Source organism: Cherax quadricarinatus, chromosome 24 (genome assembly GCF_038502225.1).
Source record: "Cherax quadricarinatus isolate ZL_2023a chromosome 24, ASM3850222v1, whole genome shotgun sequence".
Taxonomy (NCBI): Eukaryota; Metazoa; Arthropoda; class Malacostraca; order Decapoda; family Parastacidae; genus Cherax; species Cherax quadricarinatus.
Window position 1 is genome coordinate 4,063,379 of NC_091315.1, and position 144,179 is coordinate 4,207,557.

Genomic DNA, 144,179 nt, shown 5'->3' on the forward strand with positions numbered 1-144,179 from the left:
TGTTGAGGATCTATGGGTAGGTGAAGGTGAGGTTGATCCGTGGGTAGGTGAAGGTGAGGAGGGTCCGTGGGTAGGTGAAGGTGAGGAGGATCCGAGGATAGGCGAAGGTGAGGCGGATCCGTGGGTAGGTGAAGGTGAAAAGGATCTGTGGGTAGGTGAAGGTGAGGAGGATCCGTGGGTAGGTGAAGGTGATGAGGATCCGTGTGTAGTTGCATGTGAGGAGGATCTGTGGGTAGGTGAAGGTGAGGAGTATACGTGGGTACGAGAACGTGTGGAGAATCCGATGGCAGGTGAAAGTGAAGGGGATCCGTGGGAAGGCGAAGGTGAGGAGGATCCGTGTTTAGGTGAATGTGAGAATGATCCCTAGGTATGTGAAGGTGAGGAGGATCCGTGAGTAGGTGAAGGTGAGGAGGATCCGTGGGTAGGTGAAGGTGAGCAGGATCCGTGGGTAGATGATGGTGAGGGGGATCCGTGGGTAAGTAAAATGAATAGGATCCGTGGGTAGGTGAAGGTGATGAGGCTTCGTGGGTAGGTGAAGGTGTGGAGGATCCGTGGGAAGGTGTAGGTGAGGATTATCCGTGGGTAGGTGAAAGTGAAGGGGATCCGTGGGAAGGTGAAGGTGAGGAGGATCCGTGTTTATGTGAATGTGAGAAAGATCCCTAGGTAGGTGAAATTGAGGAGGAACCGTGAGTAGGTGAAGGTGAGGAGGATCCGTGAGTAGGGGAAGGTGAGGAGGATCCTTGGGTAGGTGAAGGTGAGCAGGATCCGTGGGTAGATGAAGGTGAAGAGGATCCGTGAGTAGGAGAACATAAGAACAATGCAACAGGCCTACTGACCCATGCAGAGTAGGTCCATCCCCATCTATAAGCCCAATGACCCATCCCCCCGAATTAGCCCAATGACCCACCCAGTCTGGTCACCCCCACTCAAGGATGGAGCAGGCCACCAGACCCAGCTAGTCAGGTCAACTCACACGCACTCACACCCACTCATGTATTAATCTAACCTATTATAAAAACTACACAACGTTTTAGCCTGAATAACTGTACTCGGGAGTGTGTTCCACTCATCCACAACTCTATTACCAAACCAGTGCTTTCCTATATCCTTCCTGAATCTGAATTTTTCCAACTTGAAACCATTGCTGAGAGTCCTGTCTTGGCTGGAAATTTTCAGCACGCTATTTACATCCTCTTTATTTACACTTGTTTTCCATTTATACACCTCGATCATATCCCCCCTAATTCTAAGCCTTTCGAGAGAGTGCAGATTCAGGGCCTCAGTCTATCCTCATAGGGAAGATTTTTGATACATGTGATCATCTTTGTCATCCTCCTCTGCATGTTTTCCAGAGCATTTATATCGATTCTGTAATATGGTGACCAGAACTGAGCAGCATAGTCTAAATGAGGCCTAACCAAGGATATATAGAGTTGAAGAACAACCTGAGGACTTCTATTATTTATACTTCTAGATATGAAGCCAAGAATTCTGTTAGCTTTACTGCGAACACTAATGCACTGTTGTCTTGGTTTTAGATTACTGCTAACCAGAACTCCTAAATCCTTTTCGCAATCAGTAGTATTAAGATCTACATTATTTAGTTTATATGTGGCATGGTTGTTTAACTGTTCAACATTTTGAACTTTGCATTTGTCAATATCAAACTGCATCTGCCACTTCTCCGACCATTACATCAGTCTATTCAAATCATCTTGGAGTGCTCTAGTGTACTCATTAGAATGAATTGGACGGCCTATTTTTGTGTCATCAGCAAATTCACTTATGTCGCTATTTATTCCCTCATCTATATCGTTTATGTAAATTGTGAACAACAACGGGCCCAACACTGACCCCTGAGGAACACCACTTGTGACGGGCCCCCATTGTGATTTCTCCCCATTTATGCAAACTCTCTGCTGCCTATTTGTAAGCCATGCCTCTACACAGGAAAAAATTTCTCCTCCAATTCCGTGTGCCTTAAGTTTCCTCAATAGCCTCTGATATGGAACTCTATCGAAAGCCTTACTGAAGTCCATATACGCAATATCATACTCATTACCATGATCTACCTCCTCAAACACCTTAGTGAAAAAAGTTAGTAAATTCGTAAGACAGGAACGCCCCTTTGTAAAACCGTGTTGAGAATCATTAATCAATCTGTGCCTATCAAGATGGCTACGAATTGCTTCGGCAACTATTGATTCCATAAATTTTCCCACTATGGGTCTATAGTTCAAAGCCAAGAACCTGTCACCTGCCTTGTAAATAGGTATTACATTTGCTATTTTTCACTTATCAGGCACTATGCCAGTTTGTAGTGATATTTTTAAAAGATTAGCCAAAGGTATGCTAAGTTCCTCTTCACATTCCTTTAACACCCTTGCAAACAGTTAATCAGGACCTGGGGATTTGTTAGGTTTTAGTTTCTCTATTTGTCTGAGGACCATGTCACTAGTTACCGCAATCGTACATAGTTTATTATCACCCTACTCTACATAATCTATTATTTCAGGAATATCGCTAGTATTTTCTTGGGTGAAAACTGAGAGGAAGTAGGTAGTGAGAATTTCACACATATCCTTATCACTGTCAGTGATCTGACCAGAGTTACTTTTAAGTGGGCCAATTTGGTCCCTAATCTTATTCTGTTTACCTGAAAGAACCCTTTTGAGTTAGTCTTTGAATCCCTTGCGACATTAGCCTCACAATCCCTTTTTGCTTTTCTTATTCCTTTCTTTATTTCTCTCTTTAATTGAATATATTGATTTCTTAGCTGCCCATCCCCTCTTTTGATACGTCTATATATGACCAGTGAGATGTTTTAATCTATTGTTCATCCATTTGGGATCATTTTTGTTAGATCTAATTTCCCTACCCGGAACAAAAGTTGTCTTGGCAGCTAGAACTATGCTCTGAAAAAGTCATATTAACAACCAAGATCACCTACCTGACCCATAGTCAGGACATCCCAATTTAGCCCACCCAGGTAATTTTTCAGTCCCATGAAGTCGGCCAAGCGAAAATCTGGGACAGAGATTTGATTGCATTTATCTGGGTAATTCCATGATATATTGAAACTAAGTGATTTGTGATCACTTTCCCCAAGCTCATCATTAACCTCAAGATTATTAATTAGTGAATCTTTGTTGGCAAGACTGTTTCCTCTAGTTGGTTCTGTCACAACATGAGGAGGATCCTAGGGAAGGTGAAGGTGAGGAGGATCCCTGGGTAAGTGAAGGTGTGTCTCTGATGTGTCTCACTGGTGTGTCTCACTGCTGTGTCACACTGCAGTGTCTCACTGCTGTGTCCCACTGCTTTGTCTCATTGGTGTGTATAAGTGGTGTGTCCCACTGGTGTGTGTCACTGGTGTGTCTCACTTGTGTGTGTCACTGCTGTGTCTCACTGGTGTGTGTCACTGCTGTGTCTCACTGCTGCGTCTAACTGCTGTGTCTCACTGCTGTGTCTCACTTGTGTGTATCACTAGTGTGTCTCACTGGTATGTCTCACTGTTGTGTTTGACTGGTGTGTATCACTGGTGTGTCTTTCTGGTGTGTCTCACTGCTGTGTCTGACTGGAGTATCTCACAGGTGTGTCTCACTGGTGTGTCTCACTGGTGTGTCTCACTGGTGTCTCACTGGTGTTTCGTACTGCTGTCTCATTGCTGTGTCTCACTGCTGTGTCCGACTAATGTGTCTCACTGGCGTGTCTCACTGCTTTGTCTCTCTGGTGTGTCTCCCTAGTGTGTCTCACTGGTGTGTCTCGCTGGAGTGTCTCACTTCTGTGTATCACTGCTGTGTCTCACTGCTGTGTCTCACTTGTTTATATCACTTGTGAGTCTGACTGGTGTGTCTGACTGGTGTGTATCACTTGTGTCTGACTGGTGTGTCTCACTGCTGAGTCTCATTGCTGTATCCTACTGCTGTGTCTCACAGCTGTGTCTCACTGGTGTGTCTCTCTGGTGTTCTGACTGTTGTCTCACTGCTGTGTCTCAATGCTTTGTCTAACTGGTGTTTCTCACTGGTGTGTCTCACTGGTGTTTCTCACTGGTTTGTCCCACTGGTGTGTTTCACTGGTGTGTATCACCGCCGTGTCACACTGCAGTGTCTCACTGCTGTGTCTCATTGCTTTGTCTCATTGATGTGTATAACTGGTGTGTTCCACTTGTGTGTGTCACTGCTGTGTCTCACTGGCGTGTGTCATTGGTGTGTCTCACTGCTGCGTCTCACTGATGTGTCTCACTTGTGTGTATCACTGGTGTGTCTCGCTGGTATGTCTCACTGTTGTGTCTGACTGGTGTGTCTGACTGGTGTGTCTCACTCGTGTGTCACACTTCTGTGTCTGACTGGTGTATCTCACAGGTGTGTCTCACAGGTGTGTCTCACTGGTGTGTCTCACTGGTGTATCTCATGGGAGTCTCGTTGGTGCTCACTGGTGTTTCGCACTGCTGTCTCACTGCTGTGTCTCAATGATGTGTCTCACTAATGTGCCTCACTGGTGTGTCTCACTGCTTTGTCTCAATGGTGTGTCTCCCAGGTATGTCTCACTGGTGTGTCTCGCTGGTGTGTCTCACTATTGTGTCTCACTGGTGTGTCTCACTGCTGTGTCTTACTGGTGAGTATCACTTGTGTGTCTGACTTGTGTGTCTGACTGCTGTGTCTCACTGCTGTGTCTCATTGCTGTGTCCTACTGATGTGTCTCACTCCTTTGTCTCACTGGTGTGTCTCTCTGGTGTTGTGACTGTTTTGTCTCACTGCTGTGTCTCACTGCTTTGTCTCACTGGCGTTTCTCACCGGTGTGTCTCACTGGTGTGGAAATTTTCAGCACGCTACTTACATCCCCTTTATTTATTCCTGTTTTCCATTTATACACCTCGATCATATCCCCCCTAATTCTGCGCCTTTCGAGAGAGTGCAGATTCAGGGCTCACAGTCTATCCTCTTAAAGGGAAGATTTCTGATATATGGGGTCAATTTTGTCATCCTCCTCTGTACTTTTTCCAGAGCATTTGCATCCATTCTGTAATACGGTGACCAGAACTGAGCAGCATAATCTAAATGAGACCTAACCAAGGATATATAGAGTTGAAGAACAACCTGAGAACTTCTATTACTTATACTTCTAGATATGAAGCCAAGAATTCTGTTAGCTTTATTGCGAACACTAATGCACTGTTGTCTTGGTTTTAGATTACTGCTAACCAGAACTCCTAAATCCTTTTCGGAATTAGTAGTATTAAGATCTACATTATTTAGTTTATATGTGGCATGGTTATTTAACTGTCCAACATTTAGAACTTTGCATTTGTCAATATTAAGCTGCATCTGCCACTTCTCCGACCATTGCATCAGTCTATTCAAATTATCCTGGAGTGCTCTAATGTCCTCATTAGAATGAAGTGGACAGCCTATTTTGGTGTAATCAGCAGATTTACTTATATCGCTATTTATTCCCTCATCTATGTCGTTTATGTAAATTGTAAACTACAACGGGCCCAACACTGACCCCTGAGGAACACCGCTTTTGCTGGGCCCCAATTCTGATTTCTCCCCATTTATGCAAACTCTTTGCTGCCTATTTGTCAGCAATGCGTCTAACCAGGAAAAAATTTCTCCTCCTATTCCGAGTGCCTTAAGTTTCCTCAATAGCCTCTGATGTGGAACTCTATCGAAAGCCTTACTGAAGTCCATATACGCTGAATTATATTCATTACCATGATCTACCTCCTCATACACCTTAGTGAAAAAGTTAGTAAATTGGTAAGACAGGAACGCCCCTTTGTAAAACCGTGTTGAGATTCATTAATCAATCTGTGCCTATCAATATGGCTACGAATTGCTTCGGCAATTATTGATTCCATAAATTTTCCCACTATGGAGGTAAGGCTTATTGGTCTATAGTTCGAAGCCAAGGACCTGTCAACTGCCTTGTAAATAGGTATTACATTTGCCATTTTCCACTTATCAGGCACTATGCCAGTTTGTAGTGATATGTTAAAAAGATTAGCCAAAGGTATGCTAAGTTCTTCTTTACATTCCTTTAACACCCTTGCAAACACTTCATCAGGGCCTGGGGATTTGTTAGGTTTTAGTTTCTCTATTTGTCTGAGGACCATGTCACTAGTTACCGCAATCGTACATAGTTTATTATCATCCTGTTCTACATAATCTATTATTTCAGGAATATCGCTAGTATTTTCCTGGGTGAAAACTGAGATGAAGTAGATATTGAAAATTTGACACATATCCTTATCACTCTCAGTGATCTGACCAGAGTTAATCTTAAGTGGGCTTATCTTGTCCCTAATCTTACTTCTGCATACCTGGAAGAACCCTTTTGGGTTAGTCTTCGAATCCCTTGTGACCTTAGCCTTATAATCCCTTTGTGCTTTTCTTATTCATTTCTTTATTTCTCTCTTTAATTGAATATAAAGATTTCTTAACTGCCCTTCCCCTCTTTTGATAGGCCTATATGCCTCTCTTTTGACCAATGAGATGTTTTAATTTATTGTTCATTAACTTGGGATCATTTTTGTTAGATCTAATTTCCCTATTCGGAACAAAAGTTGTCTGGGCAGCTAGAACTATACTCTGAAAAACGTCATATTGGCAACCAAGATCACCTACCTGACCCCTAGTCAGGACATCCCAATTTAGCCCACCCAGGTAATTTTTCAGTCCCATGAAGTCGGCCAAGCGAAAATCTGGGACAGACATTTGATTGCAGTTATCTGGGTAATTCCATGATATATTGAAACTAAGTGACTTGTGATCACTTTCCCCAAGCTCATCATTAATTAACCTCAAGAATATTAATTAATGACTCCATACCCCCGGCCGGGATTGAACCCGCGGTCATAGAGTCTCAAAACTCCAGCCCGTCGCGCTAGCCACTAGACCAGCTAGCCACAATAAGATTCATCCAACTAGGTATATTTCTACACCATAGGAAAGTTAGCACAGGCACCTCTGTGACCACAAATGCAAGTTTTTACAGACGAATCTCCAGCTAGCGTGGCCGTGACGAACTCTAGCTCAAGTCCCTTCACTGCCGTCAACATGACTTAAGAAATCGTAATGACACGATTGCAAATAAACCATACCCCCGGCCGGGATTGAACCCGCGGTCATAGAGTCTCAAAACTCCAGCCCGTCGCGCTAGCCACTAGACCAGCTAGCCACAATAAGATTCATCCAACTAGGTATATTTCTACACCATAGGAAAGTTAGCACAGGCACCTCTGTGACCACAAATGCAAGTTTTTACAGACGAATCTCCAGCTAGCGTGGCCGTGACGAACTCTAGCTCAAGTCCCTTCACTGCCGTCAACATGACTTAAGAAATCGTAATGACACGATTGCAATCGTGTCATTACGATTTCTTAAGTCATGTTGACGGCAGTGAAGGGACTTGAGCTAGAGTTCGTCACGGCCACGCTAGCTGGAGATTCGTCTGTAAAAACTTGCATTGGTGGTCACAGAGGTGCCTGTGCTAACTTTCCTATGGTGTAGAAATATACCTAGTTGGATGAATCTTATTGTGGCTAGCTGGTCTAGTGGCTAGCGCGACGGGCTGGAGTTTTGAGACTCTATGACCGCGGGTTCAATCCCGGCCGGGGGTATGGTTTATTTGCAATCGTGTCATTACGATTTCTTAAGTCAATTAATGACTCTTTGTTGGCAAGAACCAAGTCAGGCAGATTGTTTCCTCTAGTTGGTTCTGTCACAACCTGTTCTAAAAAGCAATCCTGAACCGTATCAAGAGAGTCACTAGACTCAAGATTTCCTGTCATATTGTTCCAATCAATCTGTCTAAAGTTAAAATCTCCCATTATCACAACATTTTCATATCTAGATGCCCTATGAATTTCGTCCCATAACAGCTTACTGCACTCCCTATCAAGGTTTGGGGGCCTATAAATCACACCCAAACTGTAGCCAAACAGAATCTGTGTTCGATGTTTCTAATCTTATATCACGTCTAAGACAACAATTTAAATTTTCTCTGACATACCTCGCCACAGCACCACCCTTCCTGTTGACCCTATCACTGTGGAATAGTTTATAACCCTGTAGATTGCATTCAGAAGGCATTTCTCTATCTTTCAGGGTGAACCATGTCTCTGTTATACCAATAATATCTATATTACCTTCTCTTGCAAGTAATCTTAGCTCATCTTATTTCTTACACTCCTACTATTTGTATAGTAAACCTTAAGGGAGCTAGTCACTCGTTGCCCTCTGCTATCTCTCTTTGTTTGTTGATCAATTGATTTGCCATTACTAGCAACTTTATTTTGAATATTGTCTTTTAAACATATCCCTGAGGTATCCTTGTAATAAGTGTTGTTTTTAATCCTAATTGTTTCCCACAAACACCCATACCTCTATAATCTATCAGTTTAAATTTCTAGACAAGTCATCAATTACCCTCTCAATCGAATTAGCTAATGAAACCACTCGAGCCCCTGAGAAATGAACTCCATCTCTTGCATACATATTATGTTTGCCATTGAATATCTCCCAGTTATCAATGAATGGGATTGCAAGTTCCTTGCAGTACCTTTCTAGCCAGCAATTTATACCAATTGCCCTAGACATCCATTCATTGCCCACTCCCCTTCTAGGCAAGATGCTACATATGACTGGGATCCCTCCCTTAGACCTGACTACTTCTATGGCTGACCTGTACTTATCCAGCAGCTCCTTTCTCCTGCCCTTCCCAATGTCATTACCCCCAGCACTAAGACAGATAATGGGCTTGTTCCCATTACCTGCCATAATATTATCCAACCTGCTGACTATGTCACCAACACCAGCTCCAGGAAGACACACTCTCTGTCTGACCTTTCTGTCTGTTACAAAAAGCACAGTCCATATATCTTACCTGAGAATCTCCTACAATTATAACATTCTTACCTTGATTAGCAGGGGAATCAGTGGTACCTTCAAACTCACTAACAACTAAAGTACACTCGTCTTGGAGAACAGAGAATCGATCTCCTACCTTCACATCTTCTCTATTAACTCTCCATATCTTCCTTCTTCCTGAACTATGAACCACTTGCCACTTAGAGCGGCTGCCACTATCACTGCTGGTGACCATTTCCTCCTTACCAGCTAAATCCTTCTCACATTCGCTCCCAAACTCATCTAAGCGAAGCTTCAGCTTCCTATTTTCCTCCTGAAGAAGTAGAATCTCCTTCTTCAACACTTGAACCTGAGATTCTAAAACACTACAACAAGCCATGATGCTTGGTAACAACCCACGCTAACTCCCAAGAGCTTAGGCAGGTAGGACCGCAGGTGACCACTGACCTCAGCGTACTGACCACTGAGCTCAGCGTACTGACCACTGACCTCAGCGTACACATCAGTAAACACATTACACACTACAATATACACAACAGTAAACCCAGTACACACTACATTATACACAACAGTAAACCCAGTGCACACTACATTATACACAACAGTAAACCCAGTACACACTACAATATACATAACAGTATACCCATTACAAAACTACAATATACACAGCAGTAAACCCGTTACACACTACAATATACACAACAGTAAACCCAGTACACACTACAATATACACAACAGTAAACACACTACAATATACACAACAGTAAACACACTACAATATACACAACAGTAAACACACTACAATATACACAACAGTAAACACACTACAATATACACAACAGTAAACACACTACACACTACAGAAAGTACTTCCTTCAGTAAATCCTAACACAAGTGCCACAGCTAATAACAGTGTCACCCTGGTACTAGAAAAGCTAAATGCAGTGACCTGTGAGTGCACAAAATCTAAGATGTAAGAGGTGAGGTGCTAGACACCACCAGTTCCTCAACTCACTGTAGAAGCTGCCTGCAGTCACCAGCTGCAGAATCTGCCAGCAGTCACCAGCTGTAGAATCTGCCAGCAGTCACCAGCTGTAGAATCTGCCAGCAGTCAGCAGCTGTAGAATCTGCCAGCAGTCACCAGCTGTAGAATCTGCTAGCAGTCACCAGCTGCAGAATCTGCCAGCAGTCACCAGCTGCAGAATCTGCTAGCAGTCACCAGCTGCAGAATCTGCCAGCAGTCACCAGCTGTAGAATCTGCCAGCAGTCATCAGTTGTAGAATCTGCCAGCAGTCACCAGCTGTAGAATCTAACAGCAGTCATCAGTTGTAGAATCTGCCAGCAGTCACCAGCTGAAGAATCTGCCAGCAGTCACCAGCTGTAGAATCTGCCAGCAGTCACCAGTTGTAGAATCTGCCAGCAGTCACCAGCTGTAGAATCTGCCAGCAGTCACCAGTTGTAGAATCTGCCAGCAGTCACCAGCTGTAGAATCTGCCAGCAGTCACCAGCTGTAGAAACTGCCAGCAATCACCAGCTGAAGAATCTGCCAGCAGTCACCAGCTGTACAAGCTGCCAGCAGTCACCAGCTGTACAAGCTGCCAGCAGTCACCAGCTGTACAAGCTGCCTGCAGTCACCAGCTGTACAAGATGCCTGCAGTCACCAGCTGTACAAGCTGGCTGTACAAGCTGTACAAACTACCAGCAGTCACCAGCAGTCACCAGCTGTACAAGCTGCCTGCAGTCACCAGCTGTACAAGATGCCTGCAGTCACCAGCTGTACAAGCTGGCTGCAGTCACCAGCCGTACAAGCTGCCTGCAGTCACCAGCTGTACAAGCTGCCTGCAGTCACCAGCTGTACAAGCTGTCTGCAGTCACCAGCTGCACAAGCTGCCTGCAGTCACCAGCTGCACAAGCTGCTTGCAGTCACCAGCTGTACAAGTTGCCTGCAGTCACCAGCTGTACAAACTACCAGCAGTCACCAGCTGTACAAGCTTCCTGCAGCCACCAGCTGTACAAGCTGCCTGCAGTCACCAGCTGTACAAGCTGCCTGCAGTCACCAGCTGTACAAGCTTCCTGCAGCCACCAGCTGCACAAGCTGCCTACAGTCACCAGCTGTACAAGCTGCCTGCAGTCACCAGCTGTACAAGCTGCCTGCAGTCACCAGCTGTACAAGCTGCCTGCAGTCACCAGCTGTACAAGCTGCCTGCAGTCACCAGCTGTACAAGCTGCCTGCAGTCACCAGCTGTACAAGCTTCCTGCAGTCACCAGCTGTACAAACTGCCTGCAGTCACCAGCTGTACAAGCTGCCTGCAGTCACCAGCTGTACATGCTGCCTGCAGTCACCAGCTGTACAAACTGCCTGCAGTCACCAGCTGTTCAAGCTGCCTGCAGTCGCCAGCTGTACAAGCTGCCTGCAGTCACCAGCTGTACAAGCTGCCTGCAGTCACCAGCTGTACAAACTGCCTGCAGTCACCAGCTGTACAAGCTGCCTTCAGTCACCAGTTGTACAAGCTGCCTGCAATCACCAGCTGTTCAAGCTGCCTGCAGTCACCAGCTGTACAAGCTGCCTTCAGTCACCAGCTGTACAAGCTGCCTGCAGTCACCAGCTGTACAAACTGCCTGCAGTCACCAGCTGTTCAAGCTGCCTGCAGTCACCAGCTGTTCAAGCTGCCTGCAGTCACCAGCTGTACAAGCTGCCTGCAGTTACCAGCTTTTCAACCTGCCTGCAGTCACCAGCCGTACAAGCTGCCTGCAGTCACCAGCTGTACAAGCTACCTGCAGTCACCAGCCGTACAAGCTGCCTGCAGTCACCAGCTGTACAAGCTGCCTGCAGTCACTAGCCGTACAATCTGCCTTCAGTCACCAGCTGTACAAGCTGCCTGCAGTCACAAGCTGTACAAGCTGCCTGCAGTCACCAGCTGTTCAAGCTGCCTACAGTCACCAGCCGTACAAGCTGCCTGCAGTCACCAGCTGTACAAGCTGCCTGTAGTCACCAGCCGTACAAGCTGCCTGCAGTCACCAGCTGTACAAGCTGCCTGCAGTCACCAGCTGTTCAAGCTGCCTGCAGTCACCAGCCGTACAAGCTGCCTGCAGTCACCAGCTGTACAAGCTGCCTGCAGTCACCAGCCGTACAAGCTGCCTGCAGTCACCAGCTGTACAAGCTGCCTGCAGTCACCAGCCGTACAAGCTGCCTGCAGTCACCAGCAGTACAAGCTGCCTGCAGTCACCAGCAGTACAAGCTGCCTGCAGTCACCAGCTGTACAAGCTGCCTGCAGTCACCAGCTGTACAAGCTGCCTGCAGTCACCAGCCGTACAAGCTGCCTGCAGTCATCAGCTCACCAAACACGCAAGAAATTAAGAAATAACAAAAATAAATAACAGTAATAATATCTATAAAACTATAGACATAATCTTCAGTATTGCTAACATATACAAATAACTGCGGAAGACTATATAGATCAAAATAAAGTATTTACACCAAGATATAAAACAAAATACACACACACACACACACACACACACACACACACACACACACACACACACACACACACACACACACACACACACACACACACACACACACACACACACACACACACACACACTCCCACCAGGATACCAGATCATGAGGAAAGATAGAAGGGGCAGAGGGGGAGGTGGGGTTGCTCTGCTAGTAAAAAACAGATGGAAATTCGAGAAAATGGAAGGCATAGATGAGATGGGAGAAAGAGACTACATAGTAGGTACACTTCAGTCTGGGGAACACAAGGTGGTCATTGCAATGATGTATAATCCACCACAGAACTGCAGGAGGCCAAGAGAGGAATATGAAGAGAGCAACAGAGCAATGGTGGACACACTTGCTGAGGTGGCAAGAAGAGCTCACTCCAGCAGAGCAAAGTTGCTGGTTATGGGCGATTTCAACCACAGGAAAATTGACTGGGAAAACCTGGAGCCACATGGGGATCCCGAAACATGGAGAGCCAAGATGATGGACGTGGTGCTGGAAAACCTCATGCACCAACATGTTAAGGACACTACCAGAGTGAGAGGGGAGGATGAACCAGCAAGATTGGACCTTGTGTTCACCCTGGGCAGTTCAGACATTGAGGACATCACATATGAGAGTCCCCTAGGAGCTAGCGGCCACGTGGTTCTGTGCTTTGAATATATAGTAGTGCTGCAAGTGGAGAGAGTAACAGGAGTTGAATGGGAAAAGCCTGACTATAAAAGAGGGGACTACATAGGGCTGAGGAACTTCCTGCAGGAGGTCCCGTGGGACAGAGAACTGGCAGGAAAGCCAGTAAATGAAATGATGGAATATGTAACAACAAAATGCAAGGAGGCAGTGGAAAGGTTTATTCCCATGGGCAACAGAAACAACGGGAAGACCAGAACGAGCCCCTGGTTTACCCGACGGTGTAAAGAGGCAAAAACAAAGTGCAATAGAGAATGGAAAAAGTACAGAAGGCAGAGAACACACGAAAATAGGGAGATCAGTCGCAGAGCCAGGAATGAGTACGCACAGGTAAGGAGGGAGGCCCAGCGACAGTATGAAAATGACATAGCATCGAGAATCAAGACTGACCCAAAACTGTTGTATAGCCACATCAGGAGGAAGACAACGGTCAAAGACTAGGTGATCAGATTAAGGACAGAAGGGGAGAACTCACAAGAAATGATCAGGAGGTATGTGAGGAGCTGAACAGGAGATTTAAGGAAGTTTTTACAGTAGAGACAGGAAGGGCTGTGGGAAGTCAGCACAGAAGGGAACATCAAGAAGGAATATACCACCAAGTGTTGGATGACATACGAACAACCGAGGAGGAGGTGAAGAAGCCCCTAAGTGACCTTGATACCTCAAAGGAGATGGTATCGGACAACATCTCCCCATGGGTCCTTAGAGAAGGAGCAGAGATGCTGTGCGTGCCTCTAAGCACAATCTTCAACACATCCCTTGAAACTGGGCAACTACCTGAGAAATGGAAGACAGCAAATGTAGTCCCCATATTTAAGAAAGGAAACAGAAACGAGGCGCTAAACTACAGACCTGTGTCTCTGACATGTATTGTGTGCAAAGTCGTGGAGAAGATTATCAGGATGAGAGGGTCGAACACCTGGAACGGAACAAGATTATAAATGAAAACCAGCATGGGTTCATGGAAGGCAAATCTTGTATCACAAACCTCGTGGAGTTTTATGACAAGGTAACAGAAGTAAGACACGAGAGAGAGGGGTGGGTTGATTGCGTTTTCCTAGACTGCAGGAAGGCCTTTGACACAGTTCCCCACAAGAGATTAGTGCAGAAGCTGGAGGATCAGGCGCATGTAAAAGGGAGGACACTGCAATGGATCAGGGAATACCTGACAGGGAGGCAGCAACGAGTCATGGTACGTGAAGAGGTATCACAGTGGGCGCCTGTGACGAGCGGGGTCCCACAGGGGTCAGTTCTAGCGCCAGTGCTATTTTTGATATATGCGAACGACATGATCGAAGGAATGGACTCAGAAGTGTCCCTGTTCGCAGATGTTGTGAAGTTGATGAGAAGAATTAAATCGGATGAGGATGAGGCAGGACTGCAAAGAGACCTGGACAGGCTGGACATGTGGTCCAGAAACTGGGTTCTCGAATTCAATCCTGCCAAATGCAAAGTCATGAAGATTGGGGAGGGGCAAAGAAGACCGCAGACAGAGTATAGGCAAGGTGGACAAAGACTTCAGACCTCACTCAGGGAGAAAGACCTTGGGGTGACCATAACACCGAGCACGTCACCGGAGGCACACATCAACAAAATAACTGCTGCAGCATACGGGCGCCTGGAAAACCTGAGAATAGCGTTCTGATACCTTAATAAGGAATCGTTCAAGACACTGTACACTGTGTATGTTAGGCCCCTACTGGAGTATGCAGCACCAGTCTGGAACCCACACCTGGTCAAGCACGTCAAGAAGTTAGAGAAAGTGCAAAGGTTTGCAACAAGGCTAGTCCCAGAGCTCAGGGGAATGTCGTACGAGGAAAGGTTGAGGGAAATCAGACTGACGACACTGGAGGACAGAAGGGTCAGGGGAGACATGATAACGACATACAAGATACTGCGGGGAATAGACAAGGTGGACAGAGATAGGATGTTCCAGAGAGGGGACACAGGAACAAGGGGTCACAACTGGAAGCTGAAGACTCAGACGAGTCACAGGGACGTTAGGAAGTATTTCTTCAGTCATAGAGTCGTCAGGAAGTGGAATAGCCTAGCAAGTGAAGTAGTGAAGGCAGGAACCATACATAGTTTTAAGAAGAGGTATGATAAAGCTCAGGAAGCAGAGAGAGAGAGAGAGGACCCAGTAGCGATCAGTGAAGAGGCGGGGCCAGGAGCTGAGTCTCGACTACTGCAACCACAATTAGGTGAGTACAATTAGGTGAGCACACACACACACACACACACACATATGTATATATATATGTATATATATATATATATATATATATATATATATATATATATATATATATATATATATATATATATATATATATATATATATATATATATATATATATATATATATATATATATATATATGTCGTGCCGAATATGTAAAACTGGTCAATTAGCAAGAACTCATTTAAAATTAAGTCTTTTCTGAAATTTTCTCTTATACGTTTAAAGATATGTTTTTTTCATTAATGTTGATGTAAAAATTTATAATTTTGCACCAAAAGGAACTTAGAAAACTTACCTAATCTTATTATAACAAGAACAATTTATTTTAGCCTAACCTAACTAAATATATTTTAGATTTGTTTACAATAATTTAATACTAAACAAGCACAGTGAAATATATTTTTTTTTTCGTTAGGTTCAGAATGATTTTGGCGAAATTATTGCATACACAAATTTTCACTTGTCCTATATGGCAAGATGAGCGTTGCTATTTAAGCCAAGATCGCAAGTTCTGCCTATTCGGCACGACATATATATATATATATATATATATGTCGTGCCGAATATGTAAAACTGGTCAATTAGCAAGAACTCGTTTAAAATTAAATCCTTTCTAAAATTTTCTCTTATACGTTTAAAGATATATTTTTTTCATTAACGTTGATGTAATTTTTTTTAATTTTGCACCAAAAGAATCTTAGAAAACTTACCTAACCTTATTATAACAAGAACAATTTATTTTAGCCTAACCCAACTATATATATTTTAGATTTGTTTACAATAATTTAATACTAAACAAACACAGTGAAATATGTTTTTTTCGTTAGGTTCAGAATGATTTTGGCGAAATTATTGCATACACAAATTTTCACTTGTCCTATATGGCAAGATGAGCGTTGCTATTTAAGCCAAGATCGCAAGTTTTGCCTATTCGGCACGACATATATATATATATATATATATATATATATGTATATATATATGTATATATATATATATATATATATATATATATATATATATATATATATATATATATATATATATATATATATATATATATATATATATATATATATATATATATATATATATATATATATATATATATATATATATATATATATATATATATATATATATATATATATATATATATATGTATATATATATGTATATATATATATATATATATATATATATATATATATATATATATATATATATATATATATATATATATATATATATATATATATATATTTATATATATATATATATCCTAGCCAACCTACCCAGAAAAACTGTTTAAGAATTGTTAAATATAAACAACTAAGTACTTTTAGTAGTTATAGACTAGCTAGATAAGAGAGTTGTAAAGTGTTGTAAATGACTCACCATGAAAATCTGTGTAGTCTGCAGAAAGAGTAACAGACGAAGTCATTCCTGGATTGTAGGCAATCTCTGTGGTAAATGGTCCCATGGGTCATACAGGAACTTTAAACCTGTAACCACTTTTTATATAAAATCAGAGTAATGTTTTTAGGTCTGCCTAAATGAGATGCACTGTATGAGAAAATTACATCTATTTTGAAAGACAAGTACACCAATAAAATATCCTTCTTGAAAGACATGTCAGCATGGTATAACAGATGGGAAAATGAAATGGGTGGGTTTGACGGGGCTGTCTTGGACGACAGTGATCCAGAGGGTGCTAGTGTTGTCCTGGAGACAATGCATCAAATGGAGATAGTGGCCCTGGTGATGAAACAGGTGTAGACAATGTTATTTAATTTACAGAAGTACAAAGTAGTGATACTGCTGGAGATGGAACAAAAGGGGATAGAGATGCCTCAGGGAATAGTGTTGACACATTACCAGAAACCTGGTGGAAGCACTGATGTCCATACAGGGGCGGTATTAGTGGGAAAACAGAAAAAATGCACAAGCAGGGAATGCAGCCACAAAAAAAAATCCTAGGAAACAAAATTCCAATCTATGCAAATTCTATGGCTTGGGTATCTGCAGGCACAGTATATCTGGAAAAACTGGTGGGACATGCACCTCTGACCATCCCAAGATATGCCGCACCCATATGAAAACAGGAAAGTGCAACTTCCCCTCCTGTAACTTATTTCACCACGAAATGTGTCACTCGTCAGTCCATGAAAGAAAATGCTACAACGTATACTGCCAGGCACATCATCTAAAGGGGACAAGAAGATACAGACAAGCCGAACTATCTGAAACAAAATGAGGGGAGCCACAACCTCTCCAGAGATGGAGGTATTTTAGTGTCAGGAAGGAAAAAAGACTGACAAGAAATGACAGAAATCTTATACAAACTGAAAACACTTCTGGTGCAGAGACAGAGTCATTGACCTCCACTCCAGTAAAACAGATATTAATGCCAACAAATAAAACCCCCCAGAAATTCCATCAATATAGCGACATTTATCTTTGCAAACATACAGGGTCTAAAGCCGTCAAAAAACAACAAAATTCCGTACAACAAGGGACTGCTCACGGAATCAAATGCAATGTTTGCAGCATTCACAGAGACCCACATGAAGGAGCATTATGACAACGAAATATGGATCCAAGGTTATAACCTATTCAGATGCGACAGAATAAATAGGCAACAGAGGGAAATGGGAGGGTTGGCTTGTACGTCACACAGTCGCTCATTTGCTCAGAACTACTAAACACCTCAAATAATGTAGTTGAAGTTTTGACAGTAAAGACTGAAAACCAAAATCTGGTCATTGTGGTAGTATACAAGCCTCCAAATGTCAACTTCTTAGTGTTGAGCGAGCCGTTACCCAGACTAAGGGTCGTAAATCTAAATAAATTCTTTATGACCGAGACCCAAAATTTGGTCATTTCAAAAATCCCTGATATTATCCTAACACCACAAGACTTTCAAAAAGTAAAAATGACATGCCCATGCACTCTGCCCCAGGCCCAGACTCATGGAACTCCGTGTTCATCAGGAACTGCAAGAAGCCCCTGTCATGCGCCTTCAGCATTCTATGGAGAGGAAACATGGACTCGCTAAAAGCAACACACATTGCCCCACTCCACAAAGATGGCAGTAAAGCAATTGCAGAGAACTACATCCCATACCATAAAAATCTTTGAAAGGGTCCTAAGAAGCAAGATCGCCAACCACCTAGATACCCATCAGTTACACAACCCAGGGCAACACAGGTTTAGAGCAGTTCGCTCCTGCCTGTCTCAGCTACTGGATCACTATGACAAGGTCCTGGATACTATAGAGGATGTACAAAATGCGGTTGTAGTATACCTGAAATATACCTGGAGAGGGTTTTGGGCATGACAGTGTCCTCCATCGTAGACTCCTGAAGACTCCAAGCGGACGTCAACCAAATCTTCAAATGGGATACTCAAAACAATGTGAAGTTCAATGAAGAAAAATTTCAACAACTCATATATGGAAAACTTGAGGAAAATAAAGCTGTATCAGGGTAACCAACAAATTCTAACCATGCAAAAGAGCGAAAAAGTAATGTGATGGGCCTGGAAGTGATAATGTCAGAGGATTTCGCCTTCAAAGACCATAACAATGTTTCTACAGCATCTGCTAGAAAAATGCTTGTTGTCTCTAGGCTGGAATACTGCTGTATACTGCTTCCTTCAAGGCAGGCGAAATTGCAGACCTGGAGAGTGTACAAAGAACTTCCACGGCACACACAAATACGATAAAGCTCCTAAATTACTGGGAACGGTTGAAGGTCCCTTGATTTATATTCCCTGGAACGTAGACGAGAGAGATATATGATAATATACACTTGGATAATCCTAGATGTATTAGTACCAAACTTACACACGAATATCATTCCCTATGAAAGCAAAAGACTCGGCAGAAGATGCAACATACATTCAATGAAGAACTGGGGTACCACGAGTACACTGAGAGACAACACACTGTCAGGGGCCCAAGATTGTTCGACTACCTCACAGCATACATAAGGGGGATTACCAATAGACCCCTGGCTGCCTTCAGGAAGGCATTGGACAGGCACCTAAAGTCGGTACCTGACCAGCCGGGCTGGGGTTCGTGCGTCAGTTTGCGTGCGGCCAGCAGTAGCAGCCTGATCCACCACGAGGCCTGGTTGATCAGACCCTGATCCACCACGAGACTTGGTCTCAGACTGGGCCACGGGGGCGTTGACCCCCTAAACCTTCCATTTATACCCCTCTCTAGATATTTGGTATAAAATACCGATTTTGAGGTATTTTTTAGGTTAATTTTTATGGTTGTTTTGGGAGTTTCTTGGTATAGTTTGTTAGAATGGGAAGCAAACTACTGAAATATCGATGACTGTGGTTGATTTCAGCAACGAAAGTAGCTTGAAATTGGCGTCAAATTTGCCGAAATATCCCATTTTTGTCGATTTTTTTTTTTTTGAGGACGGGTAACGCCCTTTACAACTCCTGATTTGTTTTAAAGATTTTAATAGGTTTGATTCAATTATTGCGACTTGTCATGGTTTACCATGACAAATCATTCCTGGTTCTATTTTTGTTAGTTCCAGAAATGTCAAATTTTTTTATTTTCCTTAATTTTTAATTGGTATTTTTTTGTGTGTGGACAATAGAAAATTGGGCAGGTTAGTGATTTTGAACCCTAAACATTGGCGAATTTTAATTCAAAAATTTTTATGTTAATTTTGAGTTAAGTTGGTGCTAAATTTACTATTATATTTTTATTTTTCTTAAAAAATTTTTATGTTAATTTTGAGTTAAGTTGGTGCTAAATTTACTATTATATTTTTATTTTTCTTAAAAACTCTCCATTTTATGACATCAGATTTTCTTACAAAACAGAAATCAAATATTATAATCTGAAGACTGTACTAAATTTGAAATTGAATATTAATGAGTAAAAGAAAACTAAAAAAATAATAATGCCTTTTAACATGTATTTAATTTAAAGTTGAATAGACTTTTCTGTCTGAGATAACCAACGAGAGCCTCTTCAGTTTAGCTTTAACGCTAAGGAACATTTAAATTAGATTTGGTCTGTGTTTGTCCTAATATAACATTTTTATTGTAGGAATTATGACATCAGTGACTTATGGAAACCTCTTCTGATTCTCTTAAAATCATCACAGATAATATTTAATTGTATTATAAACTTATCCCAAAATCTGTACTTTTCCAATCACGTTCCGTGAGGCAGAAGAAAGTGAGGTTATCCAGTAGGACTAACTCTTGAACAAGGGCCGAAATATGTCTAGTGGTTATTTTATCTTTAGAAATGGTTCTAAAATGTCACTCTCTAGGCCTTCCTATGCCTATCAGAGGGTGATGAGTAAGAAAAATATTGATGTGAGTGCAGGATGGGTAAGGTGACTGTGGGACAGCTTGAAAGAACTGAGGAAGTCATTGAGAAAACGACTTTATTTCTGAAGAATTGAGACACTTATGCAACACATGGGGATCTTTACTGAAGAAACGTTTCGCCACACAGTGGCTTCATCAGTCCAACACAAAGTAGAAATGGGTAAGGAGAGGAGAAGTTTGAGGTAATCAGTCCCTCAACCTGGAATCGATGTGTTCAGTCCATCACAAGAGTGATGGGTGTTCACTCCATCACAAGAGTGATGGAGTGAACACATCGATTCCAGGTTGAGGGACTGATTACTTCAAACTTCTCCTCTCCTTACCCATTTCTACTTTGTATTGGACTGATGAAGCCACTGTGTGGCGAAACGTTTCTTCAATAAAGATCCCCATGTGTTGCATAAGTGTGTCAATTCTCCAACTTGTCGGTTTTCTAAACCATTCATCACGACTTTGTTTCTGTGGCTTGTCTAGTGTTATTCTTGAAGCCAGTGGCTTACTTTTATTGAGTGACGTGACTGGATTGTTATTTTATCATTTAGCTTACTGGAACTGTTAGTGGCTTAACAATTAATGAAGGAAAAGATGTCGGGCTGGAAGAAGAGCCACAAAAGTATGGTAAATATCATCTTTTATTTCCCTGGCTAGCTCTGGAATATATCCATTATGCAACATTTTTTGCTGATGTTATTAATGTTATTGATGCTTACATATAAAAGAAATAACTGAGGGTAGTTTTTTTTGCTAGTTTAAACTATTTGAAGTTAGCTGGACTGTGCAGCAAGAAGACAAATTTTGTGGTCAGGCATTTTTACCTCTGGTCTGGTCTAGTGTGAGGTGTGAGAGGCGACCGGAGCTCCACTTAACAAAGACTAACGAACGAGAAACCACCCAAACTTTCACTCACTCCTTATATTACGCTTCGATAAAACAAGGGCTAGCTAGCTGGTTGGTTAGCTGGCTGGCTGCCTGGCTGGCTAGTTGGCTGACTGGCTGACTGACTGACTGGACGGCTGGTTATGTCCAATGCAATAATATCATTAATAATGATGATAATAACACACCCACATCATCTCACAACAAGGCACAACACTCACATCGCCTCACAACAATGCACAACACTCACATCATCTCAAAACAATGCACAACACTCACATCATCTCACACAGACGTGAGTCAGAGTGTAGGGGCAACAAGGCTCCCAGAACTTTAGTGTTTTTAAGGCGTGTTTTAGTGACTGGGTCAGTGAACAACCTAACAAGCAACTACAGAGTCTTAAAAGTGAAAAATGCGAGAGGAAGACTGAAATTTCGGGAAATTGGAAAGTACCAGGACCAGTTAGAGGCTTAGCAGGCACCTGCCGCCAGAGAGCTACAAATATTCAATTTACAAGGACAAGTAAACCCACAATCAGAAAGTCAAGTGTAAGTCAAGTTGGTTAGTGAGTGAACTATGAGGTAGCAGATAACAGGTGTGAGAAGATAACAAACAAAAGGAAGAAAGTAAAAATAAAATAAAAGTATCAGTGAAGATTGGTAGTAGACCTCCAGGAAGTGGTACTGCCATAGCCAGGCTGTGTGTCTCAGAGATGGTTGGTAGTAGACCTCCAGGAAGTGGTACTGCCATAGCCAGGCTGTGTGTCTCAGAGATGGTTGGTAGTAGACCTCCAGGAAGTGGTACTGCCATAGCCAGACTGTGTCTCAGTGATGGTTGGTAGTAATCCTCCAGGAAGTGGTACTGCCATAGCCAGACTGTGTCTCAGTGATGGTTGGTAGTAGTCCTCCAGGAAATGGTACTGCCATAGCCAGACTGTGTGTCTCAGTAATGGTTGGTAGTAGTCCTCCAGGAAATGGTACTGCCATAGCCAGACTGTGTGTCTCAGTGATGGTTGGCAGTAGTCCTCCAGGAAATGGTACTGCCATAGCCAGACTGTGTCTCAGTGATGGTTGGTAGTAGTCCTCCAGGAAGTGGTACTGCCATAGCCAGACTGTGTGTCTCAGTAATGGTTGGTAGTAGACCTCCAGGAAGTGGTACTACCACAGCCAGGCTGTGTCTCAGTGATGGTTGGTAGTAGTCCTCCAGGAAGTGGTACTGCCATAGCCAGACTGTGTGTCTCAGTGATGGTTGGTAGTAGTCCTCCAGGAAATGGTACTGCCATAGCCAGACTGTGTGTCTCAGTGATGGTTGGTAGTAGTCCTCCAGGAAGTGGAACTGCCATAGCCAGACTGTGTGTCTCAGTGATGGTTGGTAGTAGTCCTCCAGGAAGTGGTACTGCCATAGCCAGACTGTGTGTCTCAGTGATGGTTGGTAGTAGTCCTCCAGGAAGTGGAACTGCCATAGCCAGACTGTGTGTCTCAGTAATGGTTGGTAGTAGACCTCCAGGAAGTGGTACTACCACAGCCAGGCTGTGTCTCAGTGATGGTTGGAAGTAAACCTCCAGGAAGTCGTACTACCATAGCCACGCTGTGTGCCTCAGTGATGGTGGGTAGTAGCCCTCAAGGAAGTGGTACTGCCATAGCCAGGCTGTGTGTCTCAGTGATGATTGGTAGTAGACCTCCAATAAGTGGTACTACCATAGCCAGGCTGTGTGTCTCAGTGATGATTGGTAGTAGACCTCCAATAAGTGGTACTACCATAGCCAGGCTGTGTGTCTCAGTGATGGTTGGTAGTAGACCTCCAATAAGTGGTACTACCATAGCCAGGCTGTGTGTCTCAGTGATGGCAGTAGCCGCCCAGGAAATGGTACTACCATAGCCAGGCTGTGTGTCTCAATGATGGTTGGCAGTAGCCAACCAGGAAGTGGTACGGCCATAGCCAGGTTGTGTGTCTCAGAGATGGTTGGTAGTAGACCTCCAGGAAGTGGTACTACTATAACGGGCTTGTTTGGTAGGTGCTGCAAGCGGGTGGTTAATGATAAACTTCTTCAGAGGCTTCTTACTTTATTGTTAAGTAGTGGTGGGTAAACAGGCTTGTGTGTAGTGCCCATGGCCCGGAAGGGCCATGCCCACGAGAGAGAGCTGGGAGTACTTGTGTCTTCCTGCTAGGCCGCTGTGTGAGTGAGATGGAGGCATGGGCCGGCAGGCTGGCGTGCCTACCGCGAGGCCTGGCTGCAGAGGGCAGCACCTGAGTGGCGCGAAATATGAACTAAGCTGGCAGACAGCATGGGCTGTCTGTGCAGACAGTACAGGCTGTCTACATACACTCGGCCACCTACCGCGCGTCGTCCCGACGCGATAATACTGGTGGTAAAAGAAACTCGGTCTCTCTCTCGTAGGAACAGGGCACAGAACACAAAATAAAAACATATATATACATATGAACATGGAAAAAAACTTCCTACAGGGAGGGAAGAAAAAAAACATGTGGGTGTACTAAACATCGTGGTCAAAGGCAGTGAGCATCGAAGGGCATCACTGCATGCCTTCCTGCGTCTGGACAGATACTGCAACACGGGAGACATCGCTGCGGCTGAGCTGTGACGTAACAGGTTACGGTCTCCTCTGGAACGGTGAAGCAGTCATATTAGGAGTCGCTGCAGGTTTTCACTCATCCTGGGGCACGACATGCTGATGCCCTCGAGTGAGGCGTCGACGAAACTCGGCAACTGGGCAGGACTTCTGGCAAGCGACTCAGGAGGACACTTCTCGACTGGTACTGTCGCTGGGCTGTCACTGCCGGCGAGCGTGGAGCGAGTCGTGGCAGAGACGACTGGGCGAAACATCTGGGAGTCGTAACATCATACACCAGACTGCAGTGAGAGAGCTAGCAGTCAAAGTGACATCTTCTATGTGCAGGCTGCTCACTGAAGCTTGTGACACGAGGCTGACACAGCGTGTCATTCTCTCGACAGTTGGAGTTATAGCAGAGGTTGGTCTAAGCGTCCCCAGACTTGTTTCTCTACATATAACTGCACTCTGACGGTCTGGAGGTGAAGTGAAACAAATCTCGATGGAAATCGTAGCAGGTACGATTCTGCAGAACAACACGAGCGACAAGCATAAAAGCTTTCTGTACAAGAGGGCTCGGTCACTCGGAGCTGTCTTGACATCAGCTGTCAAACGTACTGGTTCCACGGGTGACTTAGCACAGTGGTGCTACTCAGGTCTGGCTCAGACCTCACTGGACACAGGGAAACTTTAAAAACACACCGCGGTACAACATGGCTTAAACTAGCAAATGATACTTTTCTGTGCATAAACCTGACTAAGACATACTAAAATGTGAGAACATTGACTGAGAGGAATTAATTAACACACGACATATATTTTCTCTCAATCTTCTCGACAATACAGAAATAATTACTAGAAACACTCGATGTGACATCATGTGATGTCAGGCGTGATGTCGCGAGGTGACGTCAGCAGCACTGTGACGTCAGCAGACACCTCGAGGTGACGTCAGCAGACATCTCGAGGTGACGTCAGGCAGACATCGTGAGGTGACGTCAGCAGACATCTCGAGGTGACGTCAGCAGACATCTCGAGGTGACATCAGCAGACATCTCGAGGTGACGTCAGCAGACATCTCGAGGTGACGTCATGAAGTCGGGCAGCATCGTGGGTGACGTCAATGTGATGCGGGCTGCAGACCACAGCATGTGGCTTGGGACATTTGGTAACTCACGTGGCTGGTAGATCCACGAGACATCGCCCACACCCACGTGGCGTCCGGATCTACATGGTGTCGTGATCTACGTGGCATGCTGATCCACGTAGCTTCGAGTGGCCTCGGGCACTTGGATACACAGCTCTGGCAATGAATCACACAAAAAACAGCAGAAAACAGAGCAGAGGGAGTGGGCAGTGGTGAGTGTATGGTAGTGTGGTGGCGAGGAGCGTGGGTGAGTGTATGGCAGGGGAGCATCTGGCGGTCTCTCCTCCTCCCACCCACAAACACAGGGAAACACACTGGATGCAGGAATCACCACAAGACTCACCTCTGGCTTGCTGAAACAGCTGTGCTGAGCTGATCAACAACAACAACAACATACAAGTGACGCTGAACACGTGACTTGAGAAACAGCATGGGACACTGTAGCGTGGGACGCTGTAGCGTGGGGTCACTGTGACGCCACTTACAATTCTCGAAGAAATTCGGTAAATTTCGGCTGGATCCTGCTTGTACCTGTGTCTGGATGCTGAAACGTGCAGACACGACATCAGGATAACTCGTTGAGAGACGGATGCTTCTTGCATGGGATGATGAAGTGAAGATGACTTCATCCCTCTTCCTTCCTCGCTTTGGGCAAACACACTGCTGTGACCACCGCTGGTACCAATTAAACGGGATTGTTTGGAAGGTGCTGCAAGCGGGTGGTTAATGATAAACTTCTTCGGAGGCTTCTTACTTTATTGTTAAGTAGTGGTGGGTAAACAGGCTTGTGTGTAGTGCCCATGGCCCAGGAGGGCCATGCCCATGAGAGAGAGCTGGGAGTACTTGTGTCTTCCTGCTAGGCCGCTGTGTGAGTGAGACAGAGGCATGGGCCGGCAGGCTGGCGTGCCTACCGCGAGGCATGGACACAGAGGGCAGCACCTGAGTGGCGCAAAATATGAACTAAGCTGGCAGACAGCATGGGCTGTCTGTGCAGACAGTACAGGCTGTCTACACTACCATAGCCAGGCTGTATGTTTCAGTGATGGCAGTAGCCCTCCAGGAAGTGGTACTACCATATCAAGGCTTTGTGTCTCAGTGACGGTTGGTAGTAGCCCTCCGGGAAGTGGTACTACCACAGCCAGGCTGTGTGTCTCAGTGAAGGTTGACAGTAGCCCTCCAGAAAGTGGTACTACCATAGCCAAGCTGTGTGTCTCAGTGATAGCAGTAGCCCTCCAGGAAATGGTACTACCATAGCCAGGCTGTGTGTCTCAGTAACGGTTGGCAGTAGCCCTCCAGGAAGTGGTACTGCCATAGCCAGGCTGTGTGTCTCAGTGACTTTTGGTAGTAGCCATCCAGAAAGTGGTACTACCATAGCCAGGTTGTGTGTCTCAGTGAAGGTTGGCACTATCCCTTCAGGAAGTGGTACTACCATAGCCAGGCTGTGTGTCTCAGTGATGGCAGTAGCCCTCCAGGAAATGGTACTACCATAGCGAGGCTGTGTGTCTCAGTAATGGTTGGTAGTAGCCCTCCAGGAAGTGGTACTACCATAGTCAAGCTGTGTGTCTCAGTGATGGTTTGCAGTAGCAATCCAGGAAGTGGTACTACCATAGCCAGAGTGTGAGTCTCAGTGATGGTTGGCAGTAGCCCTCCAAGAAGTGGTACTACCATAGCTTGGCTGTGTGTCTCAGTGATGGTTGCCAGTAGCCCTCCAGGAAGTGGTACTACCATAGCGAGGCTGTGTGTCTCAGTGAAGGTTGGTAGTAGCCCTCCAGGAAGTGGTTCTACCATAGCCAGGCTGTGTGTCTCGGTGATGGCAGTAGCCCTCCAGTAAATGGTACTACAACAGCAAGGCTGTGTGTCTCAGTGACGGTTGGCATTAGCCCTCCAGGAAGTGGTACTACAATAGCCAGGTTGTGTGTCTCAGTGATGGTTGGTAGTAGCCCTCCAGGAAGTGGTACTACCATAGCCAGGTTGTGTGTCTCAGTGAAGGTTGGCAGTAGCATTCCAAAGAATGGTACTACCATAGCCAGGCTGTGTGTCTCAGTGATGATTGGCAGTAGCCATCCGGGAAGTGGTACTACCATAGCCAGGCTATGAGTCTCAGTGATTGTTGGAAATAGCCCTCCAGGAAGTGGTACTACCGTAGCCAGGCTGTGTGTCTCAGTGAAGGTTGCCAGTAGCCCTCCAGAAAGTGGTACTACCACAGCCAGGCTGTGTGTCTCAGTGATTGTTGGAAATAGCCCTCCAGGAAGTGGTACTACCACAGCAAGGCTGTGTGTCTCAGTGATGATTGGCAGTAGCCCTCCAAGAAGTAGTACTACCGTAGCCAGAGTGTGAGTCTCAGTGATGGTTGCCAGTAGCCCTCCAGGAAGTGGTCCTACCATAGCATGGCTGTGTGTCTGAGTGATGGTTGGCAGTAGACCTCCAGTAAGTGGTACTACCATACCCAGGCTGTGTGTCTCAGTGATTGTTGGTAGTAGTCCTCCAGGAAGTGGTACTGCCATAGCCATTCAGTGTGTCTCAGTGAAGGTTGGCAGTAGCCCTCCAAGAAGTGGTACTACCATAGCCAGGCTGTGTGTCTCAGTGATGGTTGGTAGTAGACCTCCAGTAAGTGGTACTACCATACCCAGGCTGTGTGTCTCAGTGATTGTTGGTAGTAGTCCTCCAGGAAGTGGTACTGCCATAGCCATTCAGTGTGTCTCAGTGAAGGTTGGCAGAAGCCCTCCAGGAAGTGGTACTACCATAGCCAGACTGTGTGTCTCAGTGATGGCAGTAGACCCCAGGAAATGGTACTGCCATAGCCAGGCTGTGTATCTCAGTGATGGTTGGCAGTAGCCCTTCAGGAAGTGGTACTGCTATAGCCATGCTGTGTGTCTCAGTGATTTTTGGTAGTAGTAGCAATCCAGGAAGTGGTACTACCATAGCCAGGTTGTGTGTCTCAGTGATGGTTGGCAGTAGCCCTTCAGGAAGTGGTACTGCTATAGCCATGCTGTGTGTCTCAGTGATTTTTGGTAGTAGAAGCAATCCAGGAAATGGTACTGCCATAGCCAGGCTGTGTGTCTCAGTGATGGCAGTAGCTCTCCAGGAAATGGTACTACCATAGCCACTCTGTGTGTCTCAGTGATGGTTGTTAGTAGCCCTCCAGGAAGTGGTACTACCATAGCCAAGCTGTGTGTTTCAGTGACGGTTGGTAGTAGCCCTCCAGGAAGTGGTACTACCATAGCCAAGCTGTGTGTCTGTGGCATGCATAGAGTTCGTAACCTTTAATCGGCGCATGTACACACCCTCACTTACAGGCTATCTCCCCCAACCAGCGAACCAGGTGACTGAGAGCTGACGATGGGCCCCGTCGTTCAACTAGTAACCAGGTTCCAGCCAATAAGATGGTTTTGGCAATCGTAGAGGTTATGTGGGTACCACACTCCTGTCTGCCCTTGTCATTCCCATTCTAGAGCTGGTTGAAGCACGTCTGCTCTCTAGTGGCTTCTATTCTGCTTTGCTTACCGTGGAGTGCACTAATACCTATCACTGTACATAGTGTACATAGTGTACATACTGCTGTTCTAAATTGGTGAAGGATAATATAAGTCAAAAGTTTTTCTGCTGTGTTTATTTTGCTCCCTTTACACCCAGGATAACAGGCCGTTTGGACTCCTGGGTTGTAATAGTGTCTCAGTGACTGTAGCCATCCAGGAAGTGGTACTGCAATAGCTTGGCTGTGTGTCTCAATGATTTTTGGTAGTAGCCATCCAGGAAGTGATACTACCATAGCCAGGTTGAGTGTCTCAGTGAAGGTTGGCAGTGTCCCTTCAGGAAGTGGTACTACCATAGCCAGGCTGTGTGTCTCAGTGATGGCAGTAGCCCTCCAGGAAATGGTATTACCATAGCCACGCTCTCCGTCTCAGTGATGGTACGCAGTAGCCCTCCCGGAAGTGGAACTACAATAGCGAGACTGTGAGTCTCAGTGACGGTTGGTAGTAGCCCTCCAGGAACTGGTACTACCATAGCCACGTTGTGTGTCTCAGTGAAGGTTACCAGTAGCCCTCCAGAAAGTGGTACTACCATAGCCAGGCTGAGTGTCTCAGTGATGGTTTGCATTAGCCATCCAGGAAGTGGTACTACAATAGCCAGACTGTGAGTGTCAGTGATGGTTCGCAATAGCCCTCCAAGAAGTGGTACTACCATAGCCAGGCTGTGTGTCTCAGTGACGGTTGGCAGTAGCCCTCTAGGAAGTGGTACTACCATAGCCAGGCTGTGTGTCTCAGTGATGGTTGGTAGTAGGCCTCCAGGAATTGGTACTGCTATAGCAAGGCTGTGTGTCTCAGTGATTTTTGGTAGCAGCCCTCCAGTAAGTGGTACTACCATAGCCAGGCTGTGTTTCAGTGATGGTTGGCAGTAGTCCTCCACTAAGTGGTACTGCCATAGCCAAGCAGAGTGTCTCAGTGATGGTTGGTAGTAGCCCTCCAGGAAGTGGTACTACCATAGCCAGGTTGTGTGTCTCAGTGAAGGCAGTAACCCTCTAGGAAATGGTACTACCATAGCCAGGATGTGTGTCTCAGTGACAGTTGACAGTTGCCCTCCAGGAAGTGGTACTACCATAGCCAGGTTGTGTGTCTCAGTGATGCTTGGTAGTAGCCCTCCAGGAAGTGGTACTACCATAGCCAGGTTGTGTGTCTCAGTGATGATTGGCAGTAGTCATCCAGGAAGTGGTACTACCATAGCCAGGCTGTGTGTCTCAGTGATGGTTGGCAGTAGCCCTCCAGGAAGTGGTACTACCATAGCCAGGCTGTGTGTCTCAGTGATGGTTGGTAGTAGCCCTCCAGGAAGTGGTACTACCATAGCCAGGCTGTGTGTCTCAGTGATGGTTGGCAGTAGCCCTCCATGAAGTGGTACTACCATAGCCAGGCTGTGTGTCTCAGTGATGGTTGGCAGTAGCCCTCCAGGAAGTGGTACTATAATAGCCAGGCTGTGTGTCTTAGTGACGGTTGGCAGTAGCCCTCCAGGAAGTGGTACTACCATAGCCAGGCTATGTGTCTCAGTGATTGTTGAAGTAGCCCTCCAAGAAGTGGTACTAACATAGCCAGGCTGTGTGTCTCAGAAATGGTTGGCAGTAGCCCTCCAGGAAGTGGTACTACCATAGCGAGGCTGTGTGTCTCAGTAACGGTTGGTAGTAGCCCTCCAGGAAGTGGTACTACCATAGCCAGGCTGTGTGTCTCAGTGATGGCAGAAGCCCTCCCGGAAATGATACTACCATAGCCAGGATGTGTGTCTCAATTATGGGTGTAGTAGCACTCCAGGAAGTTGTACTGCAATAGCCAGGCTGTGTGTCTCAGTGAATTTTGGTAGTAGCCCTCCAGGATGTGGTACTACCATAGCCAGGCTGTGTGTCTCAGTGATGGCAGTAGCCATCCAGGAAATGGTACTACCATGGCAACGCTATGTGTCTCAGTGATGATTGGCAGTAGCCCTCCAGGAAGTGGTACTACCATAGCCAGGCTGAGTTTGAGTGATGGTTGGCAGTAGTCCTCCAGGAAGTTGTACTGCCATAGCCAGGCTGTGTGTCTCAGTGATGGTTGGTAGTAGCTCTCCAGGAGGTGGTACTACTATAGACAGGCTGTCACAGTGATGGCAGTAATCCTCCATGAAATGGTCAGCAAAGCTACCATACTAAGAAGCAGGATTGCTCCATACACCACAGCACCGTATCATCCTTTGCGGATGATACTAGGATCCATAGTCATCTGCTGAGGACGCAGTTAACCTCCAGATATAAACAAAGTTTTCCAGTGGGCAACGGTAAACAATATGATGTTCAATGACAAATTCCAACTACTCGTTATGGTGGAGGAGATAATAACTAGAACAGAGTATACTACTGACTCCGGCCATACAATAGAGCGGAAAAATAATGTAAGGGGTCACAACAGTATCGCACCAAAGAAAATGATAGGATGGATAATGAGAACTTTCAAAACGAGAGATGCCAAGCCCATGATGATCCGTTTCAAATCACTTGTTCTCTCTAGGCTGGAATACTGCTGTACATTAACATCTCCATTCAAAGCAGGTGAAATCGCAGATCTAGAGAGTGTACAGAGATTCTTTACTGTCATAGCCAGGCTGTGTGTCTCAGTGATGGCAGTAGCATTCCAGGAAATGGTACTACCATAGCCAGGCTGTGAGTCTCAGTGATGTTTTGTAATAGTCATCCAGGAAGTGGTACTACCATAGCCAGGCTCTGAGTCTCAGTGATGGTTGGCAATAGCCCTCCAGGAAGTAGTACTACTATAGCCAGGCTGTGTGTCTCAGTGATGGTTGGCAGTAGCCCTCCAGGAAGTGGTACTACCATAGCCAGGCTATGGTAGTACTATGGTAGTACACTCAGATATACACACACACACGCTTCTTCAGACAATTGTAGAAGCTGAGAGTAGACTTAGTATCATTGACACGTAGAATGGCTAAGGAGGAGTACGCGTTTAGGGTTATTATTTAGGTACACTCAGACTCTCACTCACACACTAGGTATCTAGGAAGAAGGATAAACAGACAAGCTACAAGCAGTTGGTCAAGTTTCATGTCAAAGTCAGATAAGATTACCACATGTACACGCAGGCCGCGCAAACATTCACAAGTGCTCATACGCACACATAAGAATGCACACACACATTAAGGCACTCACTCAGATCTCTTTCTCTTCATCTTTCCCCCTCCCCCCATTCCCCATCTCTCTCTTTCTTCTCCCTCCCTTCCTGTCTTTCTCTCCATCTCCCTCTTCCTCCTCCCCCTATCTCTCCAACTCCCCATCCCACTTCCTGTCCCCTCCCTCCCTCTCCTCATTACTCTCCCCCCCACACACACCCATCCTCCATCCCTCTTCCAGGGGGCCCTCCCAGAATCCCCATTCCTCCATCTCCCAGTACCCCTCCATCCCTCTCCTAAGCCTTCCCTCAGCCCTCAGCACCTCTCAATAAAACTCAAACCCACCCTCCATTCCTCCCTTACTCCATCTTCATCCTCCCCCTCTCTCTCTCTCATGCTTTCTCTTTCTCTTCCTGTATCCCTCTTTTGCTACCCCATCTCTCTCTCTCTCTCTCTCTCTCTCTCTCTCTCTCTCTCTCTCTCTCTCTTTCTCTCTCTCTCTCTCTCTCTCTCTCTCTCTCTCTCTCTCTCTCTCTCTTTCTCTTTCTCCCTCTACCACTTTCTTCCTGCCTCTCTTGCATGTACACATACACACACATACACATACACACATACACATACAGAGACAGAGACAGAACACAAACAGAACGACAGCAGCTGAGAGAGAGGACAAAAAAGCGAAAGGAGCTAGGAAAGGAGACAAGGATGGAACCAGCAGAGGTCAGTCAGAGCAGAACAGAGCAGCAAGGGCAAGCACACACAGAATTATCCCCAGAACCCCACAACCTATCACACCATCCCAACACAAACTACAATCTACACTCACAGCTTCCACCCAACACCCAGCTATAGAATCCCACAGTATGCTACTAGGTCTCCCACCCTCACAGGCCCCCCAAACCACAGTGTTGGAAAGGAAACTGAAAGTATGGTACACAAACGCTGATGGAATAACAAATATGAGGGAAGAGTGGCACGAAAGAGTCAAAGAGGCATCACCGGGCATCATAGCTCTCACAGAAACCAAGCTAACAGGTATGATAACAGAGGCCATCTTTCCAACGAGATACCAGATCCTGAGGAAAGACAGAGGGAACATAGGAGGTGGAGGAGTGGCACTGCTGATCAAAAACCGATGGAATTTTGATGAGCTGGAGAGAGGAGACAGCAGAGAAGCAAGCGATTACATAGCGGGAACACTTCACTCTTGAGGTCCCAAGGTAGTAATTGCAGTGATGTATAACCCACCACAGAACAGCAGGAGGCCAAGGCAAGAGTATGACGAGAGCAATAGAGCGATGGTTGACACACTGGCTGCAGTGGCCAGAAGAGCTCATGCATGCAAGACAAAGCTCCTGATCATGGGCGACTTTAACCACAAGGAGATCGATTGGGAGAACTTGGAGCCACATGGGGGCCAAGACACATGGAAGGCTAAGATGATGGAGGTGGTACTCGAAAACTTCATGCACCAACACGTAAGGGACACTACAAGAGAGAGAGGAGAGGATGGACCAGCAAGACTGGACCTAGTATTCACCTTGAGTAGTGCAGATATTGAGGACATCACATATGAAAGACCCCTTGGGGCCTGCGATCATGTGGTTTTAAGCGTCGAATACACAGTACAGCTACAAGTGGAGGGGAAAGCAGGAAGGCCAGGACGAATGAAGCCAAACTACAAAAAAGGGGACTACTGGGGAATGAGGAACTTCCTGAACGGGGTTCATTGGGACAGAGAATTGGCAGGGAAGTCAGTTAATGAGATGATGGAATATGTAGCAACAATGTGCAAGGAGGCTGAGGAGAGGTTTATACCCAAGGGTAAAAGGACTAATGAAAAAGCCAGGATGAGCCCATGGTTCACCCAAAGGTGCAGGGAGGCAAAAACCAAGTGTGCTAGGGAATGGAAGAAATATAGAAGGCAAAGGTCCCAGGAGAATAAGGAGAGCAGTCGTAGAGCCAGAAATGAATATGCACAGAAAAGAAGGGAGGCCCAACGACAATATGAAAACGACATAGCAACGAAAGCCAAATCTGACCCAAAACTGTAATACAGCCACATCAGGAGGAAAACAAGTCAAGGACCAGGTAATCAGGCTAAGGAAGAAAGGAGGAGAGACAACAAGAAATGACCAAGAAGTTAGTGAGGAACTCAACAAAAGATTTAAAGAAGTGTTCACAGAGGAGACAGAAGGGGCTCCAGAGGTGGGGCACACCACCAAGTGCTGGACACAGTACACACAACCAAGGAAGAAGTGAAAAGGCTTCTGAGTGAGATAGATACCTCAAAGGCGATGGGGCCGGATAACATCTCTGCATGGGTCCTGAGAGAGGGAGCAGAGGAGCTATGTGTACCCCGAACAACAATATTCAATACATCTATCGAAACAGGGAGATTGCCTGAGGCATGGAAGACAGCAAATGTAGTCCCAATCTTTAACAAAGGAGACAGACATGAAGCACTAACCTATAGATCAGTGTCACTGACATGCATAGTATGTAAAGTCATGGAGAAGATTATCAGGAGAAGAATAGTGGAACACCTAGAAAGGAATGATCTCATCAACAGCAGCCAACATGGTTTCAGGGACGGGAAATCTTGTGTCACAAACCTACTGGAGTTCTATGACATGATGACAGCAGTAAGACAAGAGAAAGAGAGGGGTGGGTGGACTGCATTTTCTTGGACTGCAAGAAGGCGTTTGACACAGTTCCACACAAGAGATTAGTGCAAAAACTGGAGGACCAAGCAGGGATAACAGGGAAGGCGCTACAATGGATCAGGGAATACTTCTCAGGAAGACAGCAGCGAGTCATGGTACGTGGTGAGGTGTCAGAGTGAGCATCTGTGACAAGCGGGGTCCCACAGGGGTCAGTCCTAGGACCAGTGCTGTTTCTGGTATTTGTGAACGACATGATGAAAGGAATAGAATGCGAAGTGTCCCTGTTTGCAGATGACGTGAAGTTGATAAGAAGAATTTATTCGATCGAAGACCAGGCAGAACTACAAAGGGATCTGGACAGGCTGTAGACCTGGTCCAGTAATTGGCTACTGGAGTTCAATCACACCAAGTGCAAAGTCATGAAGATTGGGGAAGGGCAAATAAGACAGCAGACGGAGTACAGATACTACAAACCTCACTCAAGGAAAAAGATCTTGGGGTGATTATAACACCAGGCACATCTCCTGAAGCGCACATCAACCGAATATCTGCTGCAGCACATGGGCGCCTAGCAAACCCCAGAACAGCATTCCGACATCTTAATAAGGAATCGTTCAGGACCCTGTACACCGTGTACGTTAGGCCCATATTGGAGTATGCGGCACCAGTTTGGAACCCACACCTAGCCAAGCACGTAAAGAAACTAGAGAAAGTGCAAAGGTTTGTAACAAAACTAGTCCCAGAGCTAAAAGGTATGTCCTACGAGGAGAGGTCAAGGGAAATCAACCTGACAACACTGGAGGACAGGAGAGATAGAGGGGACTTGATAACGACATACAAAATACTGAGAGGAATTGACAAGGTGGACAAAGACAGGATGTTCCAGAGATTGGACACAGTAACAAGGGGACACAGTTGGAAGTTGAAGACACAGATGAATCACAGGGATGTTAGGAAGTATTTCTTCAGCCACAGATTAGTCAGTAAGTGGAATAGTTTGGGAAGCGATGTAGTGGAGGCAGGATCCATACATAGCTTTAAGCAGAGGTATGATAAAGCTCACGGTTCAGGGAGAGTGACCTAGTAGCGATCAGTGAAGAGGCGGGGCCAGGAGCTCGGACTCGACACCTGCAACCTCAACTAGGTGAGTACAACTATGTGAGTACACACACACACACACACACACACACACACACACACACACACACACACACACACACACACACACACACACGCACACACACACACACATACATACACACACACACACACACACACACACACACACACACACACACACACACACACACACACACACACACACACACACACACACACACACACACACACACACACACACACACACACACACACACACACACACACACACACACCCAGACATCATAGCAGTTACAGAAACAAAACTCACGGAGACAATAACAGATGCAATCTTCCCACCAGGATACCAGATCATGAGGAAAGATAGAAGGGGCAGGGGGGAGGTGGGGTTTCTCTGTTTGTAAAAAACAGATGGAAATTAGAGAAAATGGAAGGCATAGATGAGACGGGAGAAAGAGACTACATAGCAGGTACACTTCAGTCTGGGGAACACAAAGTGGTCATTGCAGTGATGTATAATCCACCACAGAACTGCAGGAGGCCAAGAGAGGAATATGAAGAGAGCAACAGAGCAATGGTGGACACACTTGCTGAGTTGGCAAGAAGAGCTCATTCCAGCAGAGCAAAGTTGCTGGTTATGGGGGATTTCAACCACAGGGAGATCGACTCGGAAAACCTGGAGCCACATGGAGGTCCCGATACATGGAGAGCCAGGATGTTGGACGTGGTGCTGGAAAACCTCATGCACCAACATGTTAAGGACACTACCAGAGTGAGAGGGGAGGATGAACCAGCAAGATTGGACCTTGTGTTCACCCTGGGCAGCTCAGACATTGAGGACATCAAGTATGAGAGTCCCCTAGGAGCTAGCGACCACGTGGTTCTGTGCTTTGAATACATAGTAGAGCTGCAAGTGGAGAGAATAACAGGAGTTGAATGGGAAAAGCCTGACTATAAAAGAGGGGACTACGTAGGGTTGAAGAACTTCCTGCGGGAGGTCCAGTGGGACAGAGAACTGGCAGGAAAGCCAGTAAATGAAATGATGGAATATGTAACAACAAAATGCAAGGAGGCAGTGGAAAAGTTTATTCCCAAGAGCAACAGTAACAACGGGAAGACCAGAACGAGCCCCTGGTTTACCCGACGGTGTAAGGAGGCAAAAACAAAGTGCAATAGAGAATGGAAAAAGTACAGAAGGCAGAGAACACACGAAAATAGGGAGATCAGTCGCAGAGCCAGGAATGAGTACGCACAGGTAAGGAGGGAGGCCCAGCGACAGTATGAAAATGACATAGCATCGAGAATCAAGACTGACCCGAAACTGTTGTATAGCCACATCAGGAGGAAGACAGCAGTCAAAGACCAGGTGATCAGATTAAGGACAGAAGGTGGAGAACTCACAAGAAATGATCAGGAGGTATGTGAGGAGCTGAACAGGAGATTTAAGGAAGTTTTTACAGTAGAGACAGGAAGGGCTGTGGGAAGACAGCACAGAAGGGAACATCAAGAGGGAATATACCAACAAGTGTTGGATGACATACGAACAACTGAGGAGGAGGTGAAGAAGCTCTTAAGTGACCTTGACACCTCAAAGGCGATGGGACCGGACAACATCTCCCCATGGGTCCTTAGAGAAGGAGCAGAGATGCTGTGCGTGCCTCTAACCGCAATCTTCCACACATCCCTTGAAACTGGGCAACTACCTGAGAAATGGAAGACAGCTAATGTAGTCCCCATATTTAAGAAAGGAAACAGAAACGAGGCACTAAACTACGGACCTGTGTCTCTGACATGTATTGTGTGCAAAGTCATGGAGACGATTATCAGGAGGAGAGTGGTCGAACACCTGGAATGAACAAGATTATAAATGAAAACCAGCATGGGTTCATGGAAGGCAAATCCTGTATCACAAACCTCCTGGAGTTTTATGACAAGGTAACAGAAGTAAGACACGAGAGAGAGGGGTGGGTAGATTGCGTTTTCCTAGACTGCAGGAAGGCCTTTGACACAGTTCCTCACAAGAGATTAGTGCAGAAGCTGGAGGATCAGGCGCATATAAAAGGGAGGGCACTGCAGTGGATAAGGGAATACCTGACAGGGAGACAGCAACGAGTCATGGTACGTGAAGAGGTATCACAGTGGGCGCCTGTTACGAGCGGGGTCCCACAGGGGTCAGTTCTAGGACCAGTGTTATTTTTGATATATGTGAACAACATGATGGAAGGAATAGACTCTGAAGTGTCCCTGTTCGCAGATAACGTGAAGTTGATGAGAAGAATTAAATCGGATGAGGATGAGGCAGGACTGCAAAGAGACCTGAACAGGCTGGACATGTGGTCCAGTAACTGGCTTCTCGAATTCAATCCAGCCAAATGCAAAGTCATGAAGATTGGGGAGGGGCAAAGAAGACTGCAGACAGAGTATAGGCTAGGTGGACAAAGACTACAGACCTCACTCAGGGAGAAAGACCTTGGGGTGACCATAACACCGAGCACGTCACCGGAGGCACACATCAACCAAATAACTGCTGCAGCATACGGGCGCCTGGCAAACATGAGAATAGCGTTCCGATACCTTAATAAGGAATCGTTCAAACACTGTACACTGTGTATGTTAGGCCCATACTGGAGTATGCAGCACAAGTCTGGAACCCACACCTGGTCAAGCACGTCAAGAAGTTAGAGAAAGTACAAAGGTTTGCAACAAGGCTAGTCCCAGAGCTCAAGGGAATGTCGTACGAGGAAAGGTTAAGGGAAATCGGAATGACGACACTGGAGGACAGAAGGGTCAGGGGAGACATGATAGCGACATACAAGATACTGCGGGGAATAGACAAGGTGGACAGAGATAGGATGTTCCAGAGAGGGGACACAGGGACAAGGGGTCACAACTGGAAGCTGAAGACTCAGACGAGTCACAGGGACGTTAGGAAGTATTTCTTCAGTCATAGAGTTGTCAGCAAGTGGAACAGCCTAGCAAGTGAAGTAGTGGAGGCAGGAACCATACATAGTTTTAAGAAGAGGTATGACAAAGCTCAGGAAGCAGAGAGAGAGAGAGAGGACCCAGTAGCGATCAGTGAAGAGGCAGGGCCAGGAACTGAGTCTCGACCCCTGCAACCACAATTAGGTGATTACAATTAGGTGAATACACACACACACATACACACACACACACACACACACACACACACACACACACACACACACACACACACACACACACACACACATACACACACACATACACACACACACACACACACACACACACTCACACACACACACACACGCACACACACACACACTCACTCACACTCACACACACACACACACACACACATACACACACACACACACACACACACACACACACACACACACACACACGCACACACACATACACACACACACACACACACACACACACACACACACACACACACACACACACACACACACGCACACACACACACACACACACACACACACACACACACACACACACACACACACACACACACACTCACAAACAGCAAACAAGCACTACAAAACCTAACCCCTCAAAAAATAATAGAGGACAAGAGGGAAAGTCAAAGGCTCAGGGGATCAGAGGAAGATGGTCCTGGTAAGGAAGAATTAATGGAAGAGCAATGTAAAAGAATGTATCAAGAGTGGGAGAGCAAACTAGGTGAGCTTTCTGTGAAAATGGATAAGAGGATTGAGGCAGAGAAGAAGTGGGAGTCGCAAGCTGAAGCTGCAGAAGCCAGGAAATATAATCTAGAATATGAGATAAATATGCTGAAGCTATTGCCCAGAGGAGACATGGCACCTGAAGCAGATGCACCCCTATTAAACGAGGAGCCCACGACCATGCCACCATGAGTTCCAGAAAAAATAAGGGAGACAATGGTTATGTACAAATGGGGCCTAGAGACACAGAGGGAAAGGCAGTGGGAAGAAGAGAGTGAGAAGTCAATGTTTATTCATGAGTTTCAGGAGAGCAAAGGGAGGATACACAGTGAAAGATGGGAGAAAGAAAAACAGGAGATTGAAAACATAATCAAAGAAATAGGCAATAAGGACATGAGTGAGATAGTAAATTTTCAGAGAACAGGGGGTACTTTAAAGGGAGAAATTGGCTGTCCAAACTGATTTTCATGACAGAAACTGTGCGGAGCAGGATTCTGCAAGAGAAACTACAGGTGAAGGAATAATCAACATACAAGATGGTGTTCCTAGACTGCAACAGAACAAGGACAGAATGACAGCAACCGAGGGAGAGGACACAAAAACGAAAGGGACTAAGAAGAGAGACAAGGACAAAGTCAGTAGAGGACAACCAGAGCTGGGAAGAGCAACAAGCACAAACACACTCACAGAACCACCCTCAGCCTCCCACGCCAAACATGCTATCCCAATACTTCCCACAATCCACAATTACAACCCCGATCCAGCGACATAAGTCAGTTGTGACGTGTACTTAGCTCTGTGAAGACCTGTTTGTGTGCTCTCTGTGAATCTGAACCAGGATGCCCTCTCTTGAGCAACTTTACCTGCAGCTGAAAGGAGAGCTTAGGGTTGCTAAGCTGGAGATACGGTAATTAACGGAGGAGAACAAGAGGATTAGTAGTTCTCCTCCCAGGTTAAGAGGGGAACTTGGTCAGTGGCCGGGCAACATGGAACCAAGCTGAGGATCAAGAAGACTGTTGGAGAGGCAGAAACAATGAGGGACCAGAAGACTACTGTAAAAACTTCCAACCCATTTTCCGTGCTACCTGACAAATGTGGGTGTTCTACTGGGAATGTCACAACGAGCACCAAGGAAGCATTGGCAGACGTGAGCGAGACATCCCAAGAAATCCCAGCGAAGACCATCGAGAATGCCTTGATGAATTCCACAACTGGGAACGTCACGACGAGCAACACGAAGGAAGGTAAGAATATTGTTGTTGTTGGGGATAGCCAGGTTAGATACATGAATAGGGCGTTCTGCTTGAAGGACAGGAGTAGGAGACAGAGGGTTTGCTTTCCTGGGGCTGGGATGGAGGATATAGTTAGCCATCTGGATGACATCATGAGAGGTAATGTGAGCAATCCTATTATCTGTCTCAGTTTTGGAGGCAACGATGTTGGCAGACGTAGGAGTGAGGAGCTGATTAGCAGGTATAGATTAGCAATAGAGATAATTAGGAGGAAGGGTGGGAACCCTGTTATATGTGTTATTTTGCCAAGGAGAGGAGTTAGTAATGAATGGTTGTCCAGGGCAATTGGTGTCAATTGCTGGCTGAACAAATACTGTAAGGAAAATGCGGTAACATTCATTGACAACTGGGACCTCTTCTATGGCAGAAATGACATGTATGCCAGGAATAGGGTTCACTTATCTAGGTCTGGGGTGGGGGCACTGGTAACTGCAGTGGAGGGAGCTGTTAGGACTTTAAACTTTGAATAGTTAGTGGTATGGGTTTTTGGCAGGAAAACAGTGAAGTCCCATTGTAGTAATATGAGTTGGTATAAACCTTGGTAATAAATACCGACAAGTTGGTTTAGAAAGACACGTAAGCAAACAAAATAACATATTTATTAGAAAACGTTTCGGTCCTGGGACCTTGATCACTTCTAACATACAGAGGTAGAAAGACATTATATATAGGCGGAGAGTGAGGTGTGACGCACGTGACCTGAGGAATGTCATAAGAACATAAGAATGGAGGAACACTGTGGAAGGCCTACTGGCCCATGCGAGGCAGGTCCTTATCAAAAACAACCTCTGCCTATGATGAGGACGGGTAGACGATGAAATTATGTGACTCCTGTGTTGTTGGGTTGGTGCTGCTTAAGTATCATGTATGCCAATGTTTTTGAAATTTTGTAGTTTCCAGTGTTGCTTTCTATAGTGTCGGTGACGGCGATTAGTGAGGCTTCTAGGCACCGTCGGCGTCTGAGGTCTGGTTCGGTAAGAACGAGTTGTGCCTCATTCCAGTTCATCAAATGCCCCGTGGAGTCTCTGTGGAGGACACATGCGTACCTTACATCGTCTCTGTTAGAGGCATTTCGATGCTCATTCAGGCGGACTGCGAGATCTCTGCCTGTCTCGCCTACATATTTCTTGGGACAGAACCCACAGGGGATAGTGTAGACGCCTGCTGTAGAAGTTAGAGGTGTGGGGCTGCGTTTCGTAGTGAGGTCTTTGATAGATGATGTGTTTATGGTGGAAACGTTGATGTTACTCATAGCAAGTGCCCGGCGAGTATTCGTGGCAACATCGCCACATGGGAGTACTATGAACTGTTTAGGGGGATGTTCCATGGGCGGTTTGTTGAGGATAGCTTGTGCCTTGAGTCTGCAATCTCGGATGAAGAAAGATGGGAACTGAAGACGTGTAAAGGCTTGTGTTATGTAAGTGCATTCTTCTTCTAGAAAACAAGGGCTGGAGATGCGAAGAGCTCTCAAGAAGAAGCCAATGAGGACTCCTCTCTTAGTGCGGGTGTCTTGGTGTGAATAAAAGTGTACAAGATCGTCCTTGTTGGTAGGTTTTCTATACACTTTGAAGAGAAGTTTGTCACTGTCAGGAGATCTGCACAGTAGAACGTCGAGGAAAGGAAGTTTGCCATCATTTTCGAGTTCAAGTGTAAACTTTATTGATGGTTCAACTGCATTGATCTTGTTGAGAAGGGCCTGGATATTGAGACGTCTCGGATAGAAAACCAATATATCATCAACGTATCTTAGCCAGGTAACGGTGTTGGGAATGAGGGTGCTGAATTTCTCTATCCCCTGTGGGTTCTGTCCCAAGAAATATGTAGGCGAGACAGGCAGAGATCTTGCAGTCCGCCTGAATGAGCATCGAAATGCCTCTAACAGAGACGATGTAAGGTACGCCTGTGTCCTTCACAGAGACTCCACGGGGCATTTGATGAACTGGAATGAGGCACAACTCGTTCTCACCGAACCAGACCTCAGACGCCGACGATGCCTAGAAGCCTCACTAATCGCCGTCACCGACACTATAGAACGCAACACTGGAAACTACAAAATCTGTAGTAATATGAGTACTAGGAGAATTAGTAATAAGCAAAATGTGGTGGATATTGTAAAGCTAGTGGAACTAGGTGACAAAGGCAGTAATAGGTTTAGTGGAAAAAGAGAAATGAGCAGGAAGGGTAAAGAAAAAGGAGGCTCTTTAAATATACATTATGCTAATTCCCGTAGTTCTAGGAATAAGATGGACGAGTTGAGATTAGTTGCTAGTGCAGGTAACATTGATGTATTTGCCATAACTGAGAGACTTGGTTTAATTCAAAAAGTCAGAACATGCCTGCAGAATGTCACATACAGGGTTTTAAATTGTTCCAAGTAGACAGAAGTATCGGGAAGGGGGGTGGGGTGGCATTGTATGTCCGAGATCGCTTGAACTGTTGCATAAAAACGGGTATTAAGTCTCAAGTAAGACATCCAGAGTCTGTTTGGATAGAATTTTCAGAGGGTCGTGAAAAATTGATTCTAGGAGTGATATACCGTCCCCCAAACTTAGATAGGGACCAAGGGAGACTACTATGGGAGGAAACTGTTAAGGCCACAAGGCACGATAATGTAGTAATTCTAAGAGACTTTAACTTTAGTCATATTGATTGGAATTTCTTGACTGGGAACTTAGAATCAAACGACTTCTTAGAAGTAGTTCGGGATTGTTTTTTGAGGCAGTTTGTGACAGAGCCTACAAGGGGAAATAACCTGCTTGACTTGGTTTTGACAAACAAGGAAACCCTTGTTAATAATTTAGAAATTACAGAGGAACTCGGAACAAGCGATCACAAATCAATTACCTTTAGCATTGAATAGAAGTACGATAGTAGGGATAATTCAGTAATGGTCCCAGATTTTCGCTTAGCAGATTACAATGGGCTTAGAGAACACTTATCATCTGTGGACTGGAGTAACGAAGAGAGCTATCAGTATGACAGCTTTCTTAACACAATACATGCTGCCCAAAGGACATTTATCCAATATAAGGAAATTGGATCGAACAGAAATGACCCCAAATAGATGAATAATAGGCTCAAATATCTTTTAGGACAGAAGAAAGAAATTTATAGTGTCAAAAGAGGCGAGGGTCATCTTATGAATCAGTATATTGACATTAAGAGGGACATTAAAAAGGGGATAAGAAAAGCTAAAAGGGACTATGAAATTAAAGTTGCTAGGGATTCTAAAACTAGCCCAAAAAGTTTGTCCAGGTTTATAGAACAAAAGTTAGAGATAAGATAGGTCCCCTTAAAAATAACTCTGGGCATCTCACTGACAAGGAGAATGAAATGTGCTCTATTCTTAATAATTATTTACTCTCGGTTTTCACTCAGGAAGACACTAACAATATCCCAGTAATTAATTTTTATAGTGGGCTTGAAGATGATAAATTATGCAGTATCACAGTCACTACCGGAATGTTTCTTATCCCACACTATGCAGTAGAATCCCATAGCACACTGCAGGGTGCCCAACCCCCACAGACCCCTCAGAACACAGTATTGGAGAATAATCTGAAGGTATGGTGCACCAACGCTGATGGAATAACGAATAAGTGGGAGGAGTGGCATGAAAGAATCAAAGAGGCATCACTGGACATCATAAGTCTCACAGAAACTAAGCTCACAGGAATGATAACGAATGTCATCTTTCCAACTGGATATCAGATCCTCAGGAAAGACAAATGGAATAGAAGGGGTGGAAGAGTGACACTGCTCATCAATAGCCAATGGGATTTTGATAAGCTGGAGAGAGGAAACAGAGGTGAAGCAAGAGACTACATTATAGGAACGCTTTAGTCTGGAGGTTCCAAGGTGGTAATTGCAGTGATGTATATTTTTGTCATGTATGTTAATGTAAAAATTAAGAATTTTGTATCAAAAGGACCTTAGAAAACTTACCTAACCTTATTAAAACAAGTGCTATTTAATTTAACCTAGTCAAACTAAATATGTTTTAGATAAGTTTACTATAATTTAATAATAAACAGACACAATGAAATATATTTTTTCGATAGGTTCAGAATGATTTATGCGAAATTATTGCATACACAATTTTTCGCTTGCCTTATTCGGCAAGGCCAGCGTTGCTATTTAAGCTAAAACTGCATGTTTTACCTATTCGGCACGACATGCATATCAAACCATACCCCGGCCGGGATTGAACCCGCGGTCAGAGAGTGCAATCGTGTCATTACGATTTCGTGAGACATACATATCATTAACAGACCTGCAGTTGGCCAGGACTCAGTCCTGCGTTCCCATGCCCGGCCCTGTGTGAACTTAATAAAGTATGCATCACTCTTTCCATTTGACCAACAATCCCTCGACACCAGAGGCTCTCAACAGTACTGAACGTGTTTTCCCTGATGTAAGGACATACATGGTCGTGAAGCCTCGAAGTAATTTGAACCTCATCCTGTTTGGAGCACCAGCCTTCACGAGTAGTCTGACATTAATGACATCACGAAACAAGTGATTTTGAATCATTAACAGAACTGCATTCCTGCGGGAACGCAAGATTGAGTCCTGGCCACGCTGCAGTTCTGTTAATGATTCAGAATGATTGTTTCATGATTTTATAAATATACAGACTTCTCGGGAAGGCTTGTACCCCAAACAGGATGAGGTTTACACTAGTCTCTGAGGGTATATACAGAGAAAGATCTCAGCAGGATTCGACCCCACTACAGGGAGACTGTCAATATTCCTAAATTGATGCTCTACACCACTCAACCACAAATATCTCATAAGCTGGGCAGACTGGTTTAAAAGCCATGTTTCTTTCTCAGTCCGGGCACATCAGTGGATCTCAAGTATATTTTCAAGCCATTTCAATCTCCGCCTGTATGTTCTGACCTCACAAACGATTTTACGTATCAGTGGACCAGGCAGAGCGTCACTTTGGAAACCTTGACAGTCTTCCTGTACTGAGGTCAAATCCTGCTGACTGAACAGTACAATAATATAAAAAATAGCTTATGAGGTCAGAACACACAGAAGATTACAATAGCTTGCAACCATGCTTGGTCCTTGAGCATGAAGCTGATATCCATGGAGTGAAATTTGACTCCAAACTATGAAGAACCACGTTACAAATCTTGTAAACGAAGCGGCCAGGAAGCTTACAGCACTTAGCCCTATCTGGCATCTGCTTGACAGCAGAGGTTGCAAGATTCTGTGTGAGTGTATGAGGCAGAAGTAAGCTGACACCTTGAGTATACTCCACTTTCTGGGATTTCCTGCTCCTCCATCTCTCATCAGCGACTCCTTGGCAGAATAGAGAATGCAGCAAGACGACTCATCTTCCACCTGGACCCAGCCTGAACAGATCTTTCATTTCAGAAGAGTCTTCAACACAAGAGAAATGTGGGTGGCCTTACTGATATAAGGGCACAAATTTACACATGCACATACGCACATACGCGTAAATAACATGTACACAGTAATACATAAGAGACATACAACAACACATAAATAGATAACTGCCAGCACATGAAGACACAACAGACATATAAAAAACACAAAGAATGGAGACAAATTAGAATAATTTCAGATATAAGACAAACCAGACTTGGACAGATAATAACAAAGCAGACTTACAATATAACAGATACACATCAACTAAAAAGAAATAGGAATCATGCAAGAATACATGCAGTCATGAGTCACAACACAGAACTTACCTGCATAATACTCATGCCAGAGCACATGTATACATCACTGCCATTAATACATACAGGTATAACAGCCTTGCAATTTTTTGCATTATAACGAAAGAATTTGCTTATTTTCTCTTCTCTTCCAGTATCACCGGCATGTGCAATATTACTGGCATGTGCAATATTACCGGCATGTGCAATATTACCTGCATGTGCAATATTACTGGCATGTGCAATATTACCGGCATGTGCAATATTACCGGCATGTGCAATATTACTGGCATGTGCAATATTACTGGCATGTGCAATATTACTGGCATGTGCAATATTACCGGCATGTGCAATATTACTGGCATGTGCAATATTACCGGCATGTGCAATATTACCGGCATGTGCAATATTACCGGTATGTGCAATATTACCGGCATGTGCAATATTACCGGCATGTGCAATATTACTGGCATGTGCAATATTACCGGCATGTGCAATAATACTGGCATGTGCAATATTACTGGCATGTGCAATATTACCGGCATGTGCAATAATACTTGCATGTGCAATATTACTGGCATGTGCAATATTACCGGCATGTGCAATATTACCGGCATGTGCAATATTACCGGCATGTGCAATATTACTGGCAGGTGCAATATTACCGGCATGTGCAATATTACCGGCATGTGCAATATTACTGGCATGTGCAATATTACTGGCATGTGCAATATTACTGGCATGTGCAATATTACTGGCATGTGCAATATTACTGGCATGTGCAATATTACCGGCATGTGCAATATTACCGGCATGTGCAATATTACCGGCATGTGCAATATTACTGGCATGTGCAATATTACCGGCATGTGCAATATTACCGGCATGTGCAATATTACTGGCATGTGCAATATTACTGGCATGTGCAATATTACCGGCATGTGCAATATTACTGGCATGTGCAATATTACCGGCATGTGCAATATTACTGGCATGTGCAATATTACTGGCATGTGCAATATTACTGGCATGTGCAATATTACTGGCATGTGCAATATTACTGGCATGTGTAATATTACCGGCATGTGCAATATTACTGGCATGTGCAATATTACTGGCATGTGCAATATTACCGGCATGTGCAATATTACTGGCATGTGCAATATTACTGGCATGTGCAATATTACTGGCATGTGCAATATTACTGGCATGTGCAATATTACCGGCATGTGCAATATTACTGGCATGTGCAATATTTCCGGCATGTGCAATATTTCCGGCATGTGCAATATTACTGGCATGTGCAATATTACTGGCATGTGCAATATTACTGGCATGTGCAATATTACCGGCATGTGCAATATTTCCGGCATGTGCAATATTACTGGCATGTGCAATATTACTGGCATGTGCAATATTACTAGCATGTGCAATATTACTGGCATGTGCAATATTACTGGCATGTGCAATATTACTGGCATGTGCAATATTACTGGCATGTGCAATATTACTGGCATGTGCAATATTACCGGCATGTGCAATATTACTGGCATGTGCAATATTACCGGCATGTGCAATATTACCGGCATGTGCAATATTACCGGCATGTGCAATATTACTGGCATGTGCAATATTACCGGCATGTGCAATATTACTGGCATGTGCAATATTACCGGCATGTGCAATATTACTGGCATGTGCAATATTACCGGCATGTGCAATATTACCGGCATGTGCAATATTACCGGCATGTGCAATATTACCGGCATGTGCAATATAACCGGCATGTGCAATATTACCGGCATGCGCAATATTACTGGCATGTGCAATATTACTGGGATGTGCAATATTACCGGCATGTGCAATATTACCGACATGTGCAATATTACCGGCATGTGCAATATTACTGGCATGTGCAATATTACAGGCATGTGTAAAATTACTGGCATGTGCAATATTACCGGCATGTGCAACATTACTGGCATGTGCAATATTACCGGCACGTGCAATATAACCGGCATGTGCAATATTACCTGCATGTGCAATATTACCGGCATGTGCAATATTACCTGCATGTGCAATATTACCAGCATGTGCAATATTACCTGCATGTGCAATATTACTGGCATGTGCAATATTACCAGCATGTGCAATATTACCAGCATGTGCAATATTACCTGCATGTGCAATATTACTGGCATGTGCAATATTACCGGCATGTGCAATATTACCTGCATGTGCAATATTACCGGCATGTGCAATATTGCCGGCATGTGCAATATTACTGGCATGTGCAATATTACTGGCATGTGCAATATTACCAGCATGTGCAATATTACCAGCATGTGCAATATTACCTGCATGTGCAATATTACTGGCATGTGCAATATTACCAGCATGTGCAATATTACCTGCATGTGCAATATTACTGGCATGTGCAATATTACCGGCATGTGCAATATTACTGGCATGTGCAATATTACCTGCATGTGCAATATTACCGGCATGTGCAATATTACCGGCATGTGCAATATTACTGGCATGTGCAATATTACCTGCATGTGCAATATTACCGGCATGTGCAATATTACTGGCATGTGCAATATTACCAGCATGTGCAATATTACCGGCATGTGCAATATTACCGGCATGTGCAATATTACTGGCATGTGCAATATTACCTGCATGTGCAATATTACTGGCATGTGCAATATTACCGGCATGTGCAATATTACCGGCATGTGCAATATTACCGGCATGTGCAATATTACCGGCATGTGCAATATTACTGGCATGTGCAATATTACCGGCATGTGCAATATTACCGGCATGTGCAATATTACCGGCATGTGCAATATTACCGGCATGTGCAATATTACCTGCATGTGCAATATTACCAGCATGTGCAATATTACTGGCATGTGCAATATTACCAGCATGTGCAATATTACCGGCATGTGCAATATTACCGGCATGTGCAATATTACCAGCATGTGCAATATTACCGGCATGTGCAATATTACTGGCATGTGCAATATTACCAGCATGTGCAATATTACCGGCATGTGCAATATTACCGGCATGTGCAATATTACCTGCATGTACAATATTACCAGCATGTGCAATATTACCGGCATGTGCAATATTACCAGCATGTGCAATATTACTGGCATGTGCAATATTACCGGCATGTGCAATATTACCTGCATGTGCAATATTACCAGCATGTGCAATATTACTGGCATGTGCAATATTACCGGCATGTGCAATATTACCAGCATGTGCAATATTACTGGCATGTGCAATATTACCGGCATGTGCAATATTACCTGCATGTGCAATATTACCAGCATGTGCAATATTACTGGCATGTGCAATATTACCAGCATGTGCAATATTACTGGCATGTGCAATATTACCGGCATGTGCAATATTACCAGCATGTGCAATATTACCAGCATGTGCAATATTACTGGCATGTGCAATATTACCAGCATGTGCAATATTACTGGCATGTGCAATATTACCGGCATGTGCAATATTACCAGCATGTGCAATATTACTGGCATGTGCAATATTACTGGCATGTGCAATATTACCGGCATGTGCAATATTACCGGCATGTGCAATATTACCTGCATGTGCAATATTACCAGCATGTGCAATATTACCTGCATGTGCAATATTACTGGCATGTGCAATATTACCTGCATGTGCAATATTACCAGCATGTGCAATATTACCAGCATGTGCAATATTACTGGCATGTGCAATATTACCGGCATGTGCAATATTACCAGCATGTGCAATATTACTGGCATGTGCAATATTACCTGCATGTGCAATATTACCAGCATGTGCAATATTACCGGCATGTGCAATATTACCTGCATGTGCAATATTACCAGCATGTGCAATATTACCGGCATGTGCAATATTACCAGCATGTGCAATATTACCAGCATGTGCAATATTACCAGCATGTGCAATATTACCTGCATGTGCAATATTACTGGCATGTGCAATATTACCGGCATGTGCAATATTACTGGCATGTGCAATATCATTCCTCAAAATATAATCACGTTGTCTGTTTTTTACTGCTGACGCAAATTCGCCACGAGTCTCACTGTCGCCCGAGGAATGAATGGAGTTAATGTTGGCGCTGTGTTGTGACGACTGTGTCAACACTACTTTTTAACACAACTATGGTGATGAGTACCTCAGGTGTTTATTGTTTAACACAAAAATGTAGATTGTGTGAGTGTGTGTGTATATGTGTGTGTATGTGTGTGTGTGTGTTTGTGTGTGTATGTGTGTGTGTGTGTGTGTGTGTGTGTGTGTGTGTGTGTGTGTGTGTGTGTGTGTGTGTGTGTGTGTGTGTGTGTGTGTGTGTGTGTGTGTGTGTGTGTTTGTGTATGAGTGTTTGTGTGTGAATGAATGCGTGTGAGTGTACTCACCTGGTTGCAGGGGTCGAGTAACAGTTCGTGGCCCCACTTCTTCACTGGTCGTAACTAGGTCTACTCTCTCAATGCTTCATGAACTTAATCATACCTCTTGTTAAAGCTATGTATGGATCCTGCCTCCACTACATCACTTCCCAAAACTATTCCACTTCCTGACTACTCTGTGACTGAACAAATACGTATTTCCTAACATCCCTGTGATTCATCTGTGTTCAACTTCCACCTGTGTCCCCTTGTTGCTGTGTCCCATCTCTGGAACATTCTGTCTCTGTCCACCTTGTCAATTCCTCTCAGTATTTTATATCGTTGTCTCCCCTATCTTTCCTGTCCTCCAGTGTCGTCAGGTCGATTTCCCTTAACCTCTCCACATAGAACATACTCCTTAGCTCTGGGACTAGTCTTTTTGCAAACCTTTGCTCTTTCTCTAGTTTCTTTACGTGCTTGGATAGGTGTGGGTTCCAAACTGGTGCCGCATACTCCAAGATGGGCCTAACATACACAGTGTACAGAGTTTGTATGTGTGTGTGTGTGTGTGTGTATGTTTATGTAAGTGTTTATATATTGGGAGGTTTGTATTTGTGTGAGTACGATGGTGGTTCCTGTTGATTTACGTTGCTAACGGTTAGTAGGCTGTGTGTGTTTGTGTACTCACCTAATTGTACTCACCTAATTGTGGTTGCATTGGTCGAGACTCAGCTTCTGGCCCCGCCTCTTCACTGACCGCTACTGGATCCTCTCTCTCTCTGCTTCCTGAGCTTTGTCATACCTCTTCTTAAAACTATGTATGGTTCCTGCCTCCACTACTTCACTTGCTAGGCTATTCCACTTGCTGACAACTCTATGACTGAAGAAATACTTCCTAACGTCCCGGTGACTGGTCTGAGTCTTCAGCTTCCAGTTGTGACCCTTTGTCCCTGTGTCCCCTCTCTGGAACATCCTATCTCTGTCCACCTTGTCTATTCCCCGCAGTATCTTGTATGTCGTCATCATGTCTCCCCTGACCCTTCTGTCCTCCAGTGTCGTCAGTCCGATTTCCCTTAACCTTTCCTCGTACGACATTCCCTTGAGCTCTGGGACTAGCATTGTTGCAAACCTTTGTACTTTCTCTAACTTCTTGACGTGCTTGACCAGGTGTGGGTTCCAGACTGGTGCTGCATACTCCAGTATGGGCCTAACATACACAGTGTACAGTGTCTTGAACGATTCCTTATTAAGGTATCGGAACGCTATTCTCAGGTTTGCCAGGCGCCCGTATGCTGCAGCGGTTATTTGGTTGATGTGTGCCTCCGGTGATGTGCTCGGTGTTATGGTCACCCCAAGGTCTTTCTCCCTGAGTGAGGTCTGTAGTCTTTGTCCACCTAGCCTATACTCTGTCTGCGGTCTTCTTTGCCCCTCCCCAATCTTCATGACTTTGCGTTTGGCTGGATTGAATTCGAGAAGCCAGTTGCTGGACCACATGTCCAGCCTGTCCAGGTCCCTTTGCAGTCCTGCCTCATCCTCGTCCGATTTAATTCTTCTCATCAACTTCACGTCATCTGCGAACAGGGACACTTCAGAGTCTATTCCTTCCATCATGTCGTTCACATATATCAAAAATAGCACTGGTCCTAGAACTGACCCCTGTGGGACCCCGCTCGTAACAGGCGCCCACTGTGATACCTCTTCACGTACCATGACTAGTTGCTGCCTCCCTGTCAGGTATTCCCTTATCCATTGCAGTGCCCTCCCTTTTACATGCGCCTGATCCTCCAGCTTCTTCACTAATCTCTTGTGGGGAACTGTGTCAAAGGCCTTTCTGCAGTCTAGGAAAACGCAATCTACACACCCCTCTCTCTCGTGTCTTACTTCTGTTACCTTGTCATAAAACTCCAGGAGGTTTGTGATACAAGATTTGCCTTCCATGAACCCATGCTGGTTTTCATTTATGATCTTGTTCCTTTCCAGGTGTTCGACCACTCTCCTCCTGATAATCTTCTCCATGACTTTGCACACAATACATGTCAGAGACACAGGTCTGTAGTTTAGTGCCTCGTTTCTGTTTCCTTTCTTTAATATGGGGACTACATTAGCTGTCTTCCATTTCTCAGGTAGTTGCCCAGTTTCAAGGGATGTGTTGAAGATTGTGGTTAGAGGCACGCACAGCATCTCTGCTCCTTCTCTAAGGACCCATGGGGAGATGTCCGGTCCCATCGCCTTTGAGGTGTCAAGGTCACTTAAGAGCTTCTTCACCTCCTCCTCATTTGTTCGTATGTCATCCAACACTTGTTGGTATATTCCCTCTTGATGTTCCCTTCTGTGCTGTCTTCCCACAGCCCTTCCTGTCTCTACTGTAAAAACTTCCTTAAATCTCCTGTTCAGCTCCTCACATACCTCCTGATCATTTCTTGTGAGTTCTCCACCTTCTGTCCTTAATCTGATCACCTGGTCTTTGACTGCTGTCTTCCTCCTGATGTGGCTATACAACAGTTTCGGGTCAGTCTTGATTCTCGATGCTATGTCATTTTCATACTGTTGCTGGGCCTCCCTCCTTACCTGTGCGTACTCATTCCTGGCTCTGCGACTGATCTCCCTATTTTCGTGTGTTCTCTGCCTTCTGTACTTTTTCCATTCTCTATTGCACTTTGTTTTTGCCTCCTTACACCGTCGGGTAAACCAGGGGCTCGTTCTGGTCTTCCCGTTGTTACTGTTGCCCTTGGGAATAAACCTTTCCACTGCCTCCTTGCATTTTGTTGTTGCTTATTCCATCATTTCATTTACTGGCTTTCCTGCCAGTTCTCTGTCCCACTGGACCTCCCGCAGGAAGTTCTTCAACCCTATGTAGTCCCCTCTTTTATAGTCAGGCTTTTCCCATTCAACTCCTGTATTCTCTCCACTTGCAGCTCTACTATGTATTCAAAGCACAGAACCACGTGGTCGCTAGCTCCTAGGGGGCTCTCATACTTGATGTCCTCGATATCTGAGCTGCCCAGGGTGAACACAAGGTCCAATCTTGCTGGTTCATCCTCCCCTCTCACTCTGGTAGTGTCCTTAACATGTTGGTGCATGAGGTTTTCCAGCACCACGTCCAACATCCTGGCTCTCCTTATTTCGGGACCCCCATGTGGCTCCAGGTTTTCCCAGTCAATCTCCCTGTGGTTGAAATCCCCCATAACCAGCAACTTTGCTCTGCTGGAGTGAGCTCTTCTTGCCACCTCAGCAAGTGTGTACATGCATGTGTGTGTATGTTTATGAGTCACTTTGTGCGCACACACTGTGTGTGCTTAAATTACTCTGTTAGTTCTAGAAACCTCTTCGTTCTGCTCCTACCCTTATTTGGCAGCAAAGTTACTCTATGTTTCCTTAAGGGCTGTTATTTCTGACCTGAACACCTGCATGTGCACTCATTTCTGAGTGTGTGTCGGCCTGCATGTGGGTACCCAAACTTTCCTACCGAGCTTCCCTTCCTTACTAAATGTTAAGTGCTCTGCTATGTATGATATTCAGCTCTCCTGAGTAGAGTTTGTGACACCCAGCCACTAGTAATGCAAAGCAAAACGCTAATCACATAACAAGCAACCACAAAAAGGTGATTTGTACATCACATCTGGCAGAGGTGTTGTCTGGGATCCCGGTTCTGTTGTGGATGCACGATTTTTCTCTTTCTGGCGGCACTTCTGGTGCCTCAGATTCTCTCTCCTGGCAGTGATTCCACTTTCAAATTGTTTTATGTCAATTGTAGTCATCTCTCTTTTCTGATTTAGGGCAACTAGTAATCACTACTCAGGTTGTTCACTAACACTGACAGCTTTCTTGATCCTTGTAATGACCTTGGTGGGCCAAAAACCATTGAAAATTCACGAGCACTATATGATGTTACTACTATCGGTGTGTAGGTGTGTTGTGTAAGATGTGTGTGTTGTGTAAATTATGTGAACTCACCTAATTGTAGTTGCAGGGAATGAGACTCAGCTCCTGGCCCCGCAGACTCAGCTCCTGGCCTGTGTTGTATAAGTTGTATGTGAAGAGTGAACTGTGTTTGTAATTAAGTTGTGCGTGTTGTGTAAGTTGTGTGTGTTGTGTAAATTGTGTGTGTGTTGTGTAAGTTGTGTGTGTTGTGTAAATTGTGTGTGTTTTCTAAGTTGTGTGTGATGTGTATGTTGTGTTTGTTGTGTAAGTTGTGTTTGTTGTGCAATTTATGTGTGTTGTGTAAGTTGTGTGGGATGTGTAAGTTAAGTGTAATGTCTAAGTTGTGCTTGTGTCTGTTGTGTAAGTTGCGTGTGTTGTGTAAGTTGTATGTGTTGTGTAAGCTGTGTGTGATGTGTAAGTTAAATGTGAAGTTAAGTGTGATGTTGTGCTAGTGTCTGTTGTGTAAGTTGTGTGTTGTGTAAGTTGTGTGTTGTGTAAGTTGTGTGTTGTGTAAGTTGTGTGTTGCGTAAGTTGTGTGCTGCGTAAGTTGTGTGTTGTGTAAGTTGTGTATTGTGTAAGTTGTATGTTGTGTAAGTTGTGTGTTGTGTAAGTTGTGTGTTGTGTAAGTTGTGTGTTATGTAAGTTGTGTGTTGTGTAAGTTGTGTATTGTGTAAGTTGTGTGTTGTGTAAGTTGTGTGTTGTGTAAGTTGTGTGTTGTGTAAGTTGTGTGTTGTGTAAGTTGTGTATTGTGTAAGTTGTGTGTTGTGTAAGTTGTGTGTTGTGTAAGTTGTGTGTTGTGTAAGTTGTGTGTTGTGTAAGTTGTGTGTTGTGTAAGTTGTGTGTTGTGTAATTTGTGTGTTGTGTAAGTTGTATGTTGTGTAAGTTGTGTGTTGTGTAAGTTGTGTGTTGTGTAAGTTGTGTGTTGTGTAAGTTGTGTGTTGTGTAAGTTGTGTGTTGTTTAAGTTGTGTGTTGTGTAAGTTGTGTGTTGTGTAAGTTGTGTGTTGTGTAAGTTGTGTGTTGTGTAAGTTGTGTGTTGTGTAAGTTGTGTGTTGTGTAAGTTGTGTTGTGTAAGTTGTGTGTTGTGTAAGTTGTGTGTTGTGTAAGTTGTGTGTTGTGTAAGTTGTGTGTTGTGTAAGTTGTGTGTTGTGTAAGTTGTGTTGTGTAAGTTGTGCTTGTGTCTGTTGTGTAAGTTGTGTGTTGTGTAAGATGAGTGTTGTGTAAGATGAGTGTTGTGTAAGTTGTGTGTTGTGTAAGTTGTGTGTTGTGTAAGTTGTGTGTTGTGTAAGTTGTGTGTTGTGTAAGTTGTGTATTGTGTAAGTTGTGTGTTGTGTAAGTTGTGTGTTGTGTAAGATGTGTGTTGTGTAAGTTGTGTGTTGTGTAAGTTGTGTGTTGTGTAAGTTGTGTGTTGTGTAAGTTGTGTGTTGTGTAAGTTGTGTGTTGTGTAAGTTGTGTGTTGTGTAAGTTGTGTGTTGTGTAAGTTGTGTGTTGTGTAAGTTGTGTGTTGTGTAAGTTGTGTGTTGTGTAAGTTGTGTGTTGTGTAAGTTGTGTGTGTGTAAGTTGTGTGTTGTGTAAGTTGTGTGTTGTGTAAGTTGTGTGTTGTGTAAGTTGTGTGTTGTGTAAGTTGTGTGTTGTGTAAGTTGTGTGTTGTGTAATTCATGTGTATTGGAGTTAGATATGTAGACAGCTTCTCATTATGCTCAGGTAGGAAGCCAGGTAAGGCTTCTTACCTGATGCATTCTCAGAGGCTTATGGGTCACTAGTGTATCTCCAAACCAATAACTGGAGGTGAATCAGGGCCTGTTCAACTAGGCTGTTACTTCTGGCCGCACGTAAACCGACGTACGAACCACAGCCCGGTTAGTCAGGTAATGACTTTAAGTACCTGTCCAGCTATCTGTTGAAGACAGCCAGGGGTCTATTGGTAATTCCCTTTATGTATGCTGGAAGGAAGATGAACAATCTTGGGGTCCTGACACTTACTGTGGTGTCTCTTAGCGTAGACAAGGCGCCCCTTCATTTCATTGGGGGAATGTTGCACCGCCTGCCGTGTCTTTTGGTTTCGTAGGGAGTGATTTCCGTGTGTAGATTTGGTTCTAGTCCCTCTAGGATTTTCCAAGTGTATATTATCATCTTTCTCGCTTGCATTCTAAGAAATACACGTCAAGAGACAATAAAATTACTCGAATTTAATGCTAGGTTTGCAGCTAGGATTACCTGCTTTGTTTAGCAGTATAGCTAGCAGCGAGCAAAAGCAAAGCATGATAGATACATTCTAGCTTGAATAAGATGGCATCAAACAGACTAGTGCTAGTTCATATATGGCGGAGGTACAAATGAGTAATAATATAAGGAATGGAGGAAGTAAGAGGTGCTAGTAAGCTGAGTGATGAAAGTGCGTGTCCAGTGAAGGTAATAGGTCACTCATGACCACAATACCATCTATCATTAACACTACATTACTCTCACTACCGTCAACATTACCCAGTTCCTCTATCACTCCTGTTTCAAGTAATCAGTAATGTAATATAAGGCTTCAAAGACAATAAAGCTGAAGATATAAGGATGGGTACACTGAATATATTATTCCACTCTACTGCAGTTTATTAATACCTCACAATAATATATTTGAGGAAAAAGGAGAAAAGAGATTTGATATTAAGGTCTGTGGGGATGGTATACAAGTTACTGAGACTGAGGATAAATATCGTCAGATTGAATATACAATTGAAGTATAATGTCAGTAGGAAAGTGTACCTCTAGGAACTCAGGTTCCAAGACTCACACTGCACCAGGACTGTTCCCAGCTAGCACTCTGCCTCCCAGCTAGCACTCTGCCAAAGTCTCCAACAGAGCCTCCGGCTCTCTCTTTTGGCCAGATTCCTGCTCTCTGTCAGTCCAAGTACTCCTACAGAGCTCTGCACACCAGCCAGAGCTCTCCCCGAATTCTCTCTCTCTCTTAGCTGTTTTCCTGGGCTTATATGGCCCTACATGCACACCACTTAACTTCAAGGTCCGGGGGACACTCTCCTTATATAAAGACCTGAGAGGCCAGATCACAGGTGTTTTCTCTTGGTATTGCAACGGTTTCAAACATACCTGAAGTGGCCAGGGTGTGGCAGATTAGCAGATTGCTAGATCGAATATTTGGGAGATGTATCGTCTAATTGTGCATCACACCAGGTGCCAGAGAGATGCAGGAAAGATATCACAGCAATAGCAGTAGAAGCCCATCAACAATAAATATTTATTAATAATCTAACGACCACAACATTAATAGCGTGACAACTATCACCAACATGGATGCCGAGTCACCGTCTAGACATGACCAGGGCCGGGACAGTACCGGGGAACCAACAAGAATAATAAAATACCGTCAGTCATTATATCGTATCATTATAAAAGACTAATAATCTGATCTTAAAGGTATCTGGCATCTATCAGTAGGGAAAATTCCATCGCATACAAAGAAAATGGGGAAACAGCAAAAATGGAAAAGCTTCCTATTTCCAGAGACTGACCAAATTCACCCTCAGGTAAATGCTGGTATATCAATAAGATTGTGTTAGCGTAGAGACACATTTACGACAGCCCAACGAGTTCTGGTAGAAATCTGGCTTCAGATTGCTTACAGATTTCATTTATAAAGTTTGAATAAGCTACCACTATTATTAAATAATGAACGCATATCGTGTTTTGTAACTGTCTTTTCTACAATATTTCGTTAAAGCTAAGAGGAGCAAGGAACCTCTAATGGTATCCTGACATCTAGAGGTTTACCAGTTTGTCCCACGTAAGTTGCAGGCATTGCAACAGTCCGTGAATTCATTAAAACTATTTGTATGTTGAATCCTTTCAGGACATCCCCAGGAGAGATCAATTCTCATTGCAATGGAGAACCAACACAGTCTTGATCTGAGGTGTTATTCTAGGTTTAGCTCTATGATAAGTTTTCCTAGCAGTCATCAAAACGGATTTTACAAACTCATTTGGGTACCGCAGTATAGCGGCAATTTAAAATATTTTCCTACACACTTGGTAAGCTTAGAGATACATAGTGAGAAAGACACTGTTTTATTCAAGTATTTTGTTATATTAGACACATGTGCAACTCTTGGGTATCTTTATTGAGGAAACGTTTCGCCACACAGTGGCTTCATCAGTCCATACATAGGAGAAACTTGAAGAACAGGAGGAGAATGAGGTAATCAGTCCCTCAACCTTGAGTCGATGTGGTCAGTCCATCAATCCATCAATCTTGATGGACTGACCACATCGACTCAAGGTTGAGGGACTGATTACCTCATTCTCCTCCTGTTCTTCAAGTTTCTCCTATGTATGGACTGATGAAGCCACTGTGTGGCGAAACGTTTCCTCAATAAAGATACCCAAGAGTTACACATGTGTCTAATTTATCAACATGTCGGTTCTTTGAACCATTCATCTACAATCAAGTATTTTGGTTGGAATAGTAGTTTATGTATGAGCACACATTAGTGGCCTTCCTATATACTGTAAACATGTACTTTCTATCAAATTTAGATTCCACTTCTTTCTTCCAGGTGAATTTAATAGACGGGACCAGTGTTAAGTCTTAGTAAAATTGTATTCAGGATCTTATCATTTGGCCAAGGACACAGGATGTCATCCAGATATCTGAACCATTCAGTTCAGCAGGACAGGATGTCTTTCAACAGCCCAGCCTCAACAAACTCCATGTATATATTGCTTAACAGGAGAGACAATGGATTTCGAGGAATATTTCTCTTCAAACTCAAACTTGCAATCGACTACACACAACTTAATCTAATCTAATTCTTAATCCTGATAAGATAACAGATCACTTAATTCATAATCCTGATAAGATAACAGATCACTTAATTCTTAATCCTGATAAGATAACAGATCATCTAATTCTTAATCCTGATAAGATAACAGATCATTTAATTCTTAATCCTGATAAGATAACAGATTATCTAATTCTTAATCCTGATAAGATAACAGATCATCTAATCACTAAGATAACAGATCATCATAATCCTGATAAGATAACAGATCATCTAATTCTTAATCCTGATAAGATAACAGATCATCACTGATAAGATAACAGATTATCTAATAATCCTGATAAGATAACAGATCATCTAATTCTTAATCCTGATAAGATAACAGATCATCTAATCATCTGATAATAACAGATCATCTAATTCTTAATCCTGATAAGATAACAGATCATCTAATTCTTAATCCTGATAAGATAACAGATCATCTAATTCTTAATCCTGATAAGATAACAGATCATCTAATTCTTAATCCTGATAAGATAACAGATCATCTAATTCTTAATCCTGATAAGATAACAGATCATCTTATTCTTAATCCTGATAAGATAACATATCATCTAATTCTTAATCCTGATAAGATAACAGATCAGGAACAGGAACTCTGGTGACGAACACCAAAACGTCAAAACTTAATAATGTAAAATAATTAGACATGTTGACATTTTGAAATTTGTCATTGAGATCAACATCGTTTATGATGTGGGCATCAGAAATGTTGCCAAGCCTTAGAGTTAATGTTTTTACCTAACATTTTGACAGGACATAATGATGCCGATTCCACAAAGCTAATAATAGGTCTCGCTGGGAAACTGGCCATTTGGATTTCAATCAAACAGTACATATAAGGTTGTGTCGCCGACTTCGTTGATAGTTTTAATCATTTCCTCATTACCTCTCAGTAAGGTTCTAATTTGTTTATTAAAATTATTATTAACCTGGATCAATGGGTTCTAATTAAGGGACACCTAAGTTTTAATATTCTAAGGGTGTACATTTTTCCACTATAATCTGCCATGTCCATAATTACTATAGCATTTGCTGTGTCTGCTTTCGTAAGGTGAAATTCAGGATCTTTCTTTAATTCTTGGTATGGCTTTACAAATCATTTCTGCAGCTTGTAGTCTCCTGATGTGTTGATGACAACTCGAAAGGCCTAGAGCTGTCATTCAACTTTTCCCATAGTTGTTTTGCATCCTGTATCACTTGTTCGCCATTTTTGTATATATAGGGCGTCCCGTAGCTTGAACGGTAGCACACTCAGCTCACACACTGAGGTCCGTTGTTCGAATCTCCTCCGGAACGGCTGGAAAACATTAGGGACGTGTTTCCATAAGACACCTGATGTTCCTGTCACTGTTCACCCATCAGTAAAATGGGTACCTGGGTGTTAATGGACTGGTGTGGGTCGCATCCTGGGACAAAACTGACCTAATTTGCGGGAAATGCTCAGTATAACAAGCGGCTTTCTATATAGTAGTATGTCACTGATGTCAGCTATGGTCTATATACCTTGCACATGTATTATTATTTTATTATTTATTATCACACTGGCCGATTCCCACCAAGGCAGGGTGGCCCGAAAAAGAAAAACTTTCACCATCATTCACTCCATCACTGTCTTGCCAGAAGGGTGCTTTACACTACAGTTTTTAAACTGCAACATTAACACCCCTCCTTCAGAGTGCAGGCACTGTACTTCCATCTCCAGGACTCAAGTCCGGCCTGCCGGTTTCCCTGAACCCCTTCATAAATGTTACTTTCCTCACACTCCAACAGCACGTCAAGTATTAAAAACCATTTGTCTCCATTCACTATTATCAAACACGCTCACGCATGCCTGCTGGAAGTCCAAGCCCCCCGCACACAAAACCTCCTTTACCCCCTCTCTCCAACCTTTCCTAGGCCGACCCCTACCCCGCTTTCCTTCCACTACAGACTGATACACTCTTGAAGTCATTCTGTTTCGCTCCATTCTCTCTACATGTCCGAACCACCTCAACAACCCTTCCTCAGCCCTCTGGACAACAGTTTTGGTAATCCCACACCTCCTCCTAACTTCCAAACTACGAATTCTCTGCATTATATTCACACCACACATTGCCCTCAGACATGACATCTCCACTGCCTCCAGCCTTCTCCTCGCTGCAACATTCATCTCCCATGCTTCACACCCATATAAGAGCGTTGGTAAAACTATACTCTCATACATTCCCCTCTTTGCCTCCAAGGACAAAGTTCTTTGTCTCCACAGACTCCTAAGTGCACCACTCACTCTTTTCCCCTCATCAATTCTATGATTCACCTCATCTTTCATAGACCCATCCGCTGACACGTCCATTCCCAAATATCTGAATACATTCACCTCCTCCATACTCTCTCCCTCCAATCTGATATTCAATCTTTCATCACCTAATCTTTTTGTTATCCTCATAACCTTACTCTTTCCTGTATTCACCTTTAATTTTCTTCTTTTGCACACCCTACCAAATTCATCCACCAATCTCTGCAACTTCTCTTCAGAATCTCCCAAGAGCACAGTGTCATCAGCAAAGAGCAACTGTGACAACTCCCACTTTATGTGTGATTCTTTATATTTTAACTCCACGCCTCTTGTCAAGACCCTCGCATTTACTTCCCTTACAACCCCATCTGTAAATATATTAAACAACCATGGTGACATCACACATCCTTGTCTAAGGCCTACTTTTACTGGGAAAAAATTTCCCTCTTTCCTACATACTCTAACTTGAGCCTCACTATCCCCGTAAAAACTCTTCACTGCTTTCAGTAACCTACCTCCTACACCATACACTTGCAACATCTGCCACATTGCCCCCCTATCCACCCTGTCATACGCCTTTTCCAAATCCATAAATGCCACAAAGACCTCTTTAGCCTTATCTAAATACTGTTCACTTATATGTTTCACTGTAAACACCTGGTCCACACACCCCCTACCTTTCCTAAAGCCTCCTTGTTCATCTGCTATCCTATTCTCTGTCTTACTCTTAGTTCTTTCAATAATAACTCTACCATACACTTTGCCAGGTATACTCAACAGACTTATCCCCCTATAATTTTTGCACTCTCTTTTATCCCCTTTGCCTTTATACAAAGGAACTATGCATGCTCTCTGCCAATCCCTAGGTACCTTACCCTCTTCCATACATTTATTAAATAATTGCACCAACCACTCCAAAACTATATCCCCACCTGCTTTTAACATTTCTATCTTTATCCCATCAATCCCGGCTGCCTTACCTCCTTTCATTTTACCTACTGCCTCACGAACTTCCCCCACATTCACAACTGGCTCTTCCTCACTCCTACAAGATGTTATTCCTCCTTGTCCTATACACGAAATCACAGCTTCCCTATCTTCATCAACATTTAATAATTCCTCAAAATATTCCCTCCATCTTCCCAATACCTCTAACTCTCCATTTAATAACTCTCCTCTCCTATTTTTTAACTGACAAATCCATTTGTTCTCTAGGCTTCCTTAACTTGTTAATGTCACTCCAAAACTTTTTCTTATTTTCAACAAAATTTGTTGATAACATCTCACCCACTCTCTCATTTGCTCTCTTTTTACATTGCTTCACCACTCTCTTAACCTCTCTCTTTTTCTCCATATACTCTTTCCTCCTTGCATCACTTCTACTTTGTAAAAACTTCTCATATGCTAACTTTTTCTCCCTTACTACTCTCTTTACATCATCATTCCACCAATCGCTCCTCTTCCCTCCCGCACCCACTTTCCTGTAACCACAAACTTCTGCTGAACACTCTAACACTACATTTTTAAACCTACCCCATACCTCTTCGACCCCATTGCCTATGCTCTCATTAGCCCATCTATCCTCCAATAGCTGTTTATATCTTACCCTAACTGCCTCCTCTTTTAGTTTATAAACCTTCACCTCTCTCTTCCCTGATATTTCTATTCTCCTTGTATCCCATCTACCTTTTACTCTCAGTGTAGCTACAACTATATCTGTGGCCCCTCTATAAACATGTACATCCTGAAGTCTACTCAACAGTCTTTTACCTACCAATACATAATCCAACAAACTACTGTCATTTCGCCCTACATCATATCTTGTATACTTATTTATCCTCTTTTTCTTCAAATATGTATTACCTATAACTAAACCCCTTTCTATACAAAGTTCAATCAAAGGGCTCCCATTATCATTTACACCTGGCACCCCAAACTTACCTACCACACCCTCTCTAAAAGTTTCTCCTACTTTAGCATTCAGGTCCCCTACCACAATTACTCTCTCACTTGGTTCAAAGGCTCCTATACATTCACTTAACATCTCCCAAAATCTCTCTCTCTCCTCTGCATTCCTCTCTTCTCCTGGTGCATACACGCTTATTATGACCCACTTCTCGCATCCAACCTTTACTTTAATCCACATAATTCTTGAATTTACACATTCATATTCTCTTTTCTCCTTCCATAACTGATCATTCAACATTACTGCTACCCCTTCCTTTGCTCTAACTCTCTCAGATACTCCAGATTTAATCCCATTTATTTCCCCCCACTGAAACTCCCCTACCCCCTTCAGCTTTGTTTCGCTTAGGGCCAGGACATCCAACTTCTTTTCATTCATAACATCAGCAATCATCTGTTTCTTGTCATCCGCACTACATCCACGCACATTTAAGCATCCCAGTTTTATAAAGTTTTTCTTCTTCTCTTTTTTAGTAAATGTCTACAGGAGAAGGGGTTACTAGCCCATTGCTCCCGGCATTTTAGTCGCCTCATACGACACGCATGGCTTACGGAGGAAAGATTCTTTTCCACTTCCCAAGAGCTATGGCCAATAGAAGAAATAAAGAAGAACAAGAGCTATTTAGAAAAAGGAGAAAAACCTAGATGTATATATATATATATATATATATATATATATATATATATATATATATATATATATATATATATATATATATATATATATATATATATATGTCGTGCCGAATATGTAAAACTGGTCAATTAGCAAGAACTCATAAAATTAAGTCCTTTCTAAAATTTTCTCTTATAAGTATAAAGATAAATTTTTTTCATTAATGTTAATTTAAAGAAATTTAATTTTGCACCGAAAGAATCTTAGAAAATTTACTTAACCTTATTATAACAAGAACAATTTAGAAATATAAACACATATGCAGTATAATGTGATCCTTCATTGACAACGTTTCGCCCATACAGTGGGCTTTTTCAAGTCACACACGGATCTGTGTGTGACTTGAAAAAGCCCACTGTGTGGGCGAAACGTTGTCAATGAAGGATCACATTATACTGTATATGTGTTCATATTTCCACTGTGTCGGTATTTGATACCATTTATTTCCAAGAACAATTTATTTTAGCTTAACCCAACTAAATATATTTTAGATTTGTTTACAATAATTTAATACTAAACAAAGACAGTGAAACATATTTTTTTCGTTAGGTTCAGAATGATTTTGGCGAAATTATTGCATACACAAATTTTCACTTGTCCTATATGGCAAGATGAACGTTGCTATTTAAGCCAAGATCGCAAATTCTGCCTATTCGGCACGACACATATATATATATATATAAAAGACACAGCCTCATCAATACAGCCACTTGATACTGGAGTTCCGCAGGGAAGTGTCCTTGGACCCCTGCTCTTCCTCATTTACATCAATGATCTTCCAAACATATCCCATCACCTGAAACCCATTCTCTTTGCTGACGACACGACTTATGTCATCTCTCACCCTTATCTTGCCACCCTCAACACCATTGTTAACGAGGAGCTGCTCAAAATATCGACTTGGATGACAGCAATAAACTTACACTTAACACTGACAAAACCTACTATATTATGTTTGGTAGCAGAGCAGGTGTTGCGCAACTTAACATTAAGATCGACAACACTCTAATTGCCAGACATAATGAGGGCAAATTCTTCGACAACAACCTAAATTTCAGCACCCATATCAAACACATAACAAAAAAGTATCCAAAACGGTAGGGATCCTCTCCAAGATACGATACTACGTGCCGCAAACTGCCCTTCTCACACTATACCATTCACTTATATATCCATACCTCACCTATGCTATATGTGCTTGGGGTTCAACTGCAGCAACACACCTAAAGCCAATAATAATTACTAAATCCCATTCTTGGCAACACACCCCTCCACTCTTCATAGATCTAAACTTACTCCCTGTTCAGAACATCTACACTTACTACTGTGCAATCTATATCTACAGGACCTTAAATTCCAATAATAACCTTGACCTAAAACGATTTCTTGATAGTTGAGGCAGGATCAGTTGTAACATGAGCTTGGGGAAAGTGATCACAAATCACTTAGTTTTAATGTATCATGGAATTACCCAGATAACTGCAATCAAATCTCTGTCCCAGATTTTCGCTTGGCCGATTTCATGGGACTGAAAAATTACCTGGGTAGGCTAAATTGGGATGTCCTGACTATGGGTCAGGTAGGTGATCTTGGTTGCCAATATTACGTTTTCCAGAGCATAGTTCTAGCTGCCCAGACAACTTTTGTTCCGAGTAGGGAAATTAGATCTAACAAAAATGATCCCAAATTGATGAACAATAGATTAAAACATCTCATTGGTCAAAAGAGAGGCATATATAGGCGTATCAAAAGAGGGTATGAGCAGTAAAGAAATCAATATATTCAATTAAAGAGAGAAATAAAGAAAGGAATAAGAAAAGCAAAAAGGGATTTTGAGGCAAAGGTCGCAAGGGATTCAAAGATTAACCCTAAAGGATTCTTTCAGGTATACAGAAGTAAGATTAGGGACAAGATTGGCCCACTTAAAAGTAACTCTGGTCAGATCACTAACAGTGATAAGGATATGTGTGAAATTCTAAATGCCTACTTCCTGTCAGTTTTCACACAGGAAAATACTAGCGATATTCCTGAAATAATAGATTATGTAGAACAGGATGATAATAAACTATGTACGATTGCAGTAACTAGTGACATGGTCCTCAGACAAATAGAGAAACTAAAACCCAACAAATCCCCAGGTCCTGATGAACTGTTTGCAAGGGTGTTAAAGGAATGTGAAGAGGAACTTAGCATACTTTTGGCTAATCTTTTTAACATATCACTACAAACTGGCATAGTGCCTGATAAGTGGAAAATGGCAAATGTAATACCTATTTACAAGGCAGGTGACAGGTCCTTGGCTTCGAACTATAGACCAATAAGCCTTACCTCAATATTGGGAAAATTTATGGAATCAATAATTGCCGTAGCAATTCGTAGCCATCTTGACAGGCACAGAGTGATTAATGAATCTCAACACTGTTTTACAAAGGGGCGTTCCTGTCTTACGAATTTACTAACTTTTTTCACTAAGGTGTTTGAGGAGGTAGATCATGGTAATGAATATGATATTGTGTATATAGACCAATCAAACCCAGCCCCTCCCACTGATATATTTGTCCAGTCTCTTCTTAAAGCTACCCAAGGTCCTAGCCTCTATCACCCCACTGGGAAGACTGTTCCACGCATCTACAACTCTGTTAGAAAACCAGTACTTACCTATGTCCTTTCTAAATCTAAATTTATCCAACTTATCGATAGAGCTCCACACCAGAGGCTATTGAGGAAACTTAAGGCACACGGAATTGGAGGAGAAATTTTTTCCTGGGTAGAGGCATGGCTGACAAATAGACAGCAGAGAGTTTGCATAAATGGGGAGAAATCAGAATGGGGGCACGTCACAATCGGTGTTCCTCAGGGGTCAGTGTTGGGCCCGTTGTTGTTCACAATTTACATAAACGACATAGATGAGGGAATAAATAGCGACATAAGCAAATGTGCTGATTACACCAAAATAGGCCGTCCAATTCATTCTAAAGAGGACACTAGAGCACTCCAGGATGATTTGAATAGACTGATGCAATGGTCGGAGAAGTGGCAGACGCAGTTTAATATTGACAAATGCAAAGTTCTAAATGTTGGACAGGTAAATAACCATGCCACATATAAACTAAATAATGTAGATCTTAATCCTACTGATTGCGAAAAGGATTTAGGAGTTCTGGTTAGCAGTAATTTAAAACCAAGACAGCAGTGCATTAGTGTTCGCAATAAAGCTAACTGAATTCTTGGCTTCATATCTAGAAGTATAAACAATAGAAGTCCTCAGGTTGTTCTTCAACTCTATATATCCTTGGTTAGGCCTCATTTAGACTATGCTGCTCAGTTCTGGTCACCGTATTACAGAATGGATATAAATGCTCTGGAAAACGTACAGAGGAGGCTGACAAAGATGATCCCATGTATCAGAAATCTTCCCTATGAGGATAGACTTAGGGCCCTGAATCTGCACTCTCTCGAAAGGCGTAGGGGATATATGATCGAGGTGTTTAAATGGAAAACAGGAATAAATAAAGGGGGATGTAAATAGCGTGCTGAAAATTTCCAGCCAAGACAGGACTAGCAGCAATGATTTCAAGTTGGAAAAATTCAGATTCAGGAAGGATATAGGAAAGCACTGGTTTGGTAATAGAGTTGTGGATGAGTGGAACAAACTCCCGAGTACAGTTATTCAGGCTAAAACGTTGTGTAGTTTTAAAAATAGGTTAGATAAATACATGAGTGGGTGTGGGTGGGTGTGAGTTGGACCTGACCAGTTTGTGCTGCTGGGTCTGGTGCAGTGCTCCATCCTTGAGAGGAGATGATCAGACTGGGTGGGTCATTGGGCTAATCCCGGGGTGGGGGGTCATTGGTCTAATCCGGGGGGGACATGGACCTGCTCTGCATGGGTCAGTAGGCCTGTTGCAGTGTTCCTTCTTTCTTATGTTCTTATGTTCTTATAACACCAGACACAAACATCTCTATGACATTCCCCGTGTTCGACTAAACCTTTACAAAAATTCAATGTATTTCAAAGGACCTAAAATCTGGAACACCCTACCTGAAAACTCTAGAACTGCAGACACATTCATCACTTTCAAAACTACAGTTAGAAAACATATTATCTCCCTGATCCACCCCGACAACTAACTACATGATAACCACCTGGTGGTTCACAATTACACTCACTCACCCACTGACTATAAACCCAGAAATACTAATCTTAATCTTAAAATAATAAATCCTAACTAGTCATAAGTTTGCCTATGATACTCAAATATAGACACTTTGTATTGTGCCAAAACAAAAGCATTCACGTTGCTAAACTCACAAATTATGATGCAGTCACTTAGCCTTAATACCATAATCTGTAAGGATTTAATGTTAAGAATTAATCTAATTCTGCCCGAAATGCCTAGCCATGCTAGGTGTCCTAGTGACCCCCTCTGTAATTAGTATTTTATAACATGTAAACCACACAATACCTAAAACCTGTAAACCCCACATTGTAACCCTTATAGAGAATGAACTTGAATTGAATTGAATATATATATATATATATATATATATATATATATATATATATATATATATATATATATATATATATATATATATATATATATATATATATATATATATATATATATATATATATATATATATATATATATATATATATATATATATATATATATATATATATGGTCTCGTGTGTCACACAGCAGAAGGGAAGTATGCCAGACATGAGGAGATCAATGACATAATAAAGAGAAGCCTCGCCACAGCCCGTTGCCCAGCTCAACGGGAACCCCAAGTACAGAGGTCTGATGGAAGTCAAAAGCGTCCTGATGGAGCCACTATGCTACCCTGGAAGGATGGAAAGCAGATTGCCTGGGACTACATCTGTGCTGCCACATTGGCAGACACCTACTTGCCATACTCTGTAGTGGAAGGGGGTGGAGCTGCCAGCCACAGGGAGACCCAGAAGATCCGAAAATATGAAGACCTTCCCCCTTGCTATAACTTCATTCCAATAGGGTCGGAGACCCTTGGAGCATGGGGCAAGTGTGCTCTAAAGTTCCTCAAAGAGCTGGGTGAAAAGCTTATCATAGAAACCAAGGACCACAGGGCGACCAGCTTCCTCTTTCAGAGACTCAGTGTTGCGATCCAGAGAGGAAATGCCTGCAGCATTCTGGGCACGCGGCCCACCGCAGGGGAGCTGGACGCAGTATTCGAGATGTACCTCTGAGTTACCTATGTTGTTTTACTTTGTATCATATTTTTGTGAATGTTTCGTCAATGTATTTTGTCTTTAAATAAAATATATATACATAATATAGGGGGTGGTAGGAGAAAATTCTCAAACAGCTTCAGGGAGAACCTTGAGTTTTCCCTGAAGCAAGTTTATTCTTTTCTCTGAGGATGAGGGTCCCCAGGACAGTCTAGAGGCGGTAACTCCGTATATTTTAATATATATATATATATATGTGTATATATTAAAATATATATATATATATATATATATATATATATATATATATATATATATATATATATATATATATATATATATATATATATATATATATATATATATATATATATATGGGGGATATTGACCTGTTTATTTATGTTATTATATTGCATGTTGGGTTAACTAGTGTTAACACCTACATGATGTGGCACAGACACGAACAAACACCAGCATTCATATACTTGACAAGATCATTGGAATTAAAAAAAGGATGATAATTTGAACCGTTGTGTACCAAGAAATAAAAATCAAAATCATGCTTTTTGAGATTCACGGTGGACTTACCATCAATGCTAATTAACTCTCAGACAAAGGACGGGAGGCTAAGCAAAATAATTGGCTGCTGGAAAATAATAAAAAATTGCCTTGTGTTTCGGTGAAAACCGAAAAGAATATTTTTCTTATTTTTTTTTTTTTTTGTAAACTGGCATTCAGAGGAAGATATTCTTTGCCAATTTAGACAACAGTGAAAAAAACGAAATTTAAGAGGAAGTTGTTTTTCTTGTAAAATATATTGACTTGTTTCTGAATGATTCGTTCTACCTAGATAATTTACAGCAGTTATATGTTTATTCAGAATTTATTCAAGCACCATTATAACTTCTTCAATATATTGCAGCACCATTATAATTTCTTTAAATTATTGCAGCACCATTATAATTTCTTCAATTTACTGCAGCACCATTATAATTTCTTCAATTTACTGCAGCACCATTATAATTTATTCAATTTACTGCAGCACCATTATAATTTCTTCAATTTACTGCAGCACCATTATAATTTCTTCAATTTACTGCAGCACCATTATAATTTATTCAATTTACTGCAGCACCATTATAATTTATTCAATTTCCTGCAGCACCATTATAACTTATTCAATTTACTGCAGCACCATTATAATTTATTCAATTTACTGCAGCACCATTATAATTTATTCAATTTACTGCAGCACCATTATAATTTATTCAATTTACTGCAGCACCATTATAATTTATTCAATTTACTGCAGCACCATTATAATTTATTCAATTTACTGCAGCACCATTATAATTTATTCAATTTACTGCAGCACCATTATAATTTATTCAATTTACTGCAGCACCATTATAATTTATTCAATTTACTGCAGCACCATTATAATTTATTCAATTTACTGCAGCACCATTATAATTTATTCAATTTCCTGCAGCACCAATATAATTTATTCAATTTACTGCAGCACCATTATAATTTATTCAATTTACTGCAGCACCATTATAATTTATTCAATTTACTGCAGCACCATTATAATTTATTCAATTTACTGCAGCACCATTATAATTTATTCAATTTACTGCAGCACCATTATAATTTGTTCAATTTACTGCAGCACCATTATAATTTATTCAATTTACTGCAGCACCATTATAATTTCTTCAATTTACTGCAGCACCATTATAATTTATTCAATTTCCTGCAGCACCATTATAATTTGGTCAATTAGGATAACATTTTGCATCTTAACTTATCACAGGATAATACGAAGTTACTTTATATATTATTGTTCCTGGATAACTAGAATTATTTCTGTTATTTCTTGTACCTGGGTGACTCTTTGTACCTGGGTGACTCTTTGTACCTGGGTGACTCTTTGTACCTGGGTGACTCTTTGTACCTGGGTGACTCTTTGTACCTGGGTGACTCTTTGTACCTGGGTGACTCTTTGTACCTGGGTGACTCTTTGTACCTGGGTGACTCTTTGTACCTGGGTGACTCTTTGTACCTGGGTGACTCTTTGTACCTGGGTGACTCTTTGTACCTGGGTGACTCTTTGTACCTGGGTGACTCTTTGTACCTGGGTGACTCTTTGTACCTGGGTGATTCTTTGTACCTGGGTGACTCTTTGTACCTGGGTGATTCTTTGTACCTGGGTAACTCTTTGTACCTGGGTGACTCTTTGTACCTGGGTAACTCTTTGTACCTGGGTGACTCTTTGTACCTGGGTAACACTTTGTACCTGGGTGACTCTTTGTACCTGGGTAACTCTTTGTACCTGGGTGACTCTTTGTACCTGGGTGACTCTTTGTACCTGGGTAACTCTTTGTACCTGGGTGACTCTTTGTACCTGGGTGACTCTTTGTACCTGGGTGACTCTTTGTACCTGGGTGACTCTTTCTACCTGGGTGACTCTTTGTACCTAAGAACGAAGGAACACTGCAGAAGGCCTACTGGCCCATGCGAGGCAGGTCCAAGTCCCTACCGGCTTAAGCCAATGCACCCAACCTAGTCAGGTCAGGTCACATTGACTTAAGGGAGGAACACGGCAACCGACCTGTTAGCACAAGCTATCAGGTCCAACTCACACCCACCCACATCTACTCATGTATTTATCCAACCTATTTTTAAAGCTACACAACGTTCTGGCCTCTATAACTGTACTTGGGAGTTTGTTCCACTCATCCACAACTCTATTACCAAACCAGTACTTTCCTATATCCCTCCTGAATCTGAATTTTTCCAACTTAAAACCATTGCTGCGAGTCCTGTCTAGGCTAGATATTTTCAGCACACTATTTACATCCCCTTTATTTATTCCTGTCTTCCACTTATAAACCTCAATCATATCCCCCCTAATTCTACGTCTTTCTAGAGAGTGCAGTTTCAGGGCCCTTAGTCTATCCTCATAGGGAAGGTTTCTGATACATGGGATCATCTTTGTCATCCTCCTTTGTACATTTTCCAGAGAATTTATATCCATTCTGTAATACGGTGACCAAAACTGTGCAGCATAATCTAAATGAGGCCTAACCAAGGATGTATAGAGTTGAAGAACAACCTGAGGACTCCTATTATTTATGCTTCTTGATATGAAGCCAAGGATTCTATTAGCTTTATTGCGAACACTTATGCACTGTTGTCTTGGTTTCAGATTACTGCTAACCAGAACTCCTAAATCTTTTTCGCAATCCGTAATATTAAGATCTACATTATTTAGTTTATATGTGGCATGGTTATTGTCCTGTCCAACATTTAGAACTTTGCATTTGTCTATATTAAACTGCATCTGCCACTTCTCCGACCACTGCATCAGTCTATTCAAATCTTCCTGGAGTGCTCGAATGTCCTCGTCAGAATGAATTCGACGGCCTATTTTGGTGTCATCGGCAAACTTGCCGATGTCGCTCTTTATGCCCTCATCTATGTCGTTTATGTAGATTGTGAACAGCAGGGGGCCCAACACTGACCCCTGTGGAACACCGCTCGTGACGCTTCCCCACTCTGATTTCTCCCCATTTATGCAAACTCTCTGCTGCCTATTTGTCAACCATGCCTCTATCCAGGAAAAAAATTTCTCCTCCTATTCCATGTGCTTTAATTTTCCTCAATAGTCTCTGATGTGGGACCCTGTCAAAAGCCTTACTGAAGTCCATATACACAATATCATATTCATTACCATGATCTACCTCCTCAAATACCTTAGTGAAAAAAGTTAATAAATTCGTAAGGCAGGAACGCCCCTTTGTAAAACCATGCTGAGATTCGTTGATTAATTTATGCTTTTCAAGGTGGCTACGAACTGCCTCGGCAATTATTGATTCCATAAATTTTCCCACTATGGAGGTTAGGCTTATTGGTCTATAGTTCGAAGCTAAGGACCTGTCACCTGTTTTGAAAATAGGTATCACATTTGCCATTTTCCACTTATCTGGCACCATGCCAGTTTGTAGTGATATGTTGAAAAGATTAGCCAAAGGTGTGCTAAGCTCCTCTTTACATTCCTTTAGAACCCTTGCATACAGTTCATCAGGGCCTGGGGATTTGTTAGGTTTTAATTTATCTATTTGCCTAAGGACCATGTCACTTGTGACCCTAATAGTGCACAGTTTATTATCGTCCTGTTCTACATAATTTATCATTACTGGAATATCGCTGGTATCCTCCTGTGTAAAAACTGAGAGGAAGTATGTGTTAAAAATTCTACACATTTCCTTATCACTGTCAGTGAGCTGACCCGAGGAACTTTTGAGTGGGCCTATCTTGTCCCTGATCTTACTTCTGTATACCTGAAAGAATCCTTTTGGGTTAGTCTTCGATTCTCTTGAAACTTTAACCTCATAATCTCTATTTGCTTTTCTAATTCCCTTTTTTATTTCTCTCTTTAACTGAATATATCGATTTCTTAATTGCCCCTCTCCTCTTTTGATTTGCCTATATATGCCTCTCTTTTGACCAATCAGATATTTTAATCTATTGTTCATCCATTTAGGATCATTTTTGTTTGATCTGATTTCCCTATTTGGAACATAATTTGACTGAGCAGCTAGAACTATGCCCTGGAAAGCATCATATCGGCAACCATCACCACCTACCTGACCCCTAGTCAGGTCATTCCAGTTCAGCCCACCTAAGTAATTTTTCAGTCCTATGAAATCAGCCAAGCGAAAGTCAGGGACGGAGACTTGATTGCCATTATTAGGGGAATTCCATGATATGTTAAAACTGAGTGATTTGTGATCACTCTCCCCAAGCTCATCATTAACCTCAAGATTATTAATTAGTGTTTCCCTACTGGCAAGAACCAAGTCAAGGAGGTTATTTCCCCTAGTTGGCTCTGTCACAAACTGTTTTAAAAAACAATCCTGGATCGTATCAAGAAAGTCACCCGACTCTAAATTTCCTGTCAAATTGCTCCAGTCAATCTGTCTATAGTTGAAATCTCCCATTAGCACAACATTTTCGTATGTAGATGCCTTACGAATTTCGTCCCATAGAAGTTTACTGCACTCCCTATCAAGATTTGGGGCCCTGTAAATCACACCCAAAATTAGTTTTTCTCGGCCCTCGAGAAGCTGTAACCAAACAGATTCAGTGGCTGACGCTTCTAATTTAATATCTTGTCTAACACAACAATTTAAATTGTCTCTGACATACATCGCTACTCCACCACCTTTCCTGTTGACCCTGTCAGTGTGGAATAATTTATAGCCTTGTATGTGACATTCAGAGGGCATCTCTCTATCTTTCAGATTGAGCCAGGTCTCTGTTATAGCAATAATATCTATGTTTCCTGCACTTGCAATTAATCTTAGCTCATCTATCTTATTTCTAACACTCCTGCTATTAGTATAGTAAACCTTAAGGGAGCTAGTCCCTTGCTGCCCTCTGCTGTCCCCCTTTGTTTGCTGACCTGTTCTATTGTCTTTATTTATAACTTCATGCTGAATGCCTTTTATACATTTACTGTTTCCAACCCTAGTGTTGCAACCTGCTTGTTTCCCACACACACCCATACCTCTATCTTCCATCAGTTTAAAATCATAGGCATTTCACCAATGGCCTTCTCAATCGAGTCTGCAAGTGCTACCACCCCTGCCCCAGAGAGATGAACCCCATCCCTTGCATACATATCATGTTTGCCATAAAAGTTGTTCCAGTTGTCAATGAATGGGATTGCAAGTTCCTTGCAGTATCTGTCTAGCCAGCAATTTACACCAATTGCCCTAGACAACCATTCATTTCCTACTCCCCTTCTAGGCAAGATGCTACATATGATTGGGATCCCTCCCTTAGACTTAATGAAATCTATAGCTGACCTGTACTTATCTAGCAGCTCTTCTCTCCTACCCTTCCCAATATCATTTCCACCAGCACTGAGACAGATAATGGGCTTGTTCCCATTACCTGACATGATATTATCCAGTCTGTTGACAATGTCCCCAACACCAGCTCCAGGGAAGCACACTCTATCTCTCATCTTCTTATTCCTATTACAAAAAGCACGATCAACATATCTTACCTGAGAGTCACCAACCACAAGAATGCGCTTACCTTCATTAGCAGGGGCAGTAGTACCCTTACCTTCACTGGCCACTGAAGTACATTCATCCTGGAGAACAGAGAAGCGATTTCCTACCTTCAGATCTGCACTCTTAACTTTCCTTACTCTGATGCGCCTCCCATTACTGTGAACAACTCGCCACTTGTAGCAGGTGCTGGGCTGCACCTCACTGCTGGTAGCCGTTGCTACCACCCCACCAACAGCCTCCTCACAGTGAGAGACAGACTGCACCTCACTGCTAGAAGCCTCATTCCCCACATCTCCAACCACCTCACACTCTCTCCCAGGCCCATTGAGGTGGACCTTCAGCCTCCTAATCTCCTCCTGGAGAAGCAAGACCTCCTCCTTCAACTCTCCAACCTCAGCTTTTAAAACACTGTAGAAGCAAGCCATGCTTTGTAACCGTCCACGCTAATCCCCAAGCAGCTCAGGGTCTGTGACCTCACGTGACGACTGACCACTGAACACCTGGGTGACTCTTTGTACCTGGGTGACTCTTTGTACCTAGGTGACTCTTTGTACCTGGGTGACTCTTTGTACCTGGGTGACTCTTTGTACCTGGGTGACTCTTTGTACCTGGGTGACTCTTTGTACCTGGGTGACTCTTTGTACCTGGGTGACTCTTTGTACCTGGGTGACTCTTTGTACCTGGGTGACTCTTTGTACATGGGTGACTCTTTGTACCTGGGTGATTCTTTGTACCTGGGTGACTCTTTGTACCTGGGTGATTCTTTGTACCTGGGTAACTCTTTGTACCTGGGTGACTCTTTGTACCTGGGTAACTCTTTGTACCTGGGTGACTCTTTGTACCTGGGTAACACTTTGTACCTGGGTGACTCTTTGTACCTGGGTAACTCTTTGTACCTGGGTGACTCTTTGTACCTGGGTGACTCTTTGTACCTGGGTAACTCTTTGTACCTGGGTGACTCTTTGTACCTGGGTGACTCTTTGTACCTGGGTGACTCATTGTACCTGGGTGACTCTTTGTACCTTGGTGACTATTTGTACCCTCGTGAGTCTTTGTACCTGGGTGACTCTTTGTACCTGGGTGACTCTTTGTACCTGGTGACTCTTTGTACCTGGGTGACTCTTTGTACCTGGGTGACTCTTTGTACCTGAGTGACTCTTTGTACCTGGGTGACTCTTTGTACCTGGGTGATTCTTTGTACCTGAGTGACTTTTTGTACCTGGGTGACTCTTTGTACCTGGTGACTCTTTGTACCTGGGTGACTCTTTGTACCTGGGTGACTCTTTGTACCTGGGTGGCTATTTGTACCTGGATGACTCTTTGTACCTGGGTGACTCTTTGTACCTGGGTGATTCTTTGTACCTGGTGACTCTTTGTACCTGAGTGACTCTTTGTACCTGAGTGATTCTTTGTACCTGGGTGACTGTTTGTACCTGGGTGACTCTCTGTACCTGGGTGACTCTTTGTACCTGCGTGACTCTTTGTACTTGGTGACTCTTTGTACCTGGGTGACTCTTTGTACCTGGGTGACTCTTTGTAACTGGGTGACTTTTTGTTCCTGGGTGGCTTTGTACCTGGGTGACTCTTTGTACCCTGGTGACTCTTTGTTCCTGGGTGACTCTTTATACCTGGTGACTCTTGGTACCTGGGTTACTCTTTGTACCTGCGTGAGTCTTTGTACCTGGGTGACTCTTTGTGCCTGGATGACTCTTTGTATCTGGGTGACTCTTTGTACCTGGGTGACTCTTTGTACCTGGATGACTCTTTGTACCTCGATGACTCTTTGTACCTTGATGACTCTTTGTACCTGGGTGACTCTTGGTACCTGGGTGACTCTTTGTACCTGCGTGAGTCTTTATACCTGGATGACTCTTTGTTCCTGGGTGACTCTTTGTTCCAGGGTGACTCTTTGTACCTGGGTGACTCTTTGTACCTGGGAGACTCTTTGTACCTCGATGACTCTTTGTACCTCGATGACTCTTTGTACCAGGGTGACTCTTTGTTCCTTGGTGACTCTTTGCACCTGGGTGGCTCTTTGTTCCTGGGTGACTCTTTGTGCCTGGGTGGCTTTGTACCTGGGTGACTCTTTGTACCTGGTTAACTCTTTGTACCTGGGTGACTCTTTGTACCTGGGTGACTCTTTGTACCTGGATGACTCTTTGTACCTCGATGACTCTTTGTTCCAGGGTGACTCTTGGTACCTGGGTGACTCTTTGTACCTGGGTGACTCTTGGTACCTGGGTGACTCTTTGTACCTGGGTGACTCTTTGTACCTGGATGACTCTTTGTACCTCGATGACTCTTTGTACCTGGGTGACTCTTGGTACCTGGGTGACTCTTTGTTCCTGGGTGACTCTTTGCACCTAGGTGGCTCTTTGTATCTGGGTAACTCTTTGTACCTGGGTGGCTTTGTACCTGGGTGACTCTTTGTTCCTGGGTGACTCTTTGTACCTGGGTGACTCTTTGTACCTGGGTGACTCTTTGTACCTGGGTGATTCTTTGTACCTGGGTGACTCTTTGTACCTGGGTGGCTTTGTACCTGGGTGACTCTTTGTACCTTCGTGACTATTTGTACCCGCGTGAGTCTTTGTACCTGGGTGACTCTTTGTACCTGGGTGACTCTTTGTACCTGGTGACTCTTTGTACCTGGGTGACTCTTTGTACCTGGGTGACTCTTTGTAAATGAGTGACTCTTTGTACCTGGGTGACTCTTTGTACCTGGGTGATTCTTTGTACCTGAGTGACTTTTTGTACCTGGGTGACTCTTTGTACCTGGTGACTCTTTGTACCTGGGTGACTCTTTGTACCTGGGTGACTCTTTGTACCTGGGTGACTCTTTGTACCTGGATGACTCTTTGTACCTGGGTGACTCTTTGTACCTGGGTGATTCTTTGTACCTGGTGACTCTTTGTACCTGAGTGACTCTTTGTACCTGAGTGATTCTTTGTACCTGGGTGACTCTTTGTACCTGGGTGACTCTCTGTACCTGGGTGACTCTTTGTACCTGCGTGACTCTTTGTACTTGGTGACTCTTTGTACCTGGGTGACTCTTTGTACCTGGGTGACTCTTTGTAACTGGGTGACTTTTTGTTCCTGGGTGGCTTTGTACCTGGGTGACTCTTTGTACCCTGGTGACTCTTTGTTCCTGGGTGACTCTTTGTACCTGGTGACTCTTGGTACCTGGGTTACTCTTTGTACCTGCGTGAGTCTTTGTACCTGGGTGACTCTTTGTACCTTGGTGACTCTTTGTATCTGGGTGACTCTTTGTACCTGGGTGACTCTTTGTATCTGGATGACTCTTTGTACCTCGATGACTCTATGTACCTTGATGACTCTTTGTACCTGGGTGACTCTTGGTACCTGGGTGACTCTTTGTACCTGCGTGAGTCTTTATACCTGGATGACTCTTTGTTCCTGGGTGACTCTTTGTTCCTGGGTGACTCTTTGTACCTGGGTGACTCTTTGTACCTGGGAGACTCTTTGTACCTCGATGACTCTTTGTACCTCGATGACTCTTTGTACCAGGGTGACTCTTTGTTCCTTGGTGACTCTTTGCACCTGGGTGGCTCTTTGTACCTGGGTGACTCTTTGTGCCTGGGTGGCTTTGTACCTGGGTGACTCTTTGTACCTGGGTAACTCTTTGTACCTGGGTGACTCTTTGTACGTGCGTGACTCTTTGTACCTGGGTGACTCTTTGTACCTGGGTGACTCTTTGTACCTGGATGACTCTTTGTACCTCGATGACTCTTTGTTCCTGGGTGACTCTTGGTACCTGGGTGACTCTTTGTACCTGGGTGACTCTTGGTACCTGGGTGACTCTTTGTACCTGTGTGACTCTTTGTACCTGGATGACTCTTTGTACCTCGATGACTCTTTGTACCTGGGTGACTCTTGGTACCTGGGTGACTCTTTGTTCCTGGGTGACTCTTTGCACCTCGGTGGCTCTTTGTATCTGGGTAACTCTTTGTACCTGGGTGGCTTTGTACCTTGGTGACTCTTTGTACCTGGGTGACTCTTTGTACCTGGGTGACTCTTTGTACCTGGGTGACTCTTTGTACCTGGGTGACTCTTTGTACCTGGGTGACTCTTTGTACCTGGATGACTCTTTGTACCTGGGTGACTCTTTGTACCTGGGTGATTCTTTGTAACTGGTGACTCTTTGTACCTAGTGACTCTTTGTACCTGGGTGATTCTTTGTATCTGAGTGACTCTTTGTACCTGCGTGACTCTTTGTACCTGGGTGACTCTTTGTACCTGCGTGACTCTCTGTACTTGGTGACTCTTTGTACCTGGGTGACTCTTTGTACCTGGGTGACTCTTTGTACCTGGGTGACTTTTTGTTCCTGGGTGGCTTTGTACCTGGGTGACTCTTTGTACCCTGGTGACTCTTTGTTCCTGGGTGACTCTTTGTACCTGGATGACTCTTTGTACCTGGGTGACTCTTTGTACCTGGTGACTTTTTGTTCCTGGGTGGCTTTGTACCTGGGTGACTCTTTGTACCCTGGTGACTCTTTGTTCCTGGGTGACTCTTTGTACCTGGGTGACTCTTTGTACCTCGGTGACTCTTTGTACCTAGGTGACTATTTGTACCTGGGTGACTCTTTGTATCTGGGTGACTCTTTGCATCTGGCTGACTCTTTGCATCTGGCTGACTCTTTGCATCTGGGTGACTCTTTGCATCTTGGTGACTGTTTCCATCTGGGTGACTCTTTGTACCTGGGTGACTCTTTGTACCTGATTGACTCTTTGTACGTGGGTGACTCTTTGTACCTGGGTGACTCTTTGTTCCTGGGTGACTCTTTGCACCTAGGTGGCTGTTTGTACCTCTGTAACTCTTTGTACCTGGGTGACTTTTTGTACCTGGGTGACTCTTTGTACCTTGGTGACTCTTGGTACCTGGGTGACTCTTTGTACATCGGTGACTCTTTGTACCTCGGTGATTCTTTGTACCTGGGTGACTCTTTGTACCTGGGTGACTCTTTGTACCTGGGTGACTCTTTGTACCTGGGTGTCTCTTTGTTCCTGGATGACTCTTTGTACCTGGGTGACTCTTTGTACCTGGGTGACTCTTTGTACCTGGGTGACTCTTTGTTCCTGGGTGACTCTTTGTTCCTGGGTGACTCTTTGTTCCTGGGTGACTCTTTGTACCTGGGTTACTCTTTGTACCTGGGAGACTCTTTGTACCTCGATGACTCTTTGTACCTCGATGACTGTTTGTATCTGGGTGACTCTTGGTACCTGGGTGACTCTTTGTACCTGCGTGAGTCTTTGTACCTGGGTGACTCTTTGTTCCTGGGTGACTCTTTGTTCCTGGGTGACTCTTTGTACCTGGGTTACTCTTTGTACCTGGGAGACTCTTTGTACCTCGGTGACTCTTTGTACCTCGATGACTCTTTGTACCTGGGTGACTCTTTGTTCCTGGGTGACTCTTTGCACATGGGTGGCTCTTTGTACCTGGGTGACTCTTTGTACCTGTGTAGCTTTGTATCTGGGTGACTCTTTGTACCTGGGAAACTCTTTGTACCTATGTGACTCTTGGTACCTGGGTGACTCTTTGTACCTGCGTGAGTCTTTGTACCTGGTGACTCTTTGTACCTGGGTGACTCTTTGTAACTGGGTGACTTTTTGTACCTGGGTGACTCTTTGTACCTGGGTGACTCTTTGTACCTCGATGACTCTTTGTACCTCGATGACTCTTTGTACCTGGGTGACTCTTGGTACCTGGGTGGCTCTTTGTACCTGAGTGACTCTTTGTACCTGGGTGACTCTTTGTTCCTGGGTGATTCTTTGTACCTGGGTGACTCTTTGTACCTGGGTGACTCTTTGTAACTGGGTGACTTTTTGTACCTGGGTGACTCTTTGTACCTGGGTGACTCTTTGTACCTCGATGACTCTTTGTACCTCGATGACTCTTTGTACCTGGGTGACTCTTGGTACCTGGGTGGCTCTTTGTACTTGAGTGACTCTTTGTACCTGGGTGACTCTTTGTTCCTGGGTGATTCTTTGTACCTGGGTGACTCTTTGTACCTGGGAGACTCTTTGTACCTCGATGACTCTTTGTAGCTCGATGACTCTTTGTACCTGGGTGACTCTTTGTTCCTGGGTGACTCTTTGCACCTTGGTGGCTCTTTGTACCTGGGTGACTCTTTGTACCTGGGTGTCTCTTGGTACCTGGGTGACTCTTTGTACCTGGGTGACTCTTTGTACCTGGGTGACTCTGTACGCATTCGACGTCATGTATTTTAGTGACCTATTGCATCTCAATCCCATGTTTTACCTAGTGTGAGCGTTTTATTTAGAGGAATTCTGTACTTGGGTAATTCTTTGTGCCTTTTTTCTCCTTTTATCAAGGTGCCCCTTGTTCTGGGTGAGTCTTTGTACTTAGTTGACTTTTTATTTAGGATTTTTTTTTATACCTGTATATTTCTGGATAGCTTGTTGTAAATTAGTGACTTGTTGCATCACAGGGACTTGTTGCAACATAGTGACATATTGCATCATAGCAACTTGTTGTATCTTTCATCAGTGGACGCCTCCTGGAGCCTCTTACGATGTTTGTTGCCTGCACAGAAACCAACACGAAAGACCATGTGGATAACGAAATATAGATAACAGGGTGCACTTATTTAAATGCGACGAAAAGAACAGGTAACAAGAGGGAAGAATTAATCTATATGTCAAAGACTCGCCCATTTGCACAGAGTTAATAAGCACTACAAATGGTGTAGTTCAAGTTTTAGCAATAAAATGTCAACCAAAATCCAGTACTGTGGTTGTAAATAAGCCGCCAGATGGAACTTCCCAACAGTTCAAGGAAGAGATATTTAAAATTGATTACTATCTCGAAAATCTTCCAACTCCAGCCCCAAATATCTTGCTGCTGGTGATTTCAATGGAAGACTGTAGTAAACTGTGTTGTAGAAGAGATGAAATTAATGCAGAGATTCAACAACTCACGTGTGTGTGTGACTTCATCAGATGAAGTCACACACACTTGAGTTGTTGAATCTTTGCATAAAATTCATCCTAAGATAACAGATAGTGGAGTAAAAAAAACTGGAAAATACTCTTGACCTTCTTTTCAAAAACAGTTACTTCAGATCACAACCTAATCCAAGTCCAGAGTGAAAGCACGGGGATGCTGAAAGCAAAATGCACATGGCTACGAGGGTGCCATCACTAAATTCAACTTCAGTAACAGGAACATCAAATGTGATCAAGTGAATCATGTTCTAAGGGCGCAATCCTTGAGAGATATCTGATATAACATGGATCTGAACCAGTGTCATGAAGGGATCTATTCTCTTTGGCAGCTGATGTATGCTCAAGAAGAGAAGAAGTAAACCGGAAAGAGATAGATGCTCCCTCTATAAGCAAAGGTGAAGAATCACTGAAGTTCTCAAAACAACTAGATTATCCAAAATACGGAAGGAAGCACTGATTCAGAGAGACAGGAGCTAAAAGCAAGTAATGAAATTAAAGGAATTATTTCTTTTCATATATATGCTAAAAACAAGGCGGAAAAACATAGTATCAGGCCTTTGCTTAAACATGACTGGACGTACACAGATGACAGAAAATAACTGAGTGAGATACTGAAGTTATTAATTAAATTATAGATCAACAATCCGAAGGAAATTTTCACGAACAAACCTCAAATGAACCCTGTCAATGTATGCCAAATTTCTGACATAACCTTAAGTATAAGGGACTTTAAATAAAACAATTGGCAACATGTCCATACTCTCGACTCCAGGTGTTCATCAAGAACTGCAAGCAAAACCTTTCGTGTGTCTTACGTGTGCTATGGAGAAGAAGTCTGGACACGGGTGTCATCCCACTGTCGCTAAAAACAACGGATATAGCCCCACTTTATAAAGATAGCAGAAAAGCGATAGCAAAAAATTATAGACCGATAGCTCTAACGTCCCATATTATATAAATCTTTGAAAAAGCTCTAAGAAGCATGAGTGTCAACCATTTGCATTTCCAAGAACTGCAAAATCCAGGGCAACATGGATTTAGAGCAGGTCTATCCTGCCTCTCACAACTACTGGACCACTATGACGTGATCTTGGATACACTGAATGATAAACAGAAAAGAGATGTAGAATTCACAGACTTTTCCAAAACCTTCAACAAATGCGATCATGAACATTAAAATGGTATAAAATACCGACAGGTTGTTAGGTAAGACACATATGCAACAGTTAGGTATCTTTATTTCGAAACGTTTCGCCTACATAGTAGGCGAAACGACTATGGAATAATGCTCTTCTCCAGACTGAGGGACTGACCACCTCAAAACTTTAAGGGTGATGGACTGATTACATCGTCTTCAAGTCTCTTCTGCTTCTATCAGCTTTTCTGTACTCGACTGAAGAAGCCTACTGTGTAGACGAAACGTTTCAAAATAAAGATACCTAACTGTTGCATATGTGTCTTACCTAACAAATGCGATCATGGTGTAATAGCACAAAAAAATGTGTGCTAAAGGATTAACTGGGATAAAAGGCAGATGGATCTTCAACTTTCAAACCAGTAAAATACAAATAGTAATGGTAATTAGACACTGATGTAAACTATAGTATCGTATCTTGTGTTGCAGACGATACTAGAAACTAGAGATGTATCGGATGTGAAAATTTTGATATCCACTGATGCGGATGTGTATGTGGCTGTCTTACTTATTTTGTGGATGTGAATACATATGCGGATATCTGTTTACAATAAAATGCAGATGCGGATGCAGATGAGGATGTAAGAAATTGTGCGAATGTTCTGTGGATGCGGATGCGGATGCGGATGCGGATGCGGATGCGGATATCCGATACATCTCTACTAGAAACTCCTTGAAAGTGTCCTGCATTGAGGACATGGTAAATCTCCAAGCAGATACTAACCAGATTTTCAAATACCCAACAGAAAACAATATGAAGTTCAGGGACTAAAATCAGTTACTCCATTATGTTGTGGAGAAAATTCTCCAGTAAACAGGGCATCCTCTCAGCCCTCTCAGGCCCCCTTCAGCCCTCTGAAGAACTTAGCCCTCCCGGAAGGGGGCTAGTGCACTCATCCTCACAAACAGAATGATTAAACACATATGTTTGTACCATAGCATCACAAGACTTGCTTTTCTCTCCTTGCTAGTTCTTGTTGCAACTACACAGTGAGTTAAACGAGAGTAATTACTCTTTCTCCTTAGCAGGAAAATCAAGGGAAACCCTGCACCCACTTTATCTACAAATTGGGGCTCTTAAGAATTCTATTCCATAGCTAGATAACACGAAATCTACCATTTTGTATTCCATACTGTTGCAATGTGTAGCAAGAGAGAGAAATAAAGCTGAGTTCAGCATATACTTTGTGAGGACGAGGAGAAGAAGAGCGACGAGACGGGCGGGCCACAGACTGCTTCAAGAAACGGACGAGAGATGTGAGTCACGAGGGCGTTACCTCCTTATCGTTAACAAACAAAGACTGCTAGTGACCAGTGCATTCTTGACTCTTGTTCATTCTAACAACCTCAGGAAACTAAAAAAGTTAGACTAGTTCCCTCATACGTCAGGAAATTTGTGGTAGAACTAATCACGTAGTGTTATTGCGTATCTGTGTTCTTCCTGCGGTGAATAATACCAAGAAACTATCAGCAAATGATGGAACCGAAAGGTGAAGTTCAACTGGTATTGTAGGATGGATAATGAGAACTTTCAAAAGAAGGGATGGAATGCCAATAATGATCTTTTTGAAGTCACTTATTCCCTCCAGGCTGGAATACTGCAGTGCACTAACAGCCCCATTTAAGACAGGTGAAATGTACAGAGAACCTTCACTGCACGGATAAGTTCAGTCAAGCACCTTAATTACTGGGAACGTCTGGAGACTCTCGACCTGCACTCCTTGGAATGCAGGCGAGAAAGTTACATCATAATCTATACCTGTAAAATCCTAGAGGGACTGGTCGCAAATCTACACACAGACACATATTCCCAATGAAAAGCATGGGCGCTATGAGTACACTAAGATGTGAGGGGGCCCAAGACTGTTCAACAGCCACCCACTATGCATAAGGGAAATTACCAATAGACCCCCTGAGTGTCTTCAAAGAGAACTGAATAGATACCTAAAGTCAGTACCCGATCAGCCGGGCTGTGGTTCGTACAATGGATAGTGTGAGGTCAGCCGTAACAAATTAATTCATCAGTCCCAGTGGCTAAGGCGTCGGTCTGGAGATTTATGACTCTCTGATCGCGGGTTCTAACCGGAATGGTTTGTACAAGCATGCTTTGTTGAATCTTAGTTGCGTGTTGTACCTTAGTCATACGTTTTACTTAAATGTTAATTGTATCTTAGAGACTTGTGGTAGCTTGCTGCTCGTTGTGCATTACTTGTTCTTAGATCGTTGCTTATTGTATATTTGTTATTTGTTGTATCTGGATGGCTTATAATTGACTTGTCGTACCTTAGGGAGTTATTAGAGTGCCTCAGACGATAGGTGAACAGACACTGTTGTGGAGTTAGCGGAAAATGAGGATAAAGGAGAGGTCAAGGGGTTGATGCCTGGTAGGCAAGAAGGGAACCCAGGGTTGATGTATCCAACCAGTATACTGTACATTCCACTGTTTTGTCCAGGTTGGGAATATAGTGACCTTTACCAGAAACCTGCGTTTGGTTCTGTTGTCCATTGAAATAAATGATATGTTGCTGTGCAGTTCAAGAGAGAGAAATGTATCCAGCGGTGGGCGACACATACACTGTTGGCATCATCCATCCTTCACGTGTACTTGTGTCCTTAAAGATGAGTGCCAGGGTCATCCTTCACGTGTACTTGTATACTTAAAGATGAGTGCCAAGGTCATCCTTCACGTGTACTTGTATCCTTAAAGATGAGTGCCAAGGTCATCCTTCACGTGTACTTGTATCCTTAAAGATGAGTGCCAAGGTCATCCTTCACGTGTACTTGTATACTTAAAGATGAGTGCCAAGGTCATCCTTCACGTGTACTTGTATACTTAAAGATGAGTGCCAAGGTCATCCTTCACGTGTACTTGTATACTTAAAGATGAGTGCCAGGGTCATCCTTCAAGATGAGTGCCAAGGTCATCCTTCAAGATGAGTGCCAGGGTCATCCTTCAAGATGAGTGCCAGGGTCATCCTTCACGTGTACTTGTATACTTAAAGATGAGTGCCAGGGACGTGTACTTGTATACTTAAACATGAGTGGGTCATCCTTCACGTGTACTTGTATACTTAAAGATGAGTGCCAAGGTCATCCTTCACGTGTACTTGTATATTTAAAGATGAGTGCCAGGGTCATCCTTCACGTGTACTTGTATACTTAAACATGAGTGCCAAGGTCATCCTTCACGTGTACTTGTATACTTAAAGATGAGTGCCAAGGTCATCCTTCACGTGTACTTGTATACTTAAAGATGAGTGCCAGGGTCATCCTTCACGTGTACTTGTATACTTAAAGATGAGTGCCAGGGTCATCCTTCACGTGTACTTGTATACTTAAACATGAGTGCCAGGGTCATCCTTCACGTGTACTTGTATACTTAAACATGAGTGCCAGGGTCATCCTTCACGTGTACTTGTATACTTAAAGATGAGTGCCAAGGTCATCCTTCACGTGTACTTGTATACTTAAAGATGAGTGCCAAGGTCATCCTTCACGTGTACTTGTATACTTAAAGATGAGTGCCAGGGTCATCCTTCACGTGTACTTGTATACTTAAAGATGAGTGCCAAGGTCATCCTTCACGTGTACTTGTATACTTAAAGATGAGTGCCAAGGTCATCCTTCACGTGTACTTGTATACTTAAAGATGAGTGCCAGGGTCATCCTTCACGTGTACTTGTATACTTAAAGATGAGTGCCAGGGTCATCCTTCACGTGTACTTGTATACTTAAAGATGAGTGCCAGGGTCATCCTTCACGTGTACTTGTATCCTTGAAGATGAGTGCCAGGGTGTACTTGTATACTTAAAGATGAGTGCCAGGGTCATCCTTCACGTGTACTTGTATACTTAAAGATGAGTGCCAGGGTCATCCTTCACGTGTACTTGTATACTTAAAGATGAGTGCCAGGGTCATCCTTCACGTGTACTTGTATACTTAAACATGAGTGCCAGGGTCATCCTTCACGTGTACTTGTATACTTAAAGATGAGTGCCAGGGTCATCCTTTACGTGTACTTGTATACTTAAAGATGAGTGCCAGGGTCATCCTTCACGTGTACTTGTATACTTAAACATGAGTGCCAGGGTCATCCTTCACGTGTACTTGTATACTTAAAGATGAGTGCCAGGGTCATCCTTCACGTGTACTTGTATACTTAAACATGAGTGCCAGGGTCATCCTTCACGTGTACTTGTATACTTAAAGATGAGTGCCAGGGTCATCCTTCACGTGTACTTGTATACTTAAACATGAGTGCCAGGGTCATCCTTCACGTGTACTTGTATACTTAAAGATGAGTGCCAGGGTCATCCTTCACGTGTACTTGTATACTTAAACATGAGTGCCAGGGTCATCCTTCACGTGTACTTGTATACTTAAACATGAGTGCCAGGGTCATCCTTCACGTGTACTTGTATACTTGAAGATGAGTGCCAGGGTCATCCTTCACGTGTACTTGTATACTTAAAGATGAGTGCCAGGGTCATCCTTCACGTGTACTTGTATACTTAAACATGAGTGCCAGGGTCATCCTTCACGTGTACTTGTATACTTAAAGATGAGTGCCAGGGTCATCCTTCACGTGTACTTGTATCCTTAAAGATGAGTGCCAGGGTCATCCTTCACCTGTACTTGTATACTTAAACATGAGTGCCAGGGTCATCCTTCACGTGTACTTGTATACTTAAACATGAGTGCCAGGGTCATCCTTCACGTGTACTTGTATACTTAAAGATGAGTGCCAGGGTCATCCTTCACGTGTACTTGTATACTTAAACATGAGTGCCAGGGTCATCCTTCACGTGTACTTGTATACTTAAAGATGAGTGCCAGGGTCATCCTTCACGTGTACTTGTATACTTAAGCATGAGTGCCAGGGTCATCCTTCACGTGTACTTGTATACTTAAACATGAGTGCCAGGGTCATCCTTCACGTGTACTTGTATACTTGAAGATGAGTGCCAGGGTCATCCTTCACGTGTACTTGTATACTTAAAGATGAGTGCCAGGGTCATCCTTCACGTGTACTTGTATACTTAAAGATGAGTGCCAGGGTCATCCTTCACGTGTACTTGTATACTTAAACATGATTGCCAGGGTCATCCTTCACGTGTACTTGTATACTTAAACATGAGTGCCAGGGTCATCCTTCACGTGTACTTGTATACTTAAACATGAGTGCCAGGGTCATCCTTCACGTGTACTTGTATACTTAAACATGAGTGCCAGGGTCATCCTTCACGTGTACTTGTATACTTAAACATGAGTGCCAGGGTCATCCTTCACGTGTACTTGTATACTTAAAGATGAGTGCCAAGGTCATCCTTCACGTGTACTTGTATACTTAAACATGAGTGCCAGGGTCATCCTTCACGTGTACTTGTATACTTAAAGATGAGTGCCAAGGTCATCCTTCACGTGTACTTGTATACTTAAACATGAGTGCCATGGTCATCCTTCACGTGTACTTGTATACTTAAAGATGAGTGCCAGGGTCATCCTTCACGTGTACTTGTATACTTAAACATGAGTGCCAGGGTCATCCTTCACGTGTACTTGTATACTTAAACATGAGTGCCAGGGTCATCCTTCACGTGTACTTGTATACTTAAACATGAGTGCGAGGGTCATCCTTCACGTGTACTTGTATACTTAAACATGAGTGCCAGGATCATCCTTCACGTGTACTTGTATACTTAAACATGAGTGCCAGGGTCATGCTTCACGTGTACTTGTATACTTAAACATGAGTGCCAGGGTCATCCTTCACGTGTACTTGTATACTTAAACATGAGTGCCAGGGTCATCCTTCACGTGTACTTGTATACTTAAACATGAGTGCCAGGGTCATCCTTCACGTGTACTTGTATACTTAAACATGAGTGCCAGGGTCATCCTTCACGTGTACTTGTATACTTAAACATGAGTGCGAAGGTCATCCTTCACGTGTACTTGTATACTTAAACATGAGTGCCAGGGTCATCCTTCACGTGTACTTGTATACTTAAACATGAGTGCCAGGGTCATCCTTCACGTGTACTTGTATACTTAAACATGAGTGCCAGGGTCATCCTTCACGTGTACTTGTATACTTAAAGATGAGTGCCAAGGTCATCCTTCACGTGTACTTGTATACTTAAACATGAGTGCCAGGGTCATCCTTCACGTGTACTTGTATACTTAAACATGAGTGCCAAGGTCATCCTTCACGTGTACTTGTATACTTAAACATGAGTGCCAGGGTCATCCTTCACGTGTACTTGTATACTTAAACATGAGTGCCAGGGTCATCCTTCACGTGTACTTGTATACTTAAACATGAGTGCCAGGGTCATCCTTCACGTGTACTTGTATACTTAAACATGAGTGCCAGGGTCATCCTTCACGTGTACTTGTATACTTAAACATGAGTGCCAGGGTCATCCTTCACGTGTACTTGTATACTTAAACATGAGTGCCAGGGTCATCCTTCACGTGTACTTGTATACTTAAACATGAGTGCCAGGGTCATCCTTCACGTGTACTTGTATACTTAAACATGAGTGCCAGGGTCATCCTTCACGTGTACTTGTATACTTAAACATGAGTGCCAAGGTCATCCTTCACGTGTACTTGTATACTTAAACATGAGTGCCAAGGTCATCCTTCACGTGTACTTGTATACTTAAAGATGAGTGCCAGGGTCATCCTTCACGTGTACTTGTATACTTAAACATGAGTGCCAAGGTCATCCTTCACGTGTACTTGTATACTTAAACATGAGTGCCAAGGTCATCCTTCACGTGTACTTGTATACTTAAACATGAGTACCAAGGTCATCCTTCACGTGTACTTGTATACTTAAACATGAGTGCCAAGGTCATCCTTCACGTGTACTTGTATACTTAAACATGAGTGCAAAGGTCATCCTTCACGTGTACTTGTATACTTAAACATGAGTGCCAGGGTCATCCTTCACGTGTACTTGTATACTTAAACATGAGTGCCAAGGTCATCCTTCACGTGTACTTGTATACTTAAACATGAGTGCCAAGGTCATCCTTCACGTGTACTTGTATACTTAAACATGAGTGCCAGGGTCATGCTTCACGTGTACTTGTATACTTAAACATGAGTGCCAGGGTCATCCTTCACGTGTACTTGTATACTTAAACATGAGTGCCAGGGTCATCCTTCACGTGTACTTGTATACTTAAACATGAGTGCCAGGGTCATCCTTCACGTGTACTTGTATACTTAAACATGAGTGCCAGGGTCATCCTTCACGTGTACTTGTATACTTAAACATGAGTGCCAGGGTCATCCTTCACGTGTACTTGTATACTTAAACATGAGTGCCAGGGTCATCCTTCACGTGTACTTGTATACTTAAAGATGAGTGCCAAGGTCATCCTTCACGTGTACTTGTATACTTAAACATGAGTGCCAGGGTCATCCTTCACGTGTACTTGTATACTTAAACATGAGTGCCAGGGTCATCCTTCACGTGTACTTGTATACTTAAACATGAGTGCCAAGGTCATCCTTCACGTGTACTTGTATACTTAAACATGAGTGCCAGGGTCATCCTTCACGTGTACTTGTATACTTAAACATGAGTGCCAGGGTCATCCTTCACGTGTACTTGTATACTTAAACATGAGTGCCAGGGTCATCCTTCACGTGTACTTGTATACTTAAAGATGAGTGCCAAGGTCATCCTTCACGTGTACTTGTATACTTAAACATGAGTGCCAGGGTCATCCTTCACGTGTACTTGTATACTTAAAGATGAGTGCCAGGGTCATCCTTCACGTGTACTTGTATACTTAAACATGAGTGTCAGGGTCATCCTTCAACATGAGTGCCAGGGTCACGTTCTGGTTCTACGTAAGATTTACTAGCAATTTTTTTATATGAGATTTAGTAGGAAACTCGAATTCTGGTGATCTTTTTCATTGTAACAACAGTTACGTCAGAGTTTTACGGAAGACATAACTGTTGCCAACAAAATATATTATATATTGACAGGATCTGTATGATCCTTACGGGTTTAGCGCTCCCCACAGGCAAATTAAAGCAAGATCCTGAATCACGAACTGAAGCATGAAAAAAAGAAAATCCTCCGATAGCTGTAAGCACAAATATTCTACGTGATAAATGATTTTGAAAACCGACAAGTTGAAGACTGAGACACTTACGCAACAGTGGCCTCATCAGTCCAATACAAAGTAGAAATGGGTAAAGAGAGGAGGAGTTTGAGGTAATCAGTCCCTCAGCCCGGAGTCGATGTGTTCAGTCCATCAATCTTATAGAAGGTACAGCATATGGCCGGAGAAATGGCTTACATATATATATATGTTGCAAACGTGTCTCAATCTTCAACTTGTCGGTTTTCAAAACCATTCATCACAACTGTCAGTCACTGCAGCATCAAGGGATCTTGATACAAGGAATTCTTCAATACTTGTCCAACCTTTGACGAAGACCTACTTGCCCTTGTGGATGGTAGCACTGTGATCCCACCTCCTGCACTTTCTACAAGAGTGATGAACTGAACATATCGATTCCAGGCTGAGGGACTGATTACCTCAAGCTCCTCCTCTCCTTACCCATTTCTACTTTGTATTGGACTGATGAAACCACTGTGTGGCGCAACGTTTCCTTAATCAAGATATGTTGCATAAGTGTCTCAATCTTTAGCTAATAATCTAGCTAAGTGTTAGAATGAGGCAGAAGAGGAGACTAAGACGGACTCACTACAACTGAGTGAGTGGGAATTAATTAAAAGATACTTCTGCAGAGACTCAACAGTAAAGGAACTGAAGATTTAATGAAATTCCTCCAGTTTTCTTGTCGATGAATTTGTGGTGTTTGAGGATACTTAAGTTCCAGAGCTGCTCCAGGAATGTCAGAACTGCTCTCATCACCTGCTGTAACAGGATGAGAGAGGAGTAGCAACATTATATATATATATATATATATATATATATATATATATATATATATATATATATATATATATATATATATATATATATATATATATATATATATATATATATATATATATATATATATATATATATTCCTATTAGTAAAAAAAATAAATATGAAAAGATGGGGTGGTAGGGGAAGTGGAATATTCAAACGGCTTCAGGAAGAAATCCAAATATTTTTCCTTGAAGCCTTTTTATCCACTTCTCCGAGGCTGTGGGTCCCACAATTTACACCAGAGGTGGACCCCATTATATATATATATATATATATATATATATATATATATATATATATATATATATATATATATATATATATATATATATATATATATATATATATATATATATATATATAAATATGTGTGTGTGTGTGTGTGTGTATGTGTGTGTGTGTGTGTGCGCGTGTGTGTGTGTGTGTGTGTGTGTGTGTGTGTGTGTGTGTGTGTGTGTGTGTGTGTGTGTGTGTGTGTGTGTGTGTGTGTGTGTGTGTGTGTACTCGCCTAATTGTACTCACCTAATTGTGGTTGCAGGGGTCGAGACTCAGCTCCTGGCCCCGCCTCTTCACTGATCGCTACTAGATCCTCTCTCTCTCTGCTTCCTGAGCTTTGTCATACCTCTTCTTAAAACTGTGTATGGTTCCTGCCTCCACTACTTCACTTGCTAGGCTATTCCACTTCCTGACGACTCTATGACTGAAGAAATATTTCCTAACGTCCCTGTGACTCGTCTGAGTCTTCAGCTTCCAGTTGTGACCCCTTGTTCCTGTGTCCCCTCTCTGGAACATCCTATCTCTGTCCACCTTGTCTATTCCCCGCAGTATCTTGTATGTCGTTATCATGTCTCCCCTGACCCTTCTGTCCTCCAGTGTCGTCAGTCAGATTTTATTCAACCTTTCCAGGTACGACATTCCCCTGAGCTCTGGGACTAGCCTTGTTGCAAACCTTTGTACTTTCTCTAATGTTCAAAAATTGTGATGACACCAAAGAATTACCAAAGTGTACACTAAGGTACACTAAGGTACACTTACGTGCTTGACCAGGTGTGGGTTCCAGACTGGTGCTGCATACTCCAGTATGGGCCTAACATACACAGTGTACAGTGTCTTGAACGATTCCTTATTAAGGTATCGGAACGCTATTCTCAGGTTTGCCAGGCGCCCGTATGCTGCAGCGGTTATTTGGTTGATGTGTGCCTCCGGTGATGTGCTCGGTGTTATGGTCACCCCAAGGTCTTTCTCCCTGAGTGAGGTCTGTAGTCTTTGTCCACCTAGCCTATACTCTGTCTGCGGTCTTCTTTGTCCCTCCCCAATCTTCATGACTTTGTATTTGGCAGGGTTGAATTCGAGAAGCCAGTTTCTGGACCACATGTCCAGTCTGTCCAGGTCTCTTTGCAGTCCTGCCTCATCCTCATCCGATTTAATTCTTCTCATCAGCTTCACATCATCTGCGAATAGGGACACTTCAGAGTCTAGTCCTTCCATCATGTCGTTCGCATATATCAAAAACAGCACTGGTCCTAGAACTGACCCCTGTGGGACCCCGCTCGTCACAGGCGACCACTGTGATACCTCTTTACGTACCATGACTCGTTGTTGCCTCCCTGTCAGGTATTCCCTGATCCATTGCAGTGCCCTTCCTGTTATATGCGCCTGATCCTCCAGCTTCTGCACTAATTTCTTGTGAGGAACTGTGCCAAAGGCCTTCCCGCAGTCTAGGAAAATGCAATCAACCCACCCCTGCGGACTACATTTGCTGTCTTCTATTTCTCAGGTAGTTGCCCAGTTTCAAGGGATGTGTCGAAGATTGTGTTTAGCGGCACGCACAGCATCTCTGCTCCTTCTATAAGGACCCACGGAGAGATGTTCGGTCCCAACGCCTTTCAGGTATCAAGGTCACTTAACTGCTTCTGCACCTCCTCCTCCGTTGTTCGTATGTCATCCAACACTTGTTGGTATATTCCCTCTTGATGTTCCCTTCTGTGCTGTCTTCCCAGAGCCCTTCCTGTCCCTACTGTAAAAACTTTCTTAAATCTCCTGTTTAGCTCCTCACATACCTCCTGATCATTTCTTGTGAGTTCTCCACCTTCTGTCCTCAGTCTGATCACCTGGTCTTTGACTGTTGTCTTCCTCCTGATGTGGCTATACAACAGTTTTGCGTCAGTCTTGATTTTCGATGCATTTATTTTCGTACTGTCGCTGGGCCTCCCTCCTTACCTGTGCATACTCATTCCTGGCTCTGCGACTAATCTCCCTATTTTCATGTGTTCTCTACCTTCTGTACTTTTTCCATTCTCTATTGAACTTTGTTTTTGCCTACTTACACCGTCGGGTAAACAAGGGGCTCGTTCTGGTCTTCCCATTGTTTCTGTTGCCCTTGGGAATAAACCTTTCCACCGCCTCCTTGCATTTTGTTGTTACATATTCCATCATTTCATTTACTGGCTTTCCTGCCAGTTCTCTGTCCCACTCAACCTCCTGCAGGAAGTTCCTCAACCCTATGCAGTCCCCTTTTTTATAGTCTGGCTTTTCCCATTCAGCTCCTGTACTCTCTCCACTTGCAACTCTACTATGTATTCAAAGAACAGAACCACGTGGTCAGTAGCTCCTAGGGTACTCTCATATGTGATGTCCTCAATGTCTGAACTGCCCAGGGTGAACACAAGGTCCAATCTTGCTGGTTCATCCTCCCCTCTCACTCTGGTAGTGTCCTTAACATGTTGGTGTATGAGGTTTTCCAGCACCACATCCAACATCTTGGCTCTCCATGTTTCGGGACCCCCATGTGGCTCCAGGTTTTCCCAGTCAATCTCCCTGTGGTTGAAATCCCCATAACCAGCAACTTTGCTCTGCTGGAGTGAGCTCTTCTTGCTACCTCAGCAAGTGTGTCCACCATTCCTCTGTTGCTCTCTTCATATTCCACTCTTGGCTTCCTGCAGTTCTGTGGTGGATTATACATCACTGCAATGACCCCCAGACTGAAGTGCATCTACTGTGTAGTCCCTTTCGGCTGTCTCATCTATGCCTCCCATTTCCTCGAATTTCCATCGGTTTTTTACGAGCAGAGCAACCCCTCCTCCCCCTCTGCCCCTTCTATCTTTCCTCATGATCTGGTATCCTGGTGGGAAGATTGCATCTGTTATTGTCTCCGTGAGTTTTGTTTCTGTAACTGCTATGATGTCTGGGGACTTCTCATTGATTCTTTCTTGCCATTCCTCATATTTATTCGTTAATCCATCTGCATTTGTGTACCAAACTTTCAACTTCTGTTCTAATACTGTAACTGTGGTCCTGGGGGAATACTGGGAATACTGGAGTTGGGAGAGCAGGAGCCCAGGTGGGGGCCTGTGGGGGGTTGCAGTGGAGGTGGAGGAAGAGCTCCCATAGGGGGTTGCTGTAGGGGTAGGGTTCGTGGTGTGGGGGGTGGAAACAAAGGGATCGGTGTGAGATGGTTGGTTTGGATTGTTCAGTTGCCTTGGAGGTGTCGTGGGTGGAGTCCTTCTGCAGGTGTTTCTGGGGGGTGTGCTTGTCCTTCCACCTGTGCCTGGGTTATTCTGCTCTTCTTTGTCATTTCCTCCCATTCGTCCTTTCGTTTTTGCACTCTCTCTTTCGGTATCATCCTTTCCTCCTGTGTTCTGTCTCGATCGAGGTACACACTCATGAACTCCTGTTTGCCTCTCAGCCCTGCTTTCTCCTGCAGGATCATGGTTCGTGTTGATTCTGTCTTGAAAATTACTTTGAGAGGCCGTTTCCTTCTCTTTGTGAACCTCCCGATTCTCCGAAAATTTGCCACCTGGGTCATGTCTCCCTCGCCTATCACCTTCATGATACCTTCAATCGCTTTATTCTCCTCCTGCTTTCTTTCATCATAAGTTTCCCCTTCAGCTTCGTCTAGCCCATAGACAAAAACTGATCTCTCCCTTTCTACCTCCCACTGTGACTCCCATTGCATTCTCTGAGGTGTTTTAGTTCCTTCCCATGGAGTGTTCCTTCCTTCAGTCCCTTCCCGAACTGTGGCCCCTATGCTCATTGGTTTGTCCTTCCTGCTCACCTGTTTCTGGTCCCCACAACTGTCTGGTAAGGTTCCTGCACATGTGCTAGTTCCTTCAATGCCTTCCAACCTCTCATTCTGTCCTAGTATGCTTCCTGTCTTTGTTTTGGCCCCATGTGGGTTTGACATGACCTCTGCTTACAGTTTAGCTTCCATGCTCCCTTCAGACCCTTTGTCTGTGTCTGATGTAAACATTGCTGATGCTACTTCTGTATTATCTTTGTCTCTAGGCTGTTTCAGATTTCTCAGCTCCTCTTCTAATCTCTGTATCTTGGCTTCTGCTACTGTGGCATGTTGCTCCCACCTTCTGCATTCTGCTGCTAACCTCTCCTCCATCTTCCTTGCAAGCTCATCTAGCCTCCTTCCCTAGTCTTCCTACCTTTTTTTGAGCTCTGCCTCCTAGTCCTCCCTCCCAGATTCGTCCTTCAGGCCCTTGGCTCTCATCCTAGTTCTAGGTTGGCCCATTGCACCACAGAAGGAAGGGGGAGAGATGGTTAGGGGGAGGGGAATAGATGGTTAGGGGGAGTGGGGATGGATGGTTATTGGAGGGGGAGAGGTGATTGGAGGGAGGGGGTTAGATGGTTTGGGGGAGGGGTTAGATAGTTTGGGGGAGAAGTAGGTGGCTAGGGGGAGGGGGAGAGGTGGTTAGGGGTAGGGGGAGTATGTGTTTGTGTCAAGTGTATATGTGCTTATGTATGTGTGTATGCATGTGTGGGAGAGAGAGGGATGGGATTATGGGGAGTGGGGTAGGGGGAGAGAAGGATGAGGGTAGATTGACCCCTAGAAGTGGGGGAGGTGTGTGTGTGTGATGGGATTAGAAGGGGAGGGGAGGGGAAGAGAAGGCTGAGGGTAGAGTGACCGCTTGATAATGTGGTCCTTACAGGTGTGTGTGTATGTGTGTGTGTGTGTGTGTGTATGTGTATGTGTGTGTATATGTGTGTGTGTGTGTACTCGCCTAGTAAGGGTGTGTATATATATGTGTGTGTGTGTGTGTGTATGTGTGTATATGTGTGCATATGTGTGCATGTTCATGTGTTAGGCAGAAATTGGTACTAGGGTGTAAAGCTTCTATAAGTGTCTACCCTTGTGTGTGTTTGTGTGTGTGTGTGTGTGTGTGTGTGTGTGTGTGTGTGTGTGTGTGTGTGTGTGTGTGTGTGTCTATGTGTATGAGGGAGAGATGGTTATGGGGGGTAAGGGAGGAGTTGTTGTGGTTGAAAGATCTGTTATACGTCTCTGTCGTGTAGGCTCAAATTTAGTCCCAGTTGTCTTTCCTAGTAATGTTACTCTCTCCACTTATTGCCCTTTCTGGATTTAAGTATCAGTTACTGCTGGTTATTATCCTATTCCTTGCTCACATTGAGAGAGGACTTCCTAGCTTCCTAAGTATTCATACTGCTAATAACTACCGGTAGTAATACTAAGTTACCCCTACGTTACCCCTCGGTAGTCTGCTCTACACCTCACACTCTCGTCAACACTATCTTCACCTTATCTATGCTATTTCTACCCTAATTTCTACCCTAATTCTGTCACCGCACCGCTGCGCTGGCAGCGGTGCGGTGACAGGTTGCCAGATGCTGATGACGTAGTCGTCGTATATAAGCCTTCTATCACTGTTTTGGAGATCCTTCACCCGTGATGTTTATAACAATATATGCTCATACATCCCGCGTTCCTCACGTGATTTCACTTTTCACTTATGATAGTATATACTTCACATTATATACACTTCACTTTATATGAATAATGGCAGGCCACTTGTTGTGACGTCACTGCATCAGCAGGCCTACTCTGCCACTTTCCCTTATTATATGTTTTATTTTTCCTTTCTCCTTTAGCTTATTAACTTTTTCCCTCTCACTGTATGGTGCCCCACATTTCACTTGTTATCCAAACTCTGGTAATTCTTGAACACCCGCTTCCACACTCACTTTGATCTTTGTATATTTGAATCTGTGTGGCAACAGGTGCCTACTAGCCTCTAACGGTTTGGCACTTTGAAATATTAATGATTACACGTTTCCTCTCGACTTTTTTTTAACTAATAACTTTAGTTATCACTCGTAGGATTGTTCACTGATGTTGTCACTACCACTGATTACTGCTAGCAGTTACTGCACTCCTTAAAAACACTAAAGTTCTCGGAGCCTTGTGTACCCATGTCTGCACCCACTGTGTGTGTGTGTGTGTGTGTGTGTGTGTGTGTGTGTGTGTGTGTGTGTGTGTGTGTGTGTGTGTTTGTGTGTGTGCATATTTCCTCTAAACAGCAAATATCACAAACTCCTCTTTAAAATGTAAGCATTATACTTCCGACCTCCAGGACTCAAGTCCGGCTAACCAGTTTCCCCGAATCCCTTCACACTCCAACAGCTCGTCAAGTTACAAAAAAAATTTCTCACTACCGATTCCTATCTAACACGTTCACACATGCCTGCTGTATGTCCCAGCCCCTTGTACACATATCCTCCTTTACGCCCTCTCTCCATCCTTCCCTAGGACGTCCCCTACCCTGCATCTCCACAACATTATCATACACTCCAAGTCATGTTATTTTGCTCCACTCTCTTTTAATGACCAGACCACTTCAACAACTCCTCCTCAACCGTCTAATCTACAAACTACGAATTCTCTGCATGTTATTTACACTATGCATTGCCCTTGGACATATCTCCACTTCCTCCAGCCTCTTCCTAGCTGCATCACTCACTACTGATGCTTCACACCCATATAAGAGTGTTGGTACCCGTATACACTCATACATTCTGCATTTGCTTCCATGAATAACTTTCTTTGTCTCAATGCAACATCCACCTTCTTCCCTTCATCAATCCAATTGTTTACCTCGTCTTTCATATATGCATCCACCAACACATCCACTCCTCAATTTGTGAACATATTCACTTCTTCCATACTCTCTACTTTCAATTTGATATTCAGTTTTTCCTCTCCTTATTCCATTGATACCCTCATCATCTCACTCTTATCACTGTTTACTTTCATCTTGCTCTACACACTCTCTCAGACTCTTCCATTAACCTTGACTATTTCTCTTCATAATCTCCCAACAGTACAGAATGACCAGAATATTTATGCTCATGTTTATTATCAATTTACGTTAAGGAATATTAGTTTTTGTAATTGCTACACAACGCTAAATATCTCTGCATAACATAATACCAATGATTTATAGGTAACATATATAATGTGACCTTCCAACTTAAATAGCCAAATTGATCATATGATTTCATAAATAAAACCTTACTTGATAGATTCTAAAGAAGCTGAAGACCATGAACAGCGCATCAAAATTTGCTGAGAAAAATCTTTTTTTTTTCTGGATTTGACAAAAGGCTAAATTTTGTAGTCTAGTGCCACCTTCTATTGTAGATAAATGGTTCAAGAACAGAAATAGTTTGCAATAATCAGTCCCTTAGCTTAGAGTGAATGTAATCAATCCATTATTTCTGATACGAATTGACTGACTGATTACATCGCCGACTCCAGGCTGAGGGACTGATTACATCAACTCCAGGCCGAGGGACTGATTACATCAACTCCAGGCTGAGAGACTGATTACATCAACTCCAGGCTGAGGGACTGAGGGACCCCAATGGAAATAAGTCACTCTGTTCTCTACACATATGCTGCTATGTATGATCATCTATGTAACTGTATTTGTGTATACCTGAATAAACTTACATCATTTCCAGGGTGAGGGACTGATTACATCGTGTGGCATACAAAGAGTATGTTACAATTTATTCGGAGTATGTCACACTCCCATATAGGCTGCCTCCCAACCAGCGAACCAGGTGCTAAGGAGTTAACAATCAGTAGGGTACCCTTTGTTAAATGAGCACCTTGGTTCGTTGACCAATCACAGGCAAGTCCGCCAAAACTGATGCAACGTGATTCACTTGCAGTAAGCATTGACAGACTTGCCTAGCTGCTGGTAGAGCACTGTGCACTCTTTCTGGCTTCTGCTTTGCCATCTGTCACCGTGGTGTACACTCACCATTTCTGTCTGTGCATATTGTACATAGTGTACATACCTATATATATCTGGTGAAGGCAGATATAAATTATAGTCTACTGTTAAGTTTTCTTTGTTTCATTTCCCATTACAATCAGGTCTCACGGGACATTCTTACATGAGTTTATAATACATCGACTTCAGGCTCAGGGACTGATTACCTGAATCTACTACTGTTTTTCAACCATTCTTCTCTGTATTAGACTGAGTAAGATACTGTGTGGTAGAATGTTTCCACAGTAAAGATACCTAAGAATTACACATTTGTTGTATAACTTATATACGGTTTGCTTATCCCCAAAATACAATAATACATCTTCTAAATAAATATTAATAAATAAACTAAATTCTAAAAATTTTTCCTACCTCACTATTTTTTTTTTTGATTGTAAATGAGCCGATGTCAGATTACCTACGATTTTTTCCTATGGCAAATCAAGTGTAATTTGCATATTATTTAATAAAACCAAATTTATAAATAATGAAATTTCGAAATGGGGAAGAAGTAGAGAGGACGAAGAAATTCTGCGAAGATCACAGCCTCCCAGTCCTTGACATGAAGTGGGTGGCCTCCCTTCAGTAGAACACCGAGCGTCTCCTGGGTGACGGGCAGTTAGGTATCTGCCACCAGATAGAGGACTACCAGGGCTAAACGTTAGTTCTTAAAAAAGCTTCTACGACGAGGCAGAAAACCTCACTAACGAGGCCTTAGTCCTGTTGCAGCTCCAGGGGCTACCAGGAGTTCAACAGCTGGTCGGGATATTCCCCGATAGCATGCAAATGGTGAGCAAGTTCGCTGGGTCGCTACGACTTGACAGCCCCACGTTGAGCGTCGATGAAGAAGTAGCGGCCTTGCATCAGGTCTTCTAAACCGTTCAACTTATTCATAACCCGGGCTTTTGTCACAATGATATTCATCAAGGGAATGTTTGCCTCACGAGATCCAAAACATGTTTAAAAGTTACTTTGATTGACTTTGGGCAAGCGGAAGAGAGTCCCGTATGCAATAATGATATACATGATCTTGCCCTACTAGTGCAATGCATATCGCAAAAATGTTCAGATTTCCCAGCCGACCTCCTGACCTGGGCCGTGAAGGCTTTTTGTCAGGCAGAGCCTTGTTTGTGGGAGGGACTGGCCATACTTAACAATCTTCACCACGACTCACCACCACCACCATGACTCACCACCACCACCATGACTCACCACCACCACCACGACTCACCACCACCACCACCACGACTCACCACCACCACCACCACGACTAACCACCACCACCACGACTCACCACCACAACCACGACTCACCACCACCACCACGACTCACCACCACCACCATGACTCACCACCACCACCACCACCAAGTGATACCTTGTGGTGATACTGGTTTCAACAGATTATTCATTTTGTTTTAGATTTTTATTCTTCTTATTCTTTGCTACTGTTACGTGCTTGAGGAATGTAATTGTTTTAAGTTCTGATGAGAATAGGTAATTCTCTGTAAATGTTGATCCTCTTAGGCTCGTAATAAGCGTTAAAAAACTGGCATCCATTGTTTTTCTCTCATATATATAAATATATATATATATATATATATATATATATATATATATATATATATATATATATATATATATGTACAGTGAACCCCCGGTATACGATGGCATCGGTATACGTTAAATCTGGTATACGATACATTTTAACGCAAAAATTTTGCCTCGCCACTCGTTAAAAAACCTGCCACGTGATTCGTCCGGGACTGAACTGCCCCATGCGTGCCAGTATTTACAAGCCAGCCAGTGTGCTAGCATCTAAGCATACATTCGGTACATTCCATATTATAACAATGTTTTTGGTGCTTGTTTCTGCAAAATAAGTCGCCATGGGCCCCAAGAAAGCTTCTAGTGCCAACCCTGTGGTAAAAAGGGTGAGAATTACTATGGAAATTAAGAAAGATTTTGAAGGGTTTGGGGCTAACCCTGAGATGCCTATTCCAGTTGTGGAATACATTGTGCTTACTTCAAAAATTAAGGAAATGAGTGCAAAGTGGGTTGAACTGCAAACCTTTATGGATGAAAATCACCCTAACACAGCTATTGCAAGCCGTGCTGGTGACTATTACAATGACAATGTTGTGGCCCATTTTAGACAAATCTTAAAGGAGCGGGAGGTACAGAGCTCTATGGACAGATTTGTTGTGCAACAGAGGTCCAGTGACTCTCAAGCTGGTCCTAGTGGCATTAAAAGAAGAAGGGAAGTAACCCCGGAAAAGGACTTGCTACCTCAAGTCCTAATGGAAGAGGATTCCCCTTCTAAACATTAACAACTTCGACACTCTCCCCTCCTCCCATCCCATCAAGTCATCACCAGATCTTCATTAAAGGTAAGTGTCATGTATTCTATTGTTAGTAGAGTACTACTAACTGTGCATGTCTTCTTCAGTTTGTGTGCATTAAACTTAATATTTCATGTGGTAAAACTTTTTTTTCATAGTACTTTCGGGTGTCTTGCACGGATTAATTTGATTTCCATTATTTTTTATGGGGAAAATTAATTCGCCTTCCGATAATTTTTGCATACGATGAGCTCTCAGGAACGGATTAATATCGTATACCGGGGGTCCACTGTATATATATATATATATATATATATATATATATATATATATATATATATATATATATATATATATATATATATATATATATATATATATATATATATATATATATATATATATATATATATATATATATGTCGTGCCGAATAGGCAGAACTTGTGATCTTGGCTTAAATAGCAACGTTCATCTTGCCATATAGGACAAGTGAAAATTTGTGTATGCAATAATTTCGCCAAAATCATTCTGAGCCTAACGAAAAAAATATATTTCACTGTGTTTGTTTAGTATTAAATTATTGTAAACAAATCTAAAATATATTTAGTTGGGCTACACTAAAATAAATTGTTCTTGTTATAATAAGGTTAGGTAAGTTTTCTAAGATTCTTTTGGTGCAAAATTATAAATTTTTACATTAACATTAATGAAAAAAATATATTTTTAAAAGTATAAGAGAAATTTTTAGAAAGGACTTAATTTTAATTGAGTTCTTGCTAATTGACCAGTTTTTCATATTCGGCACGACATATATATATATATATATATATATATATATATATATATATATATATATATATATATATATATATATATATATATATATATATATATATATATATATATATATATATATATATATACACAGGTAGGTACCACCTCTAGAACTGTTATAGGGACCCTCATCCTCAGAGAAAAAAATAAACTTGCTTCAGGGAAAACTCAAGGTTCTCCCTGAAGCTGTTTGAGAATTTACTCCTACCACCCCTTATATTTTACATATATTTTATTTAATGACAAAATACATTGACAAAACATTCACAAAAATACAACAGAAAGTAAAACAAAATAGATAACAACTCAAAGCTACATCTCAAATACTTCGTCCAGCTCCCTGGCGGTGGGCCGCGTGCCCAGAATGCTGCAGGCATTTCCTCTCTGGATCGCGACACTGAGTCTCTGAAAGAGGAAGCTGGTCGCTCTGTGGTCCTTGGTTTCTATGATGAGCTTTTCACCCAACTCTTTGAGGAACTTTAGAGCACACTTGCCCCATGCTCCAAGGGTCTCCGAACCTTTGTGATGAAGTTATAGCAATGGGGAAGGTCTTCATATTTCCGGGCCTTCTGGGTCTTCCTGTGGCTGGCAGCTCCACCCCCTTCCACTATGGAGTATGGCAAGTAGGTGTCTGCCAATGTGGCGGCACAGTTGTAGTCCCAGGCAATCTGCTTACCATCCTTCCAAGGTAGCATAGTGGCTCCATCAGGACGCTTTTGACTTTCGTCGGACCTCTGCACTTGGGGTTCCCTTTGAGCTGGGCAACGGGCTGTGGCGAGGCTTCTCTTTATGATGTCATTGACCTCCTCATGTCTGATATGCTTCCCATCTGCTGTGTGACACACGAGACCATGAAGTCCGAATTAATCAGCTGTCGCCCTGCCGCAAATACACCTATGTTTGGTGAGGACGGGGGCGGCTAGGCGAAGAGCAACACCAATCCGAATGGCCTGTGGGTCAAGTCGAGTGCCCAGGGGGGAATTGGGAACAGCTAGAAAGAAATCTCTTGAGTGTGGTGCCTTCACCGCCAGGAGAAGAGCTTTGTCGTTTCCTGAAGCATTGGTGAGCATTGTGTTGGCGATTTTTTCGATGATCGGTTTATCCCAGTGGGACTGTTTGTGCTCTTTGGGAGGAGCTGGTCTACTGGAGGAGTCTGTAAGGGTGTCCCACAGCATCGCTGCTTCAGTAATCCTGGGGTCTTGAGCTCCTACCACGTCTCTCAAGCGTTCAGGGACAATCTTTTTGACTAGTGCACTGGAAGCCAAACATGAAGACAGAATAGCAGGTAAAGCTACATGCATTGCTTTGCGCACCCCTATACCTCCCAGTCGCACTGGGAGGGTTGCCTGATCCCATTGCCGATCCTCTAGTGACAGATTCATGGCCTTCTTAAAGGTTGATCTCAGGTGTGCATCATATTCGTTGAGTGTTAGGTTGTCAAAAGAGGGTGCACACCTCAGGAAGTACGCGAGTCTTGGCATAGTAAGACACCTTATGAGGAGATACAGAGCATCATGGGCATCAAGATCGCTTACTCTCTCCTACATTTTCAACAGGTCATTCAGTTTTTTGGTGAGGACAGTGTCGATGGCCTGGTGACCCAGCGGTGCTCCCAAGAGGGTACTGTTGGACGGAGTGGTAGTAGAAACTTCCGGGAGGATTCTTCACACAGCATTGATTATTTCCTGGTTCGCTGTGATGATTTCATACTTGGAGGGATTTAGAATGAGTCCCAAGTCTTCTCCCTGTGTTTTCACCAGTTGTAGGTCTTCTAATAGGGATTCTTCAGTACCTGCCAGAGTGCCATCATCCAGGTACCAGATGTTGAGCTTGCTGCGTAGGCTGGAAGTTACTTCTCTTACTGCCAAGCAGAAAAGAAGTGGAGTGAGTGGGTCACCCTGCTGAACACCCTCTGATGAGAGAACTTTATGTTCTCCAAACAAAAGAATTGAGGGCTTGCTGTAGCCGGCTGAATTGAAGGGAAAAAGACTAGGGAACCGATCCCAAAAGGCCGGCAAGACAACATCTCTCTTCACCATATTATGTAAAACTTGCGATCTTGGCTTAAATAGCAACGCTCATCTTGCCATATAGGACAAGCAAAAATTTGTGTATGCAATAATTTCGCAAAAATTATTCTGAACCTAATGAAAAAAATGTATTTCATTGTCTTTGTTTATTATTAAATTATCGTAAACGTATTGTGAAGGCTTACTCAGCCCTGTAACAACTTCAGTCAGTATTATTAAGGCTGGCTCCTCCTCAGGAAAATTAATGAATAGAAAAAGAAAAACTGACAAACAAACACTTTATTATTTAGAAAATATAAAATATAAAATACTTAAATATGGAATATTTATCCAACTTTAAAGAAAAATGAAAAATGAAAAATATAAAAGATATCTGATTTCAACGCTAATATATACAATTAAACTTGAGTGTCTGGTTGATGTTGACACAGTCTTGTAGAGATTGCAGCCGTTGTTGATGATGTGGGGGGGTCACAGGTGTTGATGACAACCCAACGGCCAGTTCTTCACAGAGTCTATAGCCTTGAATAGTCAGTCCAGATGACAGGAAAGCAGATTCTTTACCACTACCAAGATGAGGGGTTACGGTCTGCTGTTGCGTACTAGTAATCAGGTAGGTAGATCCTACATGTGATGTCTCGGGACATTAGTCCGTCTCCTTCAATACTTCTTGTTGGTTGGCATTCCAAGCTGGAAAGAGAGACAGGTTACCCACTGCTTAAGAAATCACTCTCCATGATAAGTACAATACCTGAAAGATGTGGTGATTATTAAAACATTTAACAGAGGTCAAGGCTGAAAGGACTAAGTTTATTATTGGTCAAAAGTGAAGCTTTCAACCAAAAAGTCCACTAGAATAGGAGCAGGCTTGTACTTACAATTGTGCTGGGAGCTGTGAGTCGAGTGATTACTGTTTGGCTGGAGCCCCACACGTCACCTTTCGGGGTGAGGGGGTAAAGTGGGGGGATAGCGGGAGCTAGACTTACCCTACCTTAACAAGCAGCCGGCAATCAAACTATCATTACCATATACTCGCTCGCTATTCCTATCTGTTGAACTTTTCCCTCACACTCCCCCACACCGGTGGCCTGGTGGCTAAAGCTCCCGCTTCACACACGGAGGGCCCGGGTTCGATTCCCGGCGGGTGGAAACATTTCGACACGTTTCCTTACACCTGTTGTCCTGTTCACCTAGCAGCAAATAGGTACCTGGGTGTTAGTCGACTGGTGTGGGTCGCATCCTGGGGGACAAGATTAAGGACCCCAATGGAAATAAGTTAGACAGTCCTCGATGACGCACTGACTTTCTTGGGTTATCCTGGGTGGCTAACCCTCCGGGGTTAAAAATCCGAACGAAATCTTATCTTATCTTATCTTAAGAATAGGCGAGGAAAAAGTTCTAACACGTGGAAGTCACGTAAGGCAACAAATCTTCTACTGACTGTCATGACTTAACCAGTCAGAGAAATAATTAGATGAACCATTGATATACACAATATGGAACTTAAAAGCCTGGAGTGCCAATGTCCACCTCAAGAGGCGACTGTTGGTTCCCTTAAAAGTTTCTAGGTATATCAAAGGTTTGTGGTCCGTTTCTAAAATAAATAAAAAATACATAAACTTTAAGCTTGGAGATACCTCACACAAGGGACAAACATTCCTTTTCTATGGTGGAGTATCTCGTTTCTGCAGGAAGGAGTTTCCGGCTTAGGAAGCATACAGGGAAGGGAGTACCATCATGGTATTGTAGTAACACCGCACCTAAGCCAGTATTGGAGGCATCAGTTCTCAAACAAAATGTTTTATTAATATCTGGAATCTTAAGTATAGAGTCTTTCTAGAAGATATTTTTAATCTCATTAAACTTTTCCCGAGCTACGTCGGAAAGTTCAAGAGGTTCCTTCACAGACTTTTTAAGGAAGTCAGATAGGATGCCTGTAAGATCAGTAAGGTTCAGAATAAACCGTGCATAAAAATTTACAGAACCAAGAAAGCTACGCATGAGCTTCTTGGTTTTGGGGAATTTAAATTCTAATAAAGCTTTGATCTTACTGGGGAGAGGCTGCAGAGAGTTATTAGAAAGGATCAGTCTGAGATATCTAATCTTGTTATACCCAAGGAAGCATTTCTTTGGCTTGGCAGTGAGGCCATGTGAGCGTAACCTAAGCAAAACTGATGTTAATGTTTAGATATGCTTGCTCCATGTGGATGTTATTACGTAAATGTTATCAAAATAAACCGAAACATTTGGCATATTACCCAAGACCTTTCTCATCAGTCTCACGTAGGTAGCACAGGCAGTTACCAAACCGAAGGGCATAGTTCTATACTGCATCAGTCCTTGGTGGGTAGGAAAACCGGTGGACTGCTTAGAAGAAGGATCTAGCATTATTTGATGATATGCCTGCACAATATCAATCTCTGAAAAGAAGGAAAGGTCATAAAATTTGTGTAGATCACTTTCTATTAAGGACATAGGCTCAGCATCCCACCGAGTTATAGCATTAAGGCCTCTGAAGTCAATAGCAAGTCTATATGAATTATCCTCCTTCTTAACCATGACTACTGGTGAACAATATGCAGATACTGAAGGTTCAATGATCTTTAGTTTTAATAATTTGTCTACCTCTCGGTCAAATGTATCCCTAAGGTGTACTGGAACTGGGTATAATTTCCGTTTGATAGGATTGTCCCTCACTAAGTCAATCTTATGGACTACCATGGAGGTAACACCTGGAATATCAGTAAAGACGTCTGAAAAGTTACTCACACATTGAAGTAGTTCATATCTCTTATGGTCATCCAAAGATTCATTAATATTAATGGTGGTTGCGTCCGAGTGGTCAAGAGTCACCAAATCATGTAGTTCTTCATCATAGTCTAAGTTAGAGGTGTCAATTACGCACACTTTACATTCTTCAGTTGTCGTATCAAGTTCGTGTGGAAAAACTAAGTCAAAGTTATTAAGGCACTTAACCGAATTTCTTCGGAAATATTTCTTAAGGATGTTGATATGATAAAGCTTAGGTTTCCCCTTGACTTCTATGAGGTAATCAACCTTCCCACAAATTTTTAACACCTTATATGGACCTTTCCATACTACTAATAATTTATTTGACTTGATCGGCAAAAGTACAAGAACTTCATCTCCTACTTTAAAACTTCTCTGACTTTTGGAATCAAAATAGGTTTTGTACTGGTCCATTGACAAACTTAAGTTTTTCGAAACTGTCAGAGGTCTCCTCAAGTTTGGATCTAAGGTCAAGGAGAAACTGATGAGAAGACTGAACCTCAGCCTTTACGTCCTCTATAGTCCACAAGTCATGAAGGATGGACAATGCACCTCTGGCCTGTCTACCATAAGGAAGTTCAAAAGGTGAAAACTCCAAAGAGTCACTGGGAACTTCCCTCATGGCAAACAAAGCACAGGGTAGGTAACGATGCCACTCCTTAGGTTTAAGGGAGCAAAGTTTCCTTAAAATGGACGTGAGAACCGAATGCTGGCGCTCAATCCTCCCATTACAGCTGGGATGATAGGGTGTGGTGAAGAGAGGCTTCACTCCCAGAAGTTGGTATAGATGTTGCATTAAGTCAGATGTGAATTGTGTCCCACGGTCAGACAAAATCTCTAGGAATGCCAACTCTGGAGAAGATGGACAAAAGGGCTTCAGCCACCTCTGTTGTGGTTATGGTCTTTAAGGGTATGGCTTCAGGGAAACTCGAAGCATAATCAACTAATGTTAATTTATATCTATGTCCCCCAGATGAAAGTGGAGATAAAGGACCAACGATGTCAATAGCTACTCTTTCAAACGGTACCGTAAAGATTGGCATTTTGACCATAGGTACTTGCCTGGTACATCGGGAGGATGACAGTTGGCAAACTCTACACGATCTACAATAGGTAGTGACATCTGAGGACATTTTGGGCCAAAAATAGGTTTCCCTAATTTTATTTAAGGTTTTACGATGCGAGAAATGTCCGGCCACTGGTAGGTCATGAGCCATTTTAAGAACAGTCTCTCTGCATTGACTTAGAACAACTAAGATGGAATAGTCTGTCTCATCTGAATTTAATTTGAATACTGACTTGTACAAGATATCTTTTATATATTCAAATTTATATGAGAAGTTTTTCCTTTGGATAACTTGATTTTGTTTAGCGGCATTATGGCAATTCTGAAGAGAAGGGCAATTACGTTGTAACTTGACAAAGGAGTCCTTCGATATATCTAAAGGCTTAAAGTCAGGGAAAATCAAAGGATGGACAGTAGGAGAAGCCTGGGCTTTGGTCTGAGCCCTAGTCAAGACATTTATAGTATCGGAGGTGATATCTTCACATTCATCTAACAAGTGAACCGGTGATCCTACTACCTTGCTTTCGAGAGTAGCATCACTGGTTTTTAATCCCACATGAATCTCACGAGACATTGTCTCATCTGAACTTTCGAGGGGCTTCTCTGACTCTACAGGAAGAGGATCTGAAACACTTATATCCATCTTTGGTGATGAAAGGTCAACCTCAGAAGGAAGAATGGCACCTTTTACATTACCTATTAGTACGGAGCAATAAGTGATGGGAGCTAGTACGGCTTCAGACCAACCTGTGAACCATTTAGACCTAATGTAACAACGGATGGTAGGAAAAGTGCCCGTACGGCCCAAGTAGTCCGAAAGTATAGCAGAGGAATGAGTTTCTTTAAGGTTAGGGAACAGCTTATCAGAAATGACTATACATGTGCATCCAGTGTCTCGTAAAATGGTAGATACATTAAGTCCATTAACTGTTCCTGAACAGAAGGGTGCTTGGTCATTACAGTCTTTAAAACATCTTCCAACTTTTTGGACCTTCTTAGAAGGATAATCTGGACGTTTATGTCCCTTAACACCACACAAATGACAAACAGGAATAAAAGAAGTCATTTTACTTTCCACTAGAGGCTTTGATTTCTTAAGGTCTGATGAACCCTTGCCCTTAGGGTTCGATCCCTTTAGGTCTTTATAGGAATTGTGAGCCTCAGCATACAGGTCAGCAGCCTCAGCAACTTCCTCAGCTTTAATCAGGTTACGTTCTCTGATGAATGTTCGTATTTGGTGAGGAAGAGCTGTCAGGAACTGGTCAGCAACCATGAAGTCTCTAAGAGATTCATAACTGTGATCAATTCCTGAACTCTCTATCCAAAAGTCGAACAAACGAAAGAGTGTTACCTGTAACTGTTGAAAGTTCTGGCCAGGCTGTAAGGTGGCATACCTGAAATCTTTCCTGTAAGAATTTGTGGTTTTCTGATATGCTTTAAGGATTGCCTTCTTCAGTAGGTTATAATTACATATGATATCGTGCGACAAAGTTGCATAGATATTCAAAGCTGTACCAGAAAATAACAGAGATGTTGGGAAGTATTTCTTTAGTCACAGAGTTGTCAGGAAGTGGAATAGTCTGGGAACTGATGTAGTGGAGGCAGGATCCATACAAAGGATTAAGAAGAGGTATAATAAAGCTCGTGGAACAGGGAGAGAGTGACCTAGTAGCAACCAGTGAAAAGGCGGGGACAGGAGCTATGGATCGATCCCTGCAACCACAATTAGGTGAGTACATACATAAACACACACTCATGCATATGTTGTGAAAAATAAGCCAAACCTGCGAGTTAAGCTTTAAAAAGTTCTTTTCTGCTGAATAATATTTTTATATAATAAATCTGCCAAAATCATTGAAAGTAAGCATATATATATATATATATATATATATATATATATATATATATATATATATATATATATATATATATATATATATATATATATATATATATATATATATATATATATATATATATATATATATATATATATATATATACATATATATATATGTACATATATATATATATATATATATATATATATATATATATATATATATATATATATATATATATATATATATATATACATTATATATATATATATATATATATATACATATACATATATATATATATATATATATATATATATATATATATATATATATATATATATATATATATATATATATATTATTAATACATCGGCCGTCTCCCACCAAGGCAGGGGGGCCCGAAAACGAAAAACTTTCATCAATCACGCCACACTGCCTTGACAAAGGCGTGCTTACACTACAATTATAAACTGCAACATTAACACCCCTCCTTGAGAGTGCAGACACTGTACCTCGCATTCTCCAGGACTCAAGTCCAGGCAGCCACTTTCCTTGAATCCATTCATAAATGTTACCTTGCTGACACTCCAACGGCACGTCAAGTCCTAAAAACCATTGGCTCCATTCACTCCTAAAACACTCAAGCATGCATGCTGGAAGTTCAAGCCCGTTGCACATAAAACCTTTACTCCCTCCCTCCAACCTTTCCTAGGCCTGCCACTACCCTGCCTTCTATCCACTACAGATTTATACACTCTCGAAGTCATTGTATTTTGTTCCATCCTCTCCACATGTCCGAACCACCTCAACAACCCCTCCTCTGGATAATAGTTTTAATAATCCCTCACTTCCTCCTAATTTCCAAACTACGAATTCTCTGTATTATATTCACATCACACATTGCCCTCAGACACGACATTTCCACTGCCTCCAGCCTTCACACCCATATAAGAGAGTTGGTATAACTATACTCTCAAATATTCCACTCTTTCCTTCCGTGGACGAAGTTCTTTGTCTCCACAAACCCCTATGTGCATCATTCACATTTTTCCCCTCGTCAATTCTATGATTCACCTCATCTTTCATAGATCCATCTGCTGACACGTCCACTCCTAAATATCTGAATACATTTACCTCTTACATACTCTATCCATCCAATATAATATCCAGTCTTTCGTTACCTAATTTTTTTGTTATCCTGATAACCTTACTCTTTCCTATATTCCCTTATAATTTTCTTCATTTACATACCCTACCAAACTCATCCACCAATCTCTGCAACTTCTTTTCAAAATCTCATAAAAGCAATGAACAACTGTGACAACTTCCACTTTGTGTTAGATTCTTTATCTTTTAACCCCGCAACTCCTGCCAACACCCGAGCATTCACCTCTCATACAACTCCATCTACAAATATATTGAACAAACATGTTGACATCACACATCCTTGTCTAAGGCCTACTTTTACTGAGAAATAATCTCCCTATCTCCTACATGCTCTAACCTAAGCCTCATTATCCTTGTAAAAACTCTTCACTGCTTTCAATAACCTACCCCCTATTCCATACATTTGCAACATCTGCCACATTGCTCCCCTATCCACCCTGTCATACGCCTTTTCCCAATCCATAAATGCCACCAAAACCATTTTACTCTTATCTAAATACTGCTCACCTATTTGTTTCACTATAAACACTTGGTCTAGACACCCCCTACTCTTCTAAAGCCTCCTTGTTCATCTGCTATCCTACTCCCAGTCTTACTCTTCTTTCAATAATAACTCTACCATACACTTTACCAGGTATACTCAACAGACTTATTCCCCTATAATTTTTGCACTCTCTTTTGTCCCCTTTGCCTTTATACAAAGGAATTAATTATACATGTTCTCTGCCAATCCCTAGGTACCTTACCCTCTTCCATACATTTATTAAATAAAAGCACCAACAACTCCAAAATTATATCCCCACCTGCTTTTAACATTTCTATCTTTATCCCATCAATCCCAGCTGCCTCACCCTTTTCATTCTACCCACTGCCTCACGAAATTCCCCTACACTCATCTGGCTCTTCTCACTCCTACAAGATGTTATTCCTCCTTCCGCTATACGCGAAATCACAGCTTCCCTATCTTTATCAACATTTAACAATTCCTCAAAATATTCCCTCCACCTTCCCGATATCTCTAACTCTCCATTTAATAACTCTCTCACTGCAGCAGGCCCCCAATGGAAATAAGTCACTCTGTCTGACTTTTTTGGGTTATCTCAGGTTCTCTACACATATGCTGCTATGTATGATAATTCTATGTAACTGTATTTGTGTATACCTGAATAAACTTACTTACTTACTTACTTATTCTGGCATATACGAGGCAGGTAAAAGTCTCCTACTGGCTTAAACCAATGACCCAGCCCAGTCAGGTTAGATCATATTCACTTAAGGAAGGAGCCTGGCATCATACCTACTAGCACAAGCTAGTCAGGTCCAACTCACACCCACTCACACCCACTCATGTATTTATCTAACCTATTTTTAAAACTACACAACATCTTAGCATCTACGACGGTACTCGGGAGTTTGTTCCACTCATCCACAACTCTATTACCAAACCAGTGCTTTCCTATATTCTTCCTGAATCTGAATTTTTCCAGCTTAAAACCATTGCTATGAGTCATGTCTAGGCTAGATATTTTTAGCAAGCTGTTTACATCTCCTTTATTTATTCCTGTTTTCCATTTATACACCTAAATCATATACATCCCTAATTCAACGCCTTTCGAGAGAGTGCAGATTCAGGGCCCTCAGTCTATCCTCATAGGGAAGGTTTATGATACATGGGATCAACTTTGTCATCATCCTTTGTACATTTTCCAGAGCATTTATATGTTGTTTGTAATACGGTGACCAAGCTGTGCAGCATAGTCTAAATGAGGCCTAACCAAAGATATATATAGAGAAAAAAAACAACCTGGTGACTCCTATTATTTATGCTTCTTGATATGAAGCCAAGGATTCTATTAGCTTTATTGCGAACACTTATGCACTGTTGTCTTGGTTTCATATTACTGCTAACCAGAACTCCTAAATCTTTTTCGCAATCAGTAATATTAAGATCTACATTATTTAATTTATATGTGGCATGGTTATTTTCCTGTCCAATGTTTAGAACTTAGCATTTGTCTATATTAAACTGCATCTGCCACTTCTCCGACCACTGCATCAGTCTATTCAAATCTTCCTGGAGTGCTCGAATGTCCTCGTCAGAATGAATTCGACGGCCTATTTTGGTGATGTCGCTATTTGTTCTCTCATCTATGTCGTTTATGTAGATTGTGAACAGCAGGGGGCCCAACACTGACCCCTGTGGAACACCACTCGTGACACTTCCCCACTCAGATTTCTCCCCATTTATGCAAACTCTCTGCTGTCTATCTGTCAACCATGCCTCTACCCAGGAAAAAATTTATCTTTCTATTCCGTGTGCCTTAATTTTCGTCAATAGTCTCTGATGTGGGACTATCAAAAGCCTTACTGAAATCTATATGCACAATATCATATTCATTAACATGATGTACCTCCTCAAATACCTTAGAGAAAAAAGTTAATAAATTCGTAAGGCAGGAATGGCTACGAATTGCCTCAGCAGTTATTGATTCCATAAATTTTCCCACTATGGAGGTTCGGCTTATTGTTCTACACTTCGAAGCTTAGGACCTGTCACTTGCTTTGAAAATAGGTATCACATTTGCCATTTTCCACTTATCTGGCACCATGCCAGTTTGTAGTGATATGTTGAAAAGATTAGCCAAAGGTTTGCTAAGCTCCTCTTTACATTCCTTCAGAACCCTTGCGTAGAGTTCATCAGGGCCTGGGGATTTGTTAGGTTTTAATTTATCTAAATGTCTAAGGACCATGTCACTTGTGACCCTAATCGTGCACAGTTTATTATCGTCCTGTTCTACATAATTTATTTTTTCTGGAATATCGCTAGTACCTTCCTGTGTAAAAGCTGAGAGGAAGTAAGTGTTAAAAGTTGTACACATTTCCTCATCACTGTCGGTGAGATGACCGAAGTAACTTTTGAGTGGGCCTATATTGCCTCTAATCTTACTTCTGTATACCTGAAAGAATCAGTTTGGGTTAGTTTTCGATTCTCTTGCAACTTTAATCTCATTATCTCTTTTTGCTTTTCTTATTCCTTTTTTTTATTTCCCTCTTTAACTGAATACATTGATTTTTTAATTGCCCCTCTCCTCTTTTGATTCGCCTATATATGCCTCTCTTTTGGCCAGTGAAACATTTTAATCTATTGTTCATCCATTTAGGTTTATTTTTTGCTAGATTTGATTTCCCTATTTAGAACATAAGTTGTCTGAGCAGCTATAACTATGCTCTGGAAAACGACATATCGGCAACCATCATCACCTACCTGACCCAAAGTCAAGTCATTCCAGGTCAACCTTCCTAGGTAATTTCTCAGCCCTATGAAATTAGCCAAGCGGAAGTCAGGGACAGATACTTGATTGCCATTATTTTGGTAATTCCATGATATATTAAAACTGAGTGATTTGTGATCACTTTCCCCAAAGCTTATCATTATCCTAATGATTATTAATTAGTGATTCCTTGCTGGCAAGAACCAAGTCAAGCAGACTATTTTTCAAGTTGATTCTGCCACAAACTGTTTTAAAAAAACAATCTTGAATCGTATCAAGAAAGTCACTTGACTCTAAATTTCCTGTCAAATTGCTCCAGTCAATTTGTCTAAAGTTAAAATCTCCCATTAACACAACATTTTCGTATGTAGATGCCTTACGAATTTCATCCCATAGAAGTTTACTGCACTCCCTATCTTGGTTTGGGGGCCTGTAAATCACACCCAAGGTTAGTTTTTCACAGCCCTTAAGAAGCTGTAACCAAACAGATTCAGTGGCTGATACTTCGAATTTTATATATTGTCTATCACAACAATTTAAATTGTCTCTGACATACATCACTACTCCACCACTCTTTCTGTTGACCCTATCAGTATGGAATAATTTATAGCCTTGTATGTGACATTGAGAAGGCATTTCTCTATCTTTCAGATTGAGCCGGATCTCTTTTATGGCAATAATATCTATGGTTCTTGCACTTGCAGTTAATCTTAGCTTATCTATCGTATTTCTTACGCTCCTGTTATTAGGGAGCTAGTCTCTTGCTGCCCTCTGCTGTCTTCCTTTGTTTGCTGACCTGATCCATTGTCTTTATTTCTAACTTTAGGATGAATAATGTCTTTTAAGCATTTACTGTTTACAATCCTGCTGTTGCAACCTGACTGTTTTCCATACATACCCATACCTCTATCTTCCATCAGTTTAAAATCTTAGACATGTCAGCAATGGCCCTCTCGATTGAGTTGGCAAATGCTACCACCCCAGCCCCAGAGAGATGTACCCCATTCCTTGCATACATATCATCATTGCCATAAAAGTTGTCCCAGTTGTCAATGAATATGATTGCAAGTTTCTTGCAGTATCTATCTAGCCAGCAATTTACACGAATTGCCCTACACAATCATTCATTTCCTACTCCCCTTCCAGTCAAGATGCTACATATGATTGGGACTCCTCCCTTAGACCTAATTAAATCTATAGCTGACGTGTACTTATCTAGGAGCTCTTCTCTCCTATCCTTTCCGATATCATTTCCACTAGCAATGAGACAGATTATGGGCTTGTTCCCATAACTGACATGATATTATCCAACCTGTTGAATATGTCACAAACACCAACTCCAGGAAAACACACTCTCTCACCTTCTTATTCCTATTACAGAAAGCACGGTCCATATATCTTACCTGCGAGTTGCCAACCACAAGAATTCGCTTACCTCTATTAGCAGGGGAGGTAGTACTTTTTCCTTCACTATCCACTGAAATACACTCATCCTGAAGAACAGAGAAGCGATTTCCTACCATCAAATCATCTCTCTTAATTTCCTTATTTTGATGCGCCTCCCATTACTGTGAACTACTCGCCGCTTGTAGCAGGTTCTGGATTGCACCTCACTGCTGGTAGCCTTTTCGTTTTACTCCCCCCCATCCTTCAGCTCCTCGCAACGAGTGACAAACTGCACCTCACTGCTTGTAGCCTCATTCCCCTCAACCACTCCAGCCACCTCACGCTTACTCCCAAACCCATCAAAGTGAACCCTCAGCCTCCTAATTTCCTCTTGGAGAAGTAGGACCTCCACCTTTAACACTCTAACCTCAGATTTTAAAGCACTGCAGAAGCAAGTCATGGCTTTGTAACCTTCCACACTAATCTCCAAAGCAGCTCAGGGCCTGTGACCGCTGGTGACCACGGATTACTGATCAAATCCATTCGTTCCCAAAGCTTCCTCAACTTATTAATCTCACTCCAAAACTTTTTCTTCTTTTTAACAAAATTTGTTGATAACAACTCACCCACTCTCTCTTTCTTTACATTACTTCGCCACTCTCCCAACCTCTCTTTTCTCTCTCCATATACTCCTCCCTCCTTGCATCACTTTTACTTTGTAAATACCTCATATGCTAACCTTTTCTCTCTTACTACGCCCTTTACATCATCATTCCACAAGTTGTTCTTATGTGGATTAATATAAGTGACGGATGTGAAAAGTAGATTATAGTATTTATTCATCTGGAGAAGAGAGAACTATAGATGTGAAAGAGAGAATTTGGGAGATGTTGAGTGTGTGTTTGGAGAGTAATGAATCAAGTGAGAGAGTACTTGTGGTGGGGACTATTATAACCCAGAAATTCAAAGGCCTATTATCCTGGGTGTAAAGGGAGCAAAATAAACACAACAGAAAAACTTTTGACTTATATTATCCTTCACCAAGTATGAACAGAAGTATGTACACTATATACACTATGTACAACAATAGGTATTAGTGCACTTCACTAATACCTTGCTTCAAAAAGTTCTAGAATGGAAATGACAAGGGTAGACAGGCAGGTGGTGCCCACAACACCTCTACAATTACCAGAACCACCTTCTCATCGGCTGAACCTGGGTACTGATCGAACGATGGGGCCCCATCGTTCGACCCTAGTACTGGTTCGCTGGTTGGGGAGATAGCCTTTCAATGAGGGTGTGTACATGCGCCAAATAAAGGTTACTTACTCTTTGCATGCCACAGGGACCTAAACGTTAAAGCAGGAAAAACTCTTGTGTAGGGAGTGGAATGTGGAGTGCCAGGGTAAATGATAATGAAGGACCTTAACTGAACTTTGTATTAATAAAGCTTTGGTAATATGTAATACATGTTTTAAGAAAAAGAGGATAAGTAATTAACAAGATATGATAAGTTGTTTGTTGGATTATATATTGGTGGATAAAAGGTTGAAAGGTAGACTTCAGGCTGTTCATTTTGACTCGACTCAAGAAATCGTAATGACACGATTGCAAACAAACCATACCCCCGGCCGAGATTGAACCCGCGGTCATAGAGTCTCAAAACTCCAGCCCGTCGCGTTAGCCACTAAACCAGCTAGCCACAATAAGATTCATCCAACTAGGTATATTTCTACACCATAGGAAAGTTAGCACAGGCACCTCTGTGACCACAAATGCAAGTTTTTACAGACGAATCTCCAGCTAGCGTGGCCGTGACGAACTCCAGCTCAAGTCCCTTCACTGCCGTCAACATGACTCAAGAAATCGTAATGACACGATTGCAAATAAACCATACCCCCGGCCGGGATTGAACCCGCGGGCTGGAGTTTTGAGACTCTATGACCGCGGGTTCAATCCCGGCCGGGGGTATGGTTTATTTGCAATCGTGTCATTACGATTTCTTGAGTCATGTTGACGGCAGTGAAGGGACTTGAGCTAGAGTTCGTCACGGCCACGCTAGCTGGAGATTCGTCTGTAAAAACTTGCATTTGTGGTCACAGAGGTGCCTGTGCTAACTTTCCTATGGTGTAGAAATATACCTAGTTGGATGAATCTTATTGTGGCTAGCTGGTCTAGTGGCTAACGCGACGGACTGGAGTTTTGAGACTCTACGACCGCGGGTTCAATCCGGCCGGGGGTATGGTCTGTTCATTTTCATAGAGGGGCAACGGATATATCAGATCATTATTTAGATGTATGTACAGTTAGAGTGAAAAGTAAATTGGGCTGAAAGAAAATGGCATCAGCAAGTAAGAGATAGGAGAAAATTTCTGAGCTAAGGGAGGAGAAAGTTAGTGTGAAATATAAGCAATTATTGGGAGAGAGATGGGCTAATGAGAGTATTGGTAGTGTTGGAGTTGATGAGGTGTGAGTTTAGAATGTGGGGCAGAGGGTGTGTAAATCTGTAGTTGATGGAAGACAGGGTAGGCGTCGTTTTGAAAAAGAATGGCGGGAGGGGGTAAAGGAGGTTTTATGTGCAAGGTGCTTGAACATATATCAGGCATGTGTGATCATGTTAGATAGGAGTGATTGGAGACAAATATTTGTTGGGACTTGACGAGCTGTTGGAATATGATCAGAGTAATTTTTTGTTAAGGGATTCAGGGAAACTGGTTAGCTGGAATTGAGTCCTGGAGGTAGCACGTACAATGCTTGCACTCTAGACTCTAGAGGAAGCGTTTGGGATGTTTACTGTTTGGAGAAAAGCCGAATAGAAAGTCTTCCTAGCTGGCAATACTGCTTTTTAACAAAATCCCTGAAATATCTCAGTTTAGTGATTATCTTGAATTTCATACTAATTTCATCTTTTAAATATTCCACACTACAGATACGCAAAGCTTATAAGAATATTATTAGAAGAACATTCTTTTTTAGCCCTGGAATCATGAGTGGAATAACAGTGAACGTATGACCAAACATTAGTTGATTTCCTATTAACTGCAAATTTAATTCTCACGTCAAAATGATGTATTAAAACTTATAAGAAAGGCAATTTGTTATCTATTTCAATATCAGTTGTAAAATATAGGAACTCATCAGTGTTGTGATTTACTGTCCAAAACAAAAAAACATCGCTCTCTTACCTGGACTACCTTACTGTACCTGGGAGAATATCTATAAGGATTCTCCTCTCATAGAATTCAATTTACAAACTGCTGAGTAAGTAACAGAGGATATTTCTTATAGTTATGTCATGTTTTTCAGCACAGTATTTACCTTCAAATACAAACTTGAAGACCGTAACACAAAGCTTCATAAGGTCGTTGGGTAGGGCATAGATGTTACGAAATTTGATATCATAACTTAAATAAAATATTCTGGCTCCTCAATGGCTGCTCAATCTGCTGTTTAGGGGCATTTTAATTACACTGAAAAAAACATCAACTCTAGGGCCAGCATGTACTCATACAAATTATGAAGTATGACTGCAAATAATTAATAATGTATAAGGAAGGACAAAGAAACTCACCTATTACAAAAATATAAATATAATAATAATAGTAACTTATAAACAACTTACAATCTACCCCACTACAACATCACCTACAACATTAACTCACTAGCACACTGCTGCTAGCAAGTAGACAAAATGTATAATCAGGCCGGTTTCACGACACCCCCATTCTTCCTTCACTTCTACCTGGTAGACTAGTTACCAGCAGGTGAAACACCTCACAGTACTCACACATCAACAGGCCTCTGCAGAGTGGGCCTTACAAATACATCTGAAAGTGCTTAAATACCGTCAAAATTAAAGTGTACACTAAAAAAAACTTACTCAACACCACATACTCACTCAGCTACATCACGCTTCCTCTGCTGTGCGAAGTCTACTGAGTAAACACACCTCGTCTGCTCCTGTCCTGGCCACTCTACCTGACTGACAGGAATAAAATGCGTCCGCTTTCAGGGAATAATACACATCCGCTTTCAGTACAATACCCGGAAAATGACATTACATATGGAGCGTTATTTCCTATATAAATTTGTACAATATTTTCAATGCAGCACACTGCATAATAATGGAGAAGTTATCTAGTTCCTCCTCAAGATATGTATGAGGGACGGGGACTCTGGTAAACAGTGCTGTGACATCAAAACTCACTAGACTGAAGTCATGTAACACATTTAAGTTCTGAAGCCTCTCTGTAAAGTCAAATTTATTTTTAATAGGCTATATGCTGCCCAGCCTACTGAGCCTATATTTGGGCGAACTGGGTTCCATCGGTTATGATTCTTGATTAATCCATATAGATACGGTAGGGTTGCCGACCTAACTGACAAATGTTTAATTAATTCGTTATTTCTCTCCAGTAACGTTTTAAGGCATTTGTTGAATCGACAATTGACCTGATTCAGGGAGTTCTTGCTGAACGATTTGTACGTTTTATTTCCATTCTTAATCTTACCTGAATACTCAATCTTTTCTAAAATGAATAACACATTAGATTGATCACCTCTGATAGATGCAAAGTCTGGCCGTTTCTGAACTTCATGTATGCTTTGGTAAAACGTAGTGGCCAGTTTGCACGACACAGGTCGGAGTAAAGTCGCATAGATCATCCCTTTACAAGCATTAAATGTTTCAGACGTCAAGTCCGTGTGTTTGTCGATCATGCAAAAAGATTTCTCAAAGTCTACATCATTAACATTCTTAGTTGTGGGAGCGAAACTTAATTCGACTCCAAGAACTGCTTGCTGATCACTACATAAATCTTTGCAACACATGTATATGACCTCGAATCCATTTGGCATGTCAGTCATATATATTTAAAACGGTACTGGTATTAATACCGATCATGACAGAATCCCACTAGTCATTCTTTCCCAGTTTAACATCTCTTCCCAGGCAATAACATTTTATTCCGCTAAGCTAGTCTTTGATCCATAAGAGAGCATACCCTGTTATTCCTGTGTTTACCTCAAGTTTTGTCTTAGTTTCTTATGAGGTACAGTATTAATTACCTTCTCGTAGTCCATGAATATACAAGTAACCAACCATCTCTTTCTCCTGCCTCTCCTCTGTCACTTTGTCTTAGATCTCAAACCGGTTTGTATGGCAAGATTTGCTATTTCTATACACGTGTTGATTACTGTTTTTAAAAAATTACTTTCTTCCAAATGTTTGACCAATGACCACTTTCCTAATTATCTTCACTATTACCTTACATGACATGCATGTCTGTGATAGTGGTCTTTAGTTGAATGATTAGTGTCTTGTGTCATAAATAGTGGGACTGTGTTCACTGTTTTCCAGATCTCTGGCAACTGTCCAGTGTCACTGACTAGTTGTAGATCCTAGCTTGTGGTTCACACAGCTCTTCTCTTCCCTCTCATAGAATCCACGATGAAGTTTTCGGGTACCATTGCCTTTGATGTACCTAGCTCACTCAAAAGTCTTTTTTTTATCTATTATGCTGTTGTGTATATGTTTTTCAGTACTTGTCAGTGTGCCCTCTGTTAATGCAAGTTTCCACAGAGAATACCTTTTAAATCGATAATAATGGCATGATGCTAAGGGTATGTTAAATTTTATTCGGCGTATGTCGCACACCCATATAGGCTGCCTCCGGGCTAAGCCAACCAGGTGCTAAGTGTTTAGCGATCCAGGGGCCCCGTCGTTATACCAGTACCTTGGTTCAACCAAACAATCACAAGGAAACCCGCCAAAGCTGAAGCGATGTGGTGCACTAAACAACTTGAGCAGACTTACCTTCCCTGCTGATCGTCACGGTTTACCGTGGTGCAGTCAAGGAATTAATGCCGCCCGCTTCCTTGTATGCTTATACTACTAACCCAACCCTGCAACTGTTAATATGGAACCGTTAGCGGTCCTTGTTCATGCACGTGCCATGTGTGTTCCTGGTACTTTCCCATACATCAAACTTATATTAACTACCATAAATCATTCACCAACATCCCTTGTTTGTGTAACAATGCAAGTCCTTAATAAGTCTCAGGCCAGTGTAACGAGCAGCCCCTCAGTTCGTAGTGCTCGAAGTGCATTCAGTAACCATAGTACTAGAGCTTGTTATTACTGTGGTTACCGAGGTCACATTACAGCAAATTGTACGATTGGTCAAAGTAAAAAGCGTCGTACTGAAGATAATTCTCAAACCAGCTTACCTTACTGCGCATTCCATAGAATACATGGACATGATACTATAGATCCTCCCGTGGCCGTTCCTACCATAGAATCAGGAGAGGTAATAGAGGTCGTGGTTCTCAGAATAACCAGAACCAGTCTCAGTCTTCAAATTCGGAGGAATCCGAGCGCCCCAGTCAACCCATCCAGTGGTGGCAGTAGGTGATGCCTCATGTAGTCTTGAGGAAGACAGTTGTGTTGGTGATGTTGCTTCACACGTTTTCGACGAAGATATTTTTGGGGGTGTACTGGAGAAAACCTTCTCAAATAATTCTCCTTCTTGTTTGCACGTTATTTCCAATGCAACAATAGGTCCCTTGGTGCAAGCACCTGTTCTAAATGCCCCCATTCATTTGTTCGTGGACTCTGGTGCGCAAGTCAATAATATCAGGTCTGGCTTGTTTAAAGATAAGTTGTTACGTCGTGTCCCTTTTGTAGAACCAACTCGTGTCTCCGCAGGCTAGAACCAGCCACACTACTAAGGTGTGGTTGGTTCTAGCCTTCGTGTCCGAGCTTGGACTTCCCTCACCTTTTCCATCCTTCCTTTTTGTTGACCAGATTAATTTCCTTGATGATCCTCTACTGGGACTTGCTTCCGTAAGAGATCTACATATTGTCCTTAATACTTATCAATGGCACGCCCGAATTACCTGGAGTATATCTGGAGAGGGTTTTGGGAGTCAATGCCCCCACGGCCTGGTCTGTGACCAGGACTCATGGTGGATCAAGGCCTGATCACCTAGGCTGTTACTGTTGGCCGCACGTAAACCGACGTACGAACCATAGCCAGGTTGGTCAGGTATTGACTTTAGGTGCTTGTCTTGAAGACAGCCAGGGGTCTATTGGTAATCCCTCTTATGTATGCTGGGAGGCAGTTGAACAGTCTTGAGCCCCTGGCACTTATTGTGTTGTTTCTTATCGTGCTAGTGGCGCTCCTGCTTTTCATTGGGGGGATGATGTTTGTATCGTCTGCCGAGTCTTTTGCTTTGATATGGAGTGATTTTCGTGTGCAAGTTTGGTACTAATCCCTCTAGGATTTCCCAAGTGTATGTAATCTTGTATCTCCCGCCTGCATTCCAGGGAGTACAGGTCGAGGAATTTCAAACGTTCCCGGTGATTTAGGCGTTTTATCAAAATTATGTGTGCAGTGAAGGTTCTCTGTACATTTTCTAGGTCAGAAATTTCACCTGCCCTGAAAGGTGCTGTTAGTGTGCAGCAATATTTCAGCCTAGATAGAACAAGTGACCTGAAAAGTGTCATCATGGGCTTTGTATCCCTAGTTTTGAAGGTTCTCATTATCCATCCTGTCATTTTTCTAGCAGACGCGATTGATACAATTGACAGTGTTATCGTACCATTTTGGGACTACAGATAAGATAAGATTTCGTTCGGATTTTTAACCCCGGAGGGTTAGCCACCCAGGATAACCCAAGAAAATCAGTGCGTCATCGAGGACTGTCTAACTTATTTCCATTGGGGTCCTTAATCTTGTCCCCCAGGATGCAACCCACACCAGTCGACTAACACCCAGGTACCTATTTGCTGCTAGGTGAACAGGACAATAGGTGTAAGGAAACGTGTCGGAATTTCCACCCGCCGGGAATCGAACCCGGGCCCTCCGTGTGTGAAGCGGGAGCTTTAGCCACCAGGCCACCGGGCCACACAGCTTGGAACTGAGATCTATCATACTGCTGCAGAGTCTGAAGTTTGGATTAAGTCCTTACAGACTTGTGCGTTCTGTAGTAACATAACCAAGTGGTCAGGCACTAGTGAAACTGTCACTCCTGTCTGGAATCCAGTCTCTGCAAAGTCGTGCACGCAAGATAATGTATAGTTGCTTCGGGTGTCAGAGGTACTCTCGAGTGTCTGTTGTTGTCCCTCATGTTCTTGATGGTGATAACGTCCTAGTTGACAGTGATTATTGCAAAGTGAAGGGTTTATATGAAGAGCCATCCTTACATGTTGTAAGAAATAATAAGGTCCATTTCTTCCTTGCTAACACCTCCGGTCATAGTATTCACCTCAGAGCGAACACTATCGTTGACCTTGTTCATTATTCGAGTAGAAGAGGAGTTGTCACCTGACCAGTGAGTTGGTGCTATTTCTACTTGAGAGAGTCCATCCACTCCACCAGTAAAGGAGAATGTCTTAGCTCTCACCCCACTGACTTCCCAGACGAGGTCAAGCGTTTGTTGCACCTGTTGAACAAAAGTTGTAGAACCATTGCCTTACTAGGTGAGAAGATAGGTGTAACGAACCAATTGTCCCATCGTATTCCACTTGATCCTGGTACCAGACTGTACCTGTGTACAGAATGCCTCATTAACAAATTGCTGTCAGAGAACTAATCAAATAAAATGCTTGATGATGGTGTCATCGCACCTAGTAATGCACCCATGATCCTAGTACCTAACAAGAATGGTACTTGGCGCCTGGTGATCGGCCTTTGGATCTGAATGCAAAAAGATACTAGATTATTTCCCTCTTTCTATACTTGATGCCCTTTTACATAATATCGGAGATAACAAAATCTTTTTGACTTTAGACTTGTTACAAGGGTTTTGGCAAGTCCCTCTTCATGAGGACAGCCAAGAGCTAACAGCATTTTCCACTCCTACAGGTCATTATCATTTCTTCAGAATGGCCTTCAGTTTACGGTCTTCACCAATCACATTTGCGAGGCTCATGACAAATATATTTGAAGGCCTAGTAGGTAACGTACTCATCGTGTACTTAGATGACGAAATTGTCGTGTCTAAAGACGTTGAGACACACCTAAAAAGACTTGATTTAGTACTTGGTAAGCTTGAAGAAACTAACTTAAAGATCAAACTGTCTTAATGTCAATGGGTTATGACTGACCAAAGTAAAGTAACTGCTGTATCAAATTTTCCATCTCTAAAAACTCCATCAAGAAAGAACATTCCAAAGAAAAGCTAATATCTGTTTCTATTATGAAATTACCAGATTTTTCTAAACCTTTCTAACAACTGAAGCTAGTTCGATTGGCACATGTGCCGTCCTAGCTCAGAAGACCGATATCATGTACAATGGAGTTGCATTTACTAGTCGATTCTTTACAAAGGCTGAATGTAATTATACAGTAACTAAGTGAGAAGCCTTAGCAACAGTATGGTCTTTAAAGCACTTCCAAGATATAAATACCAATATCTCATTCACGTCTTGAGAGATCATACTTCACTGATTACTCTACTCCAGAATAAACAGCCTACTGGAACATTAGTCAGATGGTCCTTGACTATCCAAGAGTTCAACCAAATGTTCAAACACTTGCCTGGAAAATCAAATGTAGTCGCAGATGCTTTATCGCGACATATTAGTATGGTAATAGCAAATCTTCCATTTAGTGCCGAGGATGTGATTCGATTCCTCCTGCAGGGAGATCAAACTCTCTCTGTGAAACCACCAGCACCTATCATGGATTTTATCATGAACCAAGAGTATCTGTACTGCATAGCTGAGCTGGATACTTCTAGCAGAAAGGTACACCAGCTAGTAATTCCAGTCACTTGTGATTACACACACACACACACAGGGGTCAGTCCTAGAGCCAGTGCTATTTATGGTACATGTGAATGACCTGATGGAAAGGATAGATTCAGAGGTGTCTCTGCGGATGATGTGAAGATAATTAGAAAATTAAATCGGATGGGGAACAGGTAGGACTACAAAGGGATCTGGACAGGCTGCAAAACTTGTCAAGCAGCTGGTTCCCAGAATTTAACCCCACCAAATGCAAAGTCATGAAGATTAGGGAATGTAGATAAATGGTTCAGAGAACCGACGAGGTGATAAATTAGACACACGTACAACATTTGGGTATCTTTAATGAGGAAACGTTTTGCCACACAGTGGCTTCATCAGTCCATACAAAGGAGAATGGTGAAGAACAGGAGGAGTTTGAGGTAATCAGTTCCTCAGCCTTGAGTCGATATAATCAGTCCCTCAGTCTTGAGTCGATGTAATCAGTCCCTCAGCCTTGAGTCCATTTAATCAGTCCATCAATCTTGAAAAGAATACAGCATAAATGCGAAGAAGTGGCTTATATACTGTAGGAAGGTGAAGTGCAGCAGTCATAGGTGGTATCATATTTCACCAATGTGGAACTAGGTCATGCCTATAGGTGAGGCAAGTGAAGAATTCCCTGTATTAAGATCCCAAGATGTTGCTGTGTCAAACAGATGTAGATTGTGGCCCGGTGGCCTGGTGGCTAAAGCTCCCGCTTCACACACGGAGGGCCTGGGTTCGATTCCCGGCGGGTGGAAACATTTCGACACGTTTCCTTACACCTGTTGTCCTGTTCACCTAGCAGCAAATAGGTACCTGGGTGTTAGTCGACTGGTGTGGGCCGCATCCTGGGGGGACAAGATTGAGGACCCCAATGGAAATAAGTTAGACAGTCCTCGATGACGCACTGACTTTCTTGGGTTATCCTGGGTGGCTAACCCTCTGGGGTTAAAAATCCGAACGAAATCTTATCTTATCTTATCTTATCTTATGAATGGTTCAGAGAACTGAGACGTTGATAAATTAGGCGCATGTGTCCACCTCATATGGGTCCTTCTGACTTGTTGTTCTCATCATACTCTTGTCTTGTTCTCTCACTGTTCAGTGGCATGTTGTACATCACTGCTATCATCTACTTTGGATTTCCAGTTTGACTTGTTCCTACTATGTACTTATTGCTTCCCCTCTGTCCATTCCTCCCACCTCAAAGCTTCTCATTCTCCTCCATCCCCTTTGTCATTCCTCAGTATCTGATATCCAGTTGGAAAGATTGCATCTGTTATCATCCCTGTGAGCTTTGTCTTTATGAGTGTTATGGTATCAAGGGATGCCTCAATGATTCATTCTTGCTACTCCTTCATCTTCCTTCCCAGTACTGTATTCTGTGGTGAGAGGGGTTGGTGTGGGCTGGGGGTGTGGAAGGCAGGATAGGATATTATCTAAGGCTGCTGTGATAATTGTATTAATTCTGTGGGGGACTACTGTGGAGTGTGGCTTATTTCTGATTACTGTGTGAAGCAAAGGTTCAGGAGGTTCTATGCACATTAATGTTTGGTGTTCCCCCTGAGACTGAGCTTTCTCTCATTCTCAGTTGTTAACATTCTTTTCATGTTTTACCACAGTTGAGGTACACTCGTTGATATCCACGGGAGTCTTCTAACAGTGATTTTTGTTGTAGGATCCTGCTCAATGCCACTTCTCTCTTGAATGTCAATTTGACTGGATGATTTCTTTCCCTTGAATACCCATCAAGACTTTCAAAAATTGCCAGTTCTGGCATGTATTTCTCTCCTGTTATTGTGATGATGCTCTCAGTCTTCCCCCCCCCATTTTCTTTCATAATAGGTCAACCCTTCAGTCTCCTGAAGCCCATGAATAAATAGTAACCTCCCCCTCTCCTCTTCCCATTTCTTTTCCCTCTGTATCTCTAGATCCGATTTAAGCATCTTTGTTGTTTCCCCCTATCATCTCCCAGGCACCCTGGTGGCCTGATAACACTTCTGCAAGGAACTTCTAGTTTCTTCCTTTCCTTCAGTCCCCACACTTTCCACTGATATTCATGTTCCCATCAATTTTCTCCTTTGGGTCCTCGTCTTTATATCCTGCTTCAACACTTCCAGTTCCCCTACTAAACTCCGCATCTTTGCCTTAGCAACTACAATTTGTAACTCTCACTTCTTATTCTCCACATATACCTTCTCTGCTATTTTGTAATAAAGCTCATTTAGCCTATTTTCACACTCCTGTTCCATTGTACTATTGAGCCTTTCTGTATATGCTTCCTTCTCATATCAGCCATCCTCGGTTCTCTTGTCTCTATGTCCTACCTTTCAGGATATCATTGTTTTTTATCCTGTTAGAATGCACTATCTTCTGCAGTCTGTAAACTTATATGTAAAGGTACTCACCTATATGTGGTTGCAGGGGTTTGATTCATAGCTCCTGGCCCTGCCTCTTTACTGGTCGATACTAATTCACTCTCTCTCTCTGCTCCATGAGCTTTATCATAACTCTTCTTAAAGCTATGTATGGAACTTGCTTCCACTACTTTACTCTGCAGATTATTCTACTTCGTGACAACTCTAAGGCTAAAGAAATGCTTCCTAACATCCCTATCACACATCTGGGTTTTCAACTTCCAATTGTGTCCCCTTGTTTCTGTATCCCATCTCTGAAACATTTGAGTCCTGTCCACCTTGTCAATTCCTCTCAGTATTTTATATGTTGTTATCATGTTCCCCCCTCCCCATCCTCTAGTGACACCAGGCTGGGTTCCTTAACCTCTCCTCATAAGCATACCCCTCAGTTCTGGGACTAATCGTGTTGCAAATTTTTGCATTTTCTCCAATTTCGTGACATGTTTGACTAGGTGAGGGTTCCATACTGGCGCTGCATATTCCAGTATAGGCCTGACGTACACGGTGTACAATGTCGTGAATGACTCCTTACTCAGATGTCTAAACGCCAATCTCAGCTTTGCCGATCTCCCATATGCTGTAGCAGTTATTTGATTGATGAGTGTCTCAGGGGACATGTTCGTTATAATGCTTACCCCATGATCCTTTCATTAAGTGACGTTTGCAGCTTTTGATTTGATGAATGGTTTTGAAAACCGACAAGTTGAAGAATTGAGACACTTATGCAACATATGGGAATCTTTATTGAAGAAACGTTTCGCCACACAGTGGCTTCATCAGTCCAATACAAAGTAGAAGGGGTAAGGAGAGTAGAAGTTTGAGGTAATCAGTCCCTCAACCTGGAAACGATGTGTTCAGTCCATCACTCTTGTAGGAAGTGCAGCATAGGGCCAGAGAGGTGGCTTATATACTGCGGTGAGATGAGTTGAAGCAGGAAGAGGCGGGATCACAGTGGGACCTGCCACTGCCTTTGGGCGACGACCTACTTACACTAGTGGCAGGTCCCACTGTGATCCCGCCTCTTCCTGCTTCAACTCATCTCACCGCAGTATATAAGCCACCTCTCTGGCCCTATGCTGCACTTCCTACAAGAGTGATGAACTGAACACATCGATTCCAGGTTGAGGGACTGATTACCTCAAACTTCTACTCTCCTTACCCACTTCTACTTTGTATTGGACTGATGAAGCCACTGTGTGGCGAAACGTTTCTTCAATAAAGATTCCCATATGTTGCATAAGTGTCTCAATTCTTCAGCTTTTGATTTCTTAACCTGTACTCCGTCCGCAGTCTTGTGTGTTCTTCCCTAATCTTCATGGTCTTACACTTACTGGGGTTAAACTCCAGGAACCATTTGTTGGACCAGACTTGTAGTCTGTCCAGATCCCCTTGTAATCTTAACTGATGCTCGTCCGCTTATATTCTCTTCATCAGTTTCACATTATCAGCTAACAGTGACACTTCTGAATGTATTCCTTCCACCATGTCATTCATGTATACAAGAAACAGCACTGGACCTAGGACTGACCCTTGTGGAACCCCACTCGACTCATGCTCCCACTCTGACACTTCATCATATACCAAGACTCGTTGTTTCCTTCCTGTTAGGTATTTCCTGATCTATTGCAGTACTTTCTCTGTTATTCCTGCCTGCTCCTCTAATTTTTGCACCAGTCTCTTGTGTGGTACTCTGTCAAAAGCCTTCTTGCAGTCCAAAAAAATGCAATCTACCCATCCCTCTCCCTCCTGTCTTACTTCTTTTACCTTATCATAGAACTCAAATAGATTTGTGACACAGAATTGCCCATCTCTGAGGTCGTGCTGACTGTCATGTATGAGCCCAATCTTTTCAATGTGTTCCACTACTTTTCTCCTGATAATCTTTTCCATGACTTTACATACTATACAAGTCAGTGACACTGGTCTGTAGTTTAATGCTACCTGTCTGTCTTCTTTCTTAAAAATTGGAACTACATGTGCTGTCTTCCATACCTCAGGCAACTGCCCTTGTTTCGATAGATTTACTGAAGATTACTGCTGACGGCACACACAGTTCCTCTGCTCACTCTCCCAGTGTCCATGGAGATATGTTATCTGGGCCCACCGCCTCTGAGGTATCTAGTTCATCTAGCAGTTTCTTCACCTCTACCTTGGTTATGTGTATTGTGCCCAGCGCCTGCTGGTGCACCCTAACTCCACAGTTTGCTGGAAGCATTCCTGATTCTGTTGTGAATACTTCTCTAAATCTTTTGTTTAGTTCATCACATACTTCTTGGTCACTCTTCGTGAGCTCCCCTCCTTCTTTCCTCAGCCTGATTACCTGGTCCTTGACTGTTGTTTTTCTCCTAATGTGACTGTATAACAACTTTGGTTCAGATTTGGCTTTTGATGCTATGTCGTTCTTGTATTGCCTCTGGGCCTCTCTCCTTATCCCTGCATATTCGTTTCTGGTTCTTCTGTTCAACTCCTTGTTTCCTTGAGACCTTTGCCTTCTATACCTTTTCCATGCTCTAGCACACTTAGTTTTGGCCTCTTTACACCTCCAGTTAAACCATGGGCTCACTCTGGTCTTACCATTTTTTCTGTTACCCTTTGGTATGAACTTCTCCTCTGCCTCCCTGCACTTTCACTATTTCCATCATTTCATTTACTGTGTGTGTGTGTGTGTTTGTGTGTGTGTGTGTGTGTATTCACCTAGTTGTACTCACCTAGTTGTACTCACCTAGTTGTGGTTGCAGAGGTCGATCCCTAGCTCCTGGCCCCGCCTCTTCACTGGTCGCTACTGGGTCACTCTCCCTGAACCATGAGCTTTATCATACCTCTGCTTAAAGCTATGTATGGATCCTACCTCCACTACATCACTTCCCAAACTATTCCACTTCCTGACTACTTGTGACTGAAGAAATGCTTCCTAACATCCCTGTCATTCATCTCTGTTTCAACTTCCAACTGTGTCCCCTTGTTGCTGTGTCCCATCTCTGGAACATCCTGTCTTTGTCCACCTTGTCAATTCCTCTCAGTATTTTAGTATGTCGTTATCATGTCCCCCCTATCTCTCCTGTCCTCCAGTGTCGTCAGGTCGATTTCTCTTAACCTCTCCTCGTAGGACATACCCCTTAGCTCTGGGACTGGTCTTGTTGCAAACCTTTGCACTTTCTCTAGTTTCTTTACGTGCTTGGCTAGGTGTGGGTTCCAAACTGGTGCCGCATACTCCAATATGGGCCTAACGTACACGGTGTACAGGGTCCTGAATGATTCCTTATTAAGATGTCGGAATGCTGTTCTGAGGTTTGCTAGGCGCCCATATGATGCAGCAGTTATTTGGTTGATGTGCGCCTCAGGAGATGTGCCTGGTGTTATACTCACCCCAAGATCTTTTTCCTTGAGTGAGGTTTGTAGTCTCTGGCCCCCAAGACTGTACTCCGTCTGCGGTCTTGTTTGCCCTTCCCTAATCTTCATGACTTTGCACTTGGTGAGGTTGAACTCAAGGACCCAATTGCTGGACTAGGTCTGCAGCCTGTTCAGATCTCTTTGTAGTTCTGCCTGGTCTTCGTCCGAATGAATTCTTCTCATCAACTTCACATCATCTGCAAACAGGGACACTTCGGAGTCTATTCCTTCTGCCATGTCGTTCACGAATACCAGAAACAGCACTGGTCATAGGACTGACCCCTGTGGGACCCCACTCGTCACAGGTGCCCACTCTGACACTTTGCCATGTACAATGACTCGCTGCTGTCTTCCTGACAAATATTCCCTGATCTATTGTAGTGCCTTCCCTGTTATCCCTGCCTGGTCCTCCAGTTTTTGCACTAATCTCTTGTATGGAACTGTGTCAAACGCCTTCTTAAAGTTCAAGAAAATGCAATCTACCCACCCCTCTCTCTCTTGCCTTACTGCTGTCACCTTGTCATAGAACTCCAGTAGGTTAGTAACAAAGTAATATCCCATCCCTGAAACCATGTTGGCTGCTGTTGATGAGATCATTCCTTTCTAGATGTTCCACCACTCTTCTGATAATCTTCTCCATGGCTTTGCATACTATACATGTCAGTGACACTGGTCTGTAGTTTAGTGTTTCTTGTCTGTCTCCTTTTTTAAAGATTGGGACTACATTTGCTGTTTTCCATAATTCAAGTAATCTCTCTGTTTCGATAGATGAGTTGAATATTGTTGTTAGGGGTACACATAGTGCCTCTGCTCCCTCTCTCAAGACCCATGGAGAGATGTTATCCGGCCCCATCGCCTTTGAGGTATCTAGCTCACTCAGAAGCCTCTTCACATCTTCCTCGGTTGTGTGTACTGTGTCCAGCACTTGGTGGTGTGCCCCACCTCTCCGTCTTTCTGGAGCCCCTTCTGTCTCCTCTGTGAACATTTCTTTGAATTTCTTGTTGAGTTCCTCACTTACTTCAGGGTCATTTCTTGTTGTCTCTCCTTCCTTCCTTAGCCTGATTACCTGGTCCTTGACTGTTGTTTTCCTCCTGATGTGGCTGTATAACAGCTTCGGGTCAGGTTTGGCTTTCGCTACTATGTCATTTTCATATTGTCGTTGGGCCTCCCTTCTTATCTGTGCATATTCATTTCTGGCTCTACGACTGCTCTCCTTATTCTCCTGGGTCCTTTGCCTTCTATATTTCTTCCATTCCCTAGCACACTTGGTTTTTGCCTCCCTGCACCTTTGGGTGAACCATGGGCTCATCCTGGCTTTTTCATTATTCCTGTTACCCTTGGGTACAAACCTCTCCTCAGCTTCCTTGCATTTTGTTGCTACATATTCCATCATCTCATTTACTGGCTTCCCTGCCAGTTCTCTGTCCCACTAAACCTCGTTCAGGAAGTTCCTCATTCCCACGTAGTCCCCTTTCTTGTAGTTTGGCTTCATTCGTCCTGGCCTTCCTGCTTCCCCCTCCACTTGTAGCTCTACTGTGTATTTGAAGCTTAAAACCACATGATCGCTGGTCCCAAGGGGTCTTTTATATGTGATGTCCCTAATATCTGCGCTACTCAAGGTGAATACTAGGTCCAGTCTTGCTGGTTCAACCTCTCCTCTCTCTCTCTTGTAGTGTCCCTTACGTGTTGGTACATGAAGTTTTCCAGTACCACCTCCATCATCTTAGCCCTCCATGTATCTTGGCCCCCATGTGGCTCCAAGTTCTCCCAATCGATTTCCTTGTGGTTAAAGTCACCCATGATCAAGAGCTTTGCCCTGCATGCATGAGCTCTTCTGGCCACTGCAGCCAGTGTGTCAAAGTCACCCATGATCAAGAGCTTTGCCCTATTACTGGCCACTCAGTGTGTTAAATCATCAAGAGCTTTGCCCTCATTGAGCTCTTTGGCCATTCCAGTGTGTCAACCATGCTCTATTACTCTCATCAGCCTCCTGCTGTTCAGTGGAGGGTTATACATCGCTGCAATTACCACCTTAGGACCTCCAGACTGAAGCGTTCCCACTATATAATCACTTGCTTCTCCACTGTCTCCTCTCTCCAGCTCATCAAAATTCCATCGGTTTTTGATCAGCAGTTCCATTCCTCCGTTACCTCTGTCTTTCCTAAAGATCTGATATCCGGTTGGAAAGATGACATCTGTTATCATACCTGTTAGCTTGGTTTCTGTGAGAGCTATGATGTCCGGTGATGTGTGTGTGTGTGTGTGTGTGTGTGTGTGTGTGTGTGTGTGTGTGTGTGTGTGTCTATGTATATTTTTATAAAACGACATCATTTGTATCTAATAAAACAGTTCCTTCACTCGACACTATTATATTCATACTATACTATCCAGTTGTTTCAAAAGTTGAGGTTACAACTGGTAGTTTGTCTCTGGTTTCCTAAATCGAAGTTCATGTTCTCTTTCTCATAGGAATCAGCTTAGTGCAGATTCAGGAAGCTCGTAACAGTCAAAAGTGTGCTGATTATTTAATTAGTGGAATGTCAGTAAGAGCTTTTACCTTAGGGGGACGTTATGTCTCACTAGAATTTTTTACTGTTAGTGATAACGCTAATTGCAGCATGGGTTATTGTTCCAGTTGGGGGTAGAAAGTTAGTTGGACACAGAGTCCGTAGCAGCGGGTTTGAAATCTGTGTCAGTTTTCTTTAACTCTGATAAGATTATATTAGGAGATATAGATATAAATAACTCTGAATGAGGTACCATTTTTAATTGATGCTTCTAGAGTAGGAACTCTGGGTCGCCTCGGAGAAGCAGAACATTATGTGATCATCTTATAAATAACAAAAAGGCACAATACCGTGACTGGAGCAATACACAAATAACCCACACATAGAAGAGAGGAAGTTACGAAGACGTTTCGGTCCGACTTGGACCATTTACAATGTCATACTAACGAAAAGGAAAGAATGAGAGAGTATATATTGGCCAGCAGACAGGGACGGGGCGAAAGAGGTAGTAGTGGAGTCAGTCATATACTAAGAAAGAGGACCACTGCAAGGGAGTTAGGGGCCCACAAGGGAGTTAGGGGCCCACAAGGGAGTTAGGGGTCCACTAGGGAGCTAGGGGCCCACAGTGGGAAGGAGCAAGAACACAGTGGGGAAAATAATAAAGGACAAATATTGACTCCACCACCACCACTACTACTACTACTACTACTACTACTACTACTACTACTACTACTACTACTACTACTACTACTACTACTACTACTACTACTACCTCCACTACTACCTCTCTTGTCCCCTCCCTGTCTGCTGGCCAATATATACTCCCTCCTTCTCTCCTTTTCGTTAGTATGACATTGTAAATGGTCCAAGTCGGAACGAAACGTCGTCGTAAGCTCCTCTCTTTGTGTATCAGTCTTATAATGTTACCTTGTTCTTCTCTTTTTAACTTTTATCTGATTCCCTTTCAGCTTAAACTTCTTGTTCTATTATTTATCATTTATCCCAAAACACAATCAGGTTACGATTTTTAACAGAGTTTAATGACACCTGTCTTATAAAAAAAATAATAGTGAAGGAACTTAAGGTGAGAGGAAAAGTTAAGCAGCTTGTGGACCCTGAGGTCAGTCTCAGACACTGGATAATGGCTTCAGTAATCCACAGGTCATGACTACAGTATTTAAGAACAGAACTTATTGGCGTAAAGTTGTCTCCTTAAGAGTGTTAACGAGGCTCAAATATTCATTTAGAAGAGCTTGAAGTCTTTGTACATGGAATACTATCCCATCCTCCCAGCCTCTTAGTTACCACCTCAACGATCCTCTCTCCCCACCTGTTCCTCCCTTCCCACCTCCCTGATTCTTATTCCTCACCTATCTGCCTCTCCCTCAACGCCCTTCTCCATCTCCTTTCCCTCCTACCACGTTGTCCATCGTTTTCTCACTACCCTCCTGCCTGCTTCCCCCTCCCAACCTCCTTGCTTCTCCTTCTCTGCCCTCTGGCCTCCTACTCCCTCCTCACCTCATTGGTACTCCCTCACTACCTCCTTGTCTCTCCGATCCCACCTCTTTCTCACTTTCTTCCTCCCTCTCTCTCAATGTTACAATGTGGATTAGTTTTTAATCAAATTATGGCACCATAGTATACCAGAGTCATTCTTTTGATACCTTCCTGACACAGAGTCTGCGTTTGTGTATATCAGTATTCTTTAATTCAGATAAGCATAACGTTTCTGTTATGTGGCTTTTTAAGTACTTAATACGTACTTAAATTATTAAGTTTAAAACAATGAGAACAGAGTTTAATAAAGGCTTGGCACATTAATTATTATTATACTTGTCCAGGGTAAATATTTACTGTTAAATACATTTATTATTCTTTGGAAAATGTTGCAAAAATCAGTGCATAAACTTCATTAAATTCTTTGTCTGCACATGCATCAAATATTAACATTACTCTATATCTGAGGTCTTAATTCTTTAAGTAACTGTGGATGTTTTTCAAAAATTTTCATAAAAAGGACAGTCCCCCCCTGTTTAAAATTAAACTTGCCATAAATCCACGGAACATAAATATAATAATGTACTATGAGGCAGTAAATTCGTAAATGAATAAAAGTGAGAAACTAAACAAGTCCCAAACTAATCCAACTTTTGCTCTCAGAGAGAATAAAGCACAGCTTACTTGAACAATGTATCGACCAGAATACCCACCATGAAGGAACAGTACAATGCAGCAGAAAGCAACGTACAGCAGTGTGTAAAGAGAGAGCCACAAAAGTTGACGAAACTGGAGGCAACAGCTTATCCTCCAGAAAAGTCCCAAAACTCCAAAACTGCTGAATCTGACTTCAACAACTTTCAAATCACGACTTTGACAGAGTGCAGATGTTGACTAAAGATAGTTCACAAGTTAGTCTCATGATCTGAATCATATCAAGTGTCTTAAGACAACCAGAATATGTCAAACCTATAAATCTATGGCAACAGGCGATTGCAGAGGACAAGATATATGCCTGAGATCACCACTGAGCACGTACTCCGCCATAATGAGTCCACATCAAAAAACAAAAAGTAAATAGGTGAGAGCAGATTTGCTGTACTGCCCGAGGCTGGTACGAAAGGGAGAGATCATGGCGGCTGCAGGTAGAACGTAAGATGCCTCACCCGAGGCTGGTACGCAAGAGAGAGGTCATGGCGGCTGCAGGTAGAACGTAAGATACCTCACCCGAGGCTGGTAGGCAAGAGGTCATGGCAAGTAAGTAAGTAAGTTTATTCAGGTATACACAAACACAGTTACATAGAATTATCATACATAGCAGCATATGTGTAGAGAACCTGGGATAACACAAAAAAAAGTCAGACAGAGTGACTTATTTCCATTGGGGTCCTTTTACCTTATTATTATAATATAAAGGTTATATTTTCTTATTATTCTACAATGAAGATAACATCTTATTATAATACTAAAAAGACTATCTACTACACGAGGGTCATTAAGACTATCTACAATACGAGGGTCATTACTAGGAATAAGGTAAAATTTACACGTATGTTAGCTAAAAAATAGAAAATCATTCCCCTCCCTTTCTGTAGCTACATTCATCAGACACCTTTTGGCAGTCTTCTTGAACTGGTTCATGCTATGACTGGCTTTGACATGTGCGGGTAGTTTGTTCCATTCCTTTATTGCTGTACAATAAAAGGTGTTTGAAGCCTGGCCAATGACTGTGGGTACTACAAAGTTGTGTTCTCTCCCCCTAGTACTATTATTGCTTTGGTTCCCAACCTTGACAAAATTGACAGCAAGATATTCTGGACATTGTTTGTGAGCAATTTTATAAACGTGATTTAGCTTCAGTTGTTTTACTCTGTCTTCAACATTCAGCATATCCAACTGCTGTAATTCATCCTGGCCTACATGTTCTCTTGGTCCCAGACCCAGGATGAATCTTACGATTTTGTTCAGGGTGATTTGCAGTCTATCTTTCGGTTTTTTTGTCAAGGCAGAGTACCAAGAAGAGCAAGCGTAATCTATATGGCATTGTATAAGGGCTAGATATAGGGTCCTGCGAGCCTCAGTAGGTAGACACTGTGCTTGTCTATACAGGAACTTCAGTCTGGCATTCACTTTCTTTACTACACTGTTCCCTATCAATTCTCCTGACATGCATGGGTCAAAGGGGATTCCCAGATATTTTACTGATGAAACCAAAGTGATGGGCTCCCCATTACACTGGACATTAAAATTATTTACCCTTCTCAGTTTATGTTTCGTGCCAAAGACAATGGCTTCAGTTTTCCCGAGGTGTAATGATAGTTTATTGTCTACTAACCATTTGCTGCAGGACTCCAGTTCCAGTGTTAAAACATTAGCCATATCTTGTGGGTCTTTACCTGACACTAACAGAGGACTGTCATCTGCATACAGTAGGAGTTTACACTTGACACTGATAGGCATGTCATTGACATAACATAAGAATAATAAGGGACCCTGAATGCTACCTTGGGGAACTCCACATGCTATCGGCATGGGTTCTGATTCAGTTTTGTTGATTTTGAGAATTTGTCTCCTGTTGCTAAGGTAGGACTTAAACCAGTCTACAGAACCTATACCGATAGCTTGAAGTTTCTTACATAATATATTGTGGTTGACAGTATCGAAGGCCTTTTGCAGGTCTAAGGTTACCATACCTATGAGGTTCCTCTTTAACATTTCAGTTCTCAGGTAATCCATCAGATTAATTAGGGACGTGTTGGTTGAGTAAGATCTTCTAAAGCCCGATTGATAGCTATGGAGAATGTTGTTGTCATTAAGGTACTTAACTACCTGAGAGTACACCGCCCTCTCTAGAATTTTGGATATTATACTGAGTATACTAACAGGCCTATAGTTGCTTACATCAGACCTACTATTTTTCTTGAAGATAGGAGTAACTCTGGCCTCCTTGAACCCATCCGGTACGGTATTAGTGGCGATTGATAGATTTATTATGTGAGCAATAGGGATTGACAGTTCAGAAGCACCATCTTTTAGGAGCTTAGACGGGATGTTATCCGGGCCAGTGGTCTTAGTTGGGTTTAACCTGCTTAGTTCTTTTTGAATAAAGTCATGAGATACACTTACTAATTGACAACTGTTTGGGGTTACCCCTTTATTGGTATAGTATTTTTGAAACTTATCAGAGTCTGTGTTAAAGGTATTTGATGCAGCTGGTAGTTTACTTACTAGTGTTGATGCAACAGATGTGTAGAAGGAATTAAAGCAATTTGCCACCTTAGATGTTTCGTGGCATACCTCGTTATCGATAGTGTGTACTGTTAGACCTATCTACTGGCTTATGGCTATACCCCAACTGTTTTAGTTGTTGCCAGAGCTTTCTGGGGTTTTGCTTATACTCTTCAATTTTTGAGCAATAGTGCTTTGCCTTTGCTCCTTTTATAAGTCTCTGTACTCTGTTCCTCACCCTTTGGAATTCATTTAGTGCTGCAATATCCTGTCTGTTTGCTTTAAATCTTTTTAGCAGCTGGTCTCTGAATTTCATATAATCTAATATCTCAGTAGTCATCCAGGGTTCAGTTCTTCGTTTAATCCTAACCTCTTCAACTGGTGCAATATTATCAAGGATGGTAGTGAACATTGTTTTGAATTTTTCCCAGGCATCGTTTACGTCCGTGCAACTTGTTATCTCTGTCCAGTCACAATTGTGTAGCCTATTTACCAGTGTTTCTTTACTGTAGTTTCTAGTTGACCTCATTTTTATCGTCCTTTGTAGGCTTATCCTATCCCTAGTGATTTTCCTGGTACAGTAAATGATGAAATGATCACTAAGACCTGTGGTAACGACGCCTGACTGACTAATGTTCTCAGCGCGGTTACAAAGTATGTGGTCAATTTTTTTTTTTTTTTTTTTTTTTTATATTTTATTTAAAAAACTTTACAGCTTAATATTAAATAAATATATAAAATGGGTTCAGTAGGATCCTCAATCCTACACAACATACACTAACAAGTTTTAACAACACATTGTAATGGACATAAAAGAGGTTACCCATATACATTCACCAAATTTTCCATATAACATACTACTATAATATAAACAATATAAACTATAACTATATAAACTATATAAAATATAAATTATATAAACCTTTCAGATTTGTATAGTTAACATACTGTGACTGACTTATGACAAAGGTTCACAACCTTCACAGTATATAATCGGACTAATAACCTACATCACAATCTCAGTTAAAAACAAGTACATGCTCTTCCCAAAATTTACCCCTATACAATAAGAATTGTTTATTTTATTGAAAACTCAGGTACAAAAAAAAAAATTATGGGTGCATAAAATAAATATGTCAACGAGATACCAGGCACTAACTAGATTCTTATATAAATAAATAATAAAGTCAAAACACAGGAAAATAAACACTATACAAATAAACAATGTGACAAAAACAAGCACACAGAATTACACACATACACAAGCAATCACGTATTATACAACGTGATACTTCATCTGGCATATTACTAGGCGTGGCTTCCGCCTGCCAACACACAACGTATCCAAGACTTAATCTAAGAACTCAGGTGCCTTAAAGTGCACAACAATACGTTAATTTGGGCGACTACCACGGGGTTATTATCATGGACTAAGTATAGGCACTACAGTTCAAAGGTGGATCAGGATGACGCTACCATTTACTACAATGAAAATATCTTATATAACAAAACGAAAATACACTGTGATATTTGACATCTCAATAAAACACAAATGCCAGCAGCTATAAGTGAACTTATACACTGACAAGATGCACACATTGAAAAATACTACCTCCACATATAGTTCAAGTTCCATCACTTGCATATATACATATATTATTGAAAAGCACACGGACACGGCATAAAGTATAAACGGAAATAAGAAAAACGTTTCAACTGAGCTAGGAAGCACACCATATACAAAAAGTACACCAGTGACTTGTAAATGAGGCGTAAAAGACGAGAAACATTCCTAAAAGTTGTATATACAAAGCACGTAAGATATTTCGTCATCACCGTTACATAGGAGACGCACATAAACTCTGAGAACACAAAACATTCACGCACTTGACAAACACAATTAGACACAGCAGACCAGCCCGTTAGATTACCCACTGAACACTCACAACTATCTCAAATCTCGTAACTCCAAGGCTTTATATTCAGGCGGGAAGTCTCTCTCCCATCTCTCCTCATATACCAACCTATTTCGACATTTTGTCCTATAAATCGTCCCTGCTAACACCCTAATTCTACTGTTACCATCAACGTGCCTCATAGCCCATGACACGAAAATATAATCGGCCACAACATACGACACCGCACGCTGTACACGCAAGTCAACCCCACCTACATCAAAACTCAACGCCCGGAGTACCGACAAACCTCCCCCCCCTACCAAACGCAAAACCCTACTGAACCACTCTCGTACCATACCTAAAGTCTCACAGAAATACACAACATGAAAAGCAGATTCCTCCATCCCGCACACCGGACAACCCCAGTCTTCCTCCAAACGCCTATTATACAACACCACCCCAGACGGCAAGATTCCATGTAAAAATTTAAAAACCACTTCCCGTACTTGAGCAGGCAGACGCAACTGTTGAACTCGCCTCCATATATCACCCCATGCATACATGGGATACATTCCTTCAACTCGCACCACGACTACCTCCCTACCCGCCCTTTCTAAGGTACATAATTTTACACAGCGCACGTCCCTCATGTTCAATAATACGCGAAGCATCGCGTCGCACCAAATTAAATTCCTCCCTCTCCACCACCTGCGCAGGTCGTGATACAATTCGCTTAACCCGCCATGCATCCCACCCAGTCGGAGAAAACGACGCTTCACGTAACATGCCATGACACGAGCCTCTAGAGGAATGAGACCCAACCCTCCCTGATGCAGTGGTGTCTCCACCACCGCTCTTGTGAGCCAATCGCATCCAGAACCCCACAAAAATCGATAAATTCTATGCAAAAGACGTTTGACGTCCCCCTGCAACAGAGGATACAGTGCAGCAACGTGCCATACTTTGCTATAAAGCAGGACATTAATGACCACCGCCCTCTGATGCAGGGTTAAATGTCGCGGCCGTAAACTATTTAAGCGCCCCAAGACACTATGTACAACCCTCCCCGAATTGCACGCCCTCATCTGATCGACCTCCCGCATATAATGAATACCACATATAGTGATACGATCAACCACAGTCCACCCCTCTGCATCCACCCCATCCCCCACCCACTCCCCCAACTCCATAATTTTCGATTTTTCTCTATTAACACACATCCCCGTAGCCTTGCCAAATATGTCAACAAGTCTCCCAACAAAACCCAATTGCTCCCGTGAACGTAATAACACAGTAGTATCATCAACATAACCCACAAGGGTTGGTCGACCACTACTCGGACCCAACGATGTCTCTATTGCCCTCCCACAAACAGCCCAGTAAAAAGGGTCCTGCATACATGCAAAAAACATTTGAGACATGGGGCATCCCTGACGAATGCCCCTGCTCATGTGTACAAAAACACCTAACTTGCCATTAATTTGTACTTTAAAACCCGCTCCATTGTACAACGAACGGGCCCACATGATGACCTCATTTCCAAAACCCTGCCATCTCATAAATTTCCACAGAACCTCTCTTTCCACACTATCAAAAGCGGCTCGCCAGTCTAAAGCCAAAACACCACCCCCACCCCTCACCCCGCATTCCTCAACAAACTCCCTGATATTCCCATGACCATCATACATTGACCTACCTGGCACACC

General features: G+C 42.7%; 1 protein-coding gene across 1 annotated transcript; it reads left to right on the top strand.

Annotated features, from left to right (window-relative positions):
* The first annotated feature begins 40,483 nt into the window (after window positions 1-40,483).
* On the top strand, window positions 40,484-76,946 carry LOC128690680 (cysteine-rich, acidic integral membrane protein-like). Its single transcript, XM_070088136.1, has 3 exons — window positions 40,484-40,635; window positions 46,535-50,430; window positions 76,336-76,946. The coding sequence occupies exons 1-3, from the start codon at window positions 40,484-40,486 to the stop codon at window positions 76,944-76,946; spliced, it is 4,659 nt and encodes a 1,552-aa protein (XP_069944237.1).
* Window positions 76,947-144,179: the final 67,233 nt, after the last annotated feature.

Excerpts from the sequence above, each read along its gene's own strand:
- LOC128690680 (XM_070088136.1), top strand. The coding sequence starts at position 40,484 with ATGTGGGTGTTCTACTGGGAATGTCACAACGAGCACCAAGGAAGCATT. Across the intron at positions 40,636-46,534 it reads GACGAGCAACACGAAGGAAG|TATCACCGGCATGTGCAATA; the intron begins GTAAGAATATTG and ends CTTCTCTTCCAG. Across the intron at positions 50,431-76,335 it reads CGGCATGTGCAATATTACTG|GTGACTCTTTGTACCTGGGT; the intron begins GCATGTGCAATA and ends CTTTGTACCTAG.